Genomic DNA, 115553 nt, shown 5'->3' with positions numbered 1-115553 from the left:
ATATGTGTTAGCATACGGTATTTATCTTTCTCTTTCTGACTTACTTCACTCTGTATGACAGACTCTAGGTCCATCAACCTCACTACAAATAACTCAATTTTGTTTCTTTTTATGGCTGAGTAATATTCCATTGTATATGTGCCACATCTTCTTTATCCATTCGTCCGATGATGGACACTTAGGTTGTTTCCATCTCCGGGCTATTGTAAATAGAGCTGCAATGAACATTTTGGTACATAACTCTTTTTGAAGTATGGTTTTCTCAGGGTATATGCCCAGTAGTGGGATTGCTGGGTCGTATGGTAGTTCTATTTGTAGTTTTTTAAGGAACCTCCATACTGTTCTCCATAGTGGCTGTACCAATTCACATTCACACCAGCAGTGCAAGAGTGTCCCCTTTTCTCCACACACTCTCCAGCATTTATTGTTTCTAGATTTTTTGATGATGGCCATTCTGACTGGTGTGAGATGATATCTCATTGTAGTTTTGATTTGCATTTCTCTAATGATTAATGATGTTGACCATTCTTTCATGTGTTTGTTGGCAGTCTGTATATCATCTTTGGAGAAATGTCTGTTTATGTCTTCTGCCCATTTTTGGATTGGGTTGTTTGTTTTTTTGTTATTGAGTTGCATGAGTTGCCTGTAAATTTTGGAGATCAATCCTTTGTCAGTTGCTTCAGTAGCAAATATTTTCTCCCATTCTGAGGGTTGTCTTTTGGTCTTGTTTATGGTTTCCTTTGCCGTGCAAAATCTTTTAAGTTTCATTAGGTCCCATTTGTTTATTTTTGTTTTTATTTCCATTTCTCTAGGAGGTGGGTCAAAAAGAATCTTGCTGTGATTTATGTCATAGAGTGTGCTGCCTATGTTTTCCTCTAAGAGTTTGATAGTTTCTGGCATTACATTTAGGTCTTTAATTCATTTTTCGCTTATTTTTGTGTATGGTGTTAGGGAGTAATCTAACCTCATACTTTTACATGTACCTGTTCAGTTTTCCCAGCACCACTTATTGAAGAGGCTGTCCTTTCTCCACTGTACATTCTTGCCTCCTTTATCAAAGAAAAGGTGACCATACGTGCGTGGGTTTATCTCTGGGCTTTCTATTCTGTTCCATTGATCTTTCTGTTTTTCTGCCAGTACCATACTGTCTTGATTACTGTAGCTTTGTAGTATAGTCTGAAGTCAGGAAGCCTGATTCCTCCAGCTCCATTTTTCGTTCTGAAGATTGCTTTGGCTATTCGGGGTCTTTTGTGTTTCCATACAAATTGTGAAATTTTTTGTTCTAGTTCTGTGAAAAATGCCAGTGGTAGTTTGATAGGGATTGCACTGAATCTCTAGATTGCTTTGGGTAGTATAGTCATTTTCACAATGTTGGTTCTTCCCATCCAAGAACATGGTATATCTCTCCATCTATTTGTATCCTCTTTAATTTCTTTCATCAGTGTCTTATAATTTTCTGCATACAGGTCTTTTGTCTCCTTAGGTAGGTTTATTCCTAGATATTTTATTCTTTTTGTTGCAATGGTAAATGGGAGTGTTTTCTTGATTTCACTTTCAGATTTTTCATCATTAGTGTATAGGAATGCCAGAGATTTCTATGCATTAATTTTGTATCCTGCTACTTTACCAAATTCATTGATTAGCTCTAGTAGTTTTCTTGTAGCATCTTTAGGATTCTCTATGTAGAGTGTCATGTCATCTGCAAACAGTGACAGCTTTACTTCTTTTCCGATTTGGATTCCTTTTATTTCCTTTTCTTCTCTGATTGCTGTGGCTAAAACTTCCAGAACTATGTTGAATGAGAGTGGTGAGAGTGGGCAACCTTGTCTTGTTCCTGATCTTAGTGGAAATGCTTTCAGTTTTTCACCTGAAAAACTGAGGACGATGTTGGCTGTGGGTTTGTCATATATGGCCTTTATTATGTTGAGGAAAGTTCACTCTATGCCTACTTTCCAGAGAGTTTTTATCATAAATGGGTGATGTATTTTGTCGAAAGCTTTCTCTGCATCTATTGAGATGATCATGTTTTTTCTCCTTCAGTTCATTAATATGGTGTATCACGTTGATTGATTTGCATTTATTGAAGAATCCTTGCATTCCTGGAATAAACCCCACTTGATCATGCTGTATGATCCTTTTAATGTGCTGTTGCATTCTGTTGGGTAGTATTTTGTTGAGGATTTTTGCATCTATGTTCATCAGTGATATTGGCCTGTCGTTTTCTTTCTTTATGACATCTTTGTCTGATTTTGGTATCAGGGTGATGGTGGCATCGTAGAATGAGTTTGGGAGTGTTCCTCCCTCTGCTATATTTAGGAATAGTTTGAGAAGGATAGGTGTTAGCTCTTCTCTAAGTGTTTGATAGAATTCACCTGTGAAGCCATCTGGTCCTGGGCTTTTGTTTGTTGGAAGATTTTTAATCACAGTTTCAATTTCAGTGCTTGTGATGGGTCTGTTCATATTTTCTATTTCTTCCTGATTCAGTTTTGGCAGGTGGTGCATTTCTAAGAATTTGTCCATTTCTTCCAGGTTGCCCATTTTATTGGCATAGAGTTGCTTGTAGTAATCTCTCATGATCTTTTGTATTCTGCAGTGTCAGTTGTTACTTCTCCTTTTTCACTTCTAATTCTATTGAATTGAGTCTTCTCCCTTTTTTGTTGACGAGTCTGGCTAATGGTTTATCAATTTTGTTTATCTTCTCAAAGAACCAGGTTTTAGTTTTATTGATCTTTGCTCTCGTTTCCTTCATTTCTTTTTCATTTATTTCTCATCTGATTTTTATGATGTCTTTCCTTCTGCTAACTTTGGGGTTTTTTTGTTGTTCTTTCTCTAATTGCTTTAGGTGCCAAGTTAGGTTGTTTATTCGAGATGTTTCCTGTTTTTTAAGGTAGAATTGTATTGCTATAAACTTCCCTCTCAGAACTGCTTTTGCTGCATCCCATAGGTTTTGGGTCGTCCTGTCTCCATTGTCATTTGTTTGTAGGTATTTTTTGAGTTCCTCTTTGATTTCTTCAGTGATCACTTCGTTATTAAGTAGTGTATTGTTTAGCCCCCATGTATTTGTATTTTTTACAGATCCTTTCCTGTAATTGATAGCTAGTCTCATAGTGTTGTGGTAGGAAAAGATACTTGATACAATTTCAATTTTCTTAAATATACCAAGGCTTGATTTGTGACCCAAGATATGATCTATCCTGGAGAATGTTCCATAAGCAGTTGAGAAAAATGTGTATTCTGTTGTTTTGGGATGGAATGTCCTATAAATATCAATTAAGTCCATCTTGTTTAATGTATCATTTAAAGCTTGTGTTTCTTTCTTTATTTTCATTTCGGATGATCTGTCCATTGGTGAAAGTGGGGTGTTAAAGTCCCCTACTATGAATGTGTTACTGTTGATTTCCCCTTTTATGGCTGTTGGTATTTGCCTTATGTATTGAGGTGTTCCTATGTTGGGTACATAAATATTTACAATTGTTATATCTTCTTCTTGGATCAATCCCTTGATCATTATACAGTGTCCTTCTTTGTGTCTTCTAATAGTCTTTATTTTAAAGTCTATTTTGTCTGATATGAGAATTGCTACTCCAGCTTTCTTTTGGTTTTCATTTGCATGGAATATCTTTTTCCTCCCCTTACTTTCAGTCTGTATGTGTCTCTAGGTCTGAAGTGGGTCTCTCATAGACAGCATATATATGGGTCTTGTTTTACTATCCATTCAGCCAATCTGTGTCTTTTGGTGGGAGCATTTAGTCCATTTACATTTAAGGTAATTATCGATATGTATGTTCCTATTCCCATTTTCTTAACTGTTTTGGGTTCGTTAGCGTAGGTCTTTTCCTTCTCTTGTGTTTCTTGCCTAGAGAAGTTCCTTTAGCATTTGTTGTAAAGCTTTGGTGATGTTGAACTCGCTCAGCTTTTGCTTGTCTGTAAAGGTTTTAATTTCTCCATCAAATCTGAATGAGACCCTTGCTGGGTAGAGTAATCTTGGCTGCAGATTTTTCTCCTTCATCACTTTAAATATGTCCTGCCAGTCCCTTCTGCTTGCAGAGTTTCTGCTGAAAGATCAGCTCTTAACTTTATGGGGATTCCCTGGTGTGTTATTTGTTGTTTTTCCCTTGCTGCTTTTAATATGTTTTCTTTGTATTTAATTTTTGACAGTTTGATTATGTGTCTTGGCGTGTTTCTCCTTGGATTTATCCTGTATGGGACTCTCTGTGCTTCCTGGACTTGATTATTTCCTTTCCCATATTAGGGAAGTTTTCAACTATAATATCTTCAAATATTTTCTCCGTCCCTTTCTTTTTCTCTTCTTCTTCTGGAACCCCTATAATTCGAATGTTGGTGCATTTAATGTTGTCCCAGCGGTCTCTGAGACTGTGCTCAGTTCTTTTCATTCTTTTTTCTTTATTCTGCTTTGCAGTAGTTATTTCCACTATTTTATCTTCCAGGTCACTTATCCGTTCTTCTGCCTCAGTTATTCTGTCATTGATCCCATATAGAGTATTTTTAATTTCATTTATTGTGTTCATTGTTACTTGTTTCCTCTTTAGTTCTTCCAGGTCCTTGTTAAATGTTTCTTGCATTTTGTCTATTTCCAAGATTTTGGATCATCTTTACTATCATTATTCTGAATTCTTTTTCAGGTAGACTGCCTATTTCCTCTTCATTTGTTAGGTCTGGTGGGTTTTTATCTTGCTCCTTCATCTGCTGTGTGTTCTTCTGTCTTCTCATTTTGCTTAGCTTACTGTGTTTGGGGTCTCCGTTTTACAGGCTGCAGGTTCGTAGTTCCCGTTGTTTTTGGTGTCTGTCCCCAGTGGCTAAAGTTGCTTCAGTGGGTTGTGTAGGCTTCCTGGTGGAGGGGACTAGTGCCTGTGTTCTGGTGGATGAGGCTGGATCTTGTCTTTCTGGTGGGTAGGTCCACGTCTGGTGGTGTGTTTTGGGGTGTCTGTGGACTTATCATGATTTTAGGCAGCCTCTCTGCTAATGGGTGGGGTTGTGTTCCGGTCTTGCTAGTTGTTTGGCATAGGTGTCCAGCACTGTAGCTTGCTGGTCGTTGAGTGAAGTTGGGTGCTGGTGTTGAGATGGAGATCTCTGGGAGATTTTCTCTGTTTGATATTATGTGGAGCTGGGAGGTCTCTTGTGGACCAGTGTCCTGAAGTTGGCTCTCCCACCTCAGAGGCACAGCACTGACTCCTGGTTGCAGCACCAAGAGCCTTTCATCCACATGGCTGACCAGTTCTCCTCCAAAGTGTCAAAGTCTTGAAAAACAAGGAAAGCCTGAGAGAGAAACTGTCACAGGCAAGAGAAACCCAAGAAGACAGGATGATGTGCTGTACTGTGGCCTCTTGGAAGGGATCAGTTGTGCAATCTACAAGTCCCAAACCAACGGGCATCGGGGTTGGTTTCTGATAAAAGCTCTCTTGTTGGCGTGCAGACGACTGCCTTGCTGTGTTCTCACATGGTGGAGAGGGCTGTTATTTGTAGTTTAAAATTTCTAGTTCTGTTCTTGGTGTCTGTTATCTTCTCTTACATCCTTTTCAACTTTTAGCTTGCTGTGTGTCATGCCTTATAATGGAGTGCACCTAGTTATCCCACATGCTTAGCAGAAAAAGGTGGAGAAGACAATGCTCAAAGATTTTTGAGAAATGTTACAAGGTGGAGTCACTTCATGTGTACATTTAACTTAGGCAGTTTACACAAGTCACCAAAAGAAAGAAAAGATAGCTATTTAAACAGTGGAGGTGACTATTCCTGGTTTTGTCAGCGATAATATGCCCTGGAGTTAGCATGAAATGGGAGATGTGACTCTGCCAGCCCCTTAGTTAACTCTGGGTTCTGTGTGCCTGTCATAGTGTAATTATCTCAACTGGGCTGAAAATGAGTCTCAGATATGAAGATACTGCAAGACCCCTGACATAAGCCAACTTCTCCCATCTAGTGCTCAACCAAAGAAACAGCAGCCTCTTCCTATTAGAGGAAGAACTGGATTAGTGCGAGATGCTAGGTCAGTTTCCCGTATGTGTGCCTTTGTATTTTTCATGACTGATTTTGACTATATGTGTTTTTCACATCCCATGCTAAATTTTGATTGTAACTGCCATTTAAGAAAGGACCGCATGGTATTCTTGCCTCTCTCATAGAAATTCACAAAGTATATAGTTTGATACACAATAAAGACATATTAATGAAGCATTTCAGCAAAAGAACGCTTAACTCTATCTTACCCAGTGCTTCACAAATGTACTTGACCTGAGAATGGTTTCTTGATCCTGCCTTTTATGATCCTTTGAACAGTCTTGGGGAACACTTTTGGAAATGCTATTTTAAAGCAGTTCACTTTGAATGTATACTCTGTAGAGCTCAATCTCCAATTTGTAGGGGACCATTTTGATTTAAATAGTACCCCTAAAACCGTTTCAACTTCAGTTTTGGGAATACCGTTCTTAGTAAGCCGACTGTGCTCAGATGCTTATTGTCTTTGCAGGAAAGCTAGCTGAGCAGAAGGAAGCACTGCGACGCAGCCACAGTTTTGGAACAGTACGCCCAGGTAAACTCAGTGACTCCCATTCACACCCCCACCCCCAATCAATAAGCAAGGGCTTCCCAGTTGTACCTTAGTGATCATGAAAATTAAAGGAACTGTGGGTATTTAGGAAATCCAGAGATAGTATTTCCCCTGAGGGTCTCCCATCTTGCTGGCTTGACTTGGTAATCTAAATTCAGGATATCTCTAAGTAATTACACTTGCTGTGACAAAGAACTCTATTATAATATGCACTAGTGGCTTGACCTTGGTAGAAAGTATAAATTAAATCTGAAGGGAATTATACCTTTTATATTAACTTGCCAAAGTAGAAACAATGAGAAAAGACCATTCTCAACCAAAGGGATGGAGCGTTACACCCTTTTCTGGCTTTCACTCCCGTTCTTTCTGTTGGAAATGTCTCTTTTACCTCGGGCAGCTTGATGGGTTCCAATTTCCCACCAGGTTATAAAGATAAGTACGTACACCAGCTTTTGATAGAATTCTAGGATTTATTATGAAAATAATAAAGCCTATGCACTGTCACAGACTTAACAGGACACAGGTACACAATTAATACCAGGGATTCCTGCCTCTAGGGTTTTGGCCTTTGATGAGAAAGTGTTACAGTTGTCACTAGTGGGCACATCTGCATAACAAAATTGTGCTTTTAAAATACTTCATTGTCTTTCATGTAATAAGAGTGAGTGAAACAAGGTAACTGTGATATCATTAGATCCTGGAAAGAAAATATGTTGGGTGATTGAGCTGAAAACATGAAGATATATCCCACCTAAGATGGTTAATTAAATGGATAAGATGCCTGCTTTTGATTTCTAACATTTCTTTTTGACTTTCTTAGAATTTCCAACTCTCTGCTTACGTGACCCATCTGTTCTTGCACGTTGTTTTTTCCATTAGAGGTGTTATCGTATTTATTGTACTGATCTTAAGTTCCCAGCCTCACAATCTCAACATCCCTGCCCTATCAGAGTCCTGTTCTGATGCTTGCTTTGACTCTTCAGACTGTGTTTTAATCCCTTTTGTATGCCTTGTAATTTTCTGTCAAAAGCCTAATGTGTGTGATACACTGGGTTAAAGCAAATCTGATAAATAGGTCTTTAATGATATGGTGATGAGGCTGGGGGGTTGGGTAGGAGAAGTGTTCTGTAGTCCTTTGATTAGCTGGCAGTCTTTAAGTGAGCATGTACCTCATCTGTGAACTTCACCAGTGCTTCTCAGTTTTTTTCACTCTTTAGGTAGGACAGGAAGGTTAGAGGGGGCTGGAGTTGGGTATTTCCCTGCCTCCACATTGGTTAGGCCCTGGTGAAACCCACTTTGATTAGGCTCTGCCAAAATCATTTGAGTGCAGGTCTTAAGAAGATCAGTATTTTCAAATGTCTGCTTTTCCCTTCCCCCTGCTAGAAGTACATAGTCACCCTGAAAAGTTCTGGTAGGGTTCCTGGAGGTAAAAACTCACAAAAGTGTAGGAATCTCTAAGTATGGACCCCTATAGAGTTTTTAACTCTTGGCCTTGTCTACAGTGAGTGATATTAGCTGGAGAAATTCAGTCTTTCACCCTAAGTGTGATGTTTGCTAGCTTTTTTGGGAGTTTAATAGGTGTGAGAAACTGGGAGGGCCAAATCTTATTGGCCACCTGTTTTGTAAATAAAGTTTTATTGGAACATAGCCTCACCATTTGTTTACCCATTGTCTGTGGCTGCTTTTGCACTTAAAACCACAGAGTTGAAGAGTTGTGACAGAGACAGTCTGGATGAAAGTCCCAGAAAGCCTAAAATATTAACGCTCTAGCCTTTTACAGAAAAAATTTGCCAATCCTAGCCCACTTGTGTTGAGGAAATTCCCTTTTATTCCTGGTTCTGAGAGTTTTTATCATGAACGGGTATTGAAGTTTCCTGATTGCCTCTTAAACTAAGATGTTTTCTGTTTTGTTTTTAGACCAGTGATAGGGTGAATTGTATTGACGTATATTTTTTAATTGAAGGATAATAGTTTATTTACAATGTGGTGTTAATTTCTGCTATACAGCAAAGTGATTCGGCTGTACATATATATACATTCGTTTTTATATATTTTCCATTATAGTTTATCATAGGATACTGACTATATACTTCTCTGTGCTATACAGTAGGACCTTGTTGTTTATCCATTCTATATATAATAGCTTACATCTGCTCACCCCAACCTCCCACTCCATCCCTCCCCCACCCTCTTCCCCCTTGGAAACAAGTCTGTTCTCTATGAGTGAGTCTGTTTCTGTCTCGTACACAGGTTCACTTGTGTCATATTTTAGACTCCACATATAAGTGACATCAGTAGTATTTGTCTTTCTGACTTTCTTCACTTAGTATGATAATCTCTTGTTGCTGCAAATACCATTGTTCTTTTATATGGCTGAGTAGCATTCCATTGTATATATGTACCACGTCTTCTTTATCCATTCATCAGTTGATGGACATTAAGACTGTTTCCATGTCCTGGCTATTGTGAATAGTGCTGCTATGAACATAGGGGTACATGTATCTTTTTGGATTACAGTTTTGTCTGGATATATGTCCAGGAGTGGGATTGCTGGCTCATATGGTAATTCTATTTTTAGTTTTCTGAGGAACCTCCATACTGTTTTCCATAGCAGCCACACCAACTTACATTCCCACCAGTGGTGTAGGAGGGTTCCCTTTCTTCCACATCCTCTCCAACATTTGTTATTTTATAGAGTTCTAATGATGGCCATTCTGACCTGTGTGAGGTGGTACCTCATTGTAGTTTTGATTTGCATTTCTCTAATAATTGGCGCTGTTGAGCATCTTTCCATGTGCCTCTTGGCCATCTGTATGTTATTGGGAGAAATGTGTATGTTGGTCTTATGCCCATTTTTCGATTTGGTTGTTTGTTGAGTTGTATGAACTGTTTGTATATTTTGGAATTTATGCCCTTGTCCATAGCATCATTTAGAAATATTTTCTGCCATTCTGTAGGTTGTCTTTTCGTTTTGTTTATGGTTTCCTTTGCTGTGCGAAAGCTTTTAAGTTTGAAAGGTCCCATTTATTTTTATTTCCATTGCCTTAGAAGACTAACCTAAGAAAACATTGGTACGATTTATATCAATGTTTTGCCTATGATCTCTTCTAGAGATACAATAGAACATATAATGATACAAACAATAGAACAGTTAGAGTTAATTGATGTTTCCAGGACATTACATCCAAAAAACCAGAATTTACATTCTTTCCAAGTGCACACGGAACATCCTCTAGGGCTGACCACATACCAGGGCACAAAACAAACCTCAACAAATTTAAGAGTGTAGGAATTATTTGTAGCATCTTCTCAGACCACAATGCCATGAAACTTGAAATCACAGAAAAAGAGAGAAATGCGAAGAACGATTACATGCAACTAAACACCATGCTACTAAAAAAACAATGGGTCAATGAGGAAATGAAAAATTACCTTGTGACAAATGACAGTGAAAATACAGCCATACAAAATCTAGGGGATGCAGCAAAACCAGTTCTAGGGGGAAGTTTACCACAATACAGGCCTTCCTTACAAAACAAGAAAAATCTCAACCTAACCAACCACTTAAAAGAATTACAAACAAAACAAAGTCAGAAGAAAGGAAAGAATAAAGATCAGAGAGGAAGCAATAGAGATTAAAAAAAAAAAGACAAAAACCAATAAAAGCAAGAGCTGCTTCTTTGAAAGGGTAGACAAAATTGACAAAACTCTCCAGGCACAAAAAGACAAGAGAACCTAAATAAGCAAAATAAGAAATGAAAAATCAACCAGTTACACAGAAATACAAAAAACTATAAGGGAATACTATAAACAATTATATACCAACAGATTTGAAAACCTAGATGTAATAGACAAGTTTCTAGAAACACAGAGCCCACCAAAATTGAATCAAGAAGAAATAGACAATTTGAAAAACTCCCTACAAAGTCCAGGACTGGATGGCTTCACAGATGAAGTGTACCAAACATACAAAGAAGAACCTATACCAATCCTTCTCAAACTCTTTGAAAACACTGAAGAGGAGGGAACACTACCAAAGACATTCTATGAAGCCACCATCACCCTGATACCAAAACTGGACAAAGGTATCACCTAAAAAGAAAATTACAAGCCAATACCTTTCATGAATACAAATGCAGAAATTCTCAACAAAATATTAGCAAATTGAATCCAACAACACATGAAGAAGATCATACATGGGACTTCCCTGGTGGTGCAGTGGTTAAGAATCCGCCTGCTAATGCAGGGTACACGGGTTCAATCCCTGGTCCAGGAATATCCCACATGCCATGGAGCAGCTAAGCCTGTGCGCCACAACTACTGAAGCCTGCGCTCCACAAGAGAAGCCACTGCAGTGAGAAGCCCACACACTGCAATGAGGAGTAGCCCCCACTCTCCGCAACTAGAGAAAGCCCATGAGCATCAACAAAGACCCAACACAACCATAAATAAAAAATCATACACCAAGTGGGATTCATCCCAACTTCACAAGGATGGTTCAACATATGCAAATCAATGTGATACACCACATCAAAAGACAAAAACCACATGATCATCTTAATAGATGCAGAAAAAGCTTTTGACAAAATTCAGTGTCCATTCATAATAAAAACTCTTTCCAAAGTGGGTAGAGAGGCAACATATCTCAACATAATAAAACCTATTTATGACAAACCCACAGCCAATATAATACTCAATGGTGAAAAGCTGAAAGCCCTCCTGCTAAAATCTGGAACAAGACAAGGATGCTCACTTTCACCACTTCTACTGAACATAGAACTGGAAGTCCTAACCACAGCAGTCAGATAAGAAAAAGAAATAAAAGGTATCCAAATTGGGAGGGAAGAGGTAAAGTTTTCGTTATCTGCAGATGACATGATCCTGTATATAGAAAATCCTAAGCACTCCACACAAAAACTACTAGAACTGATAAATGAATTCAGTAAGTACCAGGATACAACATACAGAAACTGGTTGCATTTCTTTACACTAACAATGAAATATCAGAAAGGGAATGTTAAAAAAAAAAATACCTTTTAACATCACAGCCCCAAAATAAAAATACTTAGAAGTAAACAAGACTTATATGCTGAGAAGTATAAAACATTAATGAAGGAAATTAAAGATGAATCAAAGAAATGGAAAGATATCCCATGCTCTTGAAATGGAAAAATTGATATTATTAAAATGGCCATACTACTGAAAGCAATCTACATATTTAATGCAATCCCTATCAACTTACCTATGACATTTTTTCACATAACTAGAATAATCCTAAAATTTACATGTAACCATAGAAGACCCAGGATTGCCAAAGTAATCCTGAGGAAAAGAACAAAGCAGGAGGCGTAAACCTTCCAGACTTCAGACAGTACTACCAAGCTACAGTAATCAAAACTGTGATATATGCACAAAAACAGACACATGGATCAATGGAACAAAACAGAACTCAGAAATAAACCCACACACCTATGGTCAATTAAACCTTAAAGGAGGCAAGAATATTAAATGGGAAAAAGACAGTCTCTTAAGCAAGTGATACTGGGAAAGTTGGACAGCTGCATGTAAATCAATGAAGTGAGAACATACCTTTTGCACCATGCACAAAAATAAACTCAAAATGCCTTAAAGTTTATTTTTAAGAAATCCTCTTCAATTATGACTATGAAAAATCCCTCAGATGTGTGCATGTGTGTATATATGTAGATACATATGGAAAATAAATTTATTTTAAAATACGTGGCAATGCTAAGAAATTACACCAAGCTATACTCATAAAGACATAATAAAAACATTAGCCCCTGCCTCTGTTTTTTAAAGAAGTCTAAATTTAAAATGTGCATTTATTGGAGAAAGTCCTCTGCAAGTTTCCTCTTGATGTCTGGAGCATCTGAACAAAGCTGATTCCATGGAACAAACTAAATAACTGAGGCTTTTAGCTTCTTGCATGAATTTGCTTTGGGAAGAGGCCAAATTTGGGGGAAGAATTATATACTCTTCTCTAGAACTTGACAAAATCTTTCCCACAAAGTAAGCACTCACAACTCCAAGGAGTTTCTCCTTTGCCCATACACAGCACTTTTCCCCACGAATTCACCCTTGACTTGGCCTTCAATTTGGAAGGTCTGCTCTCACCTGCTTCTCCTCCAAATGAATAAAATTCCATCTTGCTCAGAGAGAGAGTAATTGATAGTAATCTGTATTCACACAAATTCCTTTTTGCTGCTTCAATATATTATTTCAAGGAAAGTGAACATCCATGCAAAGTCACACCATTATCAACAGACACATTTACTTCTATTTCCCACCCATCAGCATGGGTCCCTTTACTATTATCCATAGCAAGAGCACTATAATATATTAAAATGACATGTAAGTTACCATGTTCGTTAATCCACACCAAAGAGTAGTCACAAAGCACTTGCAGCCTTTCAACGTTGGGCACTTAATTATAGATATTCTTCTTCTACTTTTTCTATTATTTTGTGAAAATTTTCAGACACACAGAAAAGATGAATTATACAGTGAACACACCTAGATTCTAAAGTTTACATTTTGCTATACTAGGCAAAGGCTTCTTTAGTTACACAATTCTGGGTATACCTATACTCTGACATCCTGCTGGTTTACGTAGAGTAATAAAGGTCTAGTTCTGGTATTAAAAGCATGAAAGAGGTTGTTAACCTTACCCAAGAGTCAGCCACAAACTACTGTCAAAATGAACTGAGCTTTCTTCTAGACTCACCAAAGAGATAACATTCTCATTTCTTCCAAAGAAAATAACTAAAAGACAGAGGTCAGTTAAGCACCGTAAAGAAAAATAAATGAAATGACCTAGATACTGACAAAAACATTATGTTAAAAGAAGGAACATTTGGAGAAAAAGGAGTAACTTACTGCTGCTCATGCCTATGATGCACGCTGCTCACCATCCCAAACGTACGCAATACTGTTTCGGAAATTCTAATCTGTTCCAGCTCTAACGCTGCTAACTCTAGCAGAACATTCACAGGCAATGAAAATAGTCCACGTGGACACTTAGTGATAGGAGGCTCAAACCAGTTATAACTGGAAGCACATGACCTGGCAAGATATTACAAAATAACCGCTGTCAGCCTAGGAAAGCTTAGAATATCAAAGGATAGATTTCACTTTTCATTCTGCTTTAGTTCAAGGTGAAGTCATTTAAATGATTAAATCAGACCTATCGTTGGGAGCACTAATAGCCATTAGTTGTTTATACATAAGGCTTTCCTCAAGGAACATAAAACAATTCGAAAACATTATTTAACTTCTCTTCACACTTTGAGGTAGCAGCCACGAAACATTCCCAATTAACTGAGGCACAAATCAATCTGTGATTTGTCTACTTACGGTCCCGATATGATTCCGACCTGTAGCTGGGAATGAAACCCAACGTCCTGATTACCATAAATACCAGAAATATGCTCAGTCAGCGCTAAGTAGAAGAACAGTAATTTTTACAAAATGATGCTATATGGGTTAAAGCTTAAAGCCTTGCTAACGATTAAGATTGTACGCAAAATAAAATAGAACTGGTGTCTGCTGAGGTCTGCTGCATAGAGCAGCTCTCCGTAATGCTAAGGTAGATGGTCTTACTCTCCCCAGTTCCCAGCAGCCAGGCCTCGAGGAGTGAGGAGTGGAAGGAAAACAGCCTTCTCTGCCAGAGCCCTCCTAACTGGGGTCAGAGTCACTCTAGAAGGCTCAGTTTCCACTGGGTTCTTCTGTTGATCTTTGGTGGTATAAAAAGCTCAGCATCTGAAAGAAAGGAGAGGGAAATTGTGACAGACACACTATTTTTTCTTGGTGGGAGCTGAGGCAAGTAACTCTAAGCTAAAATTAGGCAACTGGGCTTTGCACCTACAAGACGACCATCAGAACCAGAGTTAATGTTCCATCAAACTATACACCTAAGATCTGTACATTTTACTGTATGTAAAATTTACATCAATTATAAGAGTAAAAAAAAGTAGTGGCGTGTATTCAGTATGTAAAGTTAATGGACAGAAAATGCTTTATGATAAAAATTTCTGCAAACACACTGATTAAAAATGTCCATATTTTTAAAAAATAAATAAATGGAGGCGGTGGGTGATGGTTGGGGGAAATTTGTCACCGTTAGATAAAACTTGCAGGCCCTCTTTCAGTTAGATTTATGGAGTCTCTTATCTAAGTAGGAATCATATACAGGAAGTAGAGACATGAGAAAACATGCATATAAACACATGGTCTTTCTCAGTATTATTCATAGTACATCTGTATATATGACCCATACAGACATGAAAAATTATTTACATGAATATTTTGAAATGTGTGAAAAATGCCCAAGATAAAATGTTTTAAAAACATGGTTTTCATTATAGATATATACATGCATGGTACACATGTATGACTAGAAATTTTTAAATCTTAATTTTCTTTGCCACACTGTACAATCCAGATTTTCTCTACTAATCATAACAGTTTTATAATTTCACATACAGTTACTATTCTCTACACCCCCAAACAAAAATCTATATAGACAGAAAGACCACAAGAAGTTTCGCTTGTTTATAATATTGGAAAAGCCTACTTAAATTCATTGTCAACAAGCTCCATAATTTTATGTTAAATAGTGGGTAAACTTTGAATGAGACTCCATTTTTTAAAAAAGAAACAAGTTCTGAAAATAGTGTATTTTATTTTTAAAAATTAGGTATAACTACAATTATATTTGATTCTTAAACTAAATATAAATACCAAGTATTGACTTATTGGCAGGAAAGAAATTATTCTGACAAACTGTATGACAGCAGGACATGACATCTTTCACATTTCCATGTTTGAATTTCACAGCACAGAGAGAGTCATTTCACAAAAATAATTTGAGGGCTTTATCAGTTTTTCCAAGGACTTCTCTTAATCCTTTGATAGTCAAATCATACTCATTTGAAGAATTTTGTTATCAACTGTAACAAGTCCAGTTTCACCGTGATTTAAGCACTACTGTGGTAAAACGTTAATCCATTTTATGAAATGGATTACATTTTTGCAGACTTGCAATCAACCTGCATGGTACTACGTTGCATCTTAACATGAAACCATCAGAAAATGCCCTATCAAGTCTCTGATCCCCTACTACTACTGTTAGCTGGGAAGGGGCAGGTGAGGAATATTTGAGAGGAACTAATTTTGTGAGTAGCTCATCCGCCTCTTTTTGGGTTATGAGAACTTCTCCTTTCCTAAACAATCTACACTAGTGTTCCCACACAGGGACACGGATAATACATACTCTGATAATGAGGAGCCGCAAAATTTTAAAGTCTTTAAGGCTCAGCTGGGAAATGGAAGTGCTCTTTGATAAAGCCAACTAGACCACCCTAGAGAAAGGTGTGACTGAACTTGACCTGAAGGTCAGCATCAAGCCAGCAGTGAGGAAAACGGGACAGAAATCACAACTGGATTCGACACATTACAAACTAAACAATTACCAAACAACCTCTGGCCTGAGATGAATTGTAGCATCTCAGAAATAAGTGTACGTTGTGGGACTGATACCAAAGGCAGCTTGCCAGCCTCCAGGAAGAAGGGGATCTAGGGATACAGCAGTCAACTGTCTGCATATATGAGCTTAGCTGGAATGGAAGGGAGTTAATTTATTCCTGGTAGCAATATAAGCCATGAAAGTTAAACTTGACATGGCTCCCACAAATGCTACTTCAAATGTTATCAAAATGCTACCACAGTAGAGCATTTAGATGAAAAAATTGCAGAACATTGCCTCTCACATGCCAGAAATGCAAATAGCAGCCGTAAAAACTGCCACCGTTTCAAAGCTAAAAAGAAGTTGCTATGCTTGACTGATCCCCATGAAGGACGAATACTCTGGCACCAAATTGATCTGTCAAAAGGTTTTTAACCAACTTTCAAAAGAAAGCCTTTAGGGCTTTTAACTTTGAGGAATATGTAACCTAACTGATGAGAATCCTCTCCCCCCCACCACAAAGAAACAGAACATTTTAGGAATTCAACAGAAAATGCAGATGAAATGCTAATCTTCTTTGGATTTGTTTTCAAATTATACTGTTAATCCTAAGTATGACTAAAATGGTCCAGCTTTTAAGCAGGAATATGAAAATGTCCCCAAGACACAATGCAAAACTGCCAATAGCCAAAAAGGATGATTCAGATGAATCCTTAAAATGTATGTGCAAATTAGACTGTTTAGGAGTCACACTTCTTCAACTGTGATGTGTCTGTATGGACTAGTGTATGCCATTGCATTAATAAGTGTGCATGTCAGAACAATTTTTTTTTAATTATACATTTAATGTCACATTGGATTTCTTACCCGCCAACCCAGGATCCCAACACTAAAGGCGTTAAACTAATTTTACTAAAGACAAACTCTTAGAACTGAGGGAAAATAGTAGTGATTCCCCAATCTCTCCTTATACTACTAACCATCTCAACACTTAGAAAAAGATACTCCTTCTGCTTAGTACTATAATAATTTAGAGAGAAAAAAATACTAACCAAGAACAGGAACTGAAGTCTTTTCTTGTTGATAAGAGGCCATGATACTATTTGCAGTAGAATTGGGACCTAGAACCTAAGTAGAAAGTAGACTGAATCAGCAAAGATTATCTTATAATTCTGCTGACTGCAAATACCAAATCTCTACCAGCAATAAATAGCCTTTCATTTTCATTATGGTATCAAACACATATGTGATTTTAATTTGCCAGTTTCTCCAGTCTCAATTCAGACCTCTACATCTCCTGTCCACCAGAAGAACAAGGTAATGATGGGGGGAAAACAGAAGAAGAAAATCTCAGTGATATATGCCTGCTCCTTTCCAAATAAGTGAGCCATACCCTGGGGGGAGGGGATATAATAATAAGAGGTTATAGAATACACAGAGCACCAGACTGTACTCAAAGATTTGTGAGAATTTTTACATTAAAACAATTCTGTGCATATCATGGAGGAGAATGCAAACTCCGCACACGTGTTTAAGGTAAAACAAGAGACTTTGCAGGAATTCCACGCCCGCTCGAGCCTCAGCAGGCACACTCCAGGCCCTCCGCCTCGCCTTCACTCAGGTCTGTGTGTTCTCCCCTGGCGCACTCTCAGCAGTGATGTCATGTGCTCAAAACACTGCCATGTGACCCATGGTATCCTGCACAGATGACATTACCATGCTTTACCAACCAAAGCAAAAACACAATTTTCCTGGTCATTTCCCCTAGAAGACTCGTAAGTTGGTATCTTAGATGTTAACATGATCTGAATAGATGAGGATAAGGGAGAGCATTGGGAAGCATTATAAATTTTTAGCCTCGAAAGCACTAGTTCTGAAGGTGATCACATTTCTTCTAGGAAATACTTATAGTAAATTCAAGTATTTATGAGGGGCTAATTCTCAGTTGCTTTTATCTTTATGGTTTGTAAAATGCTTTTATATCTACCCTCTCATCTAACCTTCAAAACATTCCAGTGAACTATACAGGGGAGTATTATCCCCATTTATAACTGAGGAAATCGAGACCCAGTAAGCTTATGAGCTGATTTCCAGCCTCTCTCTCAGCTCCAAACCCACCCTTCCTATACACTGCTCGTGATGCTGGGACTGGGGGCCTGAGAAAACACCCCTCCTTGGACAGCCGTTATGCTCCAACAATAGCAGACACCAGCTGGACGGAGAAAGGAGAGGGAATTTGTTCCCTTGTTCGCTTGCTTTCACTCAACAGTAGCTCTGTACCCCAACAGTAGCTCTGTACCCCGCAGCAGCTGTTTGTCCCAGTTTCTGTTTATTTCTGTACGCTTAGACCCAGCCTCATCCTGCCCCCTCGGCAATACCAGCACCAGCTGGCTGCCACCCCCTTCTCCAAGGTTCAAGAACCAGCTCTGCAGGGGCCTCACCTCCAAGCGTCTAAATTCTAAGAATCCCACCTCTTCCTTTTGTTCCTTCAGCGTTATGGGTACAAGTGGCTGTCAGGTTTCAATCTCAATGTTCCTTCTCTGTGTTCCCTTTCTGCCTTCTCAGTCCTCTAGTACTTGGTTAACCAGTTCCATATATTAAACTCTCTCTGATAAAATAACAGCTGTGGTTTTTGTTTTTCCTTAATGGACTCTGACTGATAAACCAGCCTTTCTGAATCAAAACTGAAACTTTGAACAACAGACCTGAGATGTAAGAGACTGAGCAGATAGATATACACAATAAATAGATGACAATATATTAGAATTCTTGATGGGACACAAACAGCTTTAACATAATTAGCAAGCTTGTTACAACAACACAGAAGTGACAAGTCAAATTTACCATAAAACAAGAGAAAAAGCAATTGTCTGGGCTTCCTTTAAAGAACTCAGATCCCATCCATAAGTCTGAACAGAGAGGTGAGAGGCCAGTTCTGGTCCTAGCTTGCCCCCTACCCTGACCAATCTCACTGAAGGTCAGGGCAACCATCTGACATCTGACTTTCCCATCTTCTCCATGACAGCAGTTTCATGCAGAAAGGAGAAATAAAAAGCAAACTTAACCTAGGCCAAGGTGTACTATGAACTATACTATCAAACATAAAATCTTCTTACTGACAGCTTAAACATAAGTCTAATTTAACTATTGTATAGTACAAGTACGTTTTAAGAACAGGAAAATCTTTTGCTCTCACTATTAAGAGATTGTGTGAGAGTAATAACCTGTCAAAGTGATTTAAAAAAAAAAAGAAGCACATTCTGTCTTTGAGGAAAACTTACAGGTGTAGCTGAACTCTGCTGGGGGGTGAGAGTCCAAATTTCTGGAAGTGACCTTTCCATTAGCTGCAGAGTATCTTCAAAGGCCTTCTGTAATTCCCTTCCTTGCTCGTCAAACTCAAAGAGAAAGAGTATCTTTAAAATATGGTATATTTCATCTAGAGAGAAGAAATTTGAGAGTGGTAAGTTGTATCACCAGCTCCACTGCTAGAATCCTAACAGGAGTTTCTTTCCCAAGTGAAAATATCTAATAGCATACTACAATATCTCCCTCATTTTCTTCTTTCTCCCCAAAAGCTGGAATAATTCAACATATCTACTACAAAAAGAAAACAAACCCACTAGAGCCAAGCAGGAAAGCAGTGCCTCCTCTGTCTTTATCCTGGTTTCAGTGATAGTCTCTCACAGCTCAGGTAGGTGGATGCCAAAGAGGAAGACATCTAGGCTATTGGCTGAGAAGTTGTTTCAGGAATGCACCCTGAAGTGACGAATTTACTATGTTTTTTGTGGGCAAGAATCATCAGTATTGAGAATATACCTTTCAATTTTTCAGTGCCCTGCACCACATCACTCAATGCCTCCAAAAGGGCCAGATCCTCCAGTGGACTCCCTTCCTTGAGGCTGTGCTTCTTCCGTTCCGCTTTGCGCCGATTCTTAGATGATCTCCTGTTAGAAATTAGAGATGTTTTAAAAGGGGCTCTCCTTGTGCTGAACAGATTAAAATGAATGTAACTATTGGCCACCAACTTTCTGGGAAACCAGAGTATATACAGATGGTATTTGTATTTTCGGGAAAATGGTGAAGGTGTTAAGATGATACATAAAAATTAAATTGGGAGAGAAAAGGCAGGAAGTAATAAGGAAAACCCTAAAAAGTGATGCCTGGCCTTGAAGTTTTGATTAAAATACAGAATAAAATCGGATTTCATCTGATAGTAAGAGGCAGAAAAATGAAAAGAACAAACAGCTTCAATTTTGTAGCAAAAACCAAGTAAGTTTAAAGGCAACAAAATTAAGTTGAAGTAAGATAACAGACATACCAGATTGGAATTTGAATATCATAAAATATGAATATGAATCCCACATTCTCTCCTGCCTCAGAGGTCTTTAATTATGCCATTTGTTTTGTCTGGGACTCTCACCCCAGCTCTCAAAGCCCAGTTCTAGGTGGCTTTCTTGCAGTTTCTGATTGCCCCACACAACCTCACAGGTCTCCATTCTGAATTCCTAAAGCACAATTTGGTTTAAATATATAATCTTGCATTATACACTGTTGTTTCCCAAGGAAGAGTACAGCTCTTATAACTCACATCTCCTTAAAAGGTTTCGGTAACATCCACTACAACTAGCTCGATTATACTTCTGACAAGTTGAATTTTGAATTGAAGAAGTGTGAAATCTTTTTTCTTTATAATCTTTATATTTTTCTCAGTGCCTACACATTATAGTCACTTAATATTTCTTAAATGAATAAAGTCAGATGTCATATATAAATTGAGTACCCAGTGTAAGCGCCATGTGGTTGATGGGCAAACACACAGGCCACGAAGTTGCAGCAGAAAACATTTCAAAGCTGAGTCTAATCTCTTAGATATGCTGCGAAGGTCCTTGCACAGCTTCCACAGGGCCTTGAAGAATGTCCTCCCCCTCCTGCTGCACTGTCCTGCTGGAAAACTGACCTGTTTACTTGTACTTTCTCCATATACCCAGGGCATGGTCAACGTGCTGAATAAACATGATACATACGCTGATATTCTGGAGTTACTGTGGGAATATTTGCCACTCATGTCACTGCCACTCATGACACTGCTAGTTTCAGAGAAGAGATCTGACTCTTGACCGTGGGGCGCCTCATCATCTAGAGGAGAAGAACCAGACAGCATGAAAACTACCTGCAAATGAGGGTTTACCTTCAGTGGGGTAAGGGAACTACAGTTAACCAGGTCAAATCTAAGGACATGAAAACTAGTACAAAGTCGCTCTCAAAATGAAATAGATAATATATACAGTTTTATTACTGTAAACTAGTACTTTACCAAACGTCTTTATTCTTTTTACATAAAAATTTTTTATTTATTTATTTATTTATTTATCTAGCTAGCTGCGCTGGGTCTTAGTTGTGGCATGTGGGATCTTTGTGGCCATGTGCAAGATCTTCGTTGTGGCATCTAGTTCCCTGACCAGGGATCGAACCTGGGCACCCTGCATTGGGAGTGCAGTCTTAACCACTGGACCACCAGGCAAGTCTTTTTTTTTTTTTTTTTAAAGCAAAGGAACTTCTGGAAATGAGATCACTGTGTAAATACAGTAGTCTGCTGCTCTGGTCGGGGTGTGGAGAGAATGTTTGGCAGAGCTCTGCCCCATTGGTGCCTGGTCCTGCCCCCAAGCGCTCACCAGTACCCACAACAAAGACCCTCACAGACCCTCAGAGGCCTCGGACTTCCACTTGGCACAGTAATCACACTGTGGGAGGGACAGTTAGCAGCTGAGACAAAGCGTGATGCTGCCCCTCACCACCCCCCAAGCATCGGTGTCTTCAGGTGGGCACTCACCCAGATGCACCTGCTGTGCTTGCTCCTTGAGCTCTCGCACCACCAATAGACGTGCTTTATGGCGACTGAATGTGGCTGTCTGAGAGTCCAGAAACGCCATATAATTTTTCTGGGCTAAGGGTGCAGATGGAAAATAATTTGAGCACGTTTAAACAAAGAGATAAAACTAGAGTGGGGGTGGTTAGTGAGGGAGTTGGAGCTTAACAAAGAAAAGAAGTTACCAGGTTTTTCAAGCAAGAATTTTTTCTTTAATGAGAAGTAACCAACATTGCTATAGGAGAAAGAACTAGAGATTGAGATTCCAGATCTTAAAGTTCATCAACATCATCCTAGAATACTCTCTACCACTAAACTTACAAAATCACCTGAACAAAAGACTTGGTATCTAACCCAAGAGAAGATTAGTAAATAAAAGGAGTGCACAGGAAGCTGTTAACAAAAATAGGAGGAAAGTCTCTGAAATGCTTCTTAAACATATAAGTATTACGTCTTTGTAGTTTTTCATCTACAAATACCCAATACTTATATGTTTAAGGAGCACTTTTTCTAGGTTCTAATTAGCGGAGAAAAATCCAAGTAAGAGTGGGCTAGATGGATTGTTACAGGGCCAGGAAGGATGCTTCCAGTATCCAGTTAGGAGTACCTAAAGTAAATGATACACAAAGAACCCTCCCAGTTTTGAGTAGGACAGGGTAGTAAAGAGCAGGCAGGGTAAGAATATAAATACATGTTAATGTCAGAAAGGCCAGACATCACTTACAGGGTAGACTGTGCAGAGCTTAAAATCAACCTCTACTCCTAAAGACTTTTATAAGTCAAACTGATGTCCTTCTTTTACACTTTGCTTTTAAGGGATACAGCGAACACCAGAGTATTCTAGAACTGATAACACTCATCTGTTATCGAGGAACCATCTGCAAAGGTTCTTCTTTTTATTATTATTTTTTGGGCTGCGCCACACAGCATGCAGGATCTTAGTTCCCCGACCAGGGGTCAAACCCGAGGCCCCTGCAGTGGAAGTGCAGAGTCTAAACCACTGGACCACCAGGGAAGTCCCTTCTTATTTTTAAAACATTTTTATTTTGAAAAAGTTTCAAACCTACTTAAAGGTTGCAGTAATTCAATGTACATACATATACCCTTCACCTAGATTTATCAATTATTAACATTTTGCCATATTTTTGGCTTCCTCTGTTTCTACACACACACACACACACACACACACACACACATTTTTGTGGAACCCTCTGAGAGGAAGTTGCAGATATGATTCTTCCCTCTTAAATACTTCAGCATCTCTCTCTTAAGAATCAGGATATCATCTATATAACCACAATACAATTATTAAATGCAGGAAATTAACCATTTGATACAATATTATCTAATATACAGTTCATATTTGAGTTTACCAACTATTCCCAAAGATTCTTAATTGTATCTTATCACAGGTTTTTAACATTCAAATAAGTTATGTGCTACTATTTAGCAACTTAGCATATTTAAAAACCATGTTCAGAAGTAAATTTCACACCCAGTGGAGAACTCTGATTGACTCGATATAATGAGTCCTTTCATCACTGACATGATTAAAGGATGTAATAGTACAGGCAGTACTCTCCTGTCTCCCTCTCTCCCAGCAGTTCTATACTTCCAAATCAGGAATTCTATCTAAATGTAACCCTCACCTTCTAAAATGGAAGGCTTTACGTTGGTTTCTATAATATCTGGTCTGTTATATTTGTGTACCTAAAAAAAAAAATACAACAATTTTAGGCAGGAAAACTTCAAATCACTGGGAAGTTAAGATACTTGGAAATGGATCACTTTCAGAGGTGACAGGATATTTTCCAGAGGAGTAGGCCTCCTATAAGGTAGCCAATGAAAACTCAATTCATTTCAGTAAAAATTAGTAATATTTCATATTTAGAGGACTAATTCCAAACATCAAGAATAAACTTTTTAAATGGTTTAAAAAGCATTGCTTATCCTTAGACCAGGAACCTGAACTATTTCTGACAAATTTCAGTAGCTCGGAAGACAAGGGACTGCGGCTGACACTGTCTCCCCGTGCAGGCCCTTGCTCCACTTAGCACTTCATGCAGGGAGGAGTTTTGAAGTCCTCTTACCAGTCTCAGAGCTTCTTCCCAGGCGGCTCCTTCTAACAGCAAGAGCACAGCTTCTTCATAATCCTGACAGGGGAACATCAAGGAAGGTAACAGGCTAATGGAGCAAGTGTGTTAGATGCCACCATAATAAACTGCCAAACTGCCCACAGAGCTGCCTCCCTCTGCCTTTCCAGCCTATCACTCACAGTCCCAGTTGGTGGGACTGGCCTAGAGTACATGCTCGATAAATATTGATGCAAGAGACAAAGGAGGGGTGTCAATTCTGGAAATGATCACAAAGTACAAGGTAAGCATCACCTCTCTACATCCCTGAGCATCAAAACCACGAGAAAGACTTAGAAATGCCCATTTCCCCAGCTGCGCCTCTAAATCTGATTCCAGAGGTTTAGGTGGACTCCTGAATTGACAAGTGCACACTCTGGAAAAATGGTAGACTAGAATAGTAATCTTCTAAACCATTTTCTCTTTTTTAATGTTTATTTTTTTATTTTGAACTTCAAACCTACCAAAAAACTGATGAGTGTAATAAACACGTGCATACCCTACAGTCTTTAACCATTTATGATGCTTGTACCCTTACCACTAAAAACTTTTGATCATGTACCCCAATATATAATTACTTAATGTACTTAAAAAGCATATAAAACAAAACACGTTTTTAAAAGATGAAATATATGAGACAACTGGCTGGGTTTCTTCAAGTAATCTCTGTCATAAAAAGGGGGGGGTGTATACATTAGATAAAAGGGATTTAAAGGACATAACAAAATGCAATACATGTCCCTAGACTGGAATCTAATTTGGATTGATCTAATGTAAACAATTTTGGAATATTGAAGGAACTTAAATTGTAATTGTTAGATGAATTAAAATGTGTCAACATGGAGAGATGAAGATCACAACCAAACACACCAAATTTACAAACAGAACAAACAGCATAATTTCATTTTGGTTAACATTACGTGTGTGTGTGTGTGTGTGTGTGTGTGTGTGTGTGTGTGGAGAGAGGGGGTGGGGAAGAGACAGAAAGAGAGAAAACTCTAGAAAGAAAAAAAGAGGTGCTAATAATAGCAATCTCTGAGTGGTAGGAATGAGATGTTTTTATTTTCTTGTATGTGCTTTCAGCACTTTAAACAATCTATAACACATACATACTACTTTAAATAGGTTATTTTTAATTAAAAAGATTAATTAACCATTTTCTTCCGAGACCCCAAAGGATCCTTGCAGGCCTGTACCACGTGTCCCAGAGGAACGTGGTAGGATGTGTTGTGCTTGACTGGCAATGTGTGAGTGTGTGTGTTTTACTGAGATCAAATTCGCATAACATACATTGAATGATTTTAAAGTGTGTACTTCGATGGTGTTTACTGTATCACAATGTTGGTAACCACAAGCTCTCCCTACTTTCAAAATTTTTTTTATCATCACATAAAAACACTCCATATCCATTAACCAATCCCTCCTTATTTCCCACTCCTCTCACCCCCTGGTAACTTCTAACCTGCTTTCTGTCTCTCTGGATTTGCCTAATCTGGATATATTGTAAAAAAGGAATGACGCAATAGGTGACTTTTTGTGTCTGATTTATTTCACTTAGCATATGTTTTTAAGATTCATCCAAGTTGTACCATCTACTGGTTCTTTGTTCCTTTCTTTCCCCTTAATTTATTATTTTTTGATTGTAGTAAAATTTAATATAAAATTTACCCTTTTAACCATTTACTGTACAGTTTGGTGACATTAAGCAAATTCACACGGTTGTGAAACCATCACCACCATCAGTCTCCAAAACTTTTTTTTATCTTGCAAATCTGAAATTCTATATCCATTAAACAGTAAATCCCCATGTTCCCCTACCCCCAGACTCTAGCAACCATCATTATACTCTCTGTCCAGATGAATTTGACTACTCCAGTTACTTCATGTAAGTAGAATTATACAATATTTGTCCTTTTATGTGAGTTATTTCACTCAGCATAATGTTTTCAAGTTTCATCTAAGTTGTAGCATGCATCAATTTTTCATTCTTTTTTATGACTGAATAATATTCCTGTGTGTGTGTGTGTATGTGTGTGTATCTGTGCATGTATGCACATCACAATTTATTCATCTGTTCATCTGTCATTGATGGACATTTGGGTTGTTTCCACCTTTTGGCTATTATGATGCTCTAAAAATATAAACATTTGTATACAAGTTTCTTTGTGGACATATGTTTCCATTTCTCTTGAGTATATATTTAGGGGTGGAGCTGCTGAATCATATGGTAATGCTATGCTTAACTTTTTGAGGAACCACCAAACTCTTTTCCATAGCAGCTGCACCATTTTACCTTCCCACTAGCAATATACAAGGGTTCCTATTTCTCCACATCTTTGACAACACTTATTTTTCATTCTTTTGATTAAAACAATTCTAGTGGGTATGAAGTGATAGCCCACTGTGGTTTTGATTTACATTTCCTTAATGAACAACGATGTTGAACATCTCTTCATGTGGTTAATGGCCATCTGTATATCTTCTTTGGAGAAATATCTATTCAAGTCTTTGGGCCATTTCAAACAAAATGAGTTGTTTGTCCTTTTGTTCTTGAGTTGTAAGAGTTCTTTACATATTCTGGACATAACAAGGAAACTATAAACCAATATTCCTTGTGAACAAGCACAAAAGCCTCAAGTAAACTTTCGAATCCACCAATATAGGTCATACATTATGACCAAGTTGGGTTTAACTCAGGGATGCAAAATTGGTTTAACATTCAAAAGTCAGTGCAGAGGAGTGATCAAGATGGTGGAGTAGTAGGACATGAAGCTCACCCCCTCCCACAAATGTATCAGAAATACACATACATGTGGAACAATTCTCACAGAATATCTACCAAACGCTGGCAGAGGACCTCAGAACTCTGAATGAGCAAGAAAATCTCCCTCTAACTGGGTAGGACAGAAGAAAAAAAAGAGAGAAAGGAATCGGGACAGGACCTGGGCCCTTGGGAGGGATCTGTGAAAGAGGAAAGGTTCCTGTACCCTGGGAAGTCCCCTCACTAGTGGGGAGATTAGCTGGGACAGAGGGGGAGCTTTGGAGCCTGGGAGGAGAATGCAGCAACTGGTTTGCAGCAGCTAGAATGGAGAGACAGACAGCGCCACCACCCTGCACTCCCCAGCCTAAGACACATGTCCTCTGGTATGGGCAGGGGCTGGGTGTGTAAACTTGTGCTTTGGAGATCAGACCCAGGTAGACAACTGGAGTGGGCTGCATGCAAACAGCCTGAAGGGGCTAGAGTCTGGTGCAACCACACCTGAGAGTGTACGCGGAGGAAACCTAGGCTGCTTTAGAGGCCAGGTGCCATTGTGTGGGCGGTGCGTGAGGGGAGGGGCAGGACCTGCCACTACAGCCTTTTTCCCTGCAGGAGCTCTCAGGCAGCAGAACACCACCTACACGAGCTCCAGGAGCGGTCACGAGCAGCGGCTGCCCTCTGGGCTTTAGGAGTAATCACCAGCTGCCACCACCGCCCTTCTGGACTCCAGGATTGGTCGTGAGCTGCCTCTACTCCCTTTGCATGCTCTAGGGGTGCACGTGATCTGCCAGTGCCACCGAGAACCCCAAGACCAGGCACTAGCTCCCATATCTGCACACCCCCTATCAAGGGGATGATGGCCAGCACATGCTGAGGAAAGGGGCTACAGGTAAAAAAAAAAAACAGCCCTCGTGGGACTTTACTGGTGGTCCAGTGGTTAAGAATCTGCTTCCAATGCAGGGGATGTAGGTTCGATCCCTGGTTGGGGAACTAAGATCCCACATGCCACGGGACAAGTAAGCCTGCATGCTCTGTAGCCCGCGTGCCACAACTAGAGAGAAGCCCATGCGCAACTAGAGAGGAGCCCATGCACCGCAATGAAAGATCCCACATGCCACAACAAAGATCCCACGTGCCACAACTAACACCTGATGCAGCCAAATAAACAAATAAATAAATAAATAATAAAAACACCAAAAATATTAAACCCACACAAGATACACAGGGACGGGCCCACATATAAATAGCCCTCCAAGACGAGTAGCTAACTGTTTCTCCTAAACTCACAGAATAAGAGAAATATAAGTAAAATGAAGAAGCAGAGGAACCACTCACAGTTAAAAGACCAAGAGAATTCCCCTGAAAGAACAAATAAACAGACCTCTTCAACAAGGAGATAATGAAAATACTGAAAGAATTAAGGAAGGCTATTGACAGAAATGCAGAGTACTGTTAAGAAAAAAAGGAACTAGAAACTATAAAGTATAACCAAGAAAAATTAGAGAACACATTTGCTGAGATGACAACTAAACTAAAAGCAATGAACAGCAGAATAAACAATGCACAAGAATAAGTGACCTGGAAGATATCAATAGAATAATGGAAATCACCCAATCAGGACAGCAGACAGAAAGGCAAATTTAAAAAAAAAAAGAAAATGAAAGCAATATAAGGGACCTATGGGATAATATAAAGCATGCCAATGGGGATTGAAAATGTATTTGAAGAAATTATGGCTGAAAACTTCCCAAACATAAAGAAGGAAACATATCCAGGTATAGGAAACACAGAGGGTCCCAAACAAGGTAAGCCCAAATAGACCTACACCAGGACATATTATAATACAAATAGCAAAAGTTAAAGATAAAGAGAGGATTCTAAAAGCAGCAAGAGAAAGACAAAGAGTTAATTACAAGGGGACCCCCATAAGGCTATCAGCTGATTTCTCTACAGAAACGTTGCAAGGCCAGAAGGGAGGGGCAAGATATATTCAAAGTCCTGAAAGGGAAAAGTCTGCAACCTATGATACTCTACCCAGCAAGATCATTTAGAATAGAAGGAAAGATAAAGAATTTCTCAGACAAGCAGAAACTAAAAGAATACAGCAATACTAAACCTATCCTAAAGGAAATATTGAAAGGTCTTCTCTAAATAGAAAAGAAGAATATATAAGAAAGAGAAAATCACAATTGGAAAGCAAATCACCTAAATAAGCCAGTACAGAGATTAAAAAAATTTTTTTAATTTCTGTGAAAGTGATAACCACAATAAACAGCAAAAGGATGAACATGAAGATGTAAAAGAGGACACCAAAATCATAAAGTGTGGGGGAGGAGAGTAAGAAAATGTAGATTTTTTTTTTTTCATTTCCTAGAATATGTTTGAGCCTATATGACTAGCAGTCTAAGGCAAGCAGATACAGGATGGGGTTAACATAGTGGAAAAACAGGGTAACCACAAGTCAAAGACACACAATAGATCCAAAAAACCAAAAAGAACGTAAGTATAACACAAAAGAAAATCATCAAACCACAAAAGATAAAAAGAAAAAGGGACAAAGAAAAAATATAAAATCAACAGGAAAACAAGGTTAAAAGGCAATTAATACATATCTATCAATAATTACCTTAAATGTCAATGGACTAAATTCTCAAATCAAAAGACACAGAGTGGCAGACTGAATTTAAAAAATGAGCCTACAATACCTGCCTGCAAGAGACCCACTTTAGGGCAATGAACACACAGAGATTGAAAGTGAGGGGATAGAAAAAGATATTTCATGCAAACGGAAATGACAAGAAAAGTGGGAGTCACAACACTCATATCAGACAAAACAGACTTTAAAACAAAGTCCATAAAGAAGGATAAAGATGGACACTACATAATAAAAGGATCAACACAAGAAGAGGATTTTACACTTGTCAACATATATTCACCTAATATAGGAGCACCCAAATACACAAAACAAATACTAACAGACATAAAGGGAGAAACTGACAGGAATACAATAATAGTAGGAGACTTTAACACCCCACTTACATCAATGGACAGATCTTCTAGACAGAAAATCAATACGGCAACAGAGATCCTAAATGATACAATAGAACAGTTAGACTTAATTGATATTTTCAGGGCATTACATCCAAAAAAACCCATACTACACATTCTTTTCAAGTGCACATTAAACATTCTCTAGGACAACATACTAGGGCACAAAACAAGCCTCAACAAATTTCAGAGTATAGACGTTATCTCAAGGATCTTTTCCGACCACAATGCCATGAAACTAGAAATCAACCACAGGAAAAGAAATGAGGAAAAAAATGACTACATGAAGACTAGACAACATGCTACTGAAAAACCAACAGGTCAATGATGAAATCAAAGAGGAAATTAAAAAATACCTTGAAACAAATGACAATGAAAACACAACCATACAAAATCTATGGGATGCAGCAAAACCATTTCTTAGAGGGAAGTTCATAGTGATACAGGCCTTATTCAAAAAACAAGAAAAATCTCAAATAAACAACCTAACCAACCACTTAAAACAATTACAAAAAGAACAAATAAAAGAATTATAAAAAGTAATTCATGAAGTAATTCATGAATTACATGAAGTCAGTAGAAGGAAGGAATTAATAAAAATCAGGGAGGAAATGAAATAAAGATTTTAAAAACAACAGAAAAAAAATCAATAAAACAAAGAGCTTGTTCTTTTAAAGGGTAAACAAGATTGACAAGCCTCTGGCAAGACTCACCAAGAAGAAGAGAGAGAGAACCCAAATAAACAAAATAAGAAATGAAAAAGGAGACATGACAACTGATACTGCACAAATACAAAAAACCATAAGGGAATACTATGAACAACTATATGCCAACAAATCGACAACCTAGAAGAAATGGACAAGGTTCTAGAAACACAGAACCCACCAAAATTGAATCAAGAAGAAACAGATAATTTGAAAAACCAATCACTAGAGGTGAAATACAGTCTGTAATTAAAAAAACTCCCTACAAACAAAAGTCCAGGACCAGATGGCTTCACAGGTGAATTCTACCAAACGTAAAAAGAAGAACTTATACCAATCCTTCTCAAACTCCTCCAATGATGGCATTCTATGAAGCTGCCATCATCCTGATACCAAAACTGGACAAAGACACCACCAAAAAAGAAAATTTCAGGCCAGTATCTTTGATGAATACAGAGGCAGAAATTCTCAACAGAGTGTTAGCAAACTGAATCCAACAACACATAAAAAAGATCATACACCATGACCAAGTGAGATTCATCCCAAGTTCCCATGGATGGTTCAACGTACTCAAGTCAATCAATGTGATACACCACATCAACAAAAGGCAAGACAAAAACCACATGACCATCTCAATAGATGCAGAAAAGCATTTGACAAAATTCAACATCCATTTATGTTAAAACCCCTTTCCAAAGTGGGTATAGAGGGAACATATCTCAACATAATAAAGCTATTTATGAGAAACCCACAAGCAATATAATACTCAATGGTGAAAAGCTGAAAGGCTTCCTGCTAAAATCTGGAACTAGACAAGGAAGCCCACTCACACCATTTCTATTCACCATAGTACTGAAAGGCCTAACCACAGCAATCAGACAAAAAGAAATAAAAGGTATCCAAATTGGAAGGGAAGAGGTAAAATTGTCATTATATGCAGATAACATGATCCTATACATAGAAAACCCTAAATACACCCCACAAAAACTACTAGAACTGATAAACAAATTCAGCAAGGTAGCAGGATACAAGATTAACATACAGAAATCAGCTACATTTCTTTATACTAACAATAAAATATCAGAAAGGGAATGTAAAATAACAATACCTTTCAAAATCACAGCCCTCCAAATAAAATACTTCGGAATAAACCTGACCAAGGAGGTGAAAGACTTATATGCTAAAAACTATAAAACATTAAGAAAGATAACTGAAGATGACTCAAAGATATAGAAAGAAATCCTATGCTCTTGGATTCAAAGAATTAATATTGTTAAAATGGCCATACTACTGAAAGCAATCTACAGATTTAATGCAAATCTGTAGATTGTAAAATTTATAAATATAAATATTTATATAAATATTACAATCTGTAGAAAGCAATCTACAGATTTAATGCAAATAATTGTAAAATTTATATGGAACCACAAAAGACCCAGAATTGCCAAAGCAATCCTGAGGAAAAAGAACAAAGCAGGAGGCATAACCTTCCCAGACTTCAGACATACTACAGAGCTACAGAAATCAAACCAGCATGGTATTGGAACAAAAACAGACAAATGGATCAATGGAACAGAATAGATAGCCCAGAAATAAATACACACAACTACTGTCAATTAATCTTGGATAAAAAAGTCAAAAATATATAATGTGAAAAAGACAGTCTCTTTAGCAAGTGCTGTTGGAAAAGTTGGACAGCCACATGTAAACTGATGAAGTTGAAGCACAACCTACACAAAATAACCTCAAAATTGTTTAAAGACTTAAACATAAGACATGACATAATAAAACTCCTAGAAGAGATCACAGGCAAAACATTCTGACATAAATCGTACCAATGTTTTCTTAGGTCAGTCTTCCAAGGCAATGGAAATAAAAACAAAAATAAAAAAATGGGACCTTGTCAAACTTACAAGCTTTTGCACAGCAAAGGAAACCATAAACAAAACAAAAAAACAACCTATGGAATGGCAGAAAATATTTGCAAATGATGTGACGGACAAGGGCTTAATTTCCAAAATATACAAACAGCGCATACTAACTCAACAACAAAAAAACAAACAACCCAATCAAAAGATGGGCAGAAAACATAAATAGACATTTCTCTAAAGAATACATAAGGATGGCCAATAGGCACATGGAAAGATGCTCAACATCATTATTAGAGAAACGCAAATCAAAACTACAATCAGGTACCACCTCACACAGGTCAGAATGGCCATCATTAAAACTCTATAAAATAACAAATGTTGGAGAGGATGTGGAGGAAAGGGAACCCTCCTACACCACTAGTGGGAATGTAAGTTGGTGTGGCTGCTATGGAAAACAGTATGGAGGTTCCTCAGAAAACTAAAAATAGAATTACCATATGAGCCAGCAATCCCACTCCTGGGCATATATCCAGATAAAACTGTAATCCAAAAAGATACATGTACCCCTATGTTCATAGCAGCACTATTCACAATAGCCAGGACATGGAAACAGTCTTAATGTCCATCAACTGATGAATGGATAAAGAAGACGTGGTACATATATACAATGGAATGCTACTCAGCCATATAAAAGAACAATGGTATTTACAGCAACAAGAGATTATCATACTAAGTGAAGAAAGTCAGAAAGACAAATACCACATGACGTCACTTATATGTGGAGTCTAAAATATGACACAAATGAACCTATGTACGAGACAGAAACAGACTCACACTCATAGAGAACAGACTTGTTTCCAAGGGGGAAGAGGGTGGGGGAGGGATGGAGTGGGAGGTTGGGGTGAGCAGATGTAAGCTATTATATATAGAATGGATAAACAACAAGGTCCTACTGTATAGCACAGAGAAGTATATATTCAGTATCCTATGATAAACCATAATGGAAAATAATATATAAAAACGAATGTATATATATGTACAGCCGAATCACTTTGCTGTATAGCAGAAATTAACACCACATTGTAAATAAACTATTATCCTCCAATTAAAAAAAGAAAATACGACAATACAATTCACCCTATCACTGGTCTAAAAACAAAACAGAAAACATCTTAGTTTAAGAGGCAATCAGGAAACTTCAATACCTGTTCATGATAAAAACTCTCAGAACCAGGAATAAAAGGGAATTTCCTCAACACAAGTGGGCTAGGATTGGCAAATTTTTTCTGTAAGAGGCTAGAGAGTTAATATTTTAGGCTTTCTGGGACTTTCATCCAGACTGTCTCTGTCACAACTCTTCAACTCTGTGGTTTTAAGTGCAAAAGCAGCCACAGACAATGGGTAAACAAATGGTGAGGCTATGTTCCAATAAAACTTTATTTACAAAACAGGTGGCCAACGAGATTTGGCCCACAGGCTATAGTTTGCCAACTCCAACAACATCCCTCCCAGTTTCTCACACCTATTAAACTCCCAAAAAAGCTAGCAAACATCACACTTAGGGTGAAAGACTGAATTTCTCCAGCTAATATCACTCACTGTAGACAAGGCCAAGAGTTAAAAACTCTATAGGGGTCCATACTTAGAGATTCCTACACTTTTGTGAGTTTTTACCTCCAGGAGCCCTACCAGAACTTCTCACAGTGTCTACGTACTTCTAGCAGGGGGAAGGGAAAAGCAGACATTTGAAAATACTGATCTTAACAAGACCTGCACTCAAATGATTTTGGCAGAGCCTAATCGAAGTGGGTTTTACCAGGGCCTAACCAATGTGGAGGCAGGGAAATACCCAACTCCAGCCCCCTCTAACCTTCCTGTCCTACCTAAGGAGTGAAAAAAAACTGAGAAGCACTGGTGAAGTTCACAGATGAGGTACATGCTCACTTAAAGACTGCCAGCTAATCAAAGGACTACAGAACACTTCTCCTACCCAACCCCCAGCCTCATCACCATATCATTAAAGACCTATTTATCAGATTTGCTTTAACCCAGTATATCACACACATTAGGCTTTTGACAGAAAATTACAAGGCATACAAAAGGGATTAAAACAGTCTGAAGAGTCAAAGCAAGCATCAGAACAGGACTCTGATAGGGCAGGGATGTTGAGATTGTGAGGCTGGGAACTTAAGATCAGTACAGTAAATATGATAACACCTCTAATGGAAAAAACAACGTGCAAGAACAGATGGGTCACGTAAGCAGAGAGTTGGAAATTCTAAGAAAGTCAAAAAGAAATGTTAGAAATCAAAAGCAGGCATCTTATCCATTTAATTAACCATCTTAGGTGGGATATATCTTCATGTTTTCAGCTCAATCACCCAACATATTTTCTTTCCAGGATCTAATGATATCACAGTTACCTTGTTTCACTCACTCTTATTACATGAAAGACAATGAAGTATTTTAAAAGCACAATTTTGTTATGCAGATGTGCCCACTAGTGACAACTGTAACACTTTCTCATCAAAGGCCAAAACCCTAGAGGCAGGAATCCCTGGTATTAATTGTGTACCTGTGTCCTGTTAAGTCTGTGACAGTCCATAGGCTTTATTATTTTCATAATAAATCCTAGAATTCTATCAAAAGCTGGTGTACGTACTTATCTTTATAACCTGGTGGGAAATTGGAACCCATCAAGCTGCCCGAGGTAAAAGAGACATTTCCAACAGAAAGAACGGGAGTGAAAGCCAGAAAAGGGTGTAACGCTCCATCCCTTTGGTTGAGAATGGTCTTTTCTCATTGTTTCTACTTTGGCAAGTTAATATAAAAGGTATAATTCCCTTCAGATTTAATTTATACTTTCTACCAAGGTCAAGCCACTAGTGCATATTATAATAGAGTTCTTTGTCACAACAAGTGTAATTACTTAGAGATATACTGAATTTAGATTACCAAGTCAAGCCAGCAAGATGGGAGACCCTCAGGGGAAATACTCTCTCTGGATTTCCTAAATACCCACAGTTCCTTTAATTGTCATGATCACTAAGGTACAACTGGGAAGCCCTTGCTTATTGATTGGGGGTGGGGGTGTGAATGGGAGTCACTGAGTTTACCTGGGCGTACTGTTCCAAAACTGTGGCTGCGTCGCAGTGCTTCCTCTGCTCAGCTAGCTTTCCTGCAAAGACAGTAAGCATCTGAGCACAGTCGGCTTACTAAGAACTGTATTCCCAAAACTCAAGTTGAAACGGTTTTAGGTGGTACTATTTACATCAAAATGGTCTCCTACAAATTGGAGACTGAGCTCTACAGAGTATACATTCAAAGTGAACTGCTTTAAAATAGCATTTTCAAGTGTTCCTCAAGACTGCTCGAAGAATCATAAAAGGCAGGACCAAGAAACCATTCTCAGGTCAAGTACGTTTGTGAAGCACTGGGTAAGATAGAGTTAAGCGTTCTTTTGCTGAAATGCTTCATTAATATGTCTTTATTGTGTATCAAACTATATACTTTGTGAATTTCTATGAGAGAGAGAGGCAGGAATACCAAGGGGTCCTATCTTAAATGGCAGTTACAATCAAAATTTAGCATGGGACGTGAAAATCACATACAGTCAAAATCAGTCATGAAAAATGCTTACAAAGGCACACATATGGGAAACTGACCTAGCATCTCGCACTAATCCAGTTTTTCCTCTAATAGGAAGAGGCTGCTGTTTCTTTGGTTGAGCACTAGATGGGGGTAGTTGGCTTATGTCAGGGGTCTTGCAGTATCTTCATATCTGAGACTCATTTTTAGCCCAGTTGAGATAATTACACTATGAGAGGCACACAGAACCCAGAGTTAACTAAGGGGCTGGCAGAGTCACATCTCCCATTTCATGCTAACTCCAGGGCACATTATCACTGACAAAACCAGGAAGAGTCATCTCCACTGTTTCAAAAGCTATCTTTTCTTCCTTTTGGTGACTTGTGTAAACTAAGTTAAATGTACACATGAAGTGACTCCACCTTGTAACATTTCTCAAAAATCTTTGAGCACTGTCTTCTCCACCTTTTTCTGCTAAGCATGTGGGAGAACTAGGTGCACTCCATTATAAGGCATGACACACAGCAAGCTAAGAGTTGAAAAGAATGTAAGAGAAGATAACAGACACCAAGAACAGAACTAGAAAATTTAAACTACAAATAACAAGTTTCCAGAAGTATCAACGGAGCCAGAATGAATAGTTAATAAGACTCACATAAGGATTTCTCAGTACTTGTAAAAGGAGTACTTGGAAATTGAAAGGGCTTATAAAAGAGTCCACAGATCTAATAACCAGCAAATGCCAGAAAGAGAAAAGTGATCATCTCACACATTTTTATAATCCCAAAGGAAAAAAAACCAATGTGAAATTACTCAAGAGAATATGTACGTACATTTAACAGGATATAGTTTGGATTATTTTTCAGGACTGCTTTTTATGGGGAGATCATAACAGTATTTACAAGACTCTTGAAAAGGTAGGGGGAAAATATACCAGCCACTCACCCACTTCAACCATGGCTGAGAGGGCCAGAGCCGCACCCGTCACTTCTCCCAGGCACTCTGGGAATGCCACTCCAGTCTAAGAAATCAGACTGTGGAATAACCTCACCGCCAGTTCAGGCAATCCCTAGATCCTGACACAGCTAAACTGCCTTTGCTTTCACTCTGCTTATACATTTGGCTTCATTTCTGAAAATTGCTATTATGGTTTCCAATGATCTATTGGCTATATTTGAACAGTCCCACTTGGAAATTCTTCTTTACATTCTCGCAGGGCACATTGCTACCCAGCTACACTGTACCCGGTGTCCTGTAAAGTGTGAGTTTGGTGAATGAGGTAGAGAAAAGTGTTAGCTAGATCATTTCCAACTTTGAGTGTTCTCTCACGATTCCAGCTTTTCCCCTTCCTGAGGACTGGAATACAGATGTGGAGAAAATCCACCTTCAACTCTCTGCCCAAGAGATGGCAGATCCGCACCATGGGAGGACTTGTTAGTGCCATGAGAGAGACAAGTAAACTGCTTTCTTTATTGTGCCATTGTATTGGGGGAACTCTCGTAGCAGTTTAATTTTTACTCGACCTAATAAGCCACTCCAAATTAACCTTTACCCATGCACATGACAGTGCACCAAGGTGTGCTCCCACCTGACACACGTCTGCAAAACTGCCAAACAAAACCACAGAGACACAAAGCCATTAGAGGTTATCTGGGAGAACCTAATGGCGTGTTTACCTGCCAGAGTTCTGCCCAGCCCAGCCAGCTGGTCTTTGGTCAAGTGAAGCTGGGCTGCCACACAGAGAGCTTGCTGCCAACTGCCACAAGCCACAAAGGCACTGAGAGCTTTCTCGTGGGCACCACAGCGGGCGAACACGAGCCCTGCTGGCTCACACAGGTGCTCCTGCAGCAGGTGTTCCCCGTAAGCAATGCTGATGTCCTGGGACAGGAAGAGACAAAGGGTTGGTGAGGACAGGTGATAACTGTTTTTTTAAATCTCCAAGGTAGGCTGCCTCAGTCATTATACTTGAAACTCCCTGGAATGACTTAGAAAAACCCTGTGGATGACCACTGAATTCAATCTTTCTTCCACTCAAAACCTTACTGAGGATGTGCCATGTATTCATCCAACAAATAATTACTGAGTACTATTCAGGGCAGTGGGAGTAACACAGCAAAGCAAAAAATAAAGCCAAACAAAGCAAAAACAAACAAACAGAAAAAATAAACAGTAACAAGAACCACTCCCAACTTCCTGCTCTTGTGGTGAAAGAGTACGAACTTACAAACACACTGTGGTCGACAGCATAATGGCAGATAGTGGTAAAGGGATAGAGTGATGGAAGTGCTGTTTCAGAGGGCTGTGAGGATTAGAAGCCATGTGAAGAGTTACGGGACAGTACTCCACGCCAATAGCACAGAAAGCACCATGGCCATCGGGCAGGAATGGGTATGGAATGCACAGGAAAGGACAAAAAGGCTGGTATGACTGAAGCACAGAGGGCACAGGAGACGAACAGATAAGGCAAATGAGAGCAAAGAGGCAGGCTTTGGCCAAATTCTCTATTCCCCAGGCTCAGTATGAGGCAGGGAAACAGGGGGACATAACACAGGGTCCCTGCCCTTAAGGAAACCCACAGCCTGGTGGGGCAACAAATCAGTAAATAGCAGATTGATAAATGCCATCCCCAAGGTTAGAACAAGGTGCTCTGGGAGCTCAGTGTTTGGCCCCTCAGCCAGGAATGGCTTTCTGGCAGAGGAGACCCGAGAGTTTAGAAGGACAGGGGGCTAAAGGAAGTGGAGGTAGAGGGCTGCCAGAGGCAGCTGATGATAAAGAAGCAGGCATGGGCCAGATCACAGAAAGACGTGTGCAATTTGTGGACAAACTGAAAATGGTGGTGATGATGGCACGGGCTCCATATCCCAGGTCGGCCACCTCACGTTCCAGGTCCTGAGGCAAGGTGGTTCCTCATTTGAAAATTGTGCACAACACCTACCAGGTTGTTGTAAGAATTATAATACATTTAGCTGATAAGCAAAGTATCTGCATATGAGAAAAGCTAAACAGATGTTTGTTCACACAAGCGAACCAAACTTTATGCAGAAATACATGGGAAAGATCAGCACTATTCAGGAAGATCGTGAGTTTGGGCTGGAGGAGGGGCAGGATGGAAACTGCCATGGTATTCCCCAGGAGGATCCAGAGACAACGCCTAGGTTTCTTGCCTGGGCAAGTTCTTAAGAAGAGGAACAGGTCAGGGCCTTTCTCCCAGATAAGTTCGAGATGAGGCTAATTAGTTTGAAGATAAACCTTGAAACCAAGGACAGTGTCAGGGACTCCAGGAGCCTCTTCCTTCTCCAACTAAAGCACAAAGCAAAATCAGGAGAGCCTCATTTCACATGCTACACACCTTGTACTGCTGCGAGTTTGGTGGATATAACTTCAGAGCTTCGTTATACAAGTTTTTATCTTTTATTAAGTTTAAGCATTCTGGGAAGTACTCCGGTCCTACAGGAATAAGATTCATACACACACAAGCTTGAGACTTGGGAAGCATAATGGATTTCATTTCTACCAATGGTCCCTACATAAAATCAACAAGGGACCTTTTTAAGACCTGCATAATTAGAGTATCTGGAGAACGGGAATGCAGGAGTGTGAGCTTTAATGAGCACCACTGCAGATTCTGAGGTATGAGAGGCACCAGTTGGAATGAGAGTTCTACTTAAAAGGAATTTTACACTACCTCTGATGAATGACCATCCAGCCCAGTGTTTGCTCAGCCTCCTTAGTAAGAATCACCTGGGGAGCTTATTAACCATACACACGCCTGAGTCCCGTCCCAGCCCAGCTGAACCAGATCCTCCAAGGAAGCCAGAAGCTGAATGCTTAACAAGCACCCCAGGTGACTCTTCCTTGTCCCCGTCTCAGCCCTTAGGAAAGAGTCATAACTGCTGAAGCGTGAGGCTCCAGTACTGGTCAGGGATGGGGTGAAGCACAACACCCGGCATCGTGCTGCTTCGACTCCACATCACTGCCAGTCAAAACTGTGTCAGGGCACTGCCAGTAGGCATGGCCACTCAGACAAGCTGGGTTTCCTTCAGGTGTCTGCAAACACCACGAGAAGAGTGAGTTATCAACCAATTTTGATTTTAAGACACTGAAGTGAATTTCGAGGATGATCACTCTTGACTCAGAAGCATCTGCTCTATCTTCTTAGCTATGGAGCTCCTCCCGTTCATTCAAAGACATCTGCTTTACCCTCAGCTTTTCAAAACATATGATAAAAATAAGGTGCGCGTACGTAATTGTTAACATTTTCAGGTGTGGAAATTGAAATCAGTCTGTCTAACATTTGATTGCAATTTATACCCTCCCTAGTTCCAAAGAATATTTGAAGCAGAAATAAACATACTAACCCTCACACTTACCACATTTGCTGAGGTGGCCAATGGCTTTTTCATACCGTTTCAAATATTTGTCTATAGTGAACCGCTGATAATTCATTTCCATTTTCTTAAGTGTATTTAGAAACGGAAGGTATTCTTTGGGATCCTAAAAATTAAAAAAAAAATTTTTTTAAAGGACAATTTTATTGCTCATGATTATATTACTTATAAAAATAAGCATATAATAATTATAGCAATGAAACGAAAGCTACATCATTTTTAAAATATGTAGTGTATTCATATATTAATTATATATAAAACCAAACTACATAAAACCACTTTTGGTAAAAATGCCTTAACATATGGGCATATTGTCCAGGTTCCCAATTTGCACTGGTAAAAGAAGCTACATGATAGAACTCGACTGGAATATGAATCATTTGTTATATTTCCTTTATAAGAGAAGAATTTGTTCACACTTAATGCCTATAAGCTTAAAAATAACCCAGTAATTTTATTTCGATTGCTCAACCTAGCAATCAAAACACTTTGGTAAGCCCAGAACAGCAACAGAGAATGAGCTTGGAAGTATGGGTCCTGGAGACTAACAGTTCTGCCTCGAGGCCTGTCCTCACAGCCTTAACATCAGACCAAACACTGCAGTGTCAGGAGCACTGTTTCATACTACCATGTTCGCATAAACAAAAATAAGAAGTATGTCTAAGTAGTAACTCCACATACCTTCTGTGACTTCTCAGCTACCATGAGGACCAAATCAAAGTTATAGGTCCCAAGAGAATGATCATATAATTCATTAACATCTACAAGAAGCAGCAAATACTTCAGGGCCTCTTCAGCACTCACAGCATCAGGAACAGGTGCAGCACTTCCTATCAGCGTGTAAGAAAACAAAACAGAACAAAACCATTTGGGGAAAAAACCCACACACCTAGCAACATAACCAAAAAGACAAAGTAATGCGTTTTTCTGGCAGAACTGGACACCAGATGAATATATTCTTTTGACTTTTTTTTTTTGTGTGTGGTACGCGGGCCTCTCACTGTTGTGGCCTCTCCCGTTGCGGAGCACAGGCTCAGTGGCCATGGCTCACGGGCCCAGCCACTCCATGGCATGTGGGATCTTCCCAGACCGGGGCACGAACCTGCGTCCCCTGCACCGGCAGGTGGACTCTCAACCACTGCACCACCAGGGAAGCCCTGACTCTTGTACAAGCTTTATAGGGCAGCATTCAAAGAAATGGACCCAGGTTTTAAAATGGAGACGAAAAAGCCACACGCCAAATCAGTGATGTGACCCTGGTCCTGGTCAGTGTGATCTCCAGAAGACCAAAGACCCGATGTCAGTCGAGGCCCCGATACACACACTCTGTCAGCATGTCTCTACCTTGAAGCTCGTGTACCTTCTGCAGCACAATTTCCAGTTCTGGGGTGGTTTTTTTCACGTGAGAGGTGAGTATTGATAGGCAGTACCTGAAGTAATAAGTGAAGTACACCAGAATAAGAAAGATGAGCAAGCTGAAGAGAAACAACTACACACTTCTGTTACTCAAAAGATGCCAACTAACGACAGCACACGTACTTGTGAGGATTTATGTTCTCCATGGCTGCTCTCATAGCATCGCAGATAAGGTCTACTTTTTTCCCATCAGGATCGCTGGACAGCTGGACAGTGCTGGTAACTGGTGGAGGGTACATGGTTTTTGTAACATCTTCTTCCCTGAGAACAAGTGTGTATTACAAGGTCACTAACTGAACATATGTCCCAGCTATCAAACTACTAACATATATGTTGGAGTGCCGATGAGATAATAAATAAAAAATGGCTTTTGGAAGAGTTTAATTTTAAAAATATTCATATATGGTGAAAAATGGAAAAACTTGCTGAGAAAATGGAAACATATCCACAGAAGACTCGTATGTTAATGTTTACAGATGTTACATTCATATAGCCCCAAACTGGGTACGGTCCAGCTGTCCACCCACAGGAGATTGAAGAAATAAACTGCAGTATGTTTACACTATGGCATACTACTCAGCAATAAAAAGGAATAAACTAGTGATACATGCAAAAACACGGATGAATCTCAAGATAGTATACTATATGATTCATTTATATAAAGTTCTTGAACAGGCAAAACTGATCTACAGTGAAAAACTCAAAAAAGCAGTTGCCAAGAGGGTGAGGACAAAGAATAAATGAGAAGGGATTTGGGGGAACTTTCTGAGATGAAGGAAATGTTCTCTATCTTGATAGGGGTCAAGATTACATGGAAGTATACCTTTGTCAAAACTCAGTGAATGGTACACTTATAATCTGTGCATTTCATTACATATAAATTTGACATGCGGGGGGACCCCATACACAAAGAATATGCTCTAGTTAATGTTATGCAAGGTGAAGTACTGACAGGTAAAGTGGACGGATGCCTGTAATTACCTCGAAATTTGTCTAAAGATGAAGGGTGGGGACTTCCCTGGTGGCGCAGTGGTTAAGAGTCCGCCTGCTAATGCAGGGGACACAGGTTTGAGCCCTGGTCTGGGAAGATCCCACATGCCACGGAGCAACTAAGCCCGTGCGCCACAACTACTGAGCCTGCGCTCTCTAGCCCGTGAGCCACAACTACTGAGCCCACATGCCACAACTACTGAAGCCTGCGTGCCTAGAGCCTGTGCTCTCCAACAAGAGAAGCCACCACAATGAGAAGCCTGTGCACCACAACGAAGAGTAGCCCCCGCTCACCACAACTAGAGAAAGCCCACATGCAGCAATGAAGACCCAATGCAGGCAAAAATAAATTAATTTTTTTAAAAAGTGCATTAGGAAAAAAAAAAAAAGAATGGTGGATGGACACATGGGAAATAGTGATAAAGCAAATACAGGAAAATATGAACTATAGAATCTAGGTGCTGGTACAGGATGCTCACTGGACAATTTTCTCAACTTTTCTATATGTTTAAAATTTTTCATTAAAAGGTTAGAAAAAAATTAAAATAGTTAGAAAAAAGTCATCGCAGAAAAAGACACCATTTATTTCAATTAATAGTTTTTTATGTACACCTAAAATTAAAGTCAAATAATAATTCTAAATGACATCTTTTAAAGTCTTAGTTTTAAAAAGGGAAAAGATTGAAAATCCAGTACATGTGGCATCTAAGAGTTAGAGATTAAAAAAATTATATTGGAAAGTAATTTTTCTCCTCTATTTATCTGTCTGATTTCCTTAACCAGAAGAGAGAAAATTATGCATGTGATACTCATGAATTATTCAAAATACTTACTTCAATTCTGTGAAAAACAGATTAATATGATTTACAGAGTCTATCTGTCTTATGAAGGTTTCCACATTTTCAAGAAACACCTACCCAAGAAAAGAATAAAAAAAGGTAAAACATTTTAGTTCAGATCATCTTAGTTCAAGTCTATGGTAAGCTATGATAAATATCAGATTTAGAATGTTACCTTAGGGTTATGATCATGAATCAGATTGAGATTAATTCTCAGTTTTCTCATGCATTCAAATGCTTCTTTAAACATTAGCCTGTGAAGAGACAGAAAATGGACAGAGAGGGCATTTCACAAAAAGTAAGCTCCCTGGACTCAGCATATTTTCATAATGATATAAACCAGTTAAAATTAAGACTATAGCCCAACTACTACTGGAATTCTACTCTGAAATCATAGAATGAAAAAAATCAGGGACCAGATTCATCTACCATCCTAAAAGGTGTGATTTAGTCATCATGGCCGGTTGAGAACTATATCCACACACACGCACACAAGAAAATCATTATGGAACTTAGAGCTACTTTCTTTTTTAACAAAATGTTAGTAAACATCTTTCCAATATAAAGTTTCCCCCAAATTCAGAGATTCAAACAATGGATCATTTCCTTCACAACAGTGGCTCAGGCATTTTTGGGTCACAGGCCTTTTTATAAGTCTGCTGAAAGCCTTGGGCCTTCTAGCAAGAGAAATACACATAGACACAGGATGGTGTAAAAATTCCCCGGGTTCATAGGCCATCTAAAGCCTGTATCGTTCCCCTTAGGCTAGGAAGCCCTGTTTCGTACAATGAGCCTCATGATCCCTTCTGCTAGGAATGTTTATTACACCACACGATATAAGAATCAAAGTGTGAAAAAAAGAGAGCCTCTGAGAACCTGATTGAAGATATATGTAATGAAAGATTTAAAGACTTTTAAGTTTTAAAAATCTTAAATACTTGCTGTCTTCACACATAAGTCATAACAATAAGCTAACTACTCATATACATGGTACTTACTTGTCCAACCACTTCCGAATTTGAGCTAAAACCAGGGCTCGATGATGAACAACTTCTAAGTTTCCCCTTGGCATCTTAAAATAAATAAATCAAATCAATAACATTTTTAACTAAATAGAAAAAAATTAAATACCCAGGATATACAATTTTACCTAACTCTTAGAGAACTAACACAACACTGTAAAATGAGCATTATCTTTGGCAAAATTTAGTTATGCTCAAAATTTATTTTGATTTTTAAGAGAAGTTTCCCTCTTAGCCTTACGGGGCAGAACCTGTATTAACACTCCTTTGTATAAAGCTAACAGAGAACTTAGCAAAGAAAGGCTTATAATAACTTAACAAAAATGATAAGACAGCTTAAAATATAATCCACAAGAATTCTGTTTGGTATTTATTGTCAAATGACTATCAGAAACATAGCCTGAAAAATCAGCTTACCTGTAATATAAGCTTTGTGTCCTGGGGCACAACAGTGACAATGCGTGAACCCCTCTCCACCTTCCGCAGAGATTCCCCATTAGACACATGGCTGCTGCTCAGACCTGCCTGTAATGCTAAAGACACCATAGGCTAAGCCTTAAGAATCACTGTCAGGACAAGCCACTCTCCACTAACCACAGCTGAAACTGCATGTTATCCAAAGTAGAAGGAAGCCATTAACAACTAAGCCGTACTGCTCTCTTACTCAGCCTCAAGACCATTAGCCCCTCTGATAAACAATCTTATCCCAGAATTTTGTGCTCTCACAGAGCCCTCATGCACATGCCCATACACAACGTCTCAACTGATATGGAAAACACAGGGAGGACTGGGCACCTTCTCTCTGTCTTAGTGTACTGATAAAGCTACGATTGTATCAGTGAAAGATTCCCTGTTTCCAAGTTATCAATAGAAGCAAAGAAAATAAGTGGGCTTTTTCTTTTTCATAAGAAAATTGTGTGCGTGCGCACACATACACGCTGGGCGGGGGGACGTGGAGCACAGAAAAAAATGCAGCCGATTTCCTACGAGCCATGAGATGGAGTCCTTCAGATATACAATGGAGGGTTGCCACAGTGAGAAAAGGAAGATTACAAAGAAGATTGAGCATATTGCCAGTTTGGTGCCTACATGGTAATTCAAAGTAAAATATTAGTTATATTAAAAAATTTCCTGAAAATTGTTTTTTTTACCTTAGGATGTGCTGCTTAAGGAAGGACCTCCTTCTCTTTGCTAACTGATGTGGAGTGATTCAACTGAGATATCATGTTGCGATCAGGGGCTAAGTAAATGAACTTGAGAAGTTTTCTCCAGTCTAGGACTCCACGATAAAAAGCCAAAGTATGCAACAATCTTAAGTCATCAAGACTTAAGAACTTATTAGAACAGGGACTACTTTCTATTTTATACACTGAAAACTTACTTTTCAATGATGCATCTCTCAGGCAAAAACACTGGCAAGTATGGGAATGAGTTGTCAACAATAAAAACTCATCATATACTGCAAATGATGTGATATTTGAAGCAACCTACAAAAGGTCAGGGAGGCAAAGGGGAGAGTTAGCTATATTACTTGGAGCCAAGACTGAAAAAGATCCAGTATCAGAACAAGCCTTGATACCTCAGTGTCATTGATGAAAAAGCGACATCTATCAGTCAGACCGAGGACACATTCCTACAAAGAAATAAAATATGAAATTACAAACAATTCTAACCAAACTAGTTAAACCAAACTTTTCTATTACATGGTTCCATTGCCCTATGATTTCACATCTAGGTCCTTGTAACGGGGACTGAAGATGCCTAAGATGTGGTCGGTCCAGTGCAAAGTGTGCTATGACGCCATCCAGTGCATCAGCAAGCCCCGCCATTTCCATCTCCTATGCATGTCTCAAACGTATCACTTTTTGGCCCCTCACTGCCTCCACTCACAGCCACTTCCACTCTCCTCCCTTTCAACCTACTCTCTACTGGGCAGCCAGGATAACCTTTCAAACCATGAAGCACATCACACTACTCCCTGATTAAAATCATCAATTTCCAATCTATGTTAAATGAGCAAAGCCACACTCTTTCCCACGGCCTATCACTAAGGACTAGCCATTGCTTCCGTTAGGTTCCTTGAGTAAGCTGAGCTCTTCTAAGCTCACAGTATGGATAGTTCCTCCTCCCTGGAACTCTCCCTTTCTTAGAGATAGAGCTTTCTTTTTCTTCACATCTCAGCACATACACCACCACCTCCTAGAGGCTTTCCCAGACCACCAAAAGTTGGTCTCCCCATCCTCACAGCTACCATCCTCTAACTAGCCTCAAACACTTCTCTATTCTCTACCATTACACCCTGCTCATTTACTTCATTCTATCAGAAGGGACAGCCATACCCGTATTGATAGATTAAAAATTCCAGAAGGGCAGGGACTAGTCAGCTGTTTGGTTTTGTAACCACTGTATCTACCACCGGCCACAATTATAGGCATTCTAATATTTGATGAATGATAACCTACTGAATACTAGTTTCAAGATTACATTTCTGGGGGCTTCCCTGGTGGCGCAGTGGTTGAGAGTCCACCTGCCGATGCAGGGGACACGGGTTCGTGCCCCGGTCTGGGAAGATCCCACATGCCGCGGAGCGGCTGGGCCCGTGAGCCATGGCCGCTGAGCCTGCGCGTCCGGAGCCTGTCCTCCGCAACGGGAGAGGCCACAACAGTGAGAGGCCCGCGTAACGCATTAAAAAAAAAAAAAAAAAAAAAAAAAAAAAAAAAAAAAAGATTACATTTCTGTTGTCCCCAAAAGTTACTTATAAACTAACTTTGAATGTTTTGTACAAATGGGGATAAACGTCTGCCAATTGCATTTTTCTGTTTTTGAATTTATACTTCCAAGGAAAGGAATCAACTAACTACTACATGCAATCTCTTAATCCCATTTCAGAAATTTAGAGGCTGAGGCTCAGGAAAATTCTCATTGTTGAGAGTGAGTAACTTCTCATTGTTGCCTTGAGATTTATTGGACACTCAGGTCCACCTCCAAAGTACACACTCTTTCTACTTAATGCTATCAGTTCCTGGGTCACTGCTCTAAGTGGTAAGTTTTTCTGCCTGTGTTTACTTACCTCTCCTCCAACCATGGCCAGTTCGGTCTGTGTGCACGGATAAGGAAATCGAACAGGAAATCCACCAGGGTTCTTCCATGGTTCAACAGCCAGAGAGGGTGATTCTGCAGGATTGGCAGATGAGGTTTACCAAGAGCTGATCCGCTCTTTGTTAAAAAAAACTGTTACATTAATACTTGCTAAAATACTTAACATGCAATTTAAATCACTTTCCAAATGTGTTTTGGAAACTCAGTAAAGTACTCCAGTTCATTACAAGAGAAAATACAGGGAGAACACACCAGCTGATTCTACTCTATAGATTAGGGTTTTTCAGGGTAGTTAAAAGACCTAATAATCACGGCAACACTGATAAGATACAAGTATATGTACTCAAGAATTAAATATCTACGTAAGTCATAAACATGCTTTCCTTTTTTTTTTTTTGTGGTACGCGGGCCTCTCACTGCTGTGGCCCCTCCCACCGTGGAGCATAGGCTCCGGACGCGCAGGCTCAGCGGCCATGGCTCACGGGCCCAGCCGCTCTGCGGCATGTGGGATCATCCCGGACCAGGGCACGTACCCGTGTCCCCTACATCGGCAGGCGGACTCTCAACCACTGCGCCACCAGGGAAGCCCCCGCTTTCCTAACATTTTGATACTCACCCCAAAGGTACTTAAGTATCTGACCACCAGCCACCTGCAGTGCTACTGACTTGGTCTTGGAGTTGCAACACAGACTGATTATGACCCCATCCACTGTCACAGATGAACTGACAAGAGTAAAATAAAAAACAAAGGAAGTGAAGGAGGTGTGAACAGACTGACTGTTTTTCTCAAAAGTAGTGACATTTCATTGATTTTGCAAAACAGAAAAAGAAGCAATTTTCCTTTGGTGCTGCACTGCCTACTTCAATATAACATAAACATAATAAATGCACACACATACGTATATACACACTAATAGATAAACTATTGCAAGCGCAAGCCCAAGTAAAGCAATTACCTGTCACATGACATTTTCCACAATGTCAGTAAGTAGGTGTCTACATTGTGAGGTCATCACTCCTATTCTGGCAGCAACTTTATATAACTTATTGCAACTTATTTCAATTTATTGCATTAAATAAAGCAGTGAATCTGTGGGAAAGTAAGCACGCTTAATACCTATATTGCTATTATATTCATTCATAGAAATCTGTGGGTCTCCCTTAATGGGAAGAGAGGAATCTGTTATTGCCATTATATTTTTTCCTGAGTCAATGAACCAAGAGTAGACATGTCTTAAAGGAAGTGGAAGAGGTATGATAAAAGCAAATGGTGCCAATGCTAACATTTATTCAAAGAGTTTTAAACAAATCTACAAAAACCCCCAAGATGCCACAAATTTGGGGAGGATAAGTTATCTGAGAAGTTAAAGGAATAGACTCTGGAGGTGCAATGGCTGGGACTGGATCCTGGCTCCACCTGCGTTATCTCAGGCAAGTTACTTAAACTGCTCTGTGCCTCAGCTGTCTCAGCTGTTAAATGAGGGCGCCAACAGTACATACTTCAGAGAGGTGTTGTGAGAAATAAGTGAGTTAATATAGGAAAAGCACTTAAAAGGGTACCTTTTACAAAGCACAAGCTATAGTAAATGTAAGGTATAAGCTAATTGGGGGACTATATATTTGTCAAAGACATTAACATTTTGTATGAACAAAATAGCCTTTTTTGAGAAACAAAAGTCAAAGCAGCAGAAATATATTTTAAATGACTTCTCACTTCCTTTATAGCAAATGAGATGACCGCATTTACCTTCTACAAGATAATGATAAAAAATTTCAAATTTTTATTAGTAGAAACATGCATAATTTAGGCATTTCTAATGTAAATTGCTCTGTTTTCCAAAGGAAGCCCCTGTTAAGTCTGCATGCAGCTAGAACATATTCTGCATCCAGACATATGCACAAAACCTTTAAAAATGTGAAGCATTACTGGGACTTCCCTGGGGGTCCAGCGGTTAAGACTCCATGCTCCCAATGCAGGGAGCCCGGGTTGGATCCCTGGGTGGGGAACTAGATCCCACATGATGCAACTAAAAAAGATCCTGCGTGCCACAACTAAGACCTGGCGCAGCCAAAATAAATCATAAATAAATATTTTTTTAAAAATACGAAGCAGTATCTTTCAAAGATTAGTTAATGACTGCATTTGGAATATGCTTCATGTATACAATAAAGAAAGGTTCCTAATTTTGCAACAACTGTTTTCAGAATTTAAACCTAACCAGCAGAACTTTAATTACATGTGAATCTGGGGATTACTATCAATGTATGCCGAAGGTGCCGAGTTTTGGAAACCTGAGGATTTCTCGGAGCTGTCCACACAACGCTATCTGGTGCACGACAGGGCTTGCGATACAGAAAACAACATTCATTAATGAAACCTGTTACGTGACAAAGATGCAGTCGGGAATCAAAATGAAACTCAGGGCCAGGGAGCTATGAAATTTTAGCAAAGAAAAACAGAAAAGGCTTTCTAGTAATAAATGCAATCAAGTGCCAAACAAAATGTATAGGAGGCTGGAAGAAGTATTTTGAAGTCACTAAATCAAAATGAAGTGCATATATATAGATCTCATAGTCGATTTTAATAACTAACAAGGGTAATTAGAGTGGCTAATTCTCATAGGCTAATAATTACTCTGCTGGAATATAAGGTGAATGAAAATTTTTAACACACCTTAAAAATGTTTTGCCTCATCTCTTGGCATTTGTGCTATTTTTCACCACTTCTTGATGTATTTTAGTCTATATTTTGACATGACTAAAAACTAGACTTAACCCTCTTGCTAAGTATGTCTAAAAAGGAAGCCACTGCCCCTCAACCCTGCTCACTGGAAGTAAAAAAAAAAAAAAGTCCCATGCTCATAAAAGAAGCCTAACTCTATCTGCTTATTAACACATGGAATACAGCGAATTGTTGGAATACCTAATGTTGAGCTGTCCCTGCTCGTCATCCATCGCAGAAGGGGCCACAGTCAGATGGTGAATGACAGACTGCGGGCTGGACTGACTGTGGCTCACAGCCAGGAAAACGTCTTCCTGAACCCAGGTGAGAAGGCCGAGCTTCAGTGGGTTTACTTCTTCATCTTCACTGTTCTCAAACTGAATTCTGTTTTAAACATCGAAGAATTTTCAAAACATGAATAAAACTTTAACATCACCGAGATTTTCCTGAATGAAGGATGAACCATTTTATATATAGTCAACTCCTAATTATTTGGAGGGACAAAACCTGAGGTAATGCCCAACACCAGAAAATCCAAAAATAATGCTTGCCTGGCTTAAGAATACATTTTTCTAGTATTTAAAATTAACTATCTTATACTCTGAGATCTTTAGATTTGAAGAGAACATTTCAAGAAACTGACTACACAAGAAAAACTGACTGCCCCAGGCCCTACATTAACAAACCCCAGCAGTCTTCCATTGTTACCATTCACCAGCATTCAAACCAGGCTTCAGCAGATGTTTAGGTCTCAGCTGAACGGATCCTAAGCATCTCGAATCAAAATGACTAATTCGTTTGGGAGATGACTTCTTTGCCGCTAATGCCTTCCTCCTGTAGCATTCAGACACTGGAGGAGGGCCTGTTTTTACTACTTCACGTGGGAACTCACAATGGCTCCTTCCTGCCTTTCAGCTCAAGCAGCAGATCCTCGGCACCCACTGAAGCTGAGTCACTAGTCTGATCTTCCTCCTCAACCAGCTCTCCCTGGACTCAGTCTCTTCACTGCATTCAGCCCCACGCAGGAGCATTCCTGCCTCGGGTTCTCACTGACACTCTTCTGTCCACCACACTTAACATTCTCAATCCTTTGGCAATCCTAAACCTATCTCTTTTTCAAGATTCAAGGTAAGTTATTTATGCCCTTCATGAAATCTTCTCTAACTGACTTAGAGCTACCCTTCTCACAATTTTTTAAAAAATGAAACTATATTCTCAATTTCCCCATGCTTTCTAGTTTGCCTTAAATCTGTCCTCTAAACGTTCAAGTCTGTGAAATGAAATAATCCATGTACATGCTCTTTGAAAAACTACTAAGCATTATATAGACAGCTCCCAAATCATACACAGGTAGGAAATATAGTCATTAAATACATTGCATATATTGGCATTTAAGAAACATTTTGTGATATTCAGTTATTTGCTCATTATTCCCATTAATTTAGAAATAAATGCGCCCAGGAGACAAAGTACTGCGTTAGTTAAGAACATGGGCTTATTAAATAGAACACAGTCAAATTCTGGGTTCTCACAGAGATGGACTTATAATTAATAATGTGGCTTCTGGGTCATTTTACAATGCCTGTAGTGCACCTGAGGTATTCAATTACATCCAACCGTTTGTAGTACTGTTTCAATAGGAACATGCATTCTGATTTGCAACACGAGAGCCTCAAAACAGCAACCAAAAGTTCTGCATTGTAGGATGAGACAAACTAGAGACTGCATGAGGTCAGCCGCACATTAACAATGTAACAATTAACATTAACAATGTAACAATTAACAATGTACGTATCCTCATTTGTGTAAGCAAATGCACTCTGCTCTACCATCTGCATCTCCATCTTTCCCATGGGATTTTCCCTGTTGAAAATCCCCCCAGGGATGTTGGGGGAATGGGTTCTAAGTCAGCCTAAGACTTATGCTCCATTGCCACCCATCAGCATATATGATATTCAGATATATAGGTAACTGACTTCTCCAACCAGGCTGTAAAACCAGGACCAAGGTGTTGTATCCACTTCTTGTTCCACTGAGCAACAGGCACGGGATAAGATAATAACAGCTGGCTGAATTTAGGACTAAATGCTGGCTGCTTCTGTGCCCAGAGGTCCAAGGCAACTAAGAACAACCTACTTGTAGCTCTTGTCCAGATGAGGTGTTCTAAGAGAAATTTTAAATCCATTTCCACCCACAGCTCCCAGTTTCACCGTAGAGTCTATGTTTGGACTATCACCTAGGGAAAAAAAATGCAAATACTATCATAGTAAACTACAAACATTTTTCCTGATACAAAGGATATGGGGTTCTGCATTTAATGGGCTCTAGCAGGTAATCCACTTTACAAATAAAGCAATCTAGAAAATAACCACATCTCAACCTCTTTCTTAAATTAAATTTCTGCCTACTTTTCAGGCTAAGAATTCAAAACTTATTTGAAAACAAGGCTACCACTGCCATGAGCCAGTATAACCTACGATACAACCATAGAATTCACAAATTTCAGGTTCTTCAAGTATAGCAGGAAAGCAACTAGAAACTGGCAGCAATGGGACTGTGGAAAGACAACTAGATTAGACGCTAAAACACCTAAGTAGAGGTCCTTGTCCTTTCTTGCTCAAGCAGACTGCAAACCCTCCGGCATGCTGTTACCTCATCTATAAAACAGAAAAACTCCACCTCTGACACAGCTCCTAAAAAGCTGTGAGATCAACTGAAAATATGTGCAATGGCAATGTTAAGGATGTAATGAGATACTACGTTCTTTCTAGGGTTGAGAATTATTCTTAAATAACTAACCCTTCAAATTCAACAAAGCAAAAGGAATTGTTCTTATTAGCCAGAGTAGGATTGAACACCCCCCACAAACACAGACAAAACCCTGCAAGTCAATTAAACATCACAGTAAGAATGATATTAATTATAAACTTCAAAATTTTTGGAAGCCCTAGAGCTAATGCAACACCAAACTAATTTGCTTTGATGTAGGAGATTTGATTCAGAACATCCTGATAACAGTTTTTGAACATACCACATTTATAAACAGAAATCTGGTTACTGGCATCGAGGACAGCGAGGTCATTGCTCTTTTTAGGGTGTGCCGAGAACATGATTTGATTTACAGGGTGTGGGAGCAGCAGTCGGTAGGTGCACATGGGAGGCGGAACCACACTCTGCCGGAAGACTGTCACCAATACCCTGTCTGCACGCGAGAGAGAAAGAGGATGAGACACATGGATGTTCAATTCGTAAAACAACGCATCTGAACAGCACAGTACCAGATGTAAGCAAATGCACTCTGCTCTACCATCTGCATCTCCATCTTTCCCATGGGATTTTCCATGGTGGAAAATATTAATAATGGTGGTAGAAAATATACAGCGATTCTTAAAAGTAACTGTTGGTGTTTTTATCATGAATAAGCTTAAATACACTGTAGAGGAGGGAAGTAAGTGTCAGAGCTCTGTCTATATCTGGCTATTGTCACCTCCAGGCCTATAGCAGTCCATCTCGGGGCTTGGAGTTTCAGGTGCCAGGGATTAGGGCAAGCAGGCCAAAAGGTCAGAGTTCTAGCTTTAAACCTGGGCCTGCAACCAAGCCAGAATAAACCAAAATCCTTAAAGCACTTCCCTGTGCATGGATCTGGTAATAAGGCATATGTGCTTAAGTCCTCTATATAGAACATATGATTGTAAAATCAGTATTATGATCACGACATAGAACATAAATTAGTACATCAACTCACGTTACAACCTTAGAAGCAAGTTTTCCTTTAGGTCATCAGCAATAAATAAACTGTCATTCAGGAAAGACTGACTTTCCCTAGTTTCTTTCCCCTCGCTAAACAAAAACCCTCAACCTAATTAAAAAACACCAATCCAATCCGAGTACTAGGCAAATGTCTGTAACTTGAACTGAAGATACTGGAAAGGTATATAATTAGCAAGCAAATTATATATATAAATTAAATATATATCAAAAAATAAAGCAACATAATGGAGTGGTGTGAGGGTCAATGCAACTCTATGTCAGGGCACAAAGACAAGGCTGACACACCAACGCCAGAAGCCTACTGTTGTCTTCCTCTCCACCCAGGGTCAGAAACGTCAATGTCTTCAAAGCCCAGACAAGTAAATGTGTAAAGGCCATGGTTGTAGTAGAAAAGGGAGTTGAGGGAGGCAGGGGGAGAGGAGAGACCATGGTTCTCAGGGGAGTACACGCCTCACCTAAGGGCGTTCCCATTCAATCGAAACCAAAACAAGTAAAAACAAACCAAACAACCAGAATAATCAATCAAATAAAAATCCTGCACTGTTTCAGTCAAACTACCACATCTGCAGGCTCCTGGCTCAGGCCCCCTGCGGGCCCAAGGACACACTTTCCAGCTCCTTACTTCCATCAACAACAGCCACATTTGCCATGTCACTTAAATTCTCTCCTGAGCTCCGGTCAGTCGTCCAGTGCCAGTCATAGCAGAGGTAATGCCAGCCTTGACAGAGAACATGCAGCCGGTATGGGGTCACCGGGTCCCACATCAGAGACACAATCTTGCTCTTCCCACAGGTGCTGAAGGGCAGGCTTTGCTTGAGATACCAGTGATAGTTTCCAACAGTCCAGAGCTGAACTGCAGGGGAAAAGGAAAAGGAGGCCATCAGAGGCAGGGGTCTGAGGACCAGACTTCGTACCGCTTGCTAGAGAGGGATGAGGACACCCTTTTCTTTTTCAAATGACCCTTTCTGCTCAGCCTCTTCATTAAGATAATAATATTAACAATAATTGTTAAAGTATAGTTTGTCATGAGGATAAAATATTAAGCATCAATAAGGTCAGAAGCACATGTGTTCATTTCTACCTCTACCTTCAAACTTTATGATCATGATGATGGGAGGCTCCTACTATAGGACAGTGCTTTAGTGAGTTGTTTTTTTCATAAAGACTTAGAAAGAAGAAAATTTGGCAATTAGATTAAAAGTATTAAAACACTCAATCCAAGAGCACTAGACTAGCATCACTATGTTGTATTACACTTAAGACGCTTATTATTTTCTTCCAGGTGTTTTGCATGCAGTTATGTCCAAGAGAGATTAGCATGCAATTACCCGTAAAAGAACAAGACCAAAACCTGTAGTGCGCAGGAAATAGGAAGAAGTTGGTCAAAGAGTACAAACCCTTCAGTCACACGTTCCAGAGATCTAATGTATAGCATGGTGACTACAGTTAACAATACTGTATTGTATACTTGAAAGTTGCCACGAGAGTAGATTTAAAATGTTCCCACCGGGCTTCCCTGGTGGTGCAGTGGTTAAGAATCCGCCTGCCAATGCAGGGGACACGGGTTCGAGCTCTGGTCTGGGACGATCCCACATGCCACGGAGCAACTAAGCCCGTGTGCCACAACTACTGAGCCTGCGCTCTAGAGCCCACGAGCCACAACTACTGAGCTCATGTGCCACAACTACTGAGCCTGTGTGCCACAACTACTGAAGCTTGCATGGAGGCAAGTGGAGCAACTAAGCCCATGCGCCACAACTACTGAGCCTGCGCTCTAGAGCCTGTGCTCCGTGACAAGAGAAGCCACCACAATGAGAAGCCCGCGCACCGCACCGAAGAGTAGCCCCTGCTCACCACAACTGGAGAAAGCCCACACGCAGCAGTGAAGACCCAACGCAGCCAAAAGAAAGTTCTCACCATACAACAAAAATGGTAATTATGCGAAGTGAAGGATGAGTTAATCAACCTTACTGTGGCAAACATTTCACAGTACATGCATGCATCAAATCATCACATTGTAGCTCCTGAATGTACACGTTATATGTCAATTATACCTCAGTAAAGCTGGAAAAAAAAGACCTAATCATGTCAAAGCCAACCTCTGTTAAACAGATGACACACATAAATGAAGATTTTAATTATATTAAGGAATTTCTTTTCTTTAAACATCTCCCTCATCACTAATTCTTAACCCAGCAATCACAGCAAGTCCAACCTAGTTCTCAAACGAGGCTACCACAATACTTCAACCTACCTCTGGGTTACGTTAGACTACATGCTCATGCTCTGTGAGGACAGACGCTGTGGCTGTTCTTGCAGCTGCACATTTATCCTGAGCGTATCACAGGGCCAGCCATTAACACCTGGTTAATCAGTGGTTCTCAACTCTGGCTACACGTTAAAAAATCACCTGGGGACTTCCCTGGTGGCACAGTGGTTAAGAATCCGCCTGCCAAAGCAGGGGACATGGGTTCGAGACCTAGTCTGGGAAGATCCCACATGCCGCGGAACAGCTAAGCCCATGCGCCACAACTACTGAAGCCTGTGCACCTAGAGCCCGTGCTCCACAACAAGAGAAGCTACTGCAATGAGAAGCCCATGCAGCACAAGGAAGAGTGGCCCCCACTCGCCGCAACTAGAGACAGTCCGCGCACAGCAACGAAGACCCAACACAGCCAAAAATAAATAAATAAATAAAATTAAAAATAAATAAGTAAATAAATGTGTTTACAAAAAAAAATCACCTGGAAGCTTTTTTTTTTAATTTAATACTGATGTATAGTCCCCATTATAACACACTGAGAGCAGCTCTGAAATAAGACATTGGTAGCATTTTTTTTTTTTCCTAAAGCTGCAGCCAGGGTTGAGAACTATTGTGTTGAATGAATAAATGAATGAATGAACTTCTCAATAACATTTCAGTTAAAGTTCTATTGATTAAAAAGTTTGAAAGCCATTCAGAAAATAATCAAGCAAATGAAAAGATTTATGAAAAAAATGTTCAGTGCACTGCTATTGATGACAGTGAAAAATTACAAAACTTTAAATGTCTAACAACTAAGATTTAATAAACTGTAGCATAAATGAATATACAGCAATTTAAAATGACACAGATAGATAATCTGAAATGGAAAGTTTGTGACACACTGTAAAAGCAAGTTACAAAACTGCAGGTATCATACCTACATATTTAACAAAAATGAGATCATAGTTTTACTGAGATGTATACATAAAATCTGGAAGACAAGAAACTTTAAATAGTGATTATTACTGAGTGACAGAATTACGGAAGAACTCTTCTTCGCATCTTTATTTTCTAATGCTTTCACATATTAAATATACACTGGAAAATACATATTTACAATTTGATTTGCAATTTAAAAGCTATAGAAGATTCTTACTTATATCTAATCTCATTTCTCTTTCACTTCCACAGTATTCCTTTGGCTAGCATTTTTATTTGCTACAGTGGTACCATCCATGAAGAGAAAGCACTGATGACTTGTGATAATTTACATGTCAACTTGGCTAGGCTATGGTGTCTAGTTGTTTGATCAAACACTAGTCTAGACGTTGCTGGGAAGGTATTCTGCGGATGTGATTAACCTTTATAATCAGCTGACTTTAAGTACAGCAGACTATCCTCCATAATGTGGATAAATCTCAACCAAAGAGTTCATAGAGCCTAAGAGCAAAAACTAAGGCCTCCCATGAAAAACGGAATTTTGCCTCAAGACTGTAACAGAGAATCTTGCCCGAGTTTCCAGACTGTGGGCCTGTCCCACAGATTTTGGACTCAAGACCGCAACATCAACTCTTCACTGAATTTCCAACCAGCCAGCTTACCCTGATTCTATTTCTCTAGAGACCCTGCCTGATACATAACTGAAATCCATCCCACCAAAAGCTAACCACTCCCTCATCTCTACCTACCCCCCTCAGTTATCTCTGATTCCATTACAAGACTAAGTGAAAAGGATAAAGGAAACTCCATGGCCTACTACTTTCAATTACATTTTATGGGGCAGGAGGCTGAGGTACTAGAGCTGTCTTACCATAGGTTTTTAGAGTGGAATTTTCTTCCCTCTGAAGGTCTTCCAGCCAAACTGCAAGCACAGTGGAATCTGCATTCCAGAGAAGGTCATTAACCTAGGAGGGAAAAAAGACCTGTCACTGGCCTTTATGTATTTATCTCAAAATCTTTATAATAGCTGAATTCCCTGCTCTCACAAGGCAAATAATCCCACACTTGAGTTGATCCCTAGCTGTAAATTACTAACCTATGGAGTTATTAAAAAAACCTCTGTCATCATGTGTAGAGGACTTCAAAAAAATGCATTATGTTTAAATACTTAACCAAATGAAGGTGACATTTTTAGACAATCAAGAATATTTGAATATGGACTAGATATTAGATAATATTAAGGAATTATTACTAATTTTGTAAGGTATCATAATGGAATTGTGGTTGTATTAAGAAAAATGTTCTCAACTGTTAGAGAAATGAATATTGAAAATATGATTTTTAAAATTAAAACCCTAGGAAATTTTTACAAAGTGTGTGTGTGGGGGGCGGGGCAGAGAGTGAAGAATAGATGAAAATAATTTTGCAAAATGCTGGTACATATCTGTTGAAAGTAAGTAATAGGTACACAGGAGTTCATTAAACTCTTCTCTCAACTTTTAATATATTAAAATTTTTACATAATTAAAAATTACCATGATTTGTTTTCGCTCCAGTGAAAATCCAAATGGTACACAACCTCCTTAAGGTTTACATGTTAAAAATGGCAAGTATCTTTATCACTGGAAGAATTATGCTTTTGTCAAAATAAACAATAAAAACTGGCATTTCTATTTCCTTTCTGTGTTTTATCTAGCGTGAGGAAGGAATGCTATTTCTTCTCTACAAAATCTCCTTAGGAAAAACAATTTGGTTTGTAAAAAAGAAATTCAGTCATAGGAAGCCACTATTTTTATTACTGTCTACTCTGGGGCTTCTATTTACATACCCATATCAAATACAAATCTTCTTCTCTACAGCTGTGCAAAGTCCTCTAAATTTGATGGTAAAACAACTCAGGCACCTACCTTAACCTCATCTTTAAAGAAAGGAAGTGTAAAATGTCCATGGAGAAGTCCATTTTTCTCAAAAAACACAACATCCTGCTGATTGGGTTTATCTTGCGTAGATGCAATCAAACTGCCTGAGGGCCTTAAAGCAAACCCAGAGTGTTAGAGCATCCAAAAGCTCATCCAGCTGGCTAAGAACAAGATGAAATTCAGAGAAACACTTTTTTTCAGCAAAAACAAAAAGCCTCCATCCAAGGAAGTTTTAAATCCCATGTTTCCTGGCAAGCAGTCACCCTAGTGTGGGACTATATCTGCCCAGAGGACAGAGTGCCTTTTCCTGATTTGCACAAGGGCTCTATTTGCCCACAAAGACTCACAGATTGAGACTGCACTTGGGTGACTTTTTAAAAGAACCAATAAATTATTTAAACCATTCCCAGTATAATGTCCTATGAAACCATAAACTATTTCTCTTTCAATTATATGACTTCAGCAATATTACAGGCTCAGGTAGGTATTTTTAAAGACTTCTAAATCTACTGAAAACACCTTGATCGCCCCATCTTGTTTGTATTTGTCTCTAGAGTTTTAATTCAAATACATTTCTCTCTTTTCTCTGTCATCCAATTGCCACTCAAATACTGGTGGGAAACAGATGTCTAAAACCTAGAGACCTAGGTTTTGCCTATAACAATGCTGCTGAGGCAGAAAATATTTCTTCTATCTATAATCAGGACAGCCATATATCATAAGCAGGTTGTGACCTGCACAAGGGTACTAGGCCAACAGGTGAATCGGGCCCAAATCCAGCCCACGTGTTCCTCAGCACACAGGTCCCCTTAGTGTGGGAGTTTGTGCAGAGAAAGGAAGCCCTTTTCCTCGTTTGCACCAAAGCTCTGCTGCCCCACAGAAATTCACAGACTGCAACTTCCCTTCGAAGCACCACTTTCTGTTTTACACAGCGGCTTCAGGTAGGCCCCGCCTATAACCTACAAAATGTGTGGGCCTTGGAATGATGAGGTCTGTGAAGCTCAGAATCTACTATTCAAACCACATTCAGACTTCAGGGAACTAAAAAAGAAAGATACAGCCTTACAGCCAAATGAGAAACAGTAATTACCTCTTTGTGTTTTATAAACACCTACATCCAGTAGGTACCACCACTCCCACCCTAGTACCAAGAAATCTCTGGCAAGAAGTTACAAGGTTTCTTCTGCCACTCACTTCCAAGCCAGAGCAGGCCCCAGTCCTGCCACAGGCTCACTGGTTGACTGTAAAGCAAACTCCCGGCTCCACACTCTGACCTTTCGAGCCCCTGTGTAGTAGAGAGAGGGAGAAAGACAACAATGGCAAAATGTAAAGCATTGTGATAAATGTTGTCAAGTCTGAACTTCCAAACACCCTCCTTATTAATAAAAACTGTCATGATTTCACAGAGCCAATTAGATGAATCTTGTTAATTCATATCCAGGGCTTCCCTGGCGGCACAGTGGTTAAGAATCTGTCTGTGGGGCTTCCCTGGTGGCGCAGTGGTTGAGAGTCCACCTGCCAACGCAGGGGACACGGGTTCGTGCCCCAGTCCAGGAGGATCCCACATGCCACGGAGTGGCTGGGCCCGTGAGCCATGGCTGCTGAGCCTGCGCGTCTGGAGCCTGTGCTCCGCAACGGGAGAGGCCACAACAGTGAGAGGCCCATGTACCGCAAAAAAAAAAAAAAAAATCCATCTGCCAATGCATGGGACACGGGTTCAAGCCCTGGTCCGGGAAGATCCCACATGCTGCAGAGCAACTAAGCCCATGCGCCACAACTACTGAGCCTGCGCTCTAGAGTCCGCGAGCCACAACTACTGAGCCCATGCGCCACAACTACTGAAGCCCACGCGCCTAGAGCCCGTGCTCCATAACAAGAGAAGCCACTGCAATGAGAAGCATGTGCACTGCAATGAAGAGTAGCCCCCGCTCGCCACAACTAGAGAAAGCCCGTGCGCGGCAACAAAAGACCCAACACAGCCAAAAATAAATAAATAAAATAAATTTATAAATAAATAATAAATTTTTAAAGATTTTTAAATGCTTTAAAAAAATTCATATCCAACTGGTAGGAGGCTGGGCCACATAGCCTCAAAGAACTCTTCTGATTCTTAGCTCTATATTCATTTAACACCTAAAGCAGCACATTGTTACCTCATGGGTGTAATGAAAGAAAACCCTCAAAGCAAAAGTAAGAAAAATTTATTTCCATACCTGTCTCTGGGCAAACAACACTCACAGCAAAAAACTGTCCATCACCACGCCAGGTAACTTGTGGTCTATGGTCATCCCAGGGCAAAGCAGACTCGTGCTAAAGAGAGGAAAAAACACAAATGTTACTGGTGGCCTTAAATGGCCCAGAATCAAACAAGCCTCAAGCTATTAAAGTTAAATCTTTTATATAAAGTTTAAGCTACCTAGAAATCGAGTTTCACAAAATCCTCAGGAACCCTTCCAGAAGGGCCCTTAGACCCAAAAATCAAGAGAAAAGAACTTAAAACCAAACCAAACAAAATCCTTCTCAGGACATTAAAAAGTGGCCTCCAAGCATAACAACAGGGAAAAAGAGCTACAGATCTAGATATTAAAAATAACGAGCTGAGGAATCTATCAGGTAACTATATAAGGAAATTAATGTTTGTCTAAATTTAAGAAGGTAGAGTTTTATTCACTGAGTAAACTTCACAACGCTGCACAGAAGAGTTAAGAAGATGAGAGGAATATGGGCAGGGAAGAGCCAGAAGAGATAAAGCCAGCAGCAGTAATGAAAACATGGACAAGCTCCACATTCTGCAGCACCGAAAGAAGAAAGGTTTCCAGTGCCACTTGCATCTCAGTCCCGAAAGCCTTGAAGACAGAAGCCAATTCTGTGGGACTGGGGACAAATGACCACCTGAGCATCCATCATCACATTCCAGTGACAGGCTAAGTCAGAATGGTGCTCGTGCCACAAACTGCAGAGTAGGGAAGACACAGCAGCCTAACAAGATTTATTCTCAATGAAACTGCCCTGTGGTATACACAAACTTCCTCTAGTGAAGGGTTAGGAGACAATATGAGTTACACAGAATGTAGCCAGAAATAAAGTAAGGATGGAAAATGTAACGGCAGGCAGTGTATGATTTCATCTATCCTAGAAGGTCAGCACAGGGAAATCTCCACATATAATAAAGACAAAGTGCTTCCATTTGCTCAGGCCCACATCTGGGGATTATCCTCAATTCCTCTCTCTCTCTCTTACCCTACATCTGATCTATTATCAATAAATCCTGTAGCTCTATCCTTCAAAATGTATCCAGAAAGAAGGAAAACATAGTTTCATCCAGGAAGAGAAATCAGGAAAAAAAAGACTAATATATACATATGTAGGAAAAGTATAAAAACATGCACGTGAATGATCAACAGTGAACGCAGGGCAGCAGCTGCTTCTGGGGAGGAAGGGGGAGGGTATCAGGAAGGGATACAGAGTGCTTCATTTCTGTCTGTGGTGAGTTTTTTTTTTTAAATGAATATTGGTGATAATTATTCTCTATGTGAAAAAAAACAACAAAACAACTTGGCAATAAAAAAGAAAAAAGGATCTTTCTAGGATGACTCATTCCCTAAGGTCTCCAAACAGCTTGTTTTACTAGAGCAGAAGAGATCTGTCCATTACCGCCCTCTACCTGTGAAACAGAGCAGGACCCAATGGTCCCCCCAACCCCATGTCCTCAGCCTGCCTTTTGTCTGCAGAAAAACTTTAGCCAAACAGTAAGTTTACTCAGAGAAGTGAGAAAATGCAGAAACAAAGGAAAACAGCCCAACATGACTAAATAATAATAGTTTAGGCATTAAGCACAGTCAAGGACCTTTTCAGTTCCTCCTCAAGGGCTACAGATAATATTCTGAGCCATATCCTGTGAGCTGTCTTATAGATACTGAAACGGCCACCAGGTGGAAGACATTAACTACATGATGACCAGACTGGCCATGACATAAGCTGCCACAAATCCAAGAACTGGCCTCCAAGAAATGGGAACAAACCGACCCTGGAAGTAAAGACTAACTGTACCTAATAATCAAGGTGATGCTGGTCAGACCACCGATGACCAATTTCAAGATGACTGTCAGAGCTGCCTGTACTGTTTCTGCATGTAGCGCCCCCTCGGCCTTTAAAGCTCTTGCCCACTGGTTGACAGGGAGGGGAGTCGGCCTTTGGACAAAAATCGCCCCCCCCAACCCTCCCACCCCCCAGTTGCTGGCATCCAGCGGAATAAAGCAAACTTTCCTTTCCACCAACCTTGCCTCTTTATTGGCTTTAGAGCGGCGAGCAGCCAGACCCCACTTTTGGTAACACGTGGATACCTAAGAGCTCCTGGTGGGTAGCAGAACTTCTATTTGTTCCAAAGAAGGTTCCTTATCCATCAGACCAACCTTACCATTTGCATCTGAAAGGCGGCTTGCCTGCCTTCTGATCCATGGAACTGCGTCTCCTTCCTGCCCCAGCCAACAGTGATAAACTTGCCTAGAGAACAAGTGAGTGAGAATATGCAAGACAACCAATAAGCTAAATAAAATAAAAGCAGTTTCATAGCTATTCTTCATGAAGTTGGGTCCTCTGAGACCTCTCAATAGATGGACCAGCAGTCAATATTTTAAAAACCTATGTTCCATATTATATACTGAAGCGATTCTGAAGACTTTGAAATGCCCTTATCTTGGAAAGAGCTTTACTGCCATTGTATATAAATTCCCTTGATGACAGTCAGCAATCCATCCCCACTTTACAAGGAGAATGAAACATGAAGAATCTATGCAATATGTCCACAGATAACATAACATAAAACTCAAGAAGACAAGAGCTGGGAATAAAATTCCAATCGTAAGTTCAATCCACTAAATGTATCCAACCTCCCTGCTAGTGTTGGAGGAGACCATGATTATGGAATTCAAGCCCTCACAGAGACTGACACACCCTAGTGACAGAGGCCAAAATCAGAACACAGGGCTTCTGCCTTCCAGGCTGGGCTTCTTTCTAAATTATAATGCTGATCTTACATAAAATATAGAGTCAGTTGCTGAAATAATGCAGCCTCCTGTTCCTGAAGGTAGGATCTGGCATCCACCTATTAGAGGTACTACAGAGATGCCCCTGAAAGCATCGGCCAGACCCAGGACCCAATATTTCCCTCCTACAACTGATGCTGATTCTGACGAAGCAGAGCTGTTTATAATTTCTATAAATTATGGGTCAGCATGACCGTTTCCTGTCTGCTCTGCTTGGGCATACCCACGTATTGCAGTATCCCAAAGCATACCTTGCTGCTGTATACAAATAGTAGTGCCTATCCTGGTGCACACCCCTGGGCTTCTATCCGAAAGTTTCCACAGAGAGATAAAGGGTCAAGGAGCGAAGCAAGACAACTTTTCCAGTGGGATCAGATGATAAGTGGTGGAGTTACAGCAGGAATCAGCAAACTACAACCTGCATTTGCTTTTACAAATAAACTTGTATTGGAACACAGCCATACCCATTTCTTTATGTACTATCTTAAGTGCTTTCACACTACATCAGCAGAGTTGAGTAGCTGCAACACAGACCATATAGCCTGAAAGCGGAAAACAATTACTATCCAGTTCTTTACAGAACAAGTTTGTTGACACCTGGGTTAGAAGAAAAATATCTATTCACCGCTCCACAGAGTGACTTTTTGTACTGACAAATACATTTCTAAGACCTAAGACCCTGACTTGGACTCCCTCTCCTTTGATTTACTCTATTAGATTTCTTATGAAAAAGTCGGTGGGATGAGCCAGGCCCAGAGCACTTTCCCATGCAAAGATGTGTTGGTTACTACCTCTATGACTATCCTCAAAGCTGGATGCCCCCGAGTCCCACCCCGGGCCCTAGATCCAGCACCATACCTGCTCCCTGAGCAAGCACATCTAATCCCAAGATTGTAAAGATTCCCCACATGCCAATGACTCCCAGTCCACGGCTCTGGCCTCTCCTGAGTTTCAGCCCCTTCTACTCACCTGCTTTACTTGGTGATCCCATATGGCCCTTAAACAAATCCAAGAAGGAACTCATCACCTACCCCTTACAGACCAGCACTTCCCCACCTTACCTCTCAGATACTGACATCTTTATTTCCACCACCTGAGCTTCTGGCTAGAGTCCTACTAAACTTTCTTCTTCACCTTACATACCCAAAGCCTTTTTATTTCACTTTCTAAACTGGTATTTCTCAAACTAGCTAGGGCAGGACGGGAACCATGCACACATATTCCAAAAAAGTTTCTCATAATTCCAAAAAATGTACTCCTATCCTCATTGAGAATCAAAAATTTCCTGCATTTTTCCCTTTTCTAGTCCCACACCCACCTTCTTTATCTCTCATGTGGATTCCTTTAGCAACCTCCTACCAGATCACCCTGTCTCGTCTCTTCCCTCTCCACCAATCAATCTTGCATCATCAGAACCTTTAATGACTGATCTCCTGTAACTTCATGTCCAAACTCCCTATCAAACTTAATCAAAATCCCTCCCCTTTATTTCATTCCACATTCATGTCCTGTCACTAGGCAATGCTGAAGTACTCACAGTTGCCTGAATAAGCCACGCTGTGTCAAAGGCCTCCATGAAACATCCCTGCCTTGGAATGAACTAATTAACTTGCTTGCACCACTCCCCCACCCTCAACCCTCATCTACCTAACACCAAGTCAGCCAAAACTCAGCTCAAGTCGGCCTCCTCTGGGAAGCCTTCCATCCCCATTACTCCCTTTCTCTCCTTATGCTACCCTAATACCTGCACATCCTGTTATTACTGACTCCTTAAGGGAAAAGATGAATTAACCACAGCACCAAACACACTGCTGGGTTCACACTACCTACTCAAACATTATTTCTGAACAAATTATTTCTGAATGAATAAATGAGTAGCACTTTTCTAAATGATTTCTTAGTAGAACGAGAAGTCATGAAGTTAGACCCCAGCGAAAGTTAAAATACCATCTCCCCCATCCTTCTCCTCAATCAGGCCAGCTACCTGGTGCCCTGAAGTTGGCCAGAGCTTCTTACACTCAATAAGCATCTCCACTCTTCTCCTCTTCAATACTTCCACAGCCTAATGCCCATATCACCTCAGCTGGATCTTAGCAAGAAAACAGTATGACGGGTCCCATGAAAATTCAGGTCTAATCAGTAGGAACAAAAATCAGCTCTCTATCCTGCCTCTCTTGTCTTCTCCCCAAAATTGTACCTCAGAAATGCTCTCCTTATTCTAGCTAGTACAGTCCTTTTCATTAAACCCCCTAAGCCTGTCCTGGGGTTTGGGCAACAACTACCCTGGTGATTCTAAGCACAGATTCCTATTCCCCAAATTATTGACAAAGCCAGCTCTCAGACTTGGAGAGGCACCAGAGGTATGCCTTTTAAAATCTGGAATGAACTAAAGGAATTAGGCTATCTGTCAGTAAATTAAGTTGGGGTTTAAGCTTCATAGTTCTTTGGGCTTATTATGATGTGGCTATCAGTGTGCAAGACAAGTCACAAAATGGTTCAAACAAAGCTATACTTACTTTCACCAAAATCATCCTGGTGGATTTGCTGTTCCATGATTGGTTCAAACTCTTTTGTCATCATAATTAGGGTCTGTTGACCTTGGAGGAGCACAAACAAGAATGATTTTGTTCTCATTTAGCATATCTGCCACTCTGTAAGTATCTACAGCATTGGAAGCTACTGAGCTGGACTGGAGGAGTTTATAGTCAAAACAGGGAAGACAGAATTTATTCAAAATGTTCTGACTCTCATTTTTAGAAAAAAGTTTTGACTGGGTAAGTCACCTAGTACTTATTCTCAGCTATTTATGTATGTCAGGCTAACATTAAAGTCCACATAGCCCTCTTCAACTTCAATGATTTAGTCAGCAAGATATCTCTTCAAATGTATACCTCATCACAGTGCTAGTTTGCAGAAACTCATCTGGAATGAAAAGACTTAAGGGAAAAAAAATAGGACTGGGAAAGCAGTTCTTAGAATCAGTTTATTTTATGTAGCAACTCTTCCTCTTAGAGTAGGTTAAATACTGCTGACATTTTAAACCATAGCTATGGACCTCAGCAGCAACTTTTTAAAACAATGTACTAAGAAGTAAAATTTAACTCAAAAACACCACATTCCCTATTTATCATGTTGGTATCCTTTTTCCAAGAAATGTTTTTTTTTTTTTGAAACCTAAGCACCCTAAAACTTAAGCCCGTGAGATATTAGGAGTCATGTTTTATAAAAGTCAAGAGTTAGGGACCAGTGACAGGCTTACCTGTGGCAAGAAGCACCAGCTCTTGGTCAGGACTCCAACTCATGACAGAGATACCACTGGCTACACTCCCGACACATTCCAGCTGAGAGAGACATTTTAAAATGTTAAGGGAGATATGAAAATATAAGCATCTCCGTAAATATTTACTATGACCTTAATCAAAACAATTAACAAAACACACAAAGGTGAAATTATTCAGTGAACATTTATTCAGTAACAGGTATTAAAAGACCAGGCATGATACAGACCATAGGGACTGGAGGTGACTACGGCCACTCCATTCCTCCCGTTAAGGAGATAAAAGATGCCTCTACAGCAGGGTTAGGGATGTAACTGAGGTCTCTGGGAATTAAGTGGGGGCTCAGGCCAGAGACTGACGAGTGGCCCAGGACAGTCCAGGAAAGCTTCTCGGAGGAGGTTCTTTGAAGGGTAGGAATAGGGCCAGGAGGAAGAGACTGGGGGGAAATGTGCAGTTAAAAAGAGCACTTAAAAATCAGCTGCAACTGTAGAGCCTAAGGCATACACATAAACAGGAATGGTGGGGGTGGGAGGTGAGGCTAAAAAGGAATTTGGTGAATAGTGAGAGGTCTTATACGGCACAATAAGGAATATGGATTGTGTCTTGCAGACATTGTGATGCCACAAGTGTGGAGGATCAGCACCGTCTGGTGGAGACCGATGGACTGGAGGAGCTCAGTAATTAGGAAAACGTTCTACAAAATGTTTTGAAAGTAAAAGCATACCTTTTAAATGTGAGAAATACTAAGTAAGTTATACTTGATGGCTTTGATATTTCTCACCATGAACTGAGAATAAGATTTATTGTTGTACTAAATGGAACCGTTAAAAGCAAAGGTGCCAGATTTAGACTGCCAGGGTTTAAATCTCACCTGGTAATTGTTTGACCTTAGCCTAGTCATTTAAGCCCTCTGTGCCTCAATTTCCTCTTTTGAAGAACGGAAAAACAACAATCTACCTCATAAGGTTGTAGTGAAGATTAAATACAATTCTGCATGAAAAACACTTGAAAAAGCGCCTGGCACATTGTAAACATTTAATAAATGTCAGCTGCTATTATTATCCTATGATTAGTAATATGACTTGTGATACATCCATGTTAAAGAGATCACAACTAAGGGAGTAATCAACAAAGTTTAAAAAGCTGTCAAGAAGGTGAGGATAGAAATCCAGAAACTAAGCCTTATGCTAAGTAGAGAAGGAGGCAAATGGTTGAAATCTATCTTCTCTGGCAGTCATAAGATGTGCACATAATGATAGCATATCACCTTAGCACCTGTAGTTCAGGGACTCTTAAAGTTAGCCATCAAGGAGAGGCTTATTCAGCATTCATAAAAGAAAACATAAGCCATATAAACATTTCAAAGACTTCACAAATTGAGAAATAAAAGTTACAGCTCAGGATCAGATATACCATACAAGAATGGCCAGATTTGGGTTTTTGTTAAGTTCTTATTTGGAATGTTCTGATTGTTCTAATTAATAAATGCAATAGACAAAACTGAGTTTTAGAAGAATCCTGAAATATAGCTAAAGCCATGCCAACAATTTTCTGTAAAGAATTATATAATGCAAAGACTTTAATTTGCAAAATGCTTAAATATTATGGCTCCTGACAATTTAAACTTCTATGAAAAACTAGTGACATGAAACAAAAAAAGGCGTTTGAGGATGTCTAAGATTTCCTCCTCACTGATCTCTTCCACTTACCTGGCGTGTGTTGAGATTGCAAAGTAGGACATCTCCAGAAGCTGTGGCCACACACACAGACTCGTGATCCAGCAACTCCTGAATACCAACAATGCAGCCACTTCCATCCTCTGGGAGAAAGCCTTCTGCCACCAGAGGAATTTCATTTTTCACCTTTCACCAAAACAAACAAATAAGCAAATTAAGCCAATCTACTTTCAAGAACAATTCATCACACTTCCAGAAATACTTTTTAATGCTTCTTTTATAATATAAAAGCTTTCAAAAATGTTTTTTTCCTAGATTAAAACCCAAACTTTCATTTGAGAAATTTCACAGCACTACCATCTTTAACACAAAACACAGTTCATGCGACCTTTGTGCCAAGCAAACATAAAAGCCCAGTATCTTTGAAAATATCCAATAAAACATGAAGCTAATAACTATGATTTTCTAAAATGTATACAGTATGGGGAAAAGGGACTAAGAATGTAATCACCTAAAATACATTAGTAGCAGAATATAATTAAGGGAAGGTATCAGAATCAACCTAAAGAGCTTTTCAATATACATATGCTCAAGCTCCAGAAGTGAAGATTCTGATGTAGATGGTATGAGATGGAGACTGAAAAAATTTAAAAAGCCCTACAGGAAATTTTCACCTGCATTCCCACTTGAGAACTGTTAATAGATAGTATTTACATGGTAGAAAGGGTAAAAAGTAGGGCACCCCACAAAATACAATGTCAAAGCTTTGCCAGCTTAGATTAAAACTGAAGCAGACTAAAAGACAGGGTACTAGTTATGTCTAATATGACATCAGTATAAAGCGAAGGGAGCATTCATTTGGGGGGCACGTAAATTCAGAAAGATGTAAAGGAAAGACTATTTGGGGAAGCAAGTTTGGAAAAAGACAAGTCAAGAGTCATGCCAAGTGCTAGCACCCTCCATCAATAACTCACCTCTCTTATGACAGGGTCTACTTCTATCAGTCCATGTTCTGAGCCAATGAGCACTGTGTCCTGTTCAGTTCGGAGAGAGAAGCACTGAGGTTTCCCTGGAGCCTGAATATCCCTGAACTCCAAGCTCCGAAATAACTTTAGATTTCTCATGATGAAGCGACTCCTGAAAGAAAAGTACAAATATCTCTTGATGAAACTTTAATTTCTCTGAGAAATAGAAACAGCTTAGTAGCGATAAATCACACTCCAATATAAGCAAAATGATTCAGGGAGCAGAGAAGTTAGAATAACCAAGAAAAAAAAGATCTAATCTGAACCCACACAGAGATGAGTGGTAGCAATCTAACCAACTGTGTAAATCTATGGTCTACAAATTGAGGCTGTGAAATCTATTTTACATTCTCACTCTTTGAAAGAGGCAAGATTCTCTCAACTTCAGAGTTTTTTCTTCAAAAAAGATTTAACATCAGTTATCCTGAAGGAAAGTTGAGAAGAATGCAATGAATGAGAAAACATTTTATTTTGCACGAGGATATTTTATAACTTGACAGATTTACAAAATAATATAAAAATCCACATATATACTGGCAGTTGAAGAAAATAAAATTACTTTAATATCACCAACTACATTTATTTATAAACTGGCTCTATATCTTCATTAAAAAATTAAAATTGAAATCAAACATAGAAATAAAGAAAAGCAGTTATGGGACTTCCCTGGCGGTACAGTGGTTAAGACTCTGCACTCCCAATGCAGGGAGCCCGGGTTCAATCCCTGGTCAGGGAACTAGATCCCACATGCATGTCGCGACTAAGAGTTTGCATGCCACAACTAAGGAGCCCATGTGCCGCAACTAAGAGCCCGCCTGCTGCAACTAAGGAGCCCAAGTGCCACAACTAAGACCCAGCACAACCAAATAAATAAATATTATTTTTTTAAAAAAGAAAAGCATTTATTGTTCTCAGGGAGAAAAGAAGACACTATGAAATTACAACAGTATACTTCAAAACGATGACCAACAATTCGAGGAGCTTCATAACCTGATATAACTACTTCACATTACTCCACTTTCCTGGCCTGATTTTCACCAGAGCAGTAGAAAAGCTGAGAAAAGAACGATCAATAGGAAATCTACCTTGGTCTGACAAAATCAGACTTGTTTTAACGTATAACATTACCTAAGAGGAAAAAAAAGTTAATGTGCTGTATATTTATATCCAGATCTCTTTAAGGTTTATACCGTAATTGGAAGTCCCTAACTTATATTAGGGGTGACAATTACACAGACCACACTGGCCTTCTTGTCACCTTAATCCAAGGTGAATTCTCTCATCTTGCATTTCCTACTTATGACAATGAAAGAATAAACATGAATTAATCCTTATACTACATAGCAGATAAAATGTTAAGTGTAGTAGAGTGAGACAACATAAAATGTGGATTAAGAGGAAGGCAAGCCCACACGGTGGAAGTGAGGAAGAGAATCGTGGCAAACAATGGTTTTGTGCACTTTCATGACAGTTATATTCAAAAACTTCTAGAAATTATTCGAACCTGTATTATACCATACAGACTTTTTATTTTGATCTAATTCTATATAGAAAGCTTGGGTTTTTGAAAGCATATAAAAATTACATTACCTTTCATCTTTAAATAACATTAAGACGACCACTGACATAGATCTGAAAGGATGGGTGGATTTGAGATGAGAGGATGTCTGGCTACAGGGGAGTAAACATGGGACAGAGCAGCAAGAGGTGAAAACAGGCGACAGAGGACCAGATGTATTTCAACCTGGTTTAGCTAATAATAATTCCGTTGTAATTGTTGCCATGATCAGAGCATCAAAATGTCTCCCTGTGAACTTGGATTCTATTCACCAACAATCCGTGGAGCTCTGGGGTCCGTGAACCCCAGCATAAGAATTTGGAAGGCAAAGGCAGAAGGAGCTGAGGAGGACTCCCTTTTTCCTGTTACCTTGCTGTTTCAGTCAATGTCACCCCAGCAATGGGCCTTCATCCTTCCAGGGGCCCTTAGTCCTACCCTCTGGCACTCCCATGACTAGCATGATAACAACCACCCCAGAGGTACCAGCACTAACCAGGCAGGTACTCCCTCCAGGTGCCTGAAATCTAGTAACATGGAGCTCCTCCTCTGAATTCCAGAGCTATCAACACCAGCTTTCCAATGCCCCTCCTCCCAGGTCATGATAACCCCAATGGCTTCCCTTGTTTTGATCCTCAGACCTAGCTGAGTGTTGTAACTGCTTACAGCAGTTTACTTTTTTAATTACTTCATGCTCCCTTTTGCTGTTTGCTCCTCCAGCAGGTATTTAACAAATTCTTCGTATTAAATTCTGTTGAAATACTGTGTGGTTTCTACTTTCCTGACTGGACCCTAACTGACAAACATATCAAACAACCTGAGTTCTCAAATCACTGAGCTTTCAAAATCACCGGCCAAGTGTCACAGGGAAGAACCTTTTGTATTCTATTACAAGTTAATCATTAAAGGGATGCAGCCTATAAGCTAAAATTATACATAATGACCCAACTCTCAGAACCCTGACTCCCAGGTAATGAGCATTAAGCTAAAATACTTTTATTTAGCTCACAAGAAACATCCTGACCAGGCCCACCTGTGAATGCCTGCAGGGAGGAAGAAATTAACACATCCCCTCTGGAGGCTGATGGGAACCAGGAAATGTTTGACTTTATCCCTCCCCTTTTAGTATAAAAGAAGCCTTAATTCTAACTCAGGCAAGATGGGTTTCTGGGGGCACGAGCCCACCATCTTCGTTTGCTGGCTTTCCGAATAAAGTCGTTATTCCTTGCCCCAACACCTCATCTCTCGATTATTGGCCTGTAGTGTGGTGAGCAGTACGAGCTTAGGCTTGGTGACACAAGGGCAGCTCATCATTCATCGCCCTCCTCCCCAACCCTTCCAGCCTCAAAATGAACTTCTCTAAAATTTCACACCTATCAGCCTTATTCCCTTACCTTCTCAGAAGTGTCCTACTCTTTTTCAAGACCAGCAAAGGAGAACCCTCCAAACTCCCCCAGGACCTTGGCTTATTGGTACCCTTTCTTTTACATCTGCAATCTCCAACTCCCCTGCCCTCAAATGACTCATCCTTTCTCAGCCCTTAAATGTGCTAAAGATCTCTCCACACCATAGATCAATTCTGGATCCTCTCTGAAATTTCTGACAACTCCTCTATTTTCTTCCCTTGCTCCTTCATCCATCCACCTCTTGGCCCATGACCAATCATCCACCATCCATCCACCATCATGCCCATGACCACAAGTACCAAACAGATCACTAATATGCTTAGTAGATCTAAACGTCCAGCCCTGACCCTCCCTAAACTGAACACTCAACTCACATTTTCAACCTCCTGCTGTTACCACAAGGATTTCTCAAAAAGCACATCAAATGCAACCTGTTAAATGAAGTACCTGCTATTCTCCACCAAACTAGCTTCCCTTCTGGGGACACGGCATTCCTACTTTCTCTGTCCTCCAAGCTGAAACCGTGTCTGCTTCCCTTTTGCCCACACTTTCACAGTAAACTATTCACTGGTTACTGCCCTGCCTGTCAATGTTCGGTTTGAATCCTTTTACACAGTACCGTAATCCTACGATCCGGTTTGTGGCCTACATCATATACCGACTGAGCACTTGCTAAGTGCTAGTTCTGGACAAGAGATGACTGACAGTTACTGCCTCCTTAGAGGTCACAGCTTAACGGGGGAGAGGGCCACATAAGATACCACATTACATGGAGATGCACGGGAACAACACCTCCAAGGAAAAGTTGCAGATGCGAGAAGGGACTCGCAGCACACCTGAACTCCTATTACCGTCAGCTTCTATCATGCATTGTTGCGCTTTAATTGGTGCATTACTTGGTTCGGCAACTGCAAGGAATCCGAAGACTGGGTAAGTGTGTAGCTGGGGGAGCAGCATATCATTCCCCCTCCTGCCGCGCCGCGCAGAGCCCTCTGAGGGCCGTGGGTGCAGCAGGCGGCGAGTCTGCAGAAACAGAACCCAAGGAGCGCAGAGGCGGTCAAGCCGCACTTCACTACCAGACCAGCAGCAGGCAGCGGTTGGGCGCTAGGGGGTCCCCTTCATCAGGGCACCCTCTGGCGGACACGGCCCGTTTCCATGCCCCCACCCCAGCTAGGCCGCTCGAACGCTCACCTACGCCGCGCTCTGAGGAAACGCAAACAGCGGTGTGTCCGCCCAGGGCTGCGCACGGGCCTCTCTCTGACAGTGCTTCTGAGCTCTCACGACGCGCACTGAGTCTCCGGGCCGCCAGGCCGCTCCAGCCCCTCCGGTAGTGGTGAAGCCAGGCGGAGGTGCGACCTGCGAAGCATGTACTCGCAAGCGAAGAGAGCCCGACACACGCCGAGCGGCGACGGAGTGACGTCCTGAGCCGGAGGGGGCGCGGCCTGCCTTCTCCGTCTCCCGGCAAAGATATATGTGGAGCTGCGCTGGCCACCGCCCCCTATCCCTACATCCTCCTTCCCAGCCTATTGTATTTGACCCCCGCCTTGACGTCAGACGCCAAAGCTCAGTTAACTGGGGCCGGTGGGTGGAGCCTGCGGAGCCTAGGGAGCAGCGCGCGTGCGCGCAGCGCGCGTGTCTCGGCTACACGCCGGAAAGACACCTTCCTCCGTGGCAAGCGGGAGGAAGAGTACAGGTCCCAGGAGGCGGGGTTTGCAGCACCCGAGGTCGCCATGGCTACCGAGCCCGAGACCCCTGTGGCAGCCTCAGCTGCGGAGCCCGCGGTGCCGTCGCTTGTGGATCGTTACTTCACTCGCTGGTACAAAGCGGGTAAGTGGAGAATGATGTCAGTCTCTTCTGGGCCCAATTTGTCCGACAGTATAGGGACTATGATGAGAGATCATAAGCCACACGCACCTTCCCCAGCGCTTCCTCCCCACGTCAGAAGGAACTGGATCTCTCTGTTCCTCTGTAGGCCAAGGGAATGGCATTTGCAAGGCCGTGGAAAACAGCAGGGTGCATCCTGGGTAGGGCGAGCGCAGTGCGAGTTCACGAGGGTGGGTCGCTTGCGGGAAGATGGTAGACTAAGGTGAGATCCCCGAGGGAGGCAGGAGCTGGATTGCAATCTCCTTGAGTGCCTAAAGGGATTTGAGGGGCTCAGTCCTCCAAGAAGAGGCGATACATAAAGTGATTTAAATGGTAGCGGTCTAAACTAAGGTAGAGGCATAGGGATGGAGAGGAGAGGGTGGGTTAGAATAGAGGCATTTAGAAAGCAGAATCTACAGTTTTACTTAAAGGAAGTCGCTGGTATTACACATTTGCCACTTAGAAGTAGGTATCCTGTTGTACAGCTTTGTGTACCCAGCAAATATCAGCGATGAGAGCATCGTCGGGGACCCTCCTCTAACCCAACTTGCTCCCATTCATTTAGGGATAATAGGTGTACTCATCTTTCACAATACTGAAATATTTTACAATAGCATACGTTTTATTAGCCAGACTTTGTGTAACCAACTGTCCAGTTTACCCTGGATTGAGGTGTTTTCGGGAATCCATTACTTTCAGCACTAACATCAGGACAGTCCTGAGCGAACCGGAATGAGTTGTCTCTCTAAAATTGATCGACAAAGCATGCTACTAAATTAAATAAAGAATACATTACTAATCACTTTTTTTCTAATAGAAATGACTGTACTCATTTTAAAGTGAGGATAAAAAAAGGTGGAGCAAAGAGTTAGTCATCATTTTAACATTGAATGAATGGTTCCATCTGGACCAGATGTCTTTAAATACTTTATGGTCAGCCTTTAGGTATATCTTTTTGAGTAATGAAGGGATACCAGTGATATATGTGTCCTGCCTTCATAATTAACTACGTCTATGAACCAAAGAAAGTACTACACAGTGGTAGTAAATATTGACTCAACAGCCGTGAGACTCATTCATTTTTTCTAGATGTCAAAGGAAAACCCTGTGAGGACCACTGTATACTCCAACACTCTAACCGGTAAGCAAATTGGGAATTTTAAATGATCAAAAGAAATCTTTTTTCTGCCATTGTAGCCTGGTATGGTCTTGCATTGAATAAATATTCATTAAATGATTATCTTCCACTGTATTGAGATGGTATTATTTATAGTAGGAGTTTGGTTGACAAGAATGAGTCTTTCAGTGCCTAGGCTAAACAAATAAACTTGCTTACCCAAACATCCAAATGGAGGACCACACCCTGAGTCGGCTACTACCTCAAGAAACCAGCCTGTGCCTGACCACTGAAGTGGCCAAGCCCGTGGAGAGGGCTAGGGTAGAAGCTCAGATGGTATCCTGTCCATACCGGCATGCCTTACTTTTCTGTCTTCCTCCTCGGTGCTGTCTAAACACCTGTGGTACGCTTCCCTTTTGGGAAAGGAAATTCAGTCCCATTTTCCCCATTTTTATTACTGCATTCTTCTCTTCAGGTAAGCTCCAGTAGTAGCCAGAGGAAAATGGGGGGAAATGATAGGCTGACTAAACAAATGTCAGCTCAGCTCTTCTTGTGCCAGGAGGAATACTGTGTTACAGGAAGAAGAATCATACCAAGCAATAATACAGGATCAATTTTTGCTCCTCATAGAATATGTGTCATCACACTGGCAGGATCCCATCCAGTTCTTCAAAGTGGAAAAGTAATTAAAAGCATTTCCTATCAAATCAGTACCAACTGTAGCAGACTTCAGAACAAAGTCTCTGGGAAATTTAAGCGGGTATGTTCCTGTATTTCTCTACCTAAATCCTCTATTGTCATAATAATGGTAAAGCCAGCCAGTCCTAGAACCCAGTACTGCATGCTCAGCATACTTCCCTGGCACTTAGAGATGATTTTAAGAATACTTAAGCTCTAAGGAAATCCTCAGGCCAAAAAAATGAGGTATTTCAGAAGGTATATTATCTGTCATACTAGCTTCTGGGCCACCATCCCTATCATCCCCAGGATGAAGGATGGAGAAGGTGGGCCTTGGAAAGAACAACGCTGATACCAATATAACAAGATATTTTGTCCCTTCCTGTTTCGTTAAGCCAGTATTTCGAAATCTGTAAAAGTTAGGTGATCAATACTTCTTTATCATAAATTTTCACATGTGAACTTAAAAGTAAAAATAAAGTCCTGAGGTAGTAAAAAAAATCAATCTGGGAAAATATACAGTATTTGCTTCGTATCAGTTGCCATTCCTAACTCATTGCAATTTAACACACATCTAGCTACACCCTCTACCTCCACATAGTGTCTAGTTATAGAAAATGTCACCTGTGCCCTCTACAATTCTAGGCAAGCTGGACATTTTACTGTTAAAGGAGGGTATCACACCAAGGACAACTCAAAACCATACTAAACTATCCTGACAAACCCCCTGGAAAGGAAAGTTTCCGTGGATGATTTAGGTCCTTCATTTACTGAGTTCATACTAAGAGTTCCTGCTAATTACCTCACTGTTCTGGAAGACCCTTGTTTACACTCCCCTTTGTAGGCCTGATGGCCCCTAATAACCTTCCTTATAATTATTGATTTTTCCTCACTCAGGAAGCAAGTGGACTTTAAAAAGCATGGACCATTCTTAAAAGTCTACAAATTACAAGTAAAACAGTTAGTGCTTGTGATGTTCCTGTGATCAATCTTTGTCCAAACTAGTAACACTGTTGTTACTACTGAGGAACGCAGAGGGACCTGCACATGGAACCCACTGCAGATAAGCTTTGATCGCCTCTCAGCACTGCCCATCATTTATTCTCCCAAGGGAGGTGACCAAAAGGGGTTAAAACACTTCTTTCTGACACAGAGCCAGTGGTAGACAAACCATCTGGGACAAATCCCCAGCCCCTCCTCCCAAAAGTGGGGAGTCACACTGACTAGTGTTTTCAAACGAAGTACCCACAGGCAGAGGAGTGAAGCGCATGCAGTAACACCTGAATGCTGTCTAATAAAGTTGTGAGTGGGAAAGAGGCCATAAAGAACAGCATCTTGACCTCAGATGTTCACTACAGTAAAAATTCCTGGGAAAAAAGAGCAATACATGAGACATGCTTGCATCCATTTCCCATGAGCCTCCTTGTAATGGGTTGGCCAAAAATTTCGCTCTGGTTTTTCATGTTAGGGAAAAACCTGCATGAACTTTGTGGCCGACTTGATAGATATTTGTCAGAACCTCCCCAGATATATCCATACAGTGGAGTACATGAAAGTATAACCGTGCCACAACATTCAAACAGACATATGTCAAAATGTAGTATTTGCTAGCGGGTTATAGGATAATGGGTAAGTTACTCTATATGCTACTTAAAACTTTTCTGTTTTGCAAATTTTCCTCAAATTGCTTTTTTTAAAATTAGAAAAATATCCCTTCTCCAGAAAGTCTCAGTGATTGACCTAATAAAGAAGTTCCTTTCTCTATTAAGTTCTGATATAAAAATAAGGTAGGAATCTTAATGAAACTATATACAATATTGCGATCATTCTCTATAATGTTGAATTTTATGTTATGCTTATTGGTAAGATTTTCCTGCCCTTTTTGAAGGCTTTACACTTGGCTATGTGCAGCTTTCTCATGTACAGTTAAATATAAAGTATAATAAGTTAAGATAAAATATATTCTTAATATGTAACTAAACTATTATCACATTTGTCTTAGTCTGCTTTTCCCCTAGACCTAGGATGGTGCCTAGCCCATAGAGGCATTTAATATATAAATATTTGAATAAATGAATGGTTTTTCTGTACTTAAGTCATTTTTATTTAAAACACTAATTCCAGGAATATATCCTATTGTAACTGTGAGGGCTGCCTCACAAAGAAAAGTGCAAGTGTACATCAATCAATTTTTTCTTCCCTTTTATTATCAGGGGGCACAGTTTCTAACAGAACTTGCACCTCTGTGTAAGATTTACTGCTCTGATGGAGAAGAATACACCATATCTAGGTGAGTTACTTTTTAACCATAATTTTGGAGAAACAAAGAAGATAATATTTTTCTTCAAAGCAATATTTTCTTTAAATAGCTGTGTTAGAGGACGGTTGATGGAAGTGAATGAAAACATTCTCCATAAGCCATCTATTCTTCAAGAGAAGGTAAACGGGTCTGGGGAAGTAAGATCCCATCCACACACTTTTTACCTGATTTTTTACCATTTGACAGTATTATATATTCTATTTCCCTTCTAGCCATCCACCGAAGGATACATTGCAGTTGTGTTGCCCAAGTTTGAAGAAAGTAAAAGCATAACAGAAGGGTTACTGACACAAAAACAGTATGAAGAAGTCGTGGTGAAACGCATCAATGCCACAACAGCGACCTCATGAGGATTAAGATTGAGTGAAAACAAAAGGGCATTCTTATCCTTACCTGGCCTACCAGTCAGTGCACTAAGGAAGAACCAGAGATGCTGAAGCATACTTCACACCCGGCCAGCCATCCGCAGGGAGGCCTGATTGAAAACCTGACCTAGGTTTCCTTCTTTGTCTTGCATAACAAGCCTTGATTCCATTTTGTCTTCAGCCTCCCAGATCTGCCTGCCCATGTACTCACTCTGTTCTTTTGCTTTTCTCTTTCTAACAACTGGCAAGCAACAGACGTTTTGTTTTTCTGATTAAAAGCCAACAAACAAAGCACGTTGAAGAAAATTTGAAAAAGACAGAAAACACAGCAAAATAAAAAAAAATTTACCCATCATCCTGTAACCCATTAGTAAATACTAGGTTTTGATGTGATTCTGTTTGAGTATTATGTCATGGTTATTGTTTTTGCCTCAATTTTCCACACTTTGAAGTTGAACAACAACCGGCCTTTCTTACCCAATCTGCTTCAGTGTGACACGACCAAAACGTCTGGTCCCACCCCTTCTGCCCCAACTCCCCCGCTCAGGTTGCTGGGAAGAGGCAGGGTGTAGAGTGTACCTTCTCTATGTCTATGGGTCGGCCTCTAACTCTGAACAATGTAGCACTGGAACACTGGCTTCTTAATGAGGGACACATGAAGAGGCTTTGAAAGGGGCTTTGCTAACATGGAAATATCAATGTTATAATGCTGTACGAAGTAACATGTGCATTTGTGGTCACTCCGTCTCACACTCTAGTTACAGAGTAACCAGTGAGGAAGTTCCCGAGAGGTTCCTGGAATTTGAAGACACAGATGCTTTTGAACAGAACAAAAGCTTTCACATCATTTAAACAATAAGCGAAAAACTATGAATTCATGGTTTAAAATTGTATACTTGTTTACATTGAATTTCAAATAAAAGGACTTTTAAAACTTATTTTTCCTTAAGGGCTGCAACACATACATACATATAACTATATGGTTTTAAATAAAACGATTATCATTGACATGTAAATTCTTTTGGTTCTCTATCATGCTGTTGAAGTGATGTTATCCCTTTCTACCACCACTTGCATTTAAATAAGAGGATTCTCATTTCAGGTATGTAAACTCTTTTGTAAATAAATTTTTAAAAATTATTTTTGACTCACAAGGAAACTTCTTTTAACCCTAACTCTCCCCTAAGTGTACCCAGTGGACATGATACAGGTAGTAACTCTTCAAACATCTACTCTGATAGTGCTATGAGCTGAAAGTGTAAGCACAAGCCAGCAAATTCCCATTTCAGCACAAACGGTTCCCAAAGGTGTCATAAGACAAAGATACTAAAGATAGTAAAAGAATTATGTATCTATTTACATATAACATTACCTCACATCATTTTCCCATTATTTCCATTGTAATTTAAAAGAGTATTTTGGTTTCAGGGCATAAAAATCATGTTTGATGATTTTTATAAAGAACTATTTTATAAGGGTCATAACCAAGCTGAGTGCATCCCATTTTCTCTCCAAGGCCTACAGTAAATTCAAGTTTCCTTCAATAAAATATTGACTAGCTAACTGGTGGTTCTTCAGGATCTTGTGAACATTGACTGTGATGGCTGACCCAGATGCCGATCATCAGACGAGCCTACAGAACTACTGCCATTTGGCAACTGACATGTCCCGTTAGATTTCAAAATAAATTTCAGAGCATCGGGATACAAGCACAAAAAACAAAGTTAACTATACTACACCATAAAGACAGAACTTATAACCAGATCCTTCAATCAAAACCCACCCCACAAAAACAAAAGCTTTAAACCCTAAAATTAAAAAGACTAAAGTCATTTATTTAATGAATATTCCAAAGGCACATATGTATACTTACTCAAATTATTTTGAACAGCTTAGTTCAATTGTTCTCTGTGTTCTATCTTCTGTTCCATCAGTTACTACTGAGATGTACAAAAACTGCTTTTTAAGCCAGTAAAATAAGCTTAGGATTCCAGCTAATATTCAGGGCAGACAGGCCAGCTATGCTACAACGAGAACTAAAACCATCTGCTAGTGAGTTCCTCCAGGATTCCGTGGAGTAAGCTCCATGACCCTGCTTTTGGGTGGGAGAGGGACATGCATCACAACAGATTTCCTGTGCTCTGTGAAACCCTCACTAGAGAACAAACGTGTGCTCCCGACATGGATGATCTGTGACAGGGGACAGTGGAGGTCCAGTCATACTCAGTGGACGGAGAGATTGAAGAAGAGTCCACAGGTTTAAGGACAACCCTGCATCACCCAGACTACTTGTCTCTTCTGCTGCAAATTGGTATAGTAGATGATAAACTTAAATTATCATTTAAGATGATAAGCTTAAATTTAAAAAAATAGGAAGTTAGGGTAAAATGTGCCAAAGGTGAGCATATATTCAAAATAGCTTCTTTGGATTAAATTGTCATTAAGACAGTAGGGATATTTGGTTTGACTTTTTTTTTTTTTGCGGTACGCTGGCCTCTCACTCTTGTGGCCTCTCCCGTTGCGGAGCACCGGCTCCGGACGCGCAGGCTCAGCGGCCATGGCTCACGGGCCCAGCCGCTCCGCAGCATGTGGGATCCTCCCGGACCGGGGCACGAACCCGTGTCCCCTGCATCGGCAGGCGGACTCCCAACCACTGCGCCACCAGGGAAGCCCCCTGGTTTGACTTTTAAGAAACATTATTCATGGCAATGTCCCATTTAAAATCACACTGCAATTAGAAATATAGCAACTACCGTGGCATTTACAGTTCTCAGAAAGCTTCACAATCGGTTTCATGATCAGAAAATAAAGCAAGATTTCAGTTTGTTTTCTTTACAAAATTGTTGTATTTCTGAAATATAAAGGATTGTTTGCTTTATAAAAATGTCAGCTTTGCCACATGGTGTTCCAGAGATCTGACCTCAAAAGCTTCTCAAGTTTTACTGTCCACAGAATCTTTATTTGTAACTGAGACCCATCTGTTGTTTTCCATTTGAAGCTGGAAACAATTAAGACAATTCTTTTCTGCTTTACTTTTAATAAAAATTGCAAAATTAAATAGTATCTATTTTCTTTTGCATTTTCCTTTAGACTAATTTTTTAAATGTGAGTTTAAGATACACAAATTATCTTACCTTCTTCAGCAGTTGATAGCAAAGTGAGAGAAGTTGGACCAAAGTAGCCATTATGCATCTTGTCTTTGTAATACTCTTATCAACCTATAGTGACAGAAAGCAAGCAAATCAAATTCTTATAAGGAGGTCTTCAAAAGACTTTAGCATTTATTTAGTTTGAAAATGGTAAAAATTTCTTCATTATAGAAATCTAAGGGATCTCAAAGGGTATACAGATTAAGGCATCTGAGCTGACTTGATGACCTGAGGTCCCAGAACACAGAAGCAGGGACTGTTGCCCAAGTCTCATGCCAATTTCATGGAACCCCAGGAAGAATGGATGGAAAATCAACCTGTTCTATTTCAGATGGTTTAGGAGCTTCTCAAAGGCACCAAATAGTGGCAGTGAACCCCCTTCTTTGCACTCTACTTTTTTGCACTCAAACTCCCTAAAACAAACAACAGAAGCCCTTTACTCTGAGGGGTCTGTGCCCTAGTTAGTCAGGTGATGATGTTGGGATTTAAGGGTAGCTGCTCCGTGCTATGGTATTAATCATGTCCAAAAAGCTAATTTACTTGGTGAACCTACTACTTCCTGGGGTCAGTTATAACTGCAGATGATAAATAGTTCTTGCAGTCAAGGCAGGAAAAATGGAAATAAATTGTTCTTCTGTGGGTATTAACACTTTATTTGAAGAAAAAGGGGCTGGAAGCTAACCTAATAAAAAAAGAAGTGTGAAAGTTTCTCAAGCGCTTTCCTGAATGTCCCACCCTTCCTTTTACCTTTAGAAACACTTGATTCTGCAAAGGTGTATTAGTTACTGCCTGGAGCTGGTGGCACAGAGGAACAAGCTTGTTTATTTCCAGGAGAAGCATAAGCTTATCATCATCTTTCAGCTAAAATGTAAATAAGGAAGTTATAACAACTCCAATGAAATTCCATCTTTTATTTTTTTTTTATTTTTTATTTTTTTTTTTTAATGTTGAGCCTTCTTTTAATTAATTTATTTATTTAAAAAAATTTTTTTTGGCTGTGTTGGGTCTTCGTTTCTGTGCGAGGGCTTTCTCTAGTTGTGGCACGCGGGGGCCACTCTTCATCGCAGTGCGCGGGCCTCTCACTGTCACGGCCTCTCCCGTTGCGGAGCACAGGCTCCAGACGCGCAGGCTCAGTAGTTGTGGCTCACGGGCCTAGTTGCTCCGCGGCATGTGGGATCTTCCCAGACCAGGGCTCGAACCCGCGTCCCCTGCATTAGCAGGCAGATTCTCAACCACTGCGCCACCAGCAAAGCCCCTGAAACTACATCTTTTAAACCTTAAATACCTTTATAGCTTAATAATATACCCTCAAAGTGGGTATTTATGACATCACCACCAGCACCAGGAAAGGATACATGCATTACCTGTTTTTGAGAAAGCTTGCACACTTGAAGCAAGCTTCAAACCCTCTTCAACAAAAACCTGGTAGAAAGGAAAAACATCACTACATTAGGCGTATGTCATCTAGATAGTTGGTAAGAAATACACTCATGGATAATTTTCATACAGAATTTAAAAAATAAAACCTAAACATAAAAGGTCTGTCATGGAACTTCTATGTTTTTTGTTGTATCCAGGAAAACACAAGAGTTTAACAGTATTCAGAAGCAGATTTCCCAGACCTGATGCAGAATCAGTCCCTGCAGTGGCTCCCCTACACCGGGACACCTCCAATTACTGTGCAGGATCACACAGACATTTGATACTTAGCCATAAAAATTATACCTGGGCTTTTAGATGGATCCGAAGCTCATCTCATAATATCCCCAATTATAAGAGGGTGTTGAATCTTGGAACATGGGGTCAAAAGGGTTAGATGAGGTCAAAAGCGTTAGAACATTCCTGCTTCCAGCTCAGCAAGATAGAATTTGTCATCTATACACATTCTTCAACTAGCCATTTGAGGGGATTATTTTTTCCCTATTGACCATACATTGTACAATTTAGTGAGGAGAAGAGGATGATGGGAAAGAATACTGAAAAATACTTTAGAATATTTGGGATGATTATTTTTAAATGGTACACAGAATCTTTTAGAGTGAGAGATACCAGGGAAGTGAAGACTGAGCTTCAGGTGGCAGCAGGAAGAATGAAAAGAACAGGGCAAATTTGAGAGTGATTTGTGAAGAAGAATAATAGATCTTGGTAATAAATTAGATAAAGCATATGAAGAGGAAGGAGGCAATAATTTCAGGGTTAACTTTAATTCTCTTTCCAACAGCCTTGCTATCACTGGATAACCTGATCTCAAGGTCAAATTGTCCTTCACATCCTTCCCTATCCTTTAAAAGGGAAAACAATGTGGGCTTCTCATTGCCGTGGCTTCTCTTGTTGCGGAGCTCAGGCTCTAGGCGCACGGGGTCAGTAGTTGTGGCTTGGGGGTTCTAAAGCACAGGCTCAGTAGTTGTGGCTCATGGGCTTAGTTGCTCCGCAGCATGTGGGATCCTCCCAGACCAGGGCTAGAACCCACCTGCATTGGCAAGCGGATTCTTAACCACTGCGCCACCAGGGAAGCCTCTATTCCAACTTTTTAAAAAGGGAAAAACTCACTTATAGTCAACTTTACAGAAAATTCCGAATGAAGTATTTTCTATAATTCTGCTGACTCTGTTGACAATCATCCTCTCAAGCTGAAACCCCTTTCCTGAAGAGGCTCAGGTGAAAGCACATGGGAATGCCAAAGGAAAACACGTAAGGTTGATAAAGTGACAGAAATTTCAGATTTCAAATGCAAGAATGCCCTCGTTTCTAGAGAGGCAAACAGACTACCATGAGAGTCAGGGAATTAAGAAAGGACTCTGTAATCCACTTATCAAGCTAAGCCTCCAGGTAAGCGAGGAGAATTAGAGCTAGGCCTATGTGGAGTTTCATGAGACACACAGGGCAGAAGGGTGAGTGTCAGTATATGTGTCTCTCCCTGAATGCCCTAAATCATCAGGAATATGGAAGAAGAAAAGGAAACTAACATGTACTGACAAGCTATAATGGTCTAAGCCCCATGACAGATGCTTTCTTATGTGTTATCTCATTTAATCAATATCATTCATCTAATTCAATAATGAAGAAGCCAAAAACCTTTCCTCACATTCAGGACAGTATAGGAGAAATCCATTTGCTGATAGGATATTTTCACTTACTTGGGAAAACCTAAAACTTAATATTGCATCTAGTGACTATTAAATCCCATTCTACTTTATCCCTATAATATTTGGTTTTTGTTTTTCCAAGAAGATAATCAAAAAGCTCCAAAAAATGCTACTGCAAGTCTTCTAATTTTCTACCACTATCTATAGTATGCATGTGTTGTGTGCACAGGTAAACACACAATTACAGTAAATCATTTAGAAAACTAGCTATTACCGACTTTATGCTACAGTATTAGCATAAAATGGAAATAAAATCTACCTCTGGTTGATGAATTAAATTCTGCGAAGTTTTTAGTGGACTCTCTCTCCTGAAATAAAATGAATTATTAACGAGGTAGGAAAAAATTATTGCCTTAAATTGATTTTACACTAAAGTTTTAGAGCATTTCATGCATTAACATACCCAAGTTTTGAAGAGTAATATTGAATAGACTAAAAATATTTTGAGTATTCTCAAAACAACTTTAATATTTAACTATTACTTCTTAATGTACTTCAAAAAATTCCAGGTAAACATTATATATGTTCATTTTATGATATAAAGAAACTTAAAACTGACAAGTTATATTTAAGTTTTATTTTTCCTTTTTAAACTTTTTTATTTTGCTTCATAAGTTAAAGATATAAGACCTGATAATATGTCTTAACTAAAAGGCCTTTGTTCCATATGGAGAAAAGATCCAACCAAAAATCAGGAAATTCTCATTTTTTATTCTAATTTCAACTCTGGCAGGAATTCAGTTGTTTTTGATGAGGCATGTAAGTTAAGTTTCAATTCTGAGTCTATGAAATAATCATAATAATATTTGTGCTACCACTGTCATCAGAAGATTAGGGAATATCACATTGACAACTACCAAGAAGAATTAAGTTCTGCCCCTTAATAGCTATGAGACGTGAACAAAATATTCTTATTCTCTGATAACCTGTTGTAAGGATCAAATGAATTATGAAGCAGAAACTACTTTAAAAACCATAAGGCACTGGTAAGTGTGAAATATTTTAAAACTATAATGCACTAGAAAATCTAAAATATATAAATTATAAAGAAATATGAGTAAGTGCATATAAATGATAAAGAAATTATATAAATTGTTAAGACAACCTTAAACAATAGCCTGAAGAAAAGCTATAAAATTGCCCAGGAAAACTACAAAACTGGATATTGTGAAAACTAACAGATGAGTCTCAGAAAGAAGCAATTAGATGAGGCTGGTAAACCATCGTCTTAAGGGAAAACAGAAAAATTGTTTGGGGAAAAACAGGTATACCGACAGGGTGGGTAGAAAACAAAGCCAGCTTGAGATTTTACCACAATCATATTACCAAGACTTGCCAAGTTGGCACAAGATGTTATCTATTACCATTATCTGTTCCCATCAAGAATTCTAATATATTGTCATCTATTTATTGTGTATATCTGCTCAGTCTCTTACATCTCAGGTGTATTGTTCAGAGTTTTGATTTTGATTCAGAAAGGCTGGTTTATCAGTCAGAGTCCATTAAGGAAAACAAAAACCACAGCTGTTATTTTATCAGAGAGAGTTTAATATATGGAACTGGTTAACAAGTACTAGAGGACTGAGAAGGCAGAAAGGGAACACAGAGAAGCTGAAGGAACAAAAGGAAGAGCTGGGATTCTTAGAATTTAGATGCTTGGAGGTGAGGCCCCTGCAGAGCTGGTTCTTGAACCTTGGAGAAGGGGGTGGCAGCCAGCTGGTGCTGGTATTGCCGAGGGGGCAGGATGAGGCTGGGTCTAAGCGTACAGAAATAAACAGAAACTGGGACAAACAGCTGCTGCAGGGTACAGAGCTACTGTTGAGTGAAAGCAAGCGAACAAGGGAACAAATTCCCTCTCCTTCCTCCGTCCAGCCTTGCCCTGTCCCTCTGGTGTCTGTTATTGTTGGAGCATAACGGCTGTCCAAGGAGGGGTGTTTTCTCAGGCCCCCAGTCCCAGCATCACGAGCAGTGTATAGCAAGGGTGGGTTTGGAGCTGAGAGAGAGGCTGGAAATCAGCTCATAAGCTTACTGGGTCTCGATTTCCTCAGTTATAAATGGGGATAATACTCTCCTGTATACTTCACTGGAATGTTTTGAAGGTTAGAAGAGAGGGTAGATATAAAAGCATTTTACAAGCCATAAAAATAAAAACAACTGAGAATTAGCCTCCCATAAATACTTGAATTTACTGTAATAGGTATTTCTTAGAAGAAATGTGATCACCTTCAGAACTAATGGTTTTGAAACTAACAATTTATAATGTTTCCCCATGCCCTCCCTTATCCTCGTCTATTCGGATCATGTTAACATCTAAGATACCAACTTACGAGTCTTCTAGGGGAAATGACCAGGAAAATTGTGTTTTTGCTTTGGTTGGTAAAGCATGGTAATGTCATCTGTGCAGGATACCATGGGTCACATGGCAGTGTTTTGAGCACATGGCATCACTGCTGAGAGTGCGCCAGGGGAGAACACACAGACCTGAGTGAAGGCGAGGCGGAGGGCCTGGAGTGTGCCTGCTGAGGCTCGAGCGGGCGTGGAATTCCTGCAAAGTCTCTTGTTTTACCTTAAACACGTGTGCGGAGTTTGCATTCTCCTCCATGATATGCACAGAATTGTTTTAATGTAAAAATTCTCACAAATCTTTGAGTACAGTCTGGTGCTCTGTGTATTCTATAACCTCTTATTATTATATCCCCTCCCCCCAGGGTATGGCTCACTTATTTGGAAAGGACCAGGCATATATCACTGAGATTTTCTTCTTCTGTTTTCCCCCCATCATTACCTTGTTCTTCTGGTGGACAAGAGATGTAGAGATCTGAATTGAGACTGGAGAAACTGGCAAATTAAAATCACATATGTGTTTGATACCACAATGAAAATGAAAGGCAATTTATTGCTGGTAGAGATTTGGGTATTTGCAGTCATCAGAAGTATAAGATAATCATTGCTGATTCAGTCTGCTTTCTATCGGGTTGGTCAAAATGTTTGTTCGTTATTTTCCATAAGATGGCTCTAGTAGCATTTAGTTGTCTTTAACTTCACTCGAAACAATTTTGTTAGATTGTATGTGATAGCTGTCATATCCACGTGCATTTAAAAAAAGACATTAAATTGATGAATTTTTGTGTAGCCATTTTAACATTGAAGATGGAAGGAAAAAGGCAACATTTTCATCATATTATGCTTTATTATTTCAAGAAAGGTTAAAACACAGCTGAAATGCAAAAAAAAAAAAAAGATTTGTGCAGTGTATGGAGAAGGTGCTGTGACTGACGGAACACGTCAAAAGTGGTTTGCGAAGTTTCGTGCTGGAGATTTCTCGCTGGATGATGCTCCACAGTCAGGTAGACCAGTTGAAGTTGATAGGAATCAAATGAGACATTAATTGAGAACAATCAACATTATACCACGTGGGAGATAGCCGACACACTCAAAATATCCAAATCAAGCATTGAAAATCATTTGCACCAGCTTGGTTATGTTCATCGCTTTGATGTTTGGGTTCCACATAAGTTAAGCAAAAAAAACCCTTCTTGACCATATTTCTGCATGTGATTCTCTACTTAAACGTAGTGAAAATGTTCCATTTTTAAAACAAATTGTGATGGGCAATGAAAAGTGGATACTGTATAATAATGTGGAACGGAAGAGATCGTGGGGCAAGTGAAATAAACCACCACCAATCACAGCAAAGGCCTGTCTTCATCCAAAGAAGGTGATGTTGTGTATAAGGTGGGATCGGAAGGGAGTCCTCTATTGTGAGCTCCTTCCGGAAAACCAGATGATTAATTCCAACAAGTACTGCTCCCAGTTAGACCAACTGAAAGCAGCACTTGATGAAAAGCATCCAGAATTAGTCAACGCATAATCTTCCATCAGGATAACGCTAGACTGCATGTTTCTTTGATGACCAGGCAAAAAAGCTTGGCTGGGAAGTCCTGATTCATCCGCTGTATTCACCAGACATTGCACCTTCGGATTTCCATTTATTTAGGTCTTTACAAAATTCTCTTAATAGAAAAAATTTCAATTCCCTGGAAGACTACAGAAGGCACCTGGAACAGTTCTTTGCTCAAAAAGATAAAAAGTTTTGGGAAGATGGAATTATGAAGTTGCCTGAAAAATGGCAGAAGGTAGTGGAACAAAAGAGTGAATACGTTGTTAAATAAAGTTCTTGGTGAAAATGAAAAATGTGTCTTTTATTTTTACTTAAAAACCGAAGGCAGTTTTTGGCCAACCCAATACTTAGGTTCTAGGTCCCAATTCTACTGCAAATGGTATCATGGCCTCTTATCAACAAGAGAAGACTTCAGTCCCTGTTCTTGGTTAGTACTTTTTTTTCACTCTAAATTATTACATTACTAAGCAGAAGGAATATCTTTTTGTAAGTGTTGAGAGGGTTAGTAGTATTAGGAGAGAATGGGGAGTCACTACAATTTTCCCTCAGTTCTAAGACTGTATCTTTATTAAAATCAGTTTAATGCCTTTGGTGTTGGGATCCTGGGTGGGGGTCTGGGAAATCCAACATGACATTCAATGTATAATTTTAAAAAATTGTTCTGATATGCACACTTGTCAGTGCAGTGGTATACACTCATGCATACAGGTACATTACAGTTGAAGTTTGAGTCTAAACAGTCTAATTTGCATGTACATTTTAAGGATTCATCTGAATCATTTTTGACTATTGGCAGTTTTGCATTGTGCCTTGGGGACATTTTCATATTCCTTGCTTAAGAGCTGGAACTTTTTAGTCATCCTTAGGATTGACTATAATTTGAAAACAAATCCAAAGAAGATTGGCATTTCATCTGCATTTCCTATTGAATTATACCAAAAATGTTTTGTTTATTTGTTGGGGGGAGAGGATTCTCATCAATTAGGTTACATATTCCTCAACAAAGTTAAAAGCCCTAAAGGCTTTCTTTTGAAAGTTGGTTTAAAACTCTTTTTGATTTTGGCCGCAGGGGATCTTAGTTCCCCCGACCAAGAACCTGGGCCCTGGCAGTGAAAGTGGAGTCCTAACCACTGGACCGCCAGGGAATTCCCTAAAAAACTTTTGAAAGATCAGTTTGGTGCCAGAGTATTCATCCTTCATGTGGATCAGTCAAGCATAGCAACTTCTTTTTAGCTTTGAAAAGGTGGCAGTTTTTGTAGCTGATATTTGCATTTCTGGCATGTGAGAGGCAACATTCTGAAATTTTTTCATTTAAATGCTACACTGTGGTAGCATTTTGATGGCATTTGAAGTAGACTTTGTGGGAGCCATGTCAAGTTTAACTTTCATGGCTTATGTTGCTACCAGGAAAAAATTAATCACCTTCCGTTCCAGCTAAGCTCATATATGCAGACAGTTGACTGCTGTATCCCTAGATCCCCTTCTTCCTGGAGGCTGGCAAGCTGCCTTTGGTATCAGTCCCACAACGTACACTTATTTCTGAGATGCTACAATTCATCTCAGGCCAGAGGTTGTTTGGTAATTGTTTAGTTCGTAATGTGTCGAATCCAGTTGTGATTTCTGTCCCATTTTCCTCACTGCTGGCTTGATGCTGACCTTCAGGTCAAGTTCAGTCACACCTTTCTCTAGGGTGGTCTAGTTGGCTTTATTAAAGAGCACTTCCATTTCCCAGCTGAGCCTTAAAGACTTTAAAATTTTGAGGCTCCTCATTATCAGAGTATGTATTATCCGTGTCCCTGTGTAGGAACACTAGTATAGATTGTTTAGGAAAGGAGAAGTTCTCATAACCCAAAAAGAGGCGGATGAGCTACTCACAAAATTAGTTCCTCTCAAATATTCCTCACCTGCCCCTTCCCAGCTAACAGTAGTAGTAGGGGATCAGAGACTTGATGGGGCATTTTCTGATGGTTTCATGTTAAGATGCAACGTAGTACCATGCAGGTTGATTGCAAGTCTGCAAAAATGTAACCCATTTCATAAAATGGATTAACGTTTTACCACAGTAGTGCTTAAATCACGGCAAAACTGGACTTGTTACAGTTGATAACAAAATTCTTCAAATGAGTATGATTTGACTATCAAAGGATTAAGAGAAGTCTTTGGAAAAACTGATAAAGCCCTCAAAATGTTTTTGTGAAATGACTCTGTGCTGTGAAATTCAAACATGGAAATGTGAAAGATGTCATGTCCTGCTGTCATACAGTTTGTCAGAATAATTTCTTTCCTGCCAATAAGTCAATACTTGGTATTTATTCTTAGTTAAGTCTAAGAATCAAATATAATTGTAGTTATGCCTAATTTTAAAAAATAAAATACACTATTTTCAGAACTTGTTTCTTTTTTAAAAACAGATAAGGGGTCATTGAAAGGTTAGTTACTATTTAACATGAAATTATGGGGCTTGTTGACCCTGAATTTAAGTAACCTTTTCCAATATTGTTAAATAAGCAAAACCTCTTGTAGTCTTTTTGTCTATATACAATAGAATTTTGTTTGGGGGTGTAGAGAGTAGTAATTGTATGTGAAATTATAAAACTGTTATGATTAGTAGAGAAAATCTGGATGTACCAAAAAGTATAAAAAAGAATATTAAGATTTAATAATTTCTAGATACGTGTGTATCATGCATGTGTATATGTATAATGAAAACCATGTTTTTAAAACATTTTATCTTGAGCATTTTTCTCACATTTTAAAATATTCTTGTAAAATAATTTTTCATGTCTGTATGGGTCATATATATAAGTGTACCCTGAATAATACTGAGAAAGAATGCCTCTCTATATACATATTTTCTCATGTCTCTACTTCCTGTATATGATTTCTACTTAAGAGACTCCATAAATCTAACTGAAAGAGGGCCTGCGAGTTTTATCTAATGGTGACAAATTCCCCCCAACCATCGCCCACCTCTTCCAGTTATTTATTTATTTTTTAAGTAGGGACATTTTTATTGATCAGTGTGTTTTTAGAAATTTTTATTATAAGTATTTTCTGTCCATTAACTTTACTTACTGAATACACACCAGCACTTTTTTTTACTCTTATAATTGAGGTAAATTTGACATACAGTGAAATGTACAGCTCTTTTGTGCATAGTTTGGTGAAATTTAATACATGCATACGGCCTCGTAACCACCACAACTACCACCCCCTCCCATTTGAAATACAGAACATTCTTCCACTTTGAATCACTCAGTGGGCATTTTTTTTTTTTCAACCCTCCCAGATGCCTAAAGTTGAAGTGGAATTCCTCTTCTTGGGGCAGGGCCTCCAGGCTGTGTTTGCTCTGACTGGGAGGTTGTTAGGGTCACGGAAACATTAACTCTGGTTCTGATGGTCATGTTGTGGGTACAAAGCCCCGTCGCCTAGTGTTAGCTTAGAGTTACTGTCTCAGCTCCCACCAACATGAAAGAGTGTGTCTGTCACATTTTCTCTTTCCTTTCAGGTGCTGAGCTTTTTATACCACCAAATATCAACAAAAGAACCCAGTGGAAACAGCCTTCTAGAGTGACTCTGACCCCAGTTAGGAGGGCTCTGGCAGAGAAGGCTGTTTTCCTTCCACTCCTCACTCCTCGAGGCCTGGCTGCTGGGAACTGGGGAGAGTAAGACCATCTACCTTAGCATTACGGAGAGCTGCTCTATGCAGCAGACCTCAGCAGACACCAGTTCTATTTTATTTTGCGTACAATCTTAATCGTTAGCAAGGCTTTAAGCTTTAACCCATATCGCATCATTTTGTAAAAATTACTGTTCTTCTACTTAGCGCTGACTGAGCATATTTCTGGTATTTATGGTAATCAGGACGTTGGGTTTCATTCCCAGCTACAGGTCGGAATCATATCGGGACCGTAAGTAGACAAATCACAGATTGATTTGTGCCTCAGTTAATTGGGAATGTTTCGTGGCTGCTACCTCAAAGTGTGAAGAGAAGTTAAATAATGTTTTCGAATTGTTTTATGTTCCTTGAGGAAAGCCTTATGTATAAACAACTAATGGCTATTAGTGCTCCCAACGATAGGTCTGATTTAATCATTTAAATGACTTCACCTTGAACTAAAGCAGAATGAAAAGTGAAATCTATCCTTTGATATTCTAAGCTTTCCTAGGCTGACAGCGGTTATTTTGTAATATCTTTGCCAGGTCATGTGCTTCCAGTTATAACTGGTTTGAGCCTCCTATCACTAAGTGTCCATGTGGACTTTTTTCATTGCCTGTGAATGTTCTGCTAGAGTTAGCAGCGTTAGAGCTGGAACAGATTAGAATTTCCGAAACAGTATTGCGTACATTTGGGATGGTGAGCAGCGTGCATCATAGGCATGAGCAGCAGTAAGTTACTCCTTTTTCTCCAAATGTTCCTTCTTTTAACATAATGTTTTTGTCAGTATCTAGGTCATTTCATTTATTTTTCTTTATGGTGCTTAACTGACCTCTGTCTTTTAGTTATTTTCTTTGGAAGAAATGAGAATGTTATCTCTTTGGTGAGTCTAGAAAAAAGCTCAGTTCATTTTGACAGTAGTTTGTGGCTGACTCTTGGGTAAGGTTAACAACCTCTTTCATGCTTTTAATACCAGAACCAGACCTTTATTACTCTACGTAAACCAACAGGATGTCAGAGTATAGGTATACCCAGAATTGTGTAACTAAAGAAGGTTTTCCCTAATATAGCAAAATGTAAACTATAGACTCTAGGTGTGTTCACTGTATAATTCAACTTTTCTGTGTGTCTGAAAATTTTCTCAAAATAATAGAAAAAGAAGGTCTATAATTAAGTGCCCAACGTTGAAAGGCTGCAAGTGCTTTGTGACTACTCTTTGGTGTGGATTAATGAACATGGTTACTTATATGACATTTTAATATATTATAGTGCTCTTGCTATGGATAATAGTAAAGGGACTCTATCCTCTGAGCAAGATGGAATTTTATTCATTTGGAGAAGTAGCAGGTGGGAGCAGACCTTCCAAATTGAAGGCAAAGTCAAGGGCGAGTTTATGGGGGAAAATGCTGTGTAAAGGCAAAGGAGAAACTCCTGGGAGTGATGAATGCTTAATTTGGGGGAAAGATTCTGTCAGCTTCTAGAGAAGAGTATATAACTCTTCCCCCAAATTTGGGATCTTCCCAAATTCATGTTGCAGGAAGCTAAAAGCCTCAGTTACTTAGTTTGTTCCATGGAATCAGCTTTGTTCACTCAGATGCTCCAGACATCAAATGGAAGCTTGCAGAGGATTGTCTCCTGTAATCAAAGTGTATTTTACATTTAGACTTTTTAAAAAACTGAGGCAGGAGCTAATGTTTTTATTATGCCTTTATGAATATAGCTTGGTGTTATTTCTTAGCACTGCTGCATATTTTAAAATAAATTTATTTTCACATATACCTACATATATATACACATATATTTATGTGTGTATATACATACATGTGCACACATCTGAGGGATTTTTCATAGCCACAACTGAAGAGGATGTTTTTAAAAATAAATAAAACTGACGATTCTTAGTAATTTAAGGTGACTACAATTTTGGGAAGCAGAATTAGCTTTTTTTCCTCCTCCCGTGCCAGCCCATAACCTGCTTTGCTTCAGTAGAAGCACCACCTGGACAAGTCCTTGGGAGTCTTTGGCTGTCCTTCCTTGTCTGTCATATTTAGTAACAACTGAGTTGTGGATGAACATCTTAGAAGCTAGGTAACCATAAATGTCTGAGATCTGTAGACAAGCCAAAGTTAATATGGTGATGTTTGGCAACCCTGAAGGCCTGCTCTTGATTCCTATTTTCTCTGTGTTCCCTAAACCCTTGCCTATGCCTCATGCTTACACTAGGCTGCTCCACCATTACTCTTACTAGCTTTGAAGTCCCATGGAACTTCAAGACCAACAGATGTCCTCTTGGTATACAGAAAGGACAAAATCATGGGTCCACTCATCTTAGTGTCCTTGAACAAAGTCATGGAATCTCACTGAATCTTGCTTTTCTACAACCTTGTGTGCCCACCCAGGCTAACCTGGGTTTCTCAGCCTCGGCACTGTTGATATTTTGGGTTACGTCATTCTTTGCTGTCCTGTGCCTATAGGATGTATAGCAGTATCTCTGGCCTCTACACATTTGATGCCAGTGCTATGTACCCTCTACTCCTGTTACGATAATCACCAATATCTTTAGACATTGCCAAATGTCCCTTGGGGTTCAAAATTGTCCTCAGTTGAGAACCATTGGGCTAAGATGACGTCCAAATACTTACTAAAAACTATTCATCTTTTTTTATGTGTGAGGAGGATTCTTTTTTTCTGCAAGTGTGAATTATATGGATCAAGTGAGAGAATTCATAAAAGTGCTTTGAATGAGATTACACAGTTGTTTAGCCTTATATTGGTATTTCTCATTTTAAAATGCAGTATAGCATTTGGTCCTAGGATGGCCTGGGAGTTCCCATTCTCCAGAACCACGTCCCATGCCTCCCCTTCATCAAGACCCTCACCTTTACGGGGGTAATCGACTGGGGGTTCATAGACCCTTAAGGGATCTAAGATAGAGTATTAGGATAAAATACATATTATCCTATGTATTTTATTTGATGCAGTTAAAAATATTCTATTATTCTGAGGGGTCCACAGGCTTTACCACCCTGCCAAAGAGGTCCAAAGGTTAAGAATTAACCAAACTTCAACCTGCCCATCAGTGAATGTTCATAGAGTGTTGACAGTAGTGGTTTGGGCAGAAACTGAGGTGAACAAGGCATACCTCTCTCAAGTCAATGTACCCAACTCCTAGCTGATTCCCTGATCCTCCAGGGTAAGGCTTAGTCCTCGCTGACTAAGCCCTTCTGTGGCTATTTCTGCTTCTCTACTCTAGCTTGCTAGTGCCGGCCAGCTGTGCCTACTTACCAGGTCTCCAGGGTGGGGCATTCAGGTCTTTCAAGGCTGTCTAGGCAAACCTGGAGGCTATGAGAGTGGTTCTGTAGGGCTTCTCCCTGGGAATGGTAGAGATACCATCACTCTCCTACGAGTGATTGAATGTGTGTGTCTTTGGGTGTATGTGTGGCTCAGGATCATCGTAGGGCATTTAGGCTCCTTTATAAGAGGTAGAATTCTACAAGATAATAGTAGCTAACAACCCTTGTGATCACCTCCTGGAGGCCACACATTGGTATGCAGACGTTTACCTTTGATATTTACATCAGCTGTGTGAGGTAGGCATTTGAATTCAATTTTACAGGTGAGCAGACTCAGGTCACACAGCTAGTTGGAAGCAAAACAGTTTCAAATTGCAGAATCTAAAGCCCATGTTCTTTCCACTATTTTATGCTGCCTGCCAGTGTTGGAGACAGGGCAGAGAATGTACTGGGGACTGTTCTAAAAAACTGAAGGTCCAATTATAAACTGCCCCACAGGAATATCACAGAACATGCTGGGCTCTGGAAGGGCTTCCCGGACCGTGAGGATCTTTACGTTCCTTCAGTTCCTTAGTTGGGTTAGAATGACCGGCATGGACCAGCTTCCCCCAAACCCACACTGCAGAACTGGCAACCTTTATCCTGCGCCCGTTCCAGACTCCAGTTGTATACCCTGCAGGTTGATGGAGAATCCAGTCTGGTTGGAGATGAGCATCTGCTGCTTGAAGTGTCTGGAGAATGGCTGTGGGTTGCATCCTCATGACCTTAGGGCTGGTAACCCAAGATAAATCTGCCCCCAGTTTTTTAAAGGGGGAAATCTATATAGCACCCATTCCCTGAAGAGTTTTTCCCTTAAGATACACATATCTTGCTCATAATACACCAGGTTTCATCAGCCAGTCACCATGATGGGTTGGTAAGAACTGGTATTGAGACATAAATAACTATTGGAACTAAAAGAAAGTACAGTTAAAGCAGGCGTCAGACATCTTCGTCAGCTCTTTCCAAGCCTTCAGAGTCACTGATCAACTGTGAAATGCACTCTGCTGCTTTGTGGGAGACTGAACCATTACAGCATACTTCCTGTTGGTGTTAATTGAAAGGGATCTTCTTATATGCCACAACAGCATTTACTCTATCTATCTAATCTATCTTTATCCCACTCCCCCTTCCAAGCAGAGTTTAACAATACTGTAGTACCTAAAGTGGGGAATATACAAAATAAGGGACAGAATAATTTTAGAGGTAGTTTCTCCCCCAAATACTTAAGCAATCAACCTATAAAGCACATCTTTTTGGTCCATAATCATTCCCCCCTTCTCCCCTCCCCCGCCGCTGTTTTTTGGCAAATGGACATTTTAAGGCAGATGCTGCATGCGTGAAGTTCTCATTGCGTGAGGAAATAGAGAAACACACTGTGGAGGGAAACGTGAGGATTGTTTAATACCGCAGGAGTGAAACGGCTGGCTCAGCTCTCTCTGTATGCGATGGGTGCTCACCCAGCAAAGCTGATGCATGGCCACCACAGAGACCGTGCTTCATCGGAGTTCAGAAGCACCTTCTGTAGAGGAAGAAAGGCCCGTGCTCCTCGTACTCAAAGCGGTGGACCCACAGTGGTTGGAAGCCCTGAAGCGATGCTAGGATGGAGCCACCCGTCCACACTGCAGTGTCTCTTTCGGGCAGCACGTTTACCTGGGGGGTGTCATTAGGACACATGCTGTTCAGCTCCTTCTGCAGACGGTTAGGGAAACCTCTGAGCATGCTGCTCCCCCCACAGAGTAGGAGATTCCCCATGAGGTCTCGTTTGAGGGCGATGTCACACTTGTTAAGGCAGGACACCGTCTGGGTGTGGAGGCCCAGCTGCGTGGACTTGATCAGAGAAGGCTTGAAGAACATTTCTGAGCAGAGGAACCTTTCCTGGCACAGGTATATCTCCTGCCCATCCGGCAGGGTGTACTGGATCGTATGCTCAGTAGCTGGGACTTTCTTCTCTTCAGTGGGGTCCAGGGCCACAAAGCAGCATTTCTTCTTGATGTCCTCCACAATGCCCAGCTGGTCCTCAGTGAAGTGTTTCCCCAAATTGTTCATCAGGCCCATCAAGTAGGTTGTCAGGTCAGAACCCGCATAGTCCAGCCGTCCGGTGATGCTGGGCAAAGGATAGCCCTCGTAGATGGGAACTACGTAGGACACACCGTGGCCGACCTCCACAACCAGGCCGGAGGTCCTTCCATAGGAGTACATGGACAGGCGGGACTGGTAGGCGATATGCATTGCGGGAGTTTTGAAGGTCTCAAACAGCATTTCAGCATACTTCTCTCTGTTGGTGTGTGGGCTCAGGGGTGGGTCTGAAACCAAGACAGCGTGCTCCTCTGGGGCAATCTTCATCTCTTGATGGAAGAGATAGTCCCAGATATCCTGCACTGTATCCCAGTCCACGATGATGCCATGTCGCAGAGGATTAATTAGCTTGAGACGAACCTCTGGGTTGACAAGCTCCTGCCCCACGAATGTCTCCTTGCGATTGTCCCCGGTTTTGGCCGTCTCCATGTAGGGTTTGCCCACTGTGGATGAGATCACGTGGGTGGGCTTTGGCAGCCCGGCAAAGCCACATTTACAGTAGCCCGTGCCAAGGTCCACGACCACTGCTTTGGTCAACTCTAGCTTGGACTTATTATTGACCACAGGTGATTTCGTAGGTTCTTTCGGCTCTGAATGGTTACGGCGAACCCACACTGCCCGCTTCGCCGGGCCGTCCTTTAAGGAGGCAGTCTGGAAGGCCTGTGTCTGCAGGGAGGCCTGTTCACCCATTCTCTCGGAAGGCCCAGCCCCTATGATTGCCGCCCGTGGAGCCTACATGCTCTCAAGAGCTATTTTGCTCTCAGAAATTTCCTCAATCCCACAGGCCTCAAGGCCTGAAAGGCTTAGAGGGCAATTTGAGAATTTCCCCAGTGATGACATCACTGATTATGACATAATCCAGTGTCCCAGGTCTTTCAGGCTTACTGGGAACCTTTGTCCTGTGTTAGGGTAGATTTGAAAGCGTTTTTAAAGTGACTTACTTTTTTCTAAATTTTGTAATAAACGTGGTTTATCCAATCAATTAATATTTGAGTGCTTGCTATGTGCAAGGCAGGCAACCGTGAAAAAGAAAGACAAAAATCTATGCCCTTGTAGAGTTTACATTCTAGTCAGTGGGGATTGGGGAGAGACAGACAATAACCAAAATAAATATATGTTAGAAGATGTTAATGGCAAAAGAGAAAAGCAAAGCAGGGAAAGCTTGGGGGAGGGTGGCTGTGTTCATGTGCCATGTATTTTTCTCCCTGAGACGGTGACACTTGAGTGAGGACCTGAAGGAGATGAGGGAGAGTGCCACGTGTATATCGGGGAGCAGCAGGTGCAGACGATTGTGGGTTAGAGCAGGGTCTGCAAACTCAGGCCTGCAGCCTGGTTTTTTTTTTTTTTTTTGCGGTGCGCGGTCCTCTCACTGCTGTGGCCTCTCCCGTTGCGGAGCACAGGCTCCGGGTGTGCAGGCTCAGCGGCCATGGCTCACGGGCCCAGCCGCTCCGCGGCACGTGGGATCTTCCTGGACCGGGGCACGAACCCGTGTCCCCTGCATTGGCAGGCGGACTCTCAACCACTGCGCCACCAGGGAAGCCCTGCAGCCTGTTTTTTAAATAAAGTTTTATTGGATCACAGCCATGCTTATTCATTTACGTATTGTCTATATCTGCTTTTATGCTACAAGCTCAGAGTTGAGTCATTGCAATAAGTACTGTATGGCCTAAAAAGCTGAAAATGACTATCTGGCCCTTTACAGAAAAGGTTTGCTGCTTCCCAAGTCAGAGGATTCCAAGAAGACCAGTGTGGCTGCAGTGGAGAGAGCAAGGAAAAGTAGAGATGGGAGAAGGGGTTGGGGAGGGAGAGCAGCTCAGGTTAGGCCTCATAGGCCATTAATAGGACTTTGGCTCTAACTCTGTGTGAGGTCAGAGCACTAGAGAATTTTGATCAGATAGTTGACACCATCTGATTTAGATTTTAGCAGGACCAATGGCTGCTATGGTGACCATGCCAAGCACTTCTGTCCAACTTATTTCTTGGGGCAACCTGCAGAGGAATTATTTTTGGACACGTATTTGCACACATACTCCTCCTTTGTCCAGGTCATTGGGTTGACAATGAAATTAGACCCTACAGTCCCACTGATGAGAACACTGAGGCTCTTGGGTACATAGCCCACCCAAGGATATCCAGCCAGCAGTGCCAAGTTCTGCTGACTGCAACTTCTTCCCAGAGGTGTCCCTTGATGCGACCCAACATGTGTCTCTGAGGCTGCTTCGCCGCTGTATCACATGCCATCTCTGAAGCTGGGCCTGTTGGTGCTGACACCCGCTGCTCTCAAAGTGCCCAGGATCCATCCTTATGTTATGCAGCGCCGTGCTCTTATTAAAGAGGCAGTCACTACAATGGTGGGCTTTCTCCTTTAAGGAAGTTACTGGGGATGCTCTTTACTCCTTTTGGGGTATGAGAGGAGAAAAGGACCAAGTCCAGTTTCATGAGCCTTGTGACTATGTGATAGGGGCACCTTCTTGGTTCAATGGGTAGAGGAGGAGATGGTATTGAATTTTGAAAGAAGAATAAGAAAGTACTTTTCTCTAAGCCTGGCTGCCTGGGAAATAGCTTATTTACCTCTGCTTTTCAGGGGTTTGCATGGCCAACTTGGATTGTCTGACTTTATTTCAGGAGAACTTGTATGACAAGCAAAGGTGTATTTAGTTTAGAATCATCCATTTTCTTTCTCCTCAACCCACCTCTTGATTTCTGAGAAATACGCAGCTGCTTAGTACATTTTTACTGCCCTGGAGTCCTGTAAGAGCCTATATTAGTTTCCTATTGAGACAGTAACAAATTACCACAAATTTAATGGCTTAAAACACAAATTTATTATCCTGCAATTCTGGAGGTTAGAAGCCCACAGTCAGTCTTAGTGGGCTAAAATCAAGGTCTTAGCAGGGCCTCGTTCCTTCTGGAGGCTCTAAGGGATAATCCTCAGCCCTTAGATGCTGCCTACCTTCCTTGGCTTGTGGCCCCTTCCTTCATCTTCAAAGACCTCTCAGACTTCTGCTTCCATTGTCATATCTCCTTATCTGAACTTGACCCTCCTGTCTCCCTCTTCTTAAGAGACTTCTGATTACTTTGGGCCCACCTGGATAATCAAGGGTTGTTAATCTCCCCATTGCAAGCTTCTTAGCTCACACCTGCAAAGTCCCTTTTACCATGAAAGGTAACATATTCACAGGTTCCAGGAATTCAGATGTGGATATCTTTGGGGGACCATTACTCACCCTCTGTCACTCAACCTGTGCATATCACTTCACTAAGACACTCAGAGCCTGACATGCTCTGTTTCACAGGCTCCTCCCCCACTGCCCATGCTTGCTGTCCTTGGCGCTTTCTATCATAGGTGGGAGAGGTGCTGTGCTAGCTTAAGGCCAATTGCTCCATCTAGCCTGTAACGTCCATGGGCACAGGGACTCTCAGGGTCCATCCCCACATCCTTCAGGCTAAAGCCAATGGTCACATTTCACTCCTTCTACTTCACCTCTCAGGATTTTGCATACTTGGATGCTGTCTCCTAATGGAAACCCTTTTCCCCTTAGCTTTCACGTCACCCTTTGTGACCCTTCTCTCTGGGTCAGCACACAGTGGTATCAGTGATGGAAGGATATAGAGACTGTTGGCACACTGCACCCAAAACCTCCACTGCCTGGCACCCACAACCCTGCAAACCTGTCACCAGCCATTTAAGGCATATGTGGGCTCCTGGGGGTCTCTGTTGAGGTCCCTCTAGGTAGAGACACTCTATGTTGCTCATGCTTTCTTAGGCAGTATTTTCTCATGGGATAACACCTACTTTTGCTCCTCTGGCCCAAGACCAGAAATACCATGAGATCTTTCTTGAAAGCAATGCTGAGGCTCTCCCCTAACGTGGAAAAAGAAAACATGAAAAAATTAGACCAAGAAACACATTTCTCCCTGAGGTGGTATCCTTGCTCCTAGCTTTGTTTTTTGGGACACCACCCACCCTTGATCTTTGGAGGAAAGGTGAACCAGGTCCTGTAATTTTAGCAGCTAAGGAGGGAAGAAAGAGAATCTAGAAAGGAAAAGGCCAAAGTACATTTCTTTTCACGAACGCAGATTCCTAGATCCCACCCCCACTTTACTGAATCTGCATGTTTCGAGCCTAAGACTGTTGAGACCTAGGAATCCAACTCTTCAATATGTTGACCTTTGGGAATCTCTGAGTCAAGCTCCCAGCAAAGAAAAGAATTCCATGTTAAACAGACATGAGCCTCATTCCCAAAGCTCAGCCCTCAGTGTGATAACCCCAATACTAAGACTAACCAGTCTCCCTGAGGTGGAAGGGAAAGGAGCTGTCTTCAGAAGGTGGAGATGCTCTACTGAGGACTAAATCTAGATCATTTCTCTTTCCCGAGCTCCATAATCCGCAGCCTAGTGGCCTCTGGACATCTCTAAGTCAGCACGCCCCAAATGGAACTCATTGCCTTCCCCTGTATAACCGCTCTTGCCCCTGTATCCTCTGTCTATACATGAGGAGCCCTACCATCCACCTAGATGCTCAAGCCTGAAACCTGGAGGCAGCGGATAAGGATCAATCTGATGAGGGGATATAGCACTATCAAAATCAGGTTAGACTAACATTTTGAGTAGTTTGCCCAAGCTCATACAGATTACAATAATGGAGCTAGATTTGAACTCAGGTCTTCTGAGTCCAGTTCCTTACTCCTCTTTCTATTCTGTACTGTCTTTCCACAAGGAGTGGAAGAAGAGGAGGCTTAGGGGGTCCACGTGCATTGCCTTTAAATAGCCTAAGTGTTGTCACATGGAAGAATTAGCTTGCCTTGCACAATGTCAAAAGTAGACCCAAGACCAATTAATGGTTTCTTCAGAGAGGTACAGATATCAATCCAATGTGAGGAAAAGTTTGTCCCTCATGGCTGTCCATGCCAGATCAAGTGTCTAGTCCTCAGGTTCTGTGATTTTGAGATACCACCAGTGGAACTTGGTGGTGCTCATAACTGAAATCCTTATAATGTTGTTTCCCACATAATCCAGTTCCCTAGTGTCATGTTCCAAGAGACAATTCAGCAAACAGAAATTCCCATGAGTTCTTTATTAACATTCTTATATGTTCCACAGCAGTATTTCTTATGTCTTAAAAAGCCCTCTTTTCTTTCTTATCAATGTCACCTAATCCTTCAACTACTTCTGCTCTTATTAAGTTTCCCAGAAAACTTCCTTAGCCCCAGTTGTTTCTCTTCCCCTTTTCCTCCTGTTTCTTTACCAAAGCCCTAATCTGTCTTTTGTTTTAGAGGGGGGACAGTTTGGCACAGAGGACCCTAGGGGAACCTAATGAATTTGTTTGTTCTGTATGACAGGCCATCTTTGCTTGGGCAGAGGAAAGGGATTCATCCTTCCCTCTTCCTCCCTCCCCACATCTAATCTTCTGATGTAAGTGCAATGCTTGAGGCTAGAGATGTCACAGAAGCCTATAAGAAAGGGTCTCAAATGCTAGACTAGAAGCTTGGATTGAATTGAGGACAGTTGAGAACCAACCAATTAGATTAGATTCTACTTTCTGAATTTCTTTAGAACCTGTCCCTTCCTTTTTTCCACACTATCACAGCCCTAGTTTAGGCCACCTTCAAGTCTTACAAAAATTTCTTCAACATCCTCCTTTTAGATCTCAGAGTCTTGTCCCTCCATATTACAGCTAAACATGAATCTTTCTAAGATTTTGTCCTGGAAACCAAATCTGACCACTCCCCACTTAAAGGCTTCATTGGCTCCCCAGCTGTGGTCAGGTTAATCTAAGCCCTTACCTCTAGAATTTGGGGTCCTCCCTAGTTGCCCCCATGACTGCCATATCCTGATGTATTTTTCCAAACACCTTAACTACTGCAAGCTCCCCACCATGCCTCCCTCTGAGTGTTTGATCAGGCTGTGCTCTCTGCTTGGGATGGCTTTCCCTCCTCTTAGCTACCTGACAAGTATCCACTTATCTTTCAGTACTCTACATAGGCAGCACCTCTCTGGAGAAGCTTCTGACTCCCTCCCTCCTTTGTGCACCTCTGTTCTCCCAATAGACGTCCACCTGCAAACTCCTCTGCATCCATTCATCTTCTTCCCAACTAGACTGGGCACTGCTTGTGGCCAGGTTTCTATCATCAGGGCCTACACACTCTTCAAGGTGACCTGGTACATTGGATTTGGAGGAACTTGGGTTAAAGTACAAACACTCCAAGAGCTGTTTGCTCTTGGGCAAGTCATTTGCGTTCTGAGCCTTGATTTCCTTAGCTCTGTCTACCTCCCAAGATGCTGTGAAGTGTCACGTGAGGTGCCTGCTACAGCGTTTGGCTTACTGTAGGGGCTCAAATATTTATCACTCTCTTGGCCAAGAAGCTGAGGAGGAAGAGGTGTTCAGCTAGTGAACGGGGGATTAGGAGTGAGGATATAAGGGGAGGGAGCAGAAACCTCTGAGACCCAAGTGTGGTTGGATTTCTAAAACTGTGCTGGCCACCTGCTCCGTCTGGGAGCAAAGTCGCGTTAGGCCGATGGGGGTGGGGCTGATAGGTCAAGGGCCTGCCAAGGCCAAGCCCTCCCTGGGCTGCTGGACTGGACCAGCCTGTGGTGACATCACAATCCTGAGGGGTTGCCAAGGAACTGCTGGAGGTGGACCCTCTTATTTCTCCCCATGGAGCTCTAGGATGTGGATGTGAGAAAGGTGAGCAAGGAAGGTAAATGGCGACGAGGAACAGCCCTAGCCCCAAGCCCACGGGCACGGCTCAGGGGGACCCTGGAGAGGCAGGCACGCTGCCAGGTCCTGAGGCTGGCATCCGGGACACAAGTTCATCCACTCAGCTGAAGATGAAGCCCAAGAAGGTGCGTAAGATCAAGGCACTCATCATTGACCTGGGCTCCCAGTACTGTAAGTGTGGCTATGCGGGTGAGCCGAGGCCCACCTACTTCATCTCCTCCACTGTGGGCAAGCGCTGCTCGGAGGCGGCTGATGCTGGTGACACCCGCAAGGAGATCTACGTGGGCCACGAGCTGCTCAACATGGAGGGGCCTCTGAAGCTGATTAACCCGCTAAAATACGGCATCGTGGTGGACTGGGACTGCATCCAGAACATCTGGGAGTACATCTTCCACACAGCCATGAAGATCTTCCCCGAAGAACATGCCGTGCTGGTCTCCGACCCCCCACTCAGCCCCACCAGCAACCGCGAGAAGTATGCAGAGCTCATGTTCGAGACCTTTGGCATCCCTGCCATGCACGTGACATCCCAGTCGTTGCTGTCCATCTACTCCTATGGCAAGACCTCCGGGCTGGTGGTAGAGAGTGGGCACGGCGTCTCACACGTGGTGCCCATCTCCGAGGGCAACGTGCTACCAGGCCTGACGAGTCGTGCCGACTATGCCGGCAGCAACCTCACCAGCTACCTGCTGCAGCTGCTCAACGACGCCGGCCACAAGTTCACGGACGACCACCTGCACATCATCGAGCACATCAAGAAGACGTGCTGCTACTCGGCACTCAAGCCAGAGGAGGAGCTTGGCCGGTGCCTGGAGGATCTGCGTGTAGACTATGAGCTCCCCGACGGCAAGCTCATCACCATCGGCCAAGAGCGCTTTCAGTGCGCCGAGATGCTCTTCAAGCCCACCTTGGTGGGCAGCGACCAGCCTGGTCTCCCCGAGCTCACGGCCGCCTGCCTGAACCACTGCCAGGAGGCGGGCTTCAAGGAGGAGATGGCAGCCAACGTGCTGCTGTGTGGCGGCTGCACCATGCTGGAAGGCTTCCCAGAGCGCTTCCAGCGGGAGCTGAGCCTCCTCTGCCCCGGGGACAGCCCCGCAGTGGCTGCTGCTCCCGAGAGGAAGACCTCCGTGTGGACCGGCGGCTCCATCCTGGCCTCCCTGCAGGCCTTCCAGCAGCTTTGGGTCAGCAAGGAAGAGTTCGAGGAGCGGGGCAGTGAAGCCATCTACAGCAAGTGCTGAGCAGTGGTGTCTCTACAGTCCAGGCCCGTGGGCAGGCAGCCACAGACCGCTCTGTACACAGTTACAGAATTTCACATAAAATTTTAGGATGCAGTGGCTCTTGTGTGGTCTGGATTTCTTGCTCTAGTGTGATAGCAGAAGGTCGTGGGGAGTTGGGTTTAGACATATCAGCACCTTCTGCTCTGCTGGGTCGGGAGCAGCAGGGGGGTGGGGGAGGTTCACTGGCCCCTCCCCCTCTGCTCTCCCCATGAGGGCAACATCATCATAGAGCCCAGAATGTGGCTTCCTGTTCTATTAGCTCTTCAAGGTTCAAAATCCAATCCAACAGACACTCATACTGCTTGCTCACCCATGGACCAAGGGGGAAACAAAAGCTCAGATTAAGGGACTAGCTTGGGTCACATAGTTAAGTGGTGGGTGGGAGACTCACAACTAAGTGTCTGATTTCCATCTCCTGTTTCTGCCCCTGATGGTCACCTGCCCGTAGCTTTGTCACTGCTTGACTGCCTCACTAGCCAGCCCTCACTGCCTGCCCCCTTCAAAGGAACAGCCCATGGGTGTCTCCTGAGTGGGAGGGACCATTTCTACCCATCGGTGGCCCTCTCGCTTTAGACACCTGCCAAAGTTGCAGCTATTTTTAGAGTCACAAAAAGCCACTGAATCTGGAGGCTGTTAGAGAAACCAGAGACCATTTAGAAATCATGTGGTTCTCTCCCTCCTGTAGAGTTGGGGAAACTGAGGACCAGGATGGAGGGGGCCATGTCAGTGGTTGAGCCTAGGTCTCCTGACCCAGGTCATGATTATTTCTAGAAGGACAAACATGGTTACTTTAGTTTGGAATGCTATAGCAAAATACCGCAGATGGGGTGGCTTATAAACCACAGATCTATTTCTTACAGTTCTGGAGGCTGGAGGCCAAGATCAGGGTGCCAGCATGGGCAGGTTCTGGTGAAGGCCTTCTTCCGGGTTACAAACTCCTGACATCTGGCTGTGCTCTCACTTGGTGGATGAGATGAGGCCTCATCTCTGGGGCCTCTTCTATAAAGGCAGTAATCCCATTCATGAAGGCTCTGGCCCCCCAAAAGTCACCTTCCAAAGGTCTCCACTAATACCATTACTTTGGTTTGGTTTTCAACATATGAATTTGGAGGGAGGGGTGGGGGATTGGGAGGGTGGAAGCAAACATTCCATCTATAGCAATGGTTCTTAATAGTTAGCAACCATTAAGCACGTACCAAGCATCTACTATGGGTGAGGCCCAGAGCTGGAGACAGAAATGGCCAGAATGTGGCCCTTCCCTTGGGATTACATACAGCTAGTGGGGGATCCAGTGGACAGCCACGTTGGTGGCTGAGCTCAGTGTTCCTGGGGGTGGGAAGGAGGAGGTGGTGTAGTGGAAAGCTGCAAATGGAGAAGGAAGTGCTAGGCGAGGTGACCACTTAGTAGCTTTAGGGCTGAGGGAGAAGCCATCGAGTCTTGTGAGATTTCAGCTGGTGAATGACTGACTGCCTAGAAGAAGGTGGTTCCTGCCTCTTCTCCTCCCCCACCTCCTGATGGGGTCCATGACCAGGGGCCCATGAGCAGGTGTCTGTGAAATCAGACATTGGTGAGCTGTGTAATCTGATGGGCTATCAAATATCTGTGAGCCAACTCTTACCTTAGACAAAGAGTCCTGATTTGGGGGCAATCTGTGAGGTTGCCTCTGTCCCTGGCCTTGTGCGAGAGCTGCAGCTTTGGGAAAGAACCAGACAAGGTCTTTATCCCCTAACGTCTTGCCATCTAGCCCTCCCTGTTGCCTAGAATTGGGTTTCTAGCCTGGAGTTTGAGTTCCTCTGGAGCTGACAGGGCCTTGGTGCTATGCAGGAACCTGGGCTCTTTCCTGTAGAGAGAGTTGCAGACTGGAGGACTAGAGGCTGATGGTGCCAGTAGACACATTTTTTTTGGCCAGAACAGTGTATAAATTTTTTTCTGGAATGTGAATTCTTTCAGTGGGGCCTATATTCTTGTGTTGCCAAAGTCTCTACCACTTTGATGTCTTCACATATACCTGCTGCTTCAATATAACTTTTGTTGTATTAGCCAGCATTCTTTTCTGTTGCTTGCAACCCAAGAACGTTTGCTTAATACTTATCCTAAATACCTGATGAGTTATGGAGAGGGAAATGGAGGCTTATAGAGGGGAAAGTGATGTGCCCCAAATCACGCAGGCAGTAAATTAGTGCTGTATGTGAACGTTCTTCCACACGCTCGTCTTGACCATCTCTGAAAACCATGCCTATGTCTACCTCCCCGCCTCCACAATCCTTTCTTCCTCACTCCCCACATTCTCAGCAACTCCTCCTGTCTCCACAGTCACAGCTTCAGCGCCCTCATCTCCCGGTCCTCTCCTCTAAAAGCATCCCTGTGTGGCCGATGGTATGAAAACACGAATCACTTAATCTCTGGTGACTCTTATAATTAAAATATTAAGACCAACATTTCATTTATTTCCCAACAGAAAAGCTACTACACGTGAAGAATTTTTGTCACAGTATTAGAGAATGTCAGATAACACATTCACACTTTAGAGTGCAAACCTAAGCGTGTCAATTGGACGTTGTTCTATATTCTCTTGTTTAGGTATTTGTCCCCGAGGTTAAACTTGAGCTTCTTAAGGGCAGGAACTTGGACTTCCTCATCCTGGTTTTCTCTGGGCCCAGTGCAGAGAAATGGCATGGGGTGGGTGTTTAGTACATGCCAATGGAAATGACTTACTCCCAGTCAGTGAGGTAGAAGTTACAAGTATCTTTCCACATTTTACAGGTGAGGACCCTGAAGCTTGTAGAAGTTAAGAATCTTGTCCAAGTTTACTCACCTGGTAAATCACAGTCTTGTGCTAAATCAAAGTTTTGTGATTCCAAAATGCCTCTCTGCCCTTATCTCCTTTCTGCAAATTTTCAGTCTCTTTTACAAGAAAAAGAATATGTGTAAAAGATTCCTTTCAAGTAATAAACAACAAATATGATGTAATTTCATAATTATCCCAAGGCATAAAAGTTAAGAATGCCAGTCTTTTAGCAAAGGAGAGACAACTTGCTTGAGACTTCCAGAGACATAAGTAAGCAAGTATTAGAGTGACATCATGTGGTAAAGTCCTACTAGTTAGACATGGCAAGAGGCCTGTTATCCTCACTGCCTGTCTGGGCAGCCTGATCTCTCTCCCCAAAGTGTATTACCAAGTTTGTCCTAAGAATTATCTGCATAAGGTGGGTTTAAGCAGTTCGCTTCATTATAATACAATAATATAATATATTATATATTATAATATATATATATTAATATATATATAATATATTATATATATTAATATATATATAATATAATATATTATAATGTATATAATACATTATAATACAAATATAACACTTATTTGATAAGTGTTTTTTTGGTTTTTTTTAATCCTACATTTTCTTGTAATGTAGTGGTTCTTAACCAGTGGGGACAGGGAGTGTGGGGTATTGGTGATGCTGGAGCTAGCTCTTAATGGCTTGTGACAGCCCATTGTTAATGTCAGGAATTTTGCAAGCCAGTTAAACCATGTTGGTAGCTTGAAATTGTCCAAGGTAGAAGTATTGCTTTTTTTTTTTTTGCGAGTAGGCATTCCTGTGTCTTTCAAGGGGATTTAGTTCATGTATAATGCAGATGCATATTGCACACTAAAGAGGAGGGGGTAGTGGCTCAAACGGCAGATAAAGATTTCACGTTAAATTTTTCTTGCCCTGCCTCAAAAATAATTTTGCTTCCTCATGAAGACGCAGCTCTATAAGGTCAGAATGCCTTTTACCACCTGTCCAAGCTCCACTCACCTTCAAGGCCCAGCCCAATGCCCCTTCCCACCACTGTGGCCTTGCACACCAGCCTTGGCTTTATCACCTGCCCAACTCAGCAGAGAGGACAGACTGTGTCTTTTCCATTTCTGTGTCATGGCTCAGGGTAGGTGCCCCGGGGAAAGTATGCTCTATGTATTGCTCAGAGGCTCCTTAATTTGTATTTGCTTGTCCTGGACTTTTTGCTGTTTCCTCCCAGAACTCTGCAGAATTTCTAGGGTTCTCAGCCTTCAACCTGGCTGCCTGTCGGAATCATCTGGGGAGCTTTTAAGAAAGACCCATGCCCAACTTCAGTCCCAGTTAAATCAGAATGTGTGGGGTGGAGTGGAAGCACCAGTGTGATCTCACAGGCCGCCAGTGATTCTGATGTGGGAACCACGGCTCTAGGGAAGCCTCAGGCCCCACCTAGTCTTTCATTTTCACAGGCAGAAATGCCAAACCTTTCAGGCAGCACTAGGTCTAGAAAAATGTTCTTTTCCTGAGATGGAACCTGAGAATCTGCCAATTTTCTGAGCCTTTAACATTCCAGAGACCACTGCATGGCTTCTGAAAGGAGTTTCACCCCTCCTGGCTTCTGCATTTGCATAAATATGTAGAATAATAATTAGGATCTAAATAAGTCATAGAAGAAGCAATAGGACTATGCTTAGTGAGTTCTGGGAAAGTCAGGCCAGAAAGCAGTGCTTTATGGATGACCCTTGAGCAATTGCAGAGAGTCACTTCTGTGGTTTCAGGCAGGAAGCGTCCAGCAGAGAAAACCGTGAGGATGGGAACTGGATCAGCAAGACCTAGCATGAATGTAACCCCTCAACCACAACCTTGAGAAGCACCCCTCCCTCATTTTTATGGCCAAATAGATGGATATGGGGTTGAATTCTGCCAGGATCCCTTTCTCCCCCATCACTAAAACAAAGGTAGCTTGGTACATTTCCATAGCTCAAAGCACTTTCTTCATCTTCTTGTGGCTTGAGAGGACCAGGCCTTTTCTCTACTTCTCACCCTGGTGTGTGCATGCATACCTGCATATACACAAACTAGTATGCGTACATGTACATGCATGTACACAGAGCATGCAGTCTCCTTAGAGGAATTTATTTCTTTGCGAAGGGGGGCATTAAAATGGAGGGTAAAGTTCTTGTCTTGGTCTTGTGGTTCTCAAATTTTGTTGCTTATTAGAGTCACTTGAGGAGCTTTCAAAATTCCTGATGCCGAGGACTTCCGGCTCAGGGAGTCACCTATTCTCTCAGGTCCTCCCTCTTACAACTAAAGGCCCCTGGACACTGACAGAGATTCTCTCCTTGACCAAACTCTAGCCAGGATCCCCTGAGCCCTTTCTTAACTAAGCCTCAACCTTGGCCTATAAAGACTGGAAAAAACACTAAATAGTTTCTAACAGCTCAAGGCTGCATCCATAGGATGACCCTATGCCTCCTTAGAATGTCTGTCTGAGAAAATTCAAGGATGACCAAAGAACTTACTGTTTGTTCAAGCCAACACCCGAAGGAGATAGGCTCCCTGTCTCCCAGCCTCTGCGGGAGGGTAGGAGCCTAATTTCAGTAAGTGTTAGTTGGTTAACCCAGATGGGTTTCACAGAGACCAACCCTTACTTCCTGCTTTTTTGTATTTTTTCACTTCTCTGACTCTCCTAAGCCCCTGCTTGACTCCCTCCCTATGCCTTCATTCTCCCTTTAAAATGCAGTCATCTTGTGACTTCCCTGATGGCACAGTGGTTAAGAATCCGTCTCCCAAAGCAGGGGACATGGGTTCGAGCCCTGGTCTGGGAAGATCCCACATGCCGCAGAACAACTAAGCCCATGTACCACAGTGACTGAGCCTGGGCTCTAGAGCCCTCGAGCCACAACTACTGAGCCCACGTGCTGCAACTACTGAAGCCCGCATGCCTAGAGCACATGCTCTGCAACAAGAGAAGCCACTGCAATGAGAAGCCCGCGCACCGCAACGAAGAGTAGCCCCCGCTCGTCGCAACCAGAGAAAGCCAGCGCACAGTAACAAAACCCAACACCGCCAAATATAAATAAATAAATAAATTTATATATTAAAAAAAAGAGCAATAGGAGCATCTTTTTTTTTAAAAAAAATGCAGTCACCTCTGTATAAATCAAAGCGGAACTCTTTTCTCTCCTGTAACAGTATTTTACTGTTCAAAATCTGTTCTTACCACTTAAACTAATGTCTGGCTTTGTTTAACTTTGATAATATAACACACCAAATAAAGATAGGAAGACTCCAAAAAGTGAAAGAAGTACTTGTAGGCAAGTTGTTATTATCTTTAGAAATTACTTATATTAACTATATTTTCTTATTTTTCATAAGACCCCCAAATGCCAGAGCATCACAAATTAAAAAAATAAGAAAATATATTTAATATAATTGGCCCAGTGATGAATGGATACCAAATAGACAAACACAGAATCTAAGAAAGCACAGTTAGGACTTCCCGGGTGGTCCAGTGGTTAAGACTCCCCGTTCCAAGTGCAGGGGGCAAGGGTTCTACCCCGGTCAAGGAACTCAGATCTTGTATGCCGCATGGTGCAGCCAGAAACAAAAAAGCCAACAACTCTCTCTGGGACTTCCCTGGCTGTCCAGTGGCTGAGACGTTGTGCTTCCACTGTAGGGGGTGTGGGTTCGATCCCTGGTCAGGGAACTAAGATCCCACATGCCAAGCAGTGTGGCCAAAAAATAGAAGAAAAGAAAAGAAAACACAGAATGGGTTTCAGTGGGGCTGAATGGGGACTTGATCTCCCACTCCATCCTCCTGTGGCATGGAACAGGGTAACATGCAGTGGGGTATTGTCAGTGGGTCCAGCATTGCTGTACCTCCATCCTCATGCAGCAGCAATGAGGCGGAAAAAGGTGATGAGAGGTGGGGCTAGTTGGCACTTACCTCTCTCCTCTTCATTCTCTGGTGACAAGGGGGCCCAGTGGGGAGCTGATTTTACACCTCCACTTGGAGGCAAGTAATTTGTGGATATCGAGAAACTGATTATAAAGTTTATATGGAAAGGAAAAAGACCCAGAATAGCCAATACCACACTGAGGAAGAAGAAAAAAGTTGGAAGACTGACACATCTGACTTAAAAACTTACTTATGGTACAATAATTAAGACAGTGTGGAATTGGTGAAAGAATAGACAAGTAGATCAATGAACAGTATAGAGAGCTCCAAGATAGACCCACACAAATATAATCAATTGATTGCTGAAAATGGAGTAAAGACAATTCAATAGAGAAAAGATAATTTTTTAAATAGAGTTAGAACAATTGGAAATCCTTTTGCAAAAAAATAAACCTAGACACAGATTTTACACCCCTCACAAAAATTAACTCAAAATGGATCATAGACCTAAGCACAAACCTATAAAACGTCAAGAAGACAGCATAGAAAATCTAGATGACCTTGGGATTGGTGATGAAATTTCAATGCAACACCAAAAGCACAATCCATGAATGAAAAAATTGAACTAATAAGTTGGACTCTATTAACAGGAAAAACTTCTGCTCTGTGAAAGACATTGTTCAGAGAATGAAAAAACAAGCCACAGAATGGTAGAAAATATTTGCAAAACAAATCATCTGATAAATGATATGTATCCAAAGAACTCTTAAAATGCAACAATAAGAAAATGAACAATCCAATTAAAAAATGGGCAAAAGATCTGAACAGACACTTCAACAAAGAAGATATACATATGGCAAATACACATATGAAAATATGCTTATCCTATATGAAAGATGCAAAATCGTACATCCACTCTAAAAGGCAATTTTTTAAAAACCAAGCTAAATGTATTCTTACCATATGATCTAACAATCACACTCCTAGATATTTACTCAATTGAACTGAAAACTTATGTCCACATAAAAATCTACACATGAATGTTTGTAGCATCTCTACTCTAGTTGCCAAAAACTGGAAGCAGCGAAGATATCCTTAAATAGGTTAATGGATAAATGGTGGTACATCTGTACAATGAAACATTATTCAGGAAAAAAAACTATGGACTTTGGTTAATAATATGTCAGTATTGGTTCATTAATTATTACAAATGTGCCACAGTACTGCAAGTGAAAATGTGTATGGGTGGGTGGGGGTGGTACATGGAAACTTTCTATGTTATCTGCTCAATATTTCTCTAAATTTAAAACTGTTTAAAAATAAAATCTTTTAAACAAGCAAACAAAAGGCAATCTATAGCTTGGGAGAAAATATTTGCAAACCATATATCCAGCAAAGGACTAGTATTTAGAATATGTAAAGAATTCTCAAAACTTAACAGTTAAAAACAATCTAATTAAAAAATGGATGTAAGACGTAAACAGACATTTCACTAAAAAGGATATATATGTCTTCTTTGGAGAAATGTCTATTTAGATCTTCCACCCATTTTTTGATTGGGTTGTTTGTCTTTTTGATATTAAGTTGCATGAGCTGTTTTTAAATTTTGGAGATTAATCCGTTGTCAGTTACTTCATTTGCAAATATTTTCTCCCATTTTGAGGGTTGTCTTTTTGTTTTGTATATGGTTTCCTTTGTTATGCAAAAGTTTTAAAGTTTAATTAGGTTCCATTTGTTTATTTGTTTTTATTTTCATTAGGAGGTGGATTGAAAAAGATTTTGCCGCTATTTACGTCAGAGTGTTCTGCCTATGCTTTCCTCTAAGAGTTTTATAAGAGTTTTATAGTATCCGGCCTTATATCTAGGTCTTTAATCCATTGTGAGTTTATTTTTGTGTAGGGTGTTAGGGAGT

The 115553-nt window shown here is 40.8% G+C and overlaps 4 protein-coding genes across 4 annotated transcripts; 2 read left to right on the top strand and 2 right to left on the bottom strand.

Annotated features, from left to right (window-relative positions):
* Positions 1-14276: 14276 nt before the first annotated feature.
* ELP1 (elongator acetyltransferase complex subunit 1) lies at positions 14277-70489 on the bottom strand. The gene is made up of 36 exons (XM_065879817.1): positions 70340-70489; positions 69399-69551; positions 67671-67752; positions 66928-67008; positions 63784-63869; positions 61580-61676; positions 60561-60651; positions 59355-59478; positions 58319-58412; positions 54886-55116; positions 53524-53694; positions 52629-52728; positions 50694-50876; positions 48387-48493; positions 47742-47845; positions 46251-46304; positions 46053-46158; positions 45089-45204; positions 44648-44721; positions 43825-43903; positions 43644-43723; positions 41944-42081; positions 41749-41834; positions 41086-41234; positions 40387-40510; positions 39366-39463; positions 37693-37894; positions 35545-35606; positions 24006-24068; positions 23565-23625; positions 21880-21993; positions 21074-21185; positions 19866-19993; positions 19331-19485; positions 17102-17177; positions 14277-14344 (listed from the first exon to the last, which is right to left on the bottom strand). The coding sequence occupies exons 1-36, from the start codon at positions 70487-70489 to the stop codon at positions 14277-14279; spliced, it is 3999 nt and encodes a 1332-aa protein (XP_065735889.1).
* Positions 70490-75081: 4592 nt separating this feature from the next.
* LOC136124927 (protein Abitram) lies at positions 75082-79679 on the top strand. The gene is made up of 6 exons (XM_065879746.1): positions 75082-75178; positions 76304-76355; positions 76962-77091; positions 79223-79299; positions 79379-79448; positions 79542-79679. Exons 1-6 carry the CDS (start codon positions 75082-75084, stop codon positions 79677-79679), a joined length of 564 nt encoding a protein of 187 aa, XP_065735818.1.
* Positions 79680-98389: 18710 nt separating this feature from the next.
* On the bottom strand, positions 98390-99697 carry ACTL7A (actin like 7A). Its single transcript, XM_065879487.1, is given in 1 exon segment — positions 98390-99697. A coding segment is annotated over 1 exon segment (1308 nt).
* A 5916-nt stretch (positions 99698-105613) lies between these two features.
* Positions 105614-107014, top strand: ACTL7B (actin like 7B). Its single transcript, XM_065879369.1, has one exon. The coding sequence runs from the start codon at positions 105665-105667 to the stop codon at positions 106916-106918; it is 1254 nt and encodes a 417-aa protein (XP_065735441.1). The 5' UTR covers positions 105614-105664; the 3' UTR covers positions 106919-107014.
* The last annotated feature ends 8539 nt before the right edge of the window (positions 107015-115553 follow it).

This window comes from Phocoena phocoena, chromosome 6 (genome assembly GCF_963924675.1).
Source record: "Phocoena phocoena chromosome 6, mPhoPho1.1, whole genome shotgun sequence".
In the NCBI taxonomy this organism is placed as follows: Eukaryota; Metazoa; Chordata; class Mammalia; order Artiodactyla; family Phocoenidae; genus Phocoena; species Phocoena phocoena.
The sequence above is the reverse complement of the archived record's forward strand: the minus strand, read 5'-3'. Positions and strand labels throughout refer to the sequence as shown.

Excerpts from the sequence above, each read along its gene's own strand:
- ELP1 (XM_065879817.1), bottom strand. The coding sequence starts at position 70,489 with ATGAGAAATCTAAAGTTATTTCGGAGCTTGGAGTTCAGGGATATTCAG. Across the intron at positions 23,626-24,005 it reads GGGAAGAAGCTCTGAGACTG|GTACACAAATATAACAGACC; the intron begins GTAAGAGGACTT and ends TTTTTTTTTTAG. Across the intron at positions 14,345-17,101 it reads GACTTCAGTTCCTGTTCTTG|ATGCTGAGCTTTTTATACCA; the intron begins GTTAGTATTTTT and ends CCTTTCTTTCAG.
- LOC136124927 (XM_065879746.1), top strand. The coding sequence starts at position 75,082 with ATGGCTACCGAGCCCGAGACCCCTGTGGCAGCCTCAGCTGCGGAGCCC. Across the intron at positions 76,356-76,961 it reads ATACTCCAACACTCTAACCG|AATATGTGTCATCACACTGG; the intron begins GTAAGCAAATTG and ends TGCTCCTCATAG. Across the intron at positions 77,092-79,222 it reads TCTCTGGGAAATTTAAGCGG|GGGGCACAGTTTCTAACAGA; the intron begins GTATGTTCCTGT and ends TTTTATTATCAG.
- ACTL7B (XM_065879369.1), top strand. The coding sequence starts at position 105,665 with ATGGCGACGAGGAACAGCCCTAGCCCCAAGCCCACGGGCACGGCTCAG.